Below are 139,929 nucleotides of genomic sequence, written 5' to 3' on the forward strand. Positions count from 1 at the left end.
AAAAAGGAGAGTTGAGAGGAGATACAATAGCCATCTTCAAATATCTCAAGAACTGTCACATGGAAGATGGAGCAAGCTTGCTTTCTCCTGCTCTGGAGGCTAGGACTCGAACCAATGGCTTCAAGTTGCAAGAAGAAGAAGAAGAATTTGGATTTGATATCCCGCCTTATCACTACCCTAAGGAGTCTCAAAGCGGTTAACAATCTTCTTTCCCTTCCTCCCCCACAACAAACAGTCTGTGAGGTGAGTGAGGCTGAGAAACTTCAGCGAAGTGTGACTGGCCCAAGGTCACCCAGTAGCTGCATGTGGAGGAGCGGGGATGCGAACCCGGTTCACCAGATTATGAGTCCACCGCACTTAACCACTACACCACACTGAATAAACTTCAGGAAGAACTTTCTGTTGGTAAGAGCTGTTTGACAGTAGAACAGACTCCTATGAGACGTGGTGGACTTTTCTTCCTTGGAGGTTTTTGAACACCTGTCATGTATGATCTAGTTGAGATTCTTGTGGGGTGGAGACTTCATATTGCTTTTCGGATGAACCCACTAGTTTCTCTTGAAAGGATCTGGACAGCAAAAGCCTGGTGGGAACAGGAAGGCAAGACCCAAAATACCAGCAAAGGATTTAATCTCTGTTGATGGCTGGGTCATGAGTGTTAACTATAATTTTCACAGGGGTTCTGGCAGAACCAAGCAATCTGGTTCTCATTATTGCAAATAAATATATTTTCCCGCACCAGTAGAGTAATAAGAAAGTCCTGGCTAAATAAATCACTTGAAGTTACATTAAGCTACTAAGAACATGGATTTATCATTGTTCCTCTCCGCCCCCCGCCCCCCCCCCAAATAAATCCCAGTACATTTTTTCCCATTTGTTTCTCAAGAAAAGGTGAGAGTGCCCACAGCGATGGCTGGTGCCCATTGGGGCTGGTAGGCTGGAATGCAGGGATGCCAACTGTAGGTGCAGCCAAAGCCAATGAGAGGTGGAGCCACCCACTTTTCACCCCACACTCCTCCCTGTTGAGTTGGGGGGGGGCAGTGCCTCATATATCCTCAAGGACCAGCCATGTGGGGCTCATCTTGAGCTATGTCCAGTCTCTACCCCTCAATATCTGCCACCTGAGGCAGCCGCCGTCTCTCTACCTAATGTTAGGGCCTGCCCCAACTGCAGAGCATCAAAGCGGCAGTGCCCCACAACAGACTAGATGCATTTCAAGGAAGGACCAAGACTTGAAGGTGGTCAAGAAAACCAGTATCAGAGCCAAAAGGGTGGTGGCATGGAGAAAAATCCTGAGCCTCAAAAACAACGTCCTGCACCAAAGCTGTTTTTGCTTTATATTTGGGAAGAACAGGTTTACAGGTTCCTCTGCTTCTTGTCTTCCACACTCCAGATCTCTTTCCGCTGTGAAGAATTACCTCCTTTTCACAGCACCTGAGATGGAATGAGCACTCATACAAGCAGCATATTGCTGGCGTGTTAAGATGAGCCACACACTAGACAAAGCAGGTTTTTCCTGCCTGTTTTATCTTTCTGTCTACCCTGCCTCCTGGCACAGAGTTTGAACGCGAATCTGAACTGATGGATTCCTCGGAATTTGGCAAGAAGTTAACCGAAGGCTTCCTAGATCCATTTCCTGCCGTGTTAATCAAAGTATTGACATCACACTTATTGACTAACCTTCACCAGAAAGTGCCACAGCAGGTTACAATTTGGAATTAAAAATTAAGCACAGCTGAAAGAGATTGCCATCACAGGAATTGGGTGGGTCTTGAAAACACACATCTCAGATGCCAAAGAAATGCCTCTTCAGCACTGGCCAAAAGATGTGTAGGGGGAAAGCCAGATACACCTTTGTGGGGAAGGAATTCCACAGAAAATGTCCTCTCCTGGTCCAATCCCATCCCTCTGCTGATCTTAACACCTGGGAGGGTAAGGAAGGGACCGGTCTTTTAAGATATTTCAGGACTCCCATTTCAGAATCCGATTGCATTTCAAACATGCCATTTTCACTTGCGATCTTTTTGGCATTTAGGGCTGCACAACTGAGGGCTTATGCCTGGGTTTCTGAGAAGGCAGAATTTTGCTGTATTGGTGGGGGGAAAGCACAAGAGTTTAAAGATGTCAATCCCAATGGTGCTCAGGTGAGAAGACCTGGCATAAGCCACCAGCCGCTCTGCGCTTTCGTCATCCCCGTTTGCAGAATAGGAACATTTTAAAAGTCTGACTTCAGGCCTATAAACTTTGCACCATTTCCGCCATATGCATCCCTCCCAAAGGGGCTTGTCCACACAGGTCTCCAGTTTCAGTAAAACAGCAGCTGTCACATTTAGGCCTCATTGAGCTCAGGTGAGATTTTTACCAGCTCCACCTGGGCTGGTGAGGCATCTCCCTGCTGATATGCAAAAATTTCCACCCACCTATAATCTACGCAGCTGGTAGATTGATGTGAACTGTTTTGATCCTCCCCTGTTGCTAGGTTCCTACACTGCAGTAACCAACCACAGCCAGTGCTGGCGTCTGAATCAAAATATAGGTCGATCGTTGCCATGCCAGGCTGAAGGCAGTCCGTGCCTGTAAAAGGAGCACCAGGGAAGACTTCAATAGCCATGTTGTCTTGTCACAGAGACTATAGGCTAGAACAGAGGGGGGTGGTCGTGGCCCTCCAGATACTGATGGACTACAATTCCCATCATTCCTGATCACAGGCTATGTTGGCTGATGCTCATGGGAGCTGGAGTCCAGTAACAGCTGGAAGGTCACAGGTTCCACATCCCTGGGCTTGATTGGGAATGTTTACTAAGGAGCCAAGAATTTAGTCAGTGCATGGATTTCTGCTTGTGGATTAGATGAACCTTTGGGTCCCCCCTTCCAGCTCTAGGATCCTATAATAGGATTTTTCCACCACTCCCTTCCCTCGCAAGTCCCCTAAATCTAGCGTGGGGATTTCTTCAACCCCCCGCTGAGCAGATCTGGGTACAGAAAAATTGTGCAAGCAGGAATCCTTGCGTAGATGGGATGCTTACGTAGAGCTGCATTGAATACGAGCCTAAATGCTCAGTTTAGGCAACAGGGGGAATTATGGTGCAAAACATGCAAGCCCACATGGGGGGGGGGGCAGGATGCCTCTGAAAACCAGTTGCTGGGAATCAGAACAGGGGAGAGCTGGTGTTGCGCTCGGGTCCTGTTTTGGGGCTTCCCACAACCATCTGGCTGGCCCCTGTGAGAACAGGCATCAGCTGGATAGCACCATTGGTCATGGTGTCCAAACTTTTTCCAAAGAGGGCCAGATTTGATGAAGTAAAGGGCCATGGGGGCCGACCAAAGTTGTTGGTTTTTTTAAATGTATTTTTATCAAAGATTTTCTTAGTTTACAAAAGTATGTGCAATGTCTCTCTCTTTTTTCTCCAAGTAACATTTTTTACAGATCAGTTTCCTTTGTTGAGACATTAGGAAGAAGGGGGAAAGGGGGGGGGAGATGGGGGTGGGGTCGGGTGGCGATGTTTCTATTTTACTTAATATATGTGGGATTATGTGTCAGCGTCGCTTATGCAGGTTCTGTGCTATTCACTTGCGTTCCTTTGGTTGTGAGAGAGATTGGCCTAGGGCAGGGGTCTGCAACCCGCGGCTCCGGAGCCGCATGTGGCTCTTTTACACCTTTGCCGCAGCTCCGGGGTGGATACTAGCGAGGGGAGGAGGCGCATTGTGCGCCCCGACACTCCCCACTGTGGCGGGCGCTGTACTATCTGTGACGTTGCATGGGGGCGGTGCGTGCGTTACGATCCTGTATATATAGCATTAAGGTAAGAAACAATATATGCAGTGTTATATTTGTTTTAAATGTTGCAATGGTTTTGCGGCTCCCAGGTTTTTTTTCTTCGGAAACGGGTCCAAGTGGCTCTTTTTGTCTTAAAGGTTGCAGACCCCTGGCCTAGGGTGTGGTTGTTTGTTTGTGATTGGCTGTGTGTGTGAGTGGGGTGGGTGGGTGTTTTGGATCAGGTTAGCCATATTGATTTGTATCTGACCAAAGTTGCTAACCTTCTTTTAGGATTGAAGTTGCTGACCTTTTTTTAGGGTTGGAGTTGTTGAGGCTTTTTTAGGCTTTTACCCCAGGAAATAAACTGCCACAGGGGCCAGATTAAACCGACCGGCAGGCTTTAGGCCGGATTAGGCCCCCAAAATGGACTTTGGACATGCCTGATTTCCTCACTCGCCGACTGCGATGACACTGGGAGAGGATCCCGGCTGAAATCCTGGAGCTGCCAGTCAGTGCCACTCAGGATTACGCCACTGAAACAGACTCTGGACATGCCTGGACTTAGAGCATGGTGCCGATAAGGACAAGGTTGCAGGTTTGAGCCCTGCATGGGGCAGCTGCATATTGTGGGGGTTGGACTAGATGCTCCTCAGGGTCCCTTGCAACTCTATGTTTCGAAGAAAGTGAACGAGATCGGCCACTGGCCTCATCCAACAGGGCCCTTCTTACACGCTAGTAATCCTACAGGCAACAAGGAAAGACACAATACGAACACTGCACCACTCTGGCTTTTTATAAATCACAATTTTAATAGAAAGTTTAATGACAAAAATCTTCACGAGATGGCACCATCGCTTTGGAGAAAATCCACCGCACACAGCCAGCAGCACTCAAGACTCGGACTAAAGACAATGTACACACAACAGACACACACAAGAATCCATTTGAACTCTGACCTCTGAATCTTCAGAAGTGCGTTTTCTATCTCCACCCAGCTAACCTAGCACAGAAAGCATCCGAAAATCAACCCTGCAATCTGGCCAAAATCCCAACCCTCCCCCCCCCCTTTGTAGGAAAATGCAACTGGGGGCGAGGTTACCCTTGACAGACTAGGAGGGAGAAAGAAAGAGAGAGAGAGAGAGAGAGAGAGAGAGGACATCATTGGTTACTCTTGATGCCACAGGAATAGCTGAACCCAAAATAATCTCAGTTCAAGTAAACAAGGCCCCAGTTTAATGTTCCAATGCAGTCCTGGGCTGCAGAGTTTTCCTAGTGGGCCACAATGAACCAAGAGGGAAGGTCACCTTTGCTATGCAATGTTCACGGTTCCATTGGGTGGGGGGCAGAAGAGAGATCTCTGCCACCGCCACCCCAAATGTAGAATTCTCATCTAGACAGGCGTGTTGAAAACAAGTAACGTCTTCTAGAGCTCAGCTTACGTAAACGAGGCCTCAAGGCCTGCTGCACACAAGGGAAGACGGCTGGCTAAGGCACTCCTGGAAATCTGGGGCACCCTCGTCTTGGTGAAAACAGGACCATCACCACCCTACGTTCTCGGCCACACTGCATCCTCCGGGACTGGGGACTCTCAACACGGCAGAGCGGCTCCTGAGGAAGGGGAAAGTCTGGCTCCTCCATAGCGAATTTGGCGCCACGGTCTCATGGGAAGAAACGGCTGGTGGGCTGGCAAGATGGCAGCTTCAGAGGCCTTCTTGGTGACTAGGCCTGCCTGTTGCAGCCAAATGGAAGCCACCTGAAACCATCTTCATATGAGACTCGCACACAGGTCAAGAGCAGCCGGCCAGGCAAGTTAGCGGAGAGTGCAGGAACTCCCATTAGCTCAGTTGTGCATGCAGAAGGTCCCAGGTTCAGTTCTGATTTCAAATCCAGCTAGGGACCACCACTCTACTTGAAACCCTGGACAGCCGCTGCCAGTCAGTGTGGACAATACTGGGCTAAAGGGACCGATGCTCAATAGCCAGGCACCATGGGGGGTTGTCCTGAGCCATCTTCCACGTGGCAGCCGCAGAAGGAGGAGGAGTTTGGATTTGATATCCCGCTTTATCACTACCTGAAGGAGTCTCAAAGCAGCTAAGATTCTCCTTTCCCCTCCTCCCCCACAACAAGCACTCTGTGAGGTGATTGGGGCTGAGAGACTTCAGAGAAGTGTGACTAGCCCAAGGTCACCCAGCAGCTGCATGTGGGGGAGCGGAGACGCGAACCCGGTTCCCCAGATTACGAGTCCACAGCTCTTAACCACTACACAACACTGGCTCCCAAGACACACCTTCACCTGATGGGTCACGCTTGCAGGAAGGCAGGCGTTTTAGACAGAGCCAGGAAAGAGGTCCCAAAGGGGAGGAATGGCAGGGAATTGCAACTCCCCGTCAGCCAAAGGCCAGAGACGATGGGAGTTGTAGTCCAGCAGCATCGGAAGGGCCCATAATTTTTGCATGTCTGCTGAGGGCAGTTCAGGGTTCAATCCCTGCCATTTCCAGTTACAAGGAACCCTGCAGAAGACTTGGGAGATGTATCCCAAGGTTAGAATGCACAGCACCAAACTAGACAAGCCCCCTTGGTCTACTTCAATATTAAGGCAGCTCCTTCTGTAAGGTGGCTGCCACCAACTTAGAAGGCTTTCAAAGAGGATGAGGCAATAATTCGTGGAAGGTAAGGCTGTCAGTGACTGCCAACCCCATGGGCTAGCTAGCTTATTCCTCTGCTGCGAGAGGCAACAGGCCCTCGAATGCTGAGAATCGCTGTCGCGCTTGTGTCGTTCTTGAGGACTTCCTGTAGGCGTCTGGTTGGCCGCTGTGAGAACAGGATGCTGGGCTGATCCAATAGGGCCCATCTTACCTTCTTATTCCCACCCCCCCCCACCACCCCTTTCCCCGCAACAGGGCAATCCTCTCATATGATCCAACGCTTTCAACACACTTTTTATAAAAGGCAAAGCGTGCTATGGCTGTGCATTTGGCACTCGTGTTTCTCTCCCGTCGTCAGTAAACTTGGGAAAAAGAAAACGCGTTTACACGGATGCTCACCCCTCAAACAGTGTGAGGAGAGAGGTGTCCGGTTCTCAGGCCATGAGGCAAAAGGAAAACACAGTGAGGGGTCAGGAAGGCATTCCCTCAGCAGGTAATGGACAACAGGTAATGGATCCACCTTTTAGTGTTGTTGGCTGAGGTTGTTACCTGAACAGCTTTTATTCCTGCATCCTGCAACACACCCGCAGCACAGGAGGGACAGGGCCTCCCTCAGACCTTTTTTGCAGAAAGTCCAAACACCAGCTCAACCCAGCTGGTGCTTTGAAAAAAAAGGAAGGAAGGAAGGAAGGAAGGAAAAAGGCAGGCACTGCGGTGACGTTCCCAGCCAGAGTCGCCAAGAAGGCCGTGAAGAAGACCCAAGCGGGGTCAGACTTTATCGCACCCAGCCGAAACGAAACAGGAGGAAGACAGCGGAAGGGAGAGGCAACTTTTTCAGGCGTCCTGCAGGTCTGGAATGTCAGAGAGGATCATGGGAGAGCCCAGCTGCAGTTCCTGCTGGAGGGATTCCATGTCGGCGGGGTTCATCCGATGGACTTCCAGCCAGTCGGCGAGGAGGGAGGCCGAGAGCGGGGCAGAGTCACCTTGACTAAGGCAGGAGGAGGAAAGAGGAGAACAAGTGAAGGACAAGACAATGGGCGAAGGACAAGACAAGGCAGCTGACCAAAAGTGTACCATTTTGCATAATGCTGTGGGTGAAAGAAAAAGTCTGGCTCTTCATGCAGGAAGGAGGGGATACAAAAGAGTGTAGCCCTGTGCAGTGTAGCGCCCTCTTTGGGGTGCCTGGAGCACAGCCCTTTTTGGCGCTTGGGAGATGCCGTAGGACAGGGTTTCTCAAACCTGGGTCTCCATCCCTAACTGGAAAAACCAGTGGTCAGGGAGTCCAAAAACAGCTGGAGACCCATGTCTGGGAGATCCTGTTCCAGGACAACGTTCTTTAACCTTGCGCCTGCAAAAAAAAATGTTGCCGGACTACAACTCCCATCGCCCCTGACCACTGGTAAAGGACGATGGGATCTGTAGTCCAAAAACATCCAGAGGCTAAATTAAGATCAGGGCTTCCCAAACTTTGATCTGCATGTAAATATACAATTTTAAAAAATCATACACTAACTAGCACAGTGCATTGCAATTGCTACAACCGGCAGGAAAATTGTTAAAGAGGTCCACCAAGACCCTCAGCAATTTTCAGGTGGTCCATGGAGTAAAAAGCTTCAGACCACCAGTTTAGAGCACCTGAATAGTCAGGGCACCATCCCTTTTCCTTTGATTGCCTCTTTAAAAGTTTGGAATTTCTATATGCGTTGGAGCACCCTCTATAGGAGGGAAAGGGAATTTGCAGGCCTGCAGGTGTCATTTGACTAAAGCAGTGTTTCCCAACCACTGTTCCGCGGCACACTAGAGATGTTGCCTGGTGTGCCGCGGGAAAAATTAAAAAATTGAAAGATTTTTTTTTTAAGTCAAATTTTCGATTGGGGCGCCGTCACTAGATGACCCCTGGGGTTCCCTCCCTCCCTCCCACTCTGCGCCTCCCTCCTCCTCCTCCTCCTCCGGGGAGGCCCTTCCTGGCTCTCGGCCAAGGCTTGGCGGCTGCCACTCACTCGCTCGCCCACCCACCCGTCCCTCCATCCCTGCACCCGGCCTCTCCCCCTCCGTCCCCGGCGCGGGGGCTGCCGGGATCCGTAGTCCCCTCGCCCTTGGGCTCCGCGCCCGCGCGGGGTGCGTGAACTACGTTTCCCAGCGTGGCCTGGCGGGCCGGGCGTTTTGTTTGAAGCGCTCTTCTCCCGGCCATGGAATGAGCGCAGCGGCGGAGGCCGGGCGGGCAGGGGCTCTTCCGCGCAGACCCCGCGCAGCCTGCCTGCGCCCCCCGGAGATCGGGCGGCAGGATGGAGCCCGGGGATCCCCGCGGAGGCGGAGCGGCGGAGGCTGCCCCCCAGGTAGGGCTGCGTTGGGGGTTTTTTATTTTTGCAATGCTGCATCCGCGCCGGAGGGGACGCATCGGACCGCGGGGAGACCCCTTGGCGGGCGTGCAAGGCAATGCATGCGTGCAGGCGTTGCATGGAGTGCAGTGCAATGTAATGGCAACGCGGCGCCCTGCATGCATGCATGCAACTTCCACCGGCGCTCCGGACTTGGCAGGTGAGGGGGCCCCCAGTGGGCGGCAGAGAGAGCCGGGAGGGCGAAGGGGAGCCGGGGGGGAGCAGCGCTGCTCCCCGAGCCGAGCCCGGGGGGAAACTTCGGCGTCGTTGCGCCGGGTGTTGGAAGCGGAGGCTGGCGGGGGCCCCTCACCTGCAAAACCTGGTCGCCTCTCATATATTTCGTGCATTGCATTCATCGCCCGCTTTCTCCTCCAAGGAGCTCCCGGGGGCGCGCGTGGTTCTCCCCGTGTTATCCTCGCAACAACAGCCCTGCGAGGTGGGTCAGGCGAGTGGCCCAAGGGAGCACCCAGGGATTGTCCTGGCCAGGTGGGGTGATTTGAACCCTGCTCTCTGCCCGGTCTTCGTCCTCATTTAGCCCCCACACGTGCATGACTGTGCATGACTGAGGTTTCCCCCCCTCGTCTTGGCTATGGTGTGAGTCTGTGCTGTTAATTAATGGGGTTCTGCCTTCGGAGAAGATGAGCCAGCCCTCAAGGAGGTGATTATGTAATTTGCTAGCAATTCATGTCCCTCCCGGCGTGACGCTGCGCGCTGACGTCACGGGGCTGTAATGGTGGTGTGCCTCGAGATTTTTTTCATGAAACAAGTGTGCCTTTGCCCAAAAAAGGTTGGGAAACACTGGACTAAAGCTCCCATCATCTCTGATCACTGGGCCATACTGGCTGGGGCTGAGAGGGGAGGAGGAGACTGCAGAGAAGCAGAACGAATTTGTCTTCACAGCTGAAGATACAGGGCAGATCCCGGGGCCTGTACTAGCTTTTGCAGGAGGGGAATCCCATCAGCAGGAGAGCAAAAGCACTTCTTTTATTCCTAGAGAAGTTGCACTTTGTTAACTGCTGGTAAGGAAAGAACACAGGGGCAGGATACTGGGCAAAATCCATATATTTCAGGTTACTACCCTACGAATCCAAATGAGGCAAGTTGCACTGATTTTGGTCAGAGAAGGGGATGTTGAGAGCAGGCCTTGGCTGGGGGGGCGGGGTATAAATAAAAATTATTATTATTATTATTATTATTATTATTATTATTATTATATGCAGAGGAAGTCTGGAGTACTGGAATGTGTAAGCAATACGCACTGTCTATAGCTAGGAAAAAAGTCTGAAATGACTAATAATGTGTCATTCCAGAGCTCACAAAGTGACAAGACTTCTAAGCTTTAATTTAAACCACAGAGTTATCCATCTTAGAATTCCAAAGCTAAAGGTCCCTTCGCTTTAGCTCTCAGTTGCCTGGCCCTCAGTGATGTCAGAGCAGGTAAGCCAATGGTAGCCGAACAATCTGTGGCCACACCCCCACAGCTCCACAATTTTGAGGGAATAGGTAGGTCATGGGCATGCTAGTGAACATCTGTGAGCAAATGGCCCATAACTCTGTTCCACTTACAAGCCCAGGCAAGCAACTCTTACCTCTCTCTGTTCTCCCCAACCATGTCAAAAGATTGGTTCAGAAATTCTTCCAGGTCAAATCCAACCCCATAGCCAGCTCCACTGCCTTTTGGGGTGCCAGAGAAAACAGGGGGCAAGAGGTCTTCCACCTGGAATCAAGAAAACAGTGGATTCATTCCTTGTGCAGAGATCAGCTTATCGCAGATCGTCATCAGGAACCAGCAGAGATCAGTGGACAACATGCACAGTAGTAGTCAATTTTAGGTTTTACGCAGAGTACATCCACTGAAATTAAAGACTAGCATGACTAAGTTAAGTCCACTAATTTCAAATGGGTCTGCTCTGAGTAAACTTTAGCTGAATACCATCCACAGTCCCCTCTGCCAGGCTACATAGAGCCAACAATATTTTTATTTTATTTTTATCACATGTGTATACGGCCCTACATCTATAAATCTCAGGGCAGTTCGCAACATAAAACTACAATATAAAAAACACAGAATGCATAAAAACAAACATACAAACCAGGGTCCAAATTCAGATAATTTAGTTGTGCTTAAGATCCACTGAAATCAAACAGGGAAAGTTGGCTAAGGCGATTAAATACTATTAATACTAAACACTATTAATTTAGTCAATACCAGTGTTCTATGGATCTAGGATACAGAGAATTTAGTTAGTGCAAAATGTTGGCAGCATTAAGATAAATTCAACAGTGTTAATAAGTTTTGATGGAAGCAATAATGGAATTCTGAAAGGTTTAGTTTATATAAAATATAAAGTACGCAAAATGCTATGCAAAATGAACCATGGAGAGAGAAGAAGGGAAGTCATTGGTATTTTAAGGGTGTTTAAATGAATGTTCTAAATTGTAACACAGAAAATTTAATAATAAAAAAGTAATAAACAAGAGAGAGAGTGAATTTAGTTAGTGAAGCAGCAAGAGGGAGACTGGCATGGATCAAATGAGCTCTTGAGGGGCTGCCTGGAAAAAAGTCAGGTGACCACAACCTCCTTTGCAAGTGACCCCCAGTTTCTCCAAGCACCAAAAACGAAAAGGGTACCCCCCCCCATTTCTCTAGAGAGCAACTATCAAGAGCTTCCCCTTCAGCATACAGAAGAAAGGCATCACCTGGGATTTAGACAACTGCTGCGTCACGACGTTGATATCCGGAGGCTCTGACGGCAGCCCCGGGGGCATGTGGGGCTGGGCGGGTCCCCCGGCTTCGTCCCCAACCAAACCCTGCGGCGGCAGCTCAGGCTTGCCCCCCACTTCTGCCAGAAACAGGGGCTGCTCCGCGCCGGCCCTGGGTCCGTAGCTCACAGCTTGTTCCGGAAGAGTACCGCTAGGGGGCGCCACCTCCGGCTGAGTCACCGGCAGCTGCCCGGCCACGGCCCAGTTTTCAGGTGCCTGGGAGACGCCACTCCAGGCGTTGAGGGCCGCCATGCCGTAAGGGCCCTGGAAGATCTGCCCAGAGGTGTATTTGACGCCGAGGAGGCACTCCGGTTTTGGGGGGGCGGCTTTTGGACACGCCGGGGCAGTGACCAAGAAGGGGGCCGGCTGCGCTGGGAAGAAGTGGACCACGTTGGCGCTGGAGCCCTGGACGGGGGCCAGCTCTGCCCCCACAGGCACGAGAGTCAGCTTGGGCCCACACAAGCCAGGCACCCTCTTGTCCGGGAAGGCGAGGAAGTCGGCAGGCGCGCCGCCGGAAGGGGTCGTGGGGACGTGGCTGGCAGGGGGCGGCTGAGGCGGCAAGGGGTTGGCAGGAGGGGCCTGAGGCAGGATGTGGGCAGCCGCGTTTGCCTGAAGCGGGACGGCAGACCCGTTCTGGAGCGGCTTGTTCTGGTTACGGTCCACCATCTTGGTCCACCTTTCCAGAAGGTTCCGGTCGTTCTCGGTCAACATCCCCTTCCGCTCCCGCTCCTTCTCCTTCTTCTGCTTCTCACGCTCCTTGGCTCGCTCCTGGCGCCGCTTACGCTTCTCCTCGCGCTCGCGCTGGCGCTCCTTTGCCGTGACCGGTCTGCGGATATCAGGCGTCTCGGGCACCGTAGAGGGCGTATCTGCGGAAGAAAGGGAGAGATTATGGGGAAGTGGATAAACACCCAGCCTTTACCGTTGTATTATGCAGCCGCTACGTCTATGGTCAGCGATTCAGTTTCACCTACGTATCATAGAATTCCAGATTTGGAAGGGATCCTGAGGGTCATCTAGTCCAACCCCCTGCAATGCAAGAATATGAAGAATGGGAATTGAACCCACAACCTTGGCATTATCAGCACCACACCATAACTTTCCATGCTAGGAAGCTTATGCTTGTGGAAAATGACTAAATTTGTGAATTCCACCAATAGTCCAGCTCTGCAGGAATCACTTCATACAGGGCACATCTTTGGAAATATCCCACAGTTCACCTAGCCTACCCTTCCCTTCATAACAGGAGCTGCAGTCCACAACATCTGGAGAGTGTTAAGCAGGGGGAAAGTGGCTTAGAGGGCCCTGCTGCCCACCAGCCTCTCCCTTTCTCTGCCTCCCAGAACAATTGGGAAGACTCCGCTCTCATAGGGGAACATTTCCCCCACAAATGTGAAGATCTGGTTTTCATCTTGGGGTTTCCCCAAAAACATCTGGCTAGGCCTGGTGGAAACAGGGTGGATGACAGACGAGATCAGGGATGGGGACTGTGTAGTCTTCCGGGTGTGGTTGGACTACAAGTTCCATCAGCCCCAACTAGAGTGGCAAAATCCTCCACTCCATTGAGGGCTACCTTTGTAGGTGACCCAGAAACTACAACTAATCCAGAATGCGGCAGCTAGACTGGTGACTGGGAGTGGCTGCCAAGACCACATAACACTAGTCCTGAAAGACCTACATTGGCTCCCAGTACGTTTCCAAGCACAATTCAAAGTGTTGCTGCTGACCTTTAAAGCCTTAAATGGCCTCAGCCCAGTATACCTGAAGGAGCATCTCCACCCCCATCGTTCAGCCCGGACACTGAGGTCCACTCTGAGAAGCAAGGTTACAGGAAACCAGGCAGAGGGCCTTCTCGTTATTGGCAACCGCCCTGTGGAACGCCCTCCCATCAGATGTCAAGGAAATAAACAACTACCTGACTTTTAGAAGACATCTGAAGGCAGCCCTGTATTGGGAAGTTTTTAACGTTTGATGTTTTATTCTGTTTTTAATCTGCTGGGAGCCACCCAGAGTGACTGGAGAAACCAGGCAGGTATAAATAATAAGTTATTATCATTATTATCCTCTCTCACTGCTACCTTGCACCAAACTGCTTCCTTGAAACCCTTGGGAAATGGCCGTAGCACCGAGGTAAGCCTTGCATGCAGAGCGTCCCAGGTTCAATTCCCAGCATCTCCAGGTAGGGCTGCAAATGTCCCGTCAGAAACCCTGCAGAGCCGCTGCCAATCAGCGGAGCTAATCTTGACCTAGATGGACCAATGGCATGGCTCGATAGACATCAGCTTCCTTTGCTCCAAACCCTTACCTCTGGCCTTGTGCCGGAGAGTCGATGACAAAATGGCCGCCCGGAGGGCAGCCTTGGTGTCGTCCGAGATAGCGCCTTCCCGCTTAGGCGGAATGGCAGCTGGAGCGCCCTCTTCAGCCTTCACCTCCGGCTGCACGACGGCCGACGGCACCAGCGGAGAGGTGAGGTCAATCGTCTCCGTCAGCAAGTAGGGCCCGGGAGACGCCATGGCATAGTCTCCGTCTCCAGCCCGAGGCGAGCCGGCACTGGGCATGTCGACGTCGCGGCAGCAGAGGAGCAATGCCTGGCCGCCTCCACCGATGACCGCCTGCTTCAGGGCCGGCTTGAAGCTGATCTGCCGCCGAATGCCTTCCCGGCGCTCGTGGAAGTCGTTGATCTCGGCCACAATGGCCTCCTTGATCTGCTCCTTTGTGAGCACCCGCTTGTCAAAGTCGAAGTCAAAAGCCGGGACGCAGTCGGGCTCGTCGTCCGGGTCGTGGTACTTGGCCAGGAAGGGGTAGTTCAGCGCCTCCACCACGGAGATCCGCTCGCGGGGGTCAAAGCGCAGCATCTTGGAGAGCAAGGCCAAGGCCTTGCGGTCGGCGTTCTGGTAGAGGCTCTCCCAAGGCACCGGCTGGCGCGACGGCAGGCTCTGGACGTAGGCGCGCACGCGGTCGGCCCCGATAGAGTGGACCACTTTGGCCGGAGGGGTCCCCAGGACCGTGATGATCAGCTGCAGCTGGTGGATGTAGTTCTTCCCTGGGAACAGCTGCTTCCGCCCCAGCATCTCGGCGAAGATGCACCCGACCGACCACATGTCGATGGCTTCGGTGTACTCGTGGAGGGAGAGCATCAGCTCCGGGGCCCGGTACCAGCGCGTGGCCACGTACTCGGTCATGAAGTACTTGTACTCGTCGGGCTTGGTGCAGAGGCCGCGGGCCATGCCGAAGTCGCCGATCTTGAGCTCGCAGTTCTCGTTGATCAGGAGGTTGCTGGGCTTCAGGTCCCGGTGGATGACGTTGGCCGAGTGGATGTACTTGAGGCCCCGGAGGAGCTGGTAGAGGAAGTAGCGCACATGCTCCAAGGTGAGGGGCTGAGAGGAGTGGATGATCTGGTGCAGGTCGCTCTCCATCAGGTCCAGCACAACGTACCTGGCCAAGGGAAGAGCAGGCGTGGTCCGTCAAGGAGAGAACCTGAATATTGTTCCACCACAATATTCACTGGGGGCCTTTTGGCCAGACTCTGTCTCTCTCTCACACACACGCTCTCTCTTTTCATATCATTTTTTTAAATATAAAATTTATGTATTTGGTTTTTCAAATTAAAATTTTACAGAGATATATCAAACGTAAATCATAAGATTCCAAAGAATCTCCTGGACTTACGTACACCCCTTGTGGTCCTATTATTAATCCTTTCCTCCCGCATCTTTTATGATAATCCAAATCCTTTACCTCTTCCATTATATCCAGAATTCCTTTTCATATCTTTTTTATTGTCTCCAAAAACATTTCAAAGCGTTTATCAACATATACATTTTTTTAAGCATACAAAGTTTCTTCTTGACTTCCCGCCTTCTTTCCCGATGTTTGTTTTTTATTCCTTTTTATTAGCTGTTTTGTAGCACATCTATTTGTATTGTCTAAATACCGCTACCATTAAATCTTTCAATTATCTACTGCTTATATTTCAAATCCTGCAAGCGACTTCTTTTTTCCTATTATGATTTTATTGTAATTTTACTGGTGTTAGCTGCCCTGAGCCCAGCTCTGGCTGGGGAGGGCAGCGTATAAATAAAATTTTTAAATAATAATTTATTTATTTTATTATTATTATTATTAAATTTATTATTATTATTATTATTATTATTATTATTATTATGGTGATAATTGGATAGATCAGTGGTCTCCATTCTTCCTTAAACACTTCATCATTATGCCCTCTTGATTTGGCAGTTAATTTTGCCATTCCAGCCTAGTACATAGTAATGAGGATACTGGGAGGAAACTGAGAAAGAATAGCACTTACACAGATTTGAATTCCGCATAAGGCACAGAGGGCTTAAGGATGTCCTTGATGGCGATGATGTTGTCATGCTTGAAATGTTTGAGGATCTTCAGTTCACGCAAAGTGCGCTTGGCGTTCATCACCACATCAAAAGCATTGGGGATTTTCTTGATCGCCACCTGCTGGCCTGGCAAGGGAAGAGCAGGGGAAACAGGTTCAAAGTGTTAAATCAGAAAGGGATACGTCTCATGCATCCGGACGCGTCACTCACCTGCTCTTTCCCTCCTTCCCCTGGAGTGCACTATGGTATTTCTCCCCCTCGCAACAACCCTGTAAGGAAAGCTAGGCTAGGCTCAATGCACCTGATGTCTCCCACTAAGGTTTAAAACCAGCCCCATCTGCTTCACACCCTGAGCCAAATTAGATGTGAAGGGGCAGCCCAGTTTACTTTGACATGTGATTGTCTCGTTCACATATGGCATGTGAAGAATTGAGAACTGCTCTCTTTTGTGGGGGGCAACCTTTGATTTTTTAATTTTTAAAAATTCATTTCTAATAACAGTTTACAGAAAAAATAAATAAAAGTTCGTTTAAACATGGTAAGCTGTTACAATTGTAAATGAAGAAATATTTATTTTTTGCATTTCTATCCCACATTCCCTTGCAAAAGTAGCTCAAGGTGGTGTACATGGTTCTCCCCCTCCTTTAATCCTCATTTAATAATTTAATCCCCACAACAGCCCTGTAAGGTAGGTCAGGCTGAGAGGCAGAGACTGGCCCAAGCTCACCCAGGGACCTTCATGGCTGAACCCTGCTCTCTCCCAGGTCCTAGTCTGACACCACACGATAGGATACAGCTATGCAATTTACCGAGTTGATAACATACCAAGAGGAAAGCGATGTGTGGCGTATGATCCCAAAGGGTACAGTTACAGTTCAGTTTTTAACAACAATGGGTGCGTCACCACCACCCCCAAACTCTGTTTTTATTCCCAGCCAGGCTCCAATGAGTCGAGCCAGAGAGAAAAGAAATCCCTGGGGCATCACAGCGCAGAGCAGCCAATCAGGACAAGGCCAAAGGCTTACCCCAGTCAGACAGTGGACAACCAGGTGTCTAGAGAACCAGAGCACAAGAGCATTCTTTCCACTTGTGATTCCCATTAACTGGTATTCAGAGGCAGACCGCCTCCAACAGTGGAGGAACAACATAGCCCCTGTGGAGAGACTTATTTGCATCCATCCATTTGCAGGGCCCCCACCTCTGCGCACAGTTAGAGACCAAACAACGGCATCCTCTCAGCTTCCATCCAGCGCTGGCGCTTTCCTCCCTCCCTTACCTGTGTCCTTGCGGCGTGCCGAGCTCACTACGCCGTAAGCGCCGGTGCCAATCGTCTCAATGACCTCATATTCATCCCCCACCTCAAAGGTGACGTCGAAGGAGCGCGCCTTCAAGATGGCCAGGTTCTTGGCTGCCACCGTGGCCTGGTGAGCCGGCTCCGGCTTGGCTTGGGCCCGAGCCGCTTCCTCGCCATCATCTTCGATCGGTGGCTCCGCCATGGTCTGTGGGCTCCTGTCAGAAAAGGCCAAACGTGTTTAAGGAAGGAGCACCGCCCTTCTTAGCAAGGGGCACCATCTACCATCCCCCTTCTCCACCGCATGAGATACAGCAGACAGTTAAAATAATAATAATAACAATAATAATAACAATAATTGTATTATTTGTGCCCCACCCATTTGACTGGGTTGCCCCAGCCACTCTGGGCAGCTTTGAGGTGTTGGCACACAGTTTCCAGGAAGAATCTCATTCAGCTCCTTCATTGCACAGCTTTTGACACACAGTGAAAGTATTGCTTTTACAGTGAGCATTATTTGTTTACTTAGTAACATTCGTTTATTAAAAAATACTGCTATACGGCCTGCCTCATTAATTCTGGAGGCCAGCAATGTCCAAATGGGTATAAAAACATTAGAATACGGGGCAGCGGGGTGTTCGTGTGTGTGTGTGTGAAATTGTAAGACTAGGGCACAGTTAAAATGGTACAGTACCAGCAAAGTCCACAGACATTAAAAACATTTAAAGCAGACATTGGCAGTCCTGGGGTCCTTCAGGAAGATGGGCATGATATCACTTTGATAAGTAAATTTGATAGACAGAAACAGATCTGTGTTTTTAAAAAGACACCTGAAGATGACTAATGTGTGCGTTTGTCAAGGGAATGGTAGTCCCACAGTGCAGGAATCACCACAGGAAAAGTCCTTCTGCTATGACTGTTTACTGCACTTCCATAGGCAGTGATGCAACCAGGAGGGACTAGTCAGTTGATCATAATGATCATGTGCGGCAGAGGTGGGGAAGCTCCAGCCCACAAGCCTAATTAGGCCTGGAATGGGTCACAATTTGGTCCCAAGGCCATTCCCACCCCCACCCACACCCTCCTATCACACACTTGACATTGTAAGTAATTTCAGGTGTGCAGCAGGTAAGGACACAACAATCGGATATTAGCACAACCCCTTTGAAGTTTGGCAGGGGGTACCTCCACTCACTCATCAAGGTTGTGCGGGGATTAACCCAGTTCCTCACTCCTGGTGTAGGAAAACAGGGAGAAAGGTATCCTGGTCCCAAGATATTTAGGGCTTTCTAGGTCCATACCAAAATATCAAACATGACCCAGTAGCTTGGGGGCAGCCAGTATAACTCCTTTAAGCATGATATAATATGTACAGTAATAATATTTCCCGGTAAGTAGCGAAGTGGCTGCGTTTTATATCAGTTACAGCTTCCAGACCAGCCTAAAAAGCAGTCCTAGACAGAGTGTGTTAGTGATACTGAGAGGCATTGTTTTTTAAAATATGCTGTTCACGTTATGTGTTCCAAACGTTTTAATCAGCATTTAACTGTTTTATAGTTCCCCAACTCAAGGTCCTTGATGAACAGAAAGAACAACTAGATTTCAAATATATTGGCATGTGCCAAGGTTACTTAGAGATATCAGTTACTCAGTGTGGTTTATTTCCCCACCCCCGCGTAGCTGACTTTAATTGCTATAGCTGTCACCTAGGCAAAATATATTAAGATAGGCCAACAGTACAGTGATTTGCAAATCAAGAGCAAAATAAATGGGATTAGAGGATGAAAGTAACAAATACCTTATCCCTGAATGGGATTTATTCCAGTGTTTCCCAACCTTGTGCCTCCAGCTGTTTTTGAACTACAACTCCCATCATCCCTGACTAGCAAGACCAGTGGCAAGGGATGATGGGAATTGTAGTCCAAAAACAGCTGGAGGCACAAGGTTGGGAAACACTGATTTATTCCTTATTTCATAAAACCTGGAGCCCCACATTAGACACACACTATCCCACAGAATAATAATCCTTAGCTGCTTGCACAAAGCAAAAGGCGATCAACACACAGGTCTGTGGAGGTTCCCCATCGTCACCCAGGATATTGAGGGGGAGGCAGGTGGGAAGGACAGACAGCAGGGAATGGTGAATGGAAGGCAAACAAACAATGGCAGCTGCCATTCTTTTTAATTTCATGGGACAGAGAAAAACGATTGGGGGGGCTGGGGGGAAATGCCAGCCGGGTCTGAGATAAGCGAGGAAGGGAGACATTATGGGATGGTCAGAACAAAGACATTATGCCCCCACCTGACATGTGGTGGAATGCTGCGAATGAGGGAAAGGGAAAGATGCCAAAGAGAGCATCTTAGCCCATCACAACCACCCCCACCAAAAAGTAAATGGGAATGGAGGCTATTATGGGATAGAAGAGAAAAGGGCTACCCCCTCCCTATCTCCCTACAAACCAGCTGCGATAAGGATCCATCAGAAGCGGGCGGTGGGGAGAGTTGGGGTTGGAGATGTCACTAAGGAAGAATAGGGAATATTATGGAATAGAAAAGGAGGGGCTGCCTTCCGCCATGCAGTGGGTGGAGGGGAGGGCGGAGAGAAGGGGAGATCTTAATTTCGAGGCTTTTGGTCCTCGGGGGGCGGAAAGGGGAAAGAGGAGGCGTACCGGGCGGAGGAAAGGAGGAGGAGGAGAATAATAGTAGTAGTAATTTTATTATTTCTACTTCTCATGGGGAGAAAGAAGCATTGCAAAGGCAGGAAGGGATCTTGCACTGGGAAAGGCTGAACCCTGTACCCCTTCGCCGTGCTTCTTAATGGAGGGGAGGGCGGGAAGAAGGGAGGGGGGCAATGAAAGGTGCTCGCTCACCTGCCAGAATGCAAGGGGAGGCGCAGCAGCCCTCCGGCAGACTTGGGCGGTTCCCTCTCCGGTCCGCCACTCCCTCGCCCTGGCTGCCGACCCCTCCTTCTTACCTCGCCTCCCCCAGAGTGCCCGGATGTCACCGCTCCGAACCCGCCTCGGCCAATCAGAACGCGGGAGGGCGTGGCCTCAGCCGGCGAAGATCTAAGCGGCGGCTCGTCCAAAAAAAAAGAAAAAAGGAAAATCCCGCCTCTCTCGCTCCAATGAGCCAATCGCAGAGAGGCAGAGAGAGAGGGAACCACTGAGAGGTGAGAGATTGGGGGGGGGGGAGAACCACAATGGCGGGGGCGGAGCCAAAGCTCTCCTTGCACCTGGAAGCAGATGCATTGGCAGCCGTCAGAAAAGGCGTCGCTCTATTTGCTGCGGATTTTGGGAGCGACACGAGGACCTTTGTTTTCTGCGTGGGGAAGAAAAGCCGCTCCTAAGTCCATAGGCGGAGTTCCAATGTTTGGCGGTGCAGTAGTGGGGGGAAACTTCACCGGTTGGACTTCTGCCTGTCCGGCAGGTGTTGGCAGCTTTCCCAGGGACTATGCAGAGGCACTCGGGGAAGCAGGGCAGGGAAAGCCCCGGTGGTCTGCGAGGCACCAAATCCTGCCATCCTGCTTCCCCAACTGAACTGCCTATGTGTTTAATAATAATAATAATAATTTATTTATACCCCGCCCATCTCACTGGGTTTCCCCAGCCACTCTGGGTGGCTCCCAACAGAATATTAAAATACAATAATTTATCAAATGTTAAAAGCTTCCCTAAACAGGGCTGCCTTCAGATGTCCACAAGTCAGATAGTTGTTTATTTCTTTGACATCTGGTGGGAGGGCGTTCCACAGAGCAGGCACCACTACCGAAAAGGCCCTCTGCCTGGTTCCAATGACAGAATAGCTGTGCTATCCGTGGCTGTTTCTTCCTAATGGTTCCCTGCCTCACTGCCAGGTGTGACTATAATAATCTCAACAAATCATCTCAAGGTTATAGGTGTGGGGTTTTTTTAATCATGCATATAAACTGATTATCACTGACTGCATTTTCAACTCCCACCTTACAATTTTCTTTCTTACAGTATCTACCAATTTAAGATTTCCCTTCAGGCATAGGATGAAGTGGCCTTGAACCCATGAAAGCCTATCTATGAATCTTACTAGTCTTTCAGGTGACACAAGATGTCACCTCCCCTGGGATGAGGGATGGACTGTGAAATCGCTCTGCGAATTATAGCTCTGCGAGGGCAACAGGAAGTCTTCTACCAACCTAAGGTAAAGGTTGACAGTCTTGACAGACTAGGGTTCTGCGCCCATCTCACTCAAGACGCCGGGGGCCAGCGCTGTCCGGAGACACTTCCAGGTCACGTGGCCAGTGTGACATCGCTGCTCTGGCGAGCCAGAGCCGCACACGGAACGCCGTTTACCTTCCCGCTAGTAAGCGGTCCCTATTTATCTACTTGCACCCGGGGGTGCTTTCGAACTGCTAGGTTCGCAGGCGCTGGGACCGAACAACGGGAGCGCACCCCGCTGCGGGGATTCGAACCGCCGACCTTTCGATCGGCAAGCCCTAGGCGCTGAGGCTTTTACCCACAGCGCCACCCGCGTCCCTACACTCTACCAACCTACAGCACTCTTAAATGACAGTTCCCAGGACACTTTGGGGGAAAGCCAGGACTTTAGAGCAGTTTGCTGCTTTAAATGCAATAATCTGGAGAAGGCCTGCATTACTGACTGAGCCTCTGCAGTGGGAGTGACTGAATGACCCAACTCAGTAGAATTAGCCACTCCCAACAAATGCCGACTGGAAAAATGGAAGCAACGTCATCCTCCTCGGATGGAAGCTTTGAGCTCACAGGAAGCCTAGAATTTATTTACTAACCACAGTCAAGAAAATCTACCGTTCTTGCCCCACTGAAGCTTTGGAACAGCTTTTGTTGTTGCTGCTTAATTCCCTAAAGCAGTGGTTTTCAACCAGTGTGCCGCGGCACCCTGGGGTGCCTTGAATGATGATCGGGGTGCCACAAGCAACACTGGCCTCTATCCCTCTTTCCTTTCCTCCCTCCTGATGCCCTCTCATGTCTCTGCCTACCAAAGGCTTGTGCGGCTGTTTGATGCAGCAGCCCTGGCTACAAGCTCCCCAGGCAAATGGTACCTCTGGGGTTGGCCAGGGGTTGCCTCGCTGTGGGGCAGTGTGAGGAGGCACCTCTCCTTGGGGCAAGGGAGGCAGCTCAGAGACCAGGGGCGGCAGCTGCAGCTGCCCAGAGGACTCCCAAGGAGAGGGGAGGAGAGAGGAGGCTGAGGGAACACTCCACAAGGAAGGGTGTTTGAAAAGGGACGCGAGGCTGCCAGCTCTGCAGGCAAAGGGTGACATAACTGGGCTCCTGAGCCCCACAGGGTGCCGCAGAAAGAATGCAGTGGGTCAAGGGAGCCGTGGACTCAAAAAGGTTGAAAACCTCTGCCCTAAAGGCTCAAGACACAATTGCACAGCCAAACACAGGATTCGTGTTTTCCAAATATATTTTTAGCTGCTTTCTTCAAACAAGAAATAACACTCACACGGGTTTGCACAGACATTCTCAACCTCTTACTGAATACATAAACAAGGAGATTATTTGATGTTATCTGCAGAACCAAAGCAAAAGCGTTATCAGCTCGAGGGGTGCGAGGTAGAGAAGGGGTTCTTGAGGACATTACACACAGTCCAATTCTAAACTTCCTTTTTCCAGAGTTCACCTCCTTGGATTCCGATCTCTAAGGGGGTCCCTGGCATTCTGACACGAAGGAAGGAGAATACTTAAAACATCTCAAAAGGCAGTGACGGAAGACAGAAATTTTGGTTTCTCTCTACAGTTTGAAAGGGCAAAATGGGGCTGAAGAAGTCAGAAAGGAAGGAGAGAGGAGCTGAACCCAGCAGGGTTGCCTTGTAGTGGAATCCAATAGCAGTTAGGGCCCACAAGCCCAAGACTTCTGTGTGCAAATCCCAAATCTGGAAGGAGGATATGGGCAAGATCTTGTGTGCTGGGTATTTAGGGTTGTATCCAAGGCTGGTCCTACACGGTGAAGACCCACTGAAATTACTGACTCTTAAGTTAGTAGTGTCCATTAACCTCACTGGGCCTTCTCTGAGTCGGACAGGATACACCCCTTAACCCCTGCATTGTAGCTCAGCTTTACCCAAAGTGCCCTGGCACCCTCCAGATGTTTTGGGACTGCAATTCCCATCAGCAACAGCCAGCAGGGGCAACAGTAGAGGATGACTGGAATTGTAGTCCAAAACGCCTAAAAGGTGCCAGGTTGGGGAAAAGTTGTTCTAGCCCAAGGGTAGGCAAACTAAGGCCCGGGGGCCAGATCTGGCCCAATCTCCTTCTAAATCTGGCCCGCGAACGGTTCGGGAATCAGCCTGTTTTTACATGAGTAGAATGTGTCCTTTTATTTAAAATGCATCTCTGGTTATTTGTGGGGCATAGGAATTCGTTCATTCCCCCCCCAAAAAAATATATATAGTCCAGCCCCCCACAAGGTCTGAGGGACAGTGGACCGGCCCCCTGCTGAAAAAGTTTGCTGACCCCTGTTCTAGCCTTTACCCAACCTTTTATGACCAACACGCCCTCTACCGAGCATACGCTTAACATCAGGCAATTGAAAAGCACTCTTCCCCACCCCACGAAAACACTAACCCAAAAGGTACAGAGGGTTCACAGCTGCCTGCCTCTGGCCAGGAACACACGGGAGCTGGTTGTGGTGATGCAGCCACACACTTTGGGGACCCCCTCCAGGAATTCTGCACGTGCTCTTTATCCTTAGGAGATCACTGCGGGGAGATTCAGGCGGGGCTAATAACGGTGAGGGGGTTATTGTCTTCGTTTGTTTTTTATGGTACATATTCTTGTGTTTTTATATTGCAAACCGCCCTGTGATCATAGAATCAAGAAAGGAAACCCTGGGGGTCATTGAATCCAAACCCCGGAAATGCAGGAAACAAGAGGCTCGAACCCAAAACCCTGGGATTAAGAGTCTAATGCTCTACCGACTGAACTATGACCTTCAGATGAAAGGCGGTATAGAAATCTAATGAATAAAAGCCATTCTCAGATATTAGCCTTGCTCTGACTCCTTGTCCCACCCACAACCCACAATTTTCCACCCCTGCAGGATTCCTTCAAACGCACTCCGGGCTCCCCGAATCGGCTTGCACCCCATCAGCCCCTCTGGGAGACCCAGGCAACAGGCGATGCACCCGCCGGTGAGAGTCCAAGTGTCCCTTCTTGCCGAAGCAGCGCCCGCAGTCCACGCACTCGTAGGGCCTCTCGCCCGTGTGCAGCCTCTGGTGCTCCATGAGGTGCGTGCTTTGGGTGTAGCTCTTCCCGCAGTCGCCGCAGACGTAGGGGCGCTCGTGGGTGTGCACCCGCCGGTGGCGCGACAGGTTGGAGCTGCGCCCGAAGGCCTTGCCGCAGTCCCCGCAGGCGTAGGGTCGCTCGCCGCTGTGCACCCGCCCGTGGGCCAGCAGGTCGGAGCTCTGCCCAAAGGTTTGCCCGCACACCTCGCACTTGTAGGCCTGCTGAGCTGTGGGGAGGTGCGATCGGCGGTGCCGGGCCAGCGTGGCGGCCTCGGCGAAGGACTTGCCGCAGAAGCTGCAGACGTAGGGCCGCTCGCCGCGGTGCGTGGCCCCGTGCTGCTCCAAGTCGGCCAGGTCCACAAAGCGCTTCCCGCACTCCCCGCAGCGGTGGGGCCGCACGCTGCCTTCGGCGTGGGTGACGTAGTGGCGGGCCAGGTCAGGCCGGCGGGCAAAGCGCCGGCCGCACAGAGAGCAGGCGAAAGGGCGCTCGCCCAGGTGGTTCCTGCGGTGCTGCAGGAGGTTGGAGCTGGTGCTGAACTGACGGCCACAGTCGGGGCAGCTGTACGGCTTCTCCCCCGTGTGCGTCCGGAGATGCTGGACGAGGGTGGGTCGGCCGGCAAAGGCTTTGCCGCAGTACTGGCAGGAGAAGGGGCGCTGCCCCGAGTGGACCTGGCGGTGGTTGGCCAGGGCCGAGTTCTGCCGGAAGGTCTGTCCGCACTCAGCGCAGCGGTACGGCCGCTCCTCGGTGTGGATGCGCCGGTGCTGGTTCAAGGTGGTGCGGTGCCCGAACGCCTGGCCGCAGTCGGGGCAGGAAAATGGCCGCCCGTTGACGTGGATCAGCTGGTGCTTGGTCAGGACGGAGAGGTCGGCGTAGGCCTTGCCGCACTCTCCGCACACGTAGGGCCTCTCGCTCGTGTGCAGGGCCCGCTGGTGGCGGACGAGGGCCGAGCGGACTCCGAAGGCCTTGCCGCACTCGCCGCAGACGTACGGGCGCTCGCCCCGGTGGGCCCGGAGGTGGCGGACGAGGGCCGAGGACTGCCGGAAGCGCCGCCCGCACTCTGTGCAAGCGTACGGGAGCTCTCCGGTGTGGATAAGGCAGTGGCGGACGAGGGCAGAGTGGCTGGCCAAGCTGCGGCCGCACTCGCTGCAGATGTGGCGAGGCTTGGAAGGCCGCTGCTCGGCTACCAGCGCCTGCACCGGGACAGCCCAGCCGCTGAACGCCTCCTCGTCGGAGCCGTTCCCAGAAAGAGAGCCCTGCTGAGAGTGGATTTCTTCCTGCTCCTCGCCACTGGATCCCTCCCTGGCCAGAGAACCCTCCTGGTAAACGACGGCCTCCGATTGCCCCGCAAGGTCCACTCCCCCCAGGTGAGCTGCTCCCCAGCAAGGGATCTCTTCGGACTCCTCCCCATTGGATCCCTCAGCTTCAAGGGTCATCTCAGAGTCAACCCCAAGAGAGGATGCACCCTCATAACCAACGGTCCCAGTTTCCTCCTCAGAATCCTCCCTTCCCAGAGCTGCCTCTGGACACAGGAGCAGTTGGGCTTCTTCGCGACTTTCTCTGTGGTAAGCTATTTGCTCAGATTCTTCTGCAGCAAACTCATCGCCCGGCAGAGACCCCTTTGGATAAACAAACACCTCTGTGTCTTCCCCAATCTCCCCTATGACTTCCTCCACCTGGGCAGAGGGCTCCTCGGCATCCTCTAAGTCAGACACGCGCCCAACATCTCCTTGCTCCTCCACAAAGACCACGGAGCTGCTCTCAGAGGCTTCCTCCTGATCACGGTCTCCACAATCGTCCAAGCTGCCTTCCAGCCACGGCAGGTTCTCCCACTTGGCTTGGCTGTTCCTCTCCCGGAGCTCCTCCTTGGAGGACACTCTCGAAAAGCAAGCTTCCTCTGTGGACAGAGAGCGTATTCCCTGAAACCTCTGCTGACGGCGATCCATTTCTTGCTGGGGATGGTTCTCCTCATCCTCAGTTACAATCCCAATTCGTCCTGGAGAGAGGCTGTGGGGGGGGGAGGAGAGAGAGAGAGAAAGAGAGAGATGAGCACAGCTTAGCAATACAGTGGTACCTCAGGTTACATACGCTTCAGGTTACAGACTCCACTACCCCAGAAACCTCGGGTTAAGAACTTTGTTTCAGGATGAGAACAGAAATCGCACGGCGGCGGCACGGCGGCAGCGGGAGGCCCCATTAGCTAAAGTGGTACAGTGGTGCCCCACAAGACGAATGCCTCGCAAGACGGAAAACCCGCTAGACGAAAGGGTTTTCCATTTTTGAGTTGCTTCGCAATACGATTTCCCCTATGGGCTTGCTTCGCAAGACGAAAACGTCTTGCAAGTCTTGCATATTTTTTTTCGCTCCCCCCCCCCTTTTTCTAAGCCGGTAAGCCGCTAATAGCCTTTTAGCAGCTAAGCCGCTAAGCCTTTAATAGCCTTTAATAGCCGCTAAGCCGCTAAACCGCTAATAGCGCTAATCCGCTTAGCCGCTAATAGGGTTGCTTCGCAAGACGAAAAAACCGCTAGACGAAGAGAATCGCGAAACGGATTCTTTTCGTCTTGCGAAGCACCACTGTACCTCAGGTTAAGAATAGTTTCAGGTTAAGAACGGACCTCCAGAACGAATTAAGTTCGTAACCCGAGGTACCACTGTACTAAAATACATTAAAGTCTTCCTAAGCAGTTGCACTATGTAATTCCCTCACAACAGGGTAAGTACAGAGTCCTCGCTCATCAGGAATTTGGGGAAGGGCTTCCAGATCAGAGGCTGAGGTTTGCTGCCCTCACGCTCAGCTTGTTGGTTTTCTGGGAATATTTGACCATCACCAAAAACAGGATAACCGATTTGATGGACCATTGCTCTGATCTAGCAGGGCTCTCCTTTCTGCAACAAGCTTAGCTAACTTTGAGTACAAATATACCTATTACTGTGGTTCTGTGCAGTGAGATTGATGGGTGATCAAGCACTTGACAAACGGCCTGGATCTATTATCCTCAGTGGTGCCAGCCTTTGGAATGCAGCACCCACCAGCATTCGGAGGGGCAGGCAGGAAAAGGGGTTTTTTTGCAGTTTGAGTGTGGGCAGAGAAAGAACTGTGTGTTGACTGAAGGTGAAGGAAAACTTTCTTTATTCGAGAACCTGAGATCAGAGGCTGTGGTACTTGTTTTAATGAACCTGCTTGCAAAATGCACTGTTTGCATAACCTTAAGCAAAACAGACACCCAAAAGGTGAGACACCGTAAACCTCCAGTACTCTCTTCTCTTGTGCAAAGGAAATTAAAACTGCTATACTCACCTAACTGAGAGTAAGACTAACTATAAAATCAGTAAGGTTCACTTCCAAGTATAGGATTGCACTGTTAAGTCCTGCACAGCTGTCTTTGCTTGGGGGAAACAGGGCAAAATATAACATTACCAGTGGGAGCCACAACAAAATGTTGCAGTTTAGGAAAACACTTTTCCAGTGTGTGAGTCAAGCCAGCCAAGCCATCATTTGCTATGCTCCATTCTGTTTCCCCTCACTTGTTCTTCTCCCTTCTCTTATTGAATCATAGAGCTGGAATCTCAGCCGCCATTCTGTGGCCATTTAGCACACTGAGCTATTTCCCACACCTTAGGCTTCTTTTTAATGTACTTTTACAAGCTTGGGGGGGGTGTTTCTCCAAACCTGCTGATATTTCCCCTGTTCTGAGTTGTTGTCGTTGTTGTTGTTGTTGTTGTTGTTGTTGTTGTTGTGACTTCAATAAGCAATAGCAATCAAAGTCAGGACTTGCGGGGCGGGGGGGGGAGAAGAATCAGTGGCGCTGTTTCCTCACAGACTTCCAACATGCACAGCTCCTCACATTATCCTGCTAATAGGCAAGAACTCTCTCAATCTCACACACAAAGACCTTGCAAAGGACCTTGCAGGATCAAACAAAGCACCCGCGTAGTCTTGTACCCAGTTCCCCACACTGGACAAGATCTTACTGGGAAGCCCAGAAGCAAGACATGGGCAATGACACATGCAAACGCACAAACACACAAACACACCACCATTTGCCTCCCGGCAACTCATATTCAGAGGTGAGGTTACAGGGAACCAGGCAGAGGGCCTTCTCAGTAGTGGCGCCCATCCTGTGGAATGCCCTCCCATCAGATGTCAAGGAAATAAACAACTATCTGATTTTTAGAAGACATCTGAAGGCAGCCCTGTTTAGGGAAGTTTTTAATGTTTGATGTTTTATTGTGTTTTTTTTTATTCTGTTGGGAGCTGCCCAGAGTGGCTAGGGAAACCCAGCCAGATGGGCAGGGTATAAATGAATTATTATTATTATCATTATCATCATCATTATCATCATTATTATTATTCAGAGGTATCCTATGTCTAAACAAGCCCATTCAGTTTAGCAATGGCTACCTCCCTTTCTCCAATCCCAACAGCAACTACTGAATTGACATTCTGGGAGCTGTAGATAGTTAGCGAAGCTGAGCGTTATCTGGAGATACCTATACCCGCGGCTGAGCTACAATTCCCACCCAGGGCAGTTTAACAATCAATCCGTCTCCGCTGGAGCTCTGGAAATTGCAGCTTTGGGAGGGGAACAGGGGCCTCCTATCAACTTTCAGCACCTTACCAAACTACAGCTCCCAGGAGTCTTTGGGGGAAAGCCATGACTACTTAAATTGGTATATCTGGCCTTGAAAGGTATGTTGGGGATGTGGCCCAACACCTCCCTTTGTTCTCAAGTTAGCTTGTACAGATGAATGCAGCTATCCTCCTTGGGGCTGCCTAGCTTGCATCCTTCCATAGCATTAGCATGTTTGTACTGTGTGCTCGTTTTGTGTGTGTTTTAAGATATCTTATTGTTTAATAAAGTTTATTTTTTTAAAAAAAGGAATGCAAAAAAAGGAAGTGTACTCAATAGATGGAATGCACACGTCAAAAGCCTTGTCACCCAAAAATGGAAATCCATAGCACACAAGAGACCATCTATAACGAAACAGCAAAACACTCATACACAACGGACTCCCTAAACCACAGACCCAAAGTAATTCTGGCATTATTATTATTTTTTGCATTAAACCAATCCGAAATTCAACATTTGGAAAACCTCCCCAAATATGGTGAATACCATTTTGGAGGCGAGCTTCCAGAACGATTTAACTCCTCCCCGAGGTATTTTGCTACCCATGCCTTATTTTATTTGCAATTAAGGTCGTATGGATAAAATAAACGACTCATTAACCATAACGGGATTGTGATTCATATAAACAACACAGACCCGTTATTTTTTTTAATGGAAAAAAAAACAAATTTAACCTTTCGCTAAAATCTTCGCCGTTCACGAATTCCCACGATAGCACTTACCCAACTCGGTTTCAAATCCATCCAATCTTTCGGAATAAATGCAGCGAAAAAGAAAAGGGAAAGTGGCGGAGAAGTGGTTTTTTATTTTTATTTTTTCAAAGTAAGAGATCCAAAACCATCAGCACACAAACCGAGATGGAAATAGCCAGCTTCTTCTTTGGAGTCCGTTTCCTTTGCAAGGGAGCCTGGGAAACGAAATGATAAAAAGAGCATTCTGGGAGTTGTAGTTTCCTTCTTAACCTTCCCCCTTAAAGAAACAAGCTATTTTATCATTCGTTACATTTATTAAAAATAAATTTATTATTGAATGTTCAAAAAGTACATAATTATATGGGCACTAAACATGGTGAGATGTAAATAAAAGAGAGAAAAAGAAAAAGAGAAACAGCACCAGTGTAGAAGGGAAAATAAGGAGGGAAGGGGGGGACCCCAAACTATAAGTTGTTGTTGTACTTCACCAGATCTTAACCTATTACAGTATTTGTAAGAATGGGTTCCAATTAATTGCATTTTTTAATTTTAATTTTCCTATGCAGCAGGAAGTCCTTTTTAGCCATTGCAAAAGATGAGACTGAAATAATGAAGATTTCTGAAACCTTTTATTTTTTATATAAAAAAAACCACCGTAGCTGCTTGCTTCCTTTATGCAGCAGCGCTGCAACCTTGAAGACTTACAGCCCATCAGAATAGACAGCACTGACCAATGGTTTGGCGGCAGACTTCTCACAAAATTACAATTCCCGGAATCCCTTGCTGGGGAATCAGTAGGCTGGAAGTCGCTGCATGGTCCCTTGCAGAGCACCAGGTATCCTAGGTTTCCTGTGGCTTCATGCCTTCACAGCTTTGTATTGCGGAACCTAGATTGTAACAGGTTTGTATGGAGAAAACACAGGACATCCCTGGGCACCTCCTGCTCTGAGCTTGAGTCCACATCACAATGCAGGCCAGGCTACCAGCATGAGTTTGACCAAACTGCGGGAGGCAGTGGAAGACAGGAGGGCTGGTGTGCTCTGGTCCATGGGGTCACGAAGAGTCAGACACGACTAAACGACTAAACATTATTATTATTATTATTATTATTATTATTATTATTATTATTCCCTGTTTTCCCCAGTCTGTTCCTGAGATCTCCATAAAGCCTTTAAGCTGAATCACCGCCTTGGGTGAACTGCCGGGGATCTGTCACCTCAGCTGAATCACCGCCAAAGACTTGTCGCCTCATCCACCAGGAATCACTGGCCGACCGCAGCCGCAAGGCCGCGCACACAGAGCAGACCTCATGGCCACCCAGAGCCACATCAAAATGGGGCAGTCCCAAGGAAATGGGACTCCTACGCCACATGAATCGAGTTTTTCCTCCCAGCCCATCAAGTGACCGACGCTGAACTGCAGCAGGCCACACTGCTCAGTATGTGTGGACCTGCCACGTTCGAGATCACCCAGGGTCTATTAGCCCCAGCCCAGCTGACCAAGACTCCATTTGACGCAATAATGGAGAAGCTGAGGACACACTTTGCTCCTCAGCTGTCGGAGATCGCCTGCCGGCATGCCTTCTACAGACGGGACCAGGCCCCGGGTGAATCCATAGGGGCCTTTGTTGCGGCAGGCCACCTACCACTACAACTTCAGTGATCTGCACGTAATGCTCCATGACCGTCTTGTGTGTGGCCTGAGGGACAAGGAGCTACAGCGGCGCCTTTTAGCCATGAAGGACCTGACCTTCCATGTTGCTCCGCCTCATGGCGGAGACAGCCAACAAGATGGGGAGAGGGGTTCGCCAAGCACACAGCCCACCCATGGCCCAGAAGGCCGAGGCTGTGCACTCGAAGATTCTTGACAGCGAGGAAGGCGAGGAGGCCCCGAGGCTGCGCACTGGCTCGTCCAAGCATTTTGGCCAACAGAGAGGTCCAGGGGTGCCTTGCGCCAGTTGCGGGGGCCCACATGAACAGCCATCATGCCATTTCCGCAATGCCCAGTGCCAGGCATGTGGGAAGACCAGCCATATTGCACGTGCCTGCCAAGCGAAGGAGCAGCTTGAACTCACATATACTTCAGTTCCAACTCTGCAATTCTATGATTTTCTATGTATTAATTAGTTGAGATTCCTGCGTTACAGGATATTGGACTAAATGACCCTCAGGGTCCCTTCCAACTCTGCAATTCTATGATTCTGTGTGTTGCATTGTATGATATTTGCATTGACATTTAGAGGTTGTATGGCAATACAATAAAAGGGGGGAGGGGTAAAGTTGGGGTTGCAAAGGATCTTTCTTTGCTGCCATAATTTGAACTTTGAACACCATAGGATATCAGGTTTGGTCCAGCTCTCTGTTCCCTCCCCTGTTCCAGCCTGATGAACAGTTCTGTGGAACTGAAAAGCTTGTGCACAATTTCACATTTTTGTTGGGCCTAGTAAAGATTTTGGAATGCATGGAACTGGCCTGTGAGCAGATTAATTGGTTATAGTTACAAACCTTTGAAAGCAGACCTAGGAATATGCCTCACTGAACATAGTAACTCTTGCTTCTGAGTAAACATGCATAGGCCTGGGCTGTAAACCAGCATACATCTATTTGCATGGGAGAGGAAAAATAGCTTTTTTTCTCTTTTAATAAAGAGATGCACATTCATTGCAGAAGGTTTCATCTTGGAAGAGGCGTTCCATCTTTCATGGGGGCCCCCTTGTGATTAAAGAAGACATGGGTGCTGCAGAACCTTGTGAGCCAATTCCCCACCACTTGTAACCCGGCAACTATTAATTTTTAATTATGGCATTTATATGCCACTTTTTTCTTCCTATGATCTCAAGGTGGTGTACATGGTCCTCCTCCTGATTCCACCCTCACAACAACCCTGTGAGGTAGGTTAGGCTAAGAGATGGCGACTGAACCAAGGTCACCCAGCGAGCTACAGGACTGAAATGGGGAATCTGAACCCTGCTCTCCCAGGTCCTAGTCAAACACTCTTAACAGTGCAACCCCCTGCCACATGTTTGGCACACGTAAGAAGGGTCCCTGTATGTGTAGAATCAGGATTAGGCCAGGATTTGCCCTTGCATGGAAGAGCTGTACACATGCACATTGGCATTTTTCCGTTTATGCGAAATATGCATGACTGGTGTGTGTGATCACAGAAAGGTGGCGTGGCTGCTGACTATGCTGTTATTTTAAAATCAGAACAGAGGGCAGCTCTTTTGCCTTTCAAAATAGCTTTATGTCAATTAATCAGCTAAAAACGGCAGCCCCAGTATATCAGTTAATCAACAACAAAAACAGCAGCCCTGGTATGTTTGTTTTTAATCTGCGCCCCCTTCACTTTTATATGCAAAACCGGAGGAAGTAATAATGACGCCAACACAAAAACCATCTGAATAAACCAATCTTGAGTTTGTATTAGTCTCAGGGTTGATACATTCCTAGAATTACAGAGAAAATTCAGTGACAAACCACAGAATTGAATCCATCAAGGGGGGGGGGGACCACCCTTGGAACAGGGAAGAGGTAAGGAATCTTTGCTACCACAACCCCTTCAAAACTAACAGTCGCAGACATAAATATATGGAGAGATTCCTATAGAGTTATCATTTGGATGCTACAGGAGACATTTTGGGTGGGGGACGGGGGAGATGAGATGTTCGCCCTGAGTTACAAAAGATGAGTGCTTAAGGCTACAATCCAGGACACACTTACTTAGGAGTAAACCCCCCACTGAACAAAGCAGGGCTTACTTCTGAGTAGACAGGCCTAGGATTGCGCTGCTGGAAACAAAAGAGGACAACCCCAGCAAATAAGGCTGAGGAGGAAAGGAAGATGATGAGGCCGAAGGAAAGGGTGGAGGGAAACACAAGGAAAAGTATTGATTGAATTAACACTCAATTATATCCCGCTCAGGAGATGCAGAAAGCTTCCGGTGGTCTCTCATCCAAACCAGGGGCAGCCAAAGGTTCATTTGACCAGCCTGCGCAGGGCACAAAGGATTCTGGGACACGCAGTCTTCTGTTCTGCATCTGGGCTCTGCACGAGAAACCAAGGTTTGCATGCTGCTTCAGAGATGCCTTTTGAACCGGTCCACCTTCGGCAGCTACTAAGCCTGCCTGTACAATTGTGCAGGTCCATGGTGCAGCCACATGGCAGGCCCATTGCAGGAGATCTCCGCAGTGCTACAACAAGAAGCAACCCACACGTACAAACAACGGTTCAAATGGCACCCATCTTCATTGGAAGTTCAGAAAATAGCAAGAACGATGCAGCAAAGGATGCATCAGGATTGCACCCCTGCTTATCTAGAGTAGCCCCATTTAACCGTAGAGTGAACAGGCCAGGAGCCTGCGTAGGTTCAGCTGAAGTACATTGTGGGTTGAAGGATGAGGACAACACTGTGAACTATTGCTGTGGGTGGTTCAGAGGAGCTTCAGTCTCAATGAATGTGTAAACTGGCTAGTTCTATGTAGCAGCGGTGGGGAACCTCTGGTGCTCCAGATATTGCTGAACTACGTCTCCCATCAGCCGCAGTATGAATGGCCAATAGTCCATGGGAATCGTAGTCCCAACAACATCTGGATAACCAAAGCTTCCCCACCCTTGCTCTACATTTTCCAAGGTGGGTCTTGTACTCTGTGCTGGAATCTACCCATGTCATGGCTGGTCTCGCTGCCCATGCTACTGAGCTCTCCATCTTACTATGGGTATCATGTGGCCAGGAGTTCCACCTGACGCTGCAGCCACTTTTTCTGCTTTGTTAAGGATCATGCCTCAGCTCACTTGAATAGGTGAGGTAGATGCCAGCACCAGGAAAGAAGTTTAAAATCAAAGCTGTGCCAGGATAAGGGAGATCTGTTTGTTTGTTTGCTTGGGAAAAACCTAACAGCACATTCCTACTCAGAAGTGAGCCCCACTGAATTAAATGGGCCCTGCTCCTGTGTAAAGGAAGTCTAGAAACCCAGACAGATGGGCGGGGTATAAATAATAAATTATTATTATTATTACTATTAATTATTATAGGATTGCAAACAGGTAAAAAAAGGATTCATAGCTATGAACAGCATTCAGAGATTCAGAAAATGTGTTTTTGTCTAGATGGGGCAAGTTAAGAGTCTGCTGCCATATATTTCCTGTGTCAGGGAGTTCCACAGATTGTGTTTGTCTTTGAGGATTATTACTTTATCAGCCCTACAGCACTTTCTATGAGCAAAGACCTCAACGTGGATTGGTGAGGTAGACGTTGGCACTGAATGACTAAGCAAACCTAAAATGTACAGGGATGGGGGGGGGTATTTTTATGTTTTTAAATCTAACTAGGAACCCCCTCTACCCACAGAAAAAGAAATACAACCAGTAGAAGTCAGAAATACACCGAGGACGCAGAAATATGGAGAACCTGCCTCACTTAAGATGTGCCAAGTAGATCCTATCTATTCACACATGTACACAGGAACCCATTTCTGATCATCAGTGTTTTCACCTGAAAGCAGACAGGATGGAACAGTGGAAATGTGAGGCTGGAGAAAAGCCGGTGGGCGGGAGGAGACAGGCTGCCAATGAAATATCCTGGTTTACTTGATGCCATGAACTGGGAAGCAAGCGTGTCATGGAAGGAGGAAGCAAACTCACATTCAAAGACCTAAAACCACCCTCAGCATCCTGCTAAGTGTGGTCAGAACAGAGAAGCAACCACATGTGGCAAGCAGCAGGAGATACAGAACGTACCCCAATGAGCCATTCCAGTATGTTGTATTTTCAGGTGATTAAAAAAAACAAAAACCTCCTATCTCACTTTATTTCACAAAATCTGTCTGCATTGGAATGGCTCTTATAGGAAATACCAAAAAAAAAATTGCAAGGGGAGAAAGATGGACTTTGGAAACTACCCCTCCCACCAGATACAGAAACACACACAGAGAGAGAAACCGTTCCACTTTTTGTACAAGGCCACCTGCTGTCAGCTCCTGGCTAATTCCATGTTTTAAAGCGGGTGGGGGCTAAGCTGAAGCTATCAAGGTGTTGCTAGGACTTCAATTCCCATCAGCTCCAGCAGGCATGGCCAGCGGTCAGAAATGATGGGAGCTGTAGTCCAGCAACATCTGGAGGACCACAAGCTTAGCTACCCTTCAAAGAGACTTGAGCTCATCTGATTCAGAGGGAAAACCAGGGAGGAACGAAGGGGGGGGGGGAAATACCTGAAAAGGAAGAGCCACTGTGTGTTTTGCTGGTAAAGAACCTCGAGGGTTTCCCCAACTTGCATTGTTTGCTGCAGCACCTCCCATTTCGATTCTGCGCATCTGCACAGACCCCCCCCACCCTAATAATAATAATAATGTCTGTAGTATCTTCTCTCCATTGAGGGCATGTCTCCAACCCTGGGCAGACCGAGTTGCCCCAGTTTACCCCTATGTACACCCCACTCTCAGCTTTGACCATCGAACAGGGGGTGGGGAGCGTGACAGAAGACAGAGCATCGCAGGTCACACCTGTCTGGTACTGACCAAATCCCACCAAGACAATCCCCCAGCACTTCAGGGCTGCTCTGCCGTGTGGCTCTGGAGGTGCTGCAGCAATATCGAGCTGTTGCGGGAGATCTTCCCAGGCTCAGAGTGCCCAAAGTATCTGCCCTTCTCCTGCTGCCCATGGCGCTGGCCCAGCACTCCCCCGGCACCCGAGGCTTTCCCCAAATCAAGGTGGAAGTAGGGCTCCGCGGTCTGCAAAGGGTCGCCTAAACTCTGCTTCCCCTCCCCACCACGATCCTTCGGCCGCAGCGATGTGCCCCTTTCAGAGACGTGGTTTTCCCTCTGCAAAAGGACAGCCGAGATCTCAGTGAAGCTCTCCCCGAATTCCAGGGGGCTCCCGGGGTCCCTCTCCTTGCCGCGATTGTTTCTCGGCGGTGGCAGCTGCCGCACGGCCCTGCCTTTCTGCACCGTGTGTTCCATCTGGTGCCGGATCAGAGCCAGCCTCTCCGGGAAGCCCTTCCCGCACTCGGGACACTTCAGCAGCCGCCCCTTCGTGTGGCCGGCCTGGTGGCACGACAAGCCGCCGGCGTCCGCAAAGCTCTGCTCGCAGTCGTGGCACTTGTAGGGCTTGGTGCTCGGGCGGCGGATGAGGGCAGCCATTTCGGTGGAGACCGGAGGAGGTCTGTCGGCGGAAGAAGCTCTCTTCTGCAGCGGAGCAGCAACTAAGCTGTCTTTAAGGGAGCTGTCACCCAGGGGGCCCAGACCAGGCTCTTCTTCGGGTGGGGTTTGTGAGGCGAGAGCTGAGCTGTCCTGGAGGCCCAGCCCACCCGAAGACGCCGCCTCTTCTTCAGGGATGCTCTCAAGTGTGACACCGTCCAGAGTCTGAGCTTTCGGGTGGATTCTCTGGTGCAAAGTAGGCCTCAAGGGGTCGCTAAAGGGCTGTTCGTCCAGTGGGACGCTCTCATGGCGGCTGGACACCACTTTTTCGTTGGAGGGCTGGTCACCAGAGAATATTTTCTGGGCTGTGGTAAAACCTGTGTCAGCAGGCTCGTCCATGGGATCGCTCAGTTGAGTTACAAGATCTGAGTCGGCCCGAGGAGGTTCTCTGGATTCAAGACGTCCGTGCATTTCGTCCCCCAAGCTCTTCTGGTGGAGCAAGAGGCCTTCACGGTCCTCAAAGGCCTGGCCACACCCCAGACACTTCTCGCAGACGTGTTCCCCCCGGTGCCGAGTGAGGGCCAAAAGGCCCTCAAAGCTCTGCTCGCACTGGGGACATTTGTACAAATCCGCTTCCATGTGGGTCATTTGATGGCGGGAGAGGGCTGCGCCATCGGCAAAGGGCTGTCCACACTTGGAGCAGGCGTGAGGCCTCCGCCGGTGGCTCTGCTGGTGGTACTCCAAGGCCGAACTATCCTTGCAGCCTTCCCCACGCCCCAGACAGCCCCACGACGCTTCCCCCTCCTTACACGGCACGAGAGCCATCCCGACAGCAAAGCTCTCCCTGGAATCCCCACGCACCGGCGTCTTCGGGGATCCTGGGCCAAACAGGAGCTCAGAGTCCTCCTTGCACCTCCCGCTCTCCTCGTGCTCCTCGAGTGCCTGGCTGTCGACAAAGCTCTCTCCGCACGCCCCGCAGATGTGCAGCGAGTGTGCTTCTTGGTGCTGCACCAGGGCCAAGCGGTCCTTGCAGTTCTGCCCGCAGACGCCACATATCCAAGATTCATGGTTCTCCTGATGGCAGGCTAAGGCACCGGAGTCCCCAAAGCTCCTCCCACATTCGGTACAGATGTAAGAAGTGTGGCTTTCCTGGTGCTGCGCTAACTTGGCACCATCTTGGAAGCTCTCCCCGCATATGTTGCAGACGAGGGGGACGTGGCCTTTCTGGTGCTGCATGAGTCCGGCTGCATCTTTGCACTCTGGCCCGCACATGGCGCAAGTGGCGCCGCTCTCTGGGTGCGATGCCGGTGCATGGCTTTCCCCACAGGTTTCCTCCAGGCCCTCTGGCTCTCTGGCACCTCCTTTGCTGCTGCATTTCCCGTCCTGCTGCTGCTGATGGCACTGCAGCTCCTCTTCCTGGGCAAAGCGCCGCCCACAGCCGTGGCAGACGTGGGGCCGCTCCTCCATGTGGATGCGCTGGTGGGTGATGAGGTTGGAGCTCTGGGAGAAGCGCCGCCCACACTCCTCGCAGTGGTAGGGCCGCTCGCCCGTGTGCGTCCGCCGGTGCTGCGTGAGGTGAGAGCTGCGGACGAAGGCCTTGCCACAGTCAGGGCAGGCGTAGGGCTTCTCGCCCGTGTGGATGCGCTGGTGGCGGATGAGGGTGGAGCTCATGCCAAAGCACTTGCCGCAGTCGGCGCAGCGGTAGGGCTTCTCCCCCCGGTGGATGCGCGAATGCAGCGTGAGGTTGGAGGCCAGCGAGAAGCTCTGCCCGCACTCCCCGCAGGCGTAGGGGCGGCTCTCGCTGTGGCAGCGCCGGTGCCGCTCCAGCGCCGAGCTGAGCCCAAAGGTCTTGCCGCAGTCAGCGCAGCGGTATGGCTCCACCCCCATGTGCAGGCGCTGGTGCTTGACCAGGGTGGCGCCGTGGCCGAAGCGCTTGCCGCACTCCTGGCACTGGTAAGGCTTCTCGCCCGAGTGCGTCCGCTGGTGTTGGATGAGCTCCGAGCTCTGGATGAAAGTCTTGCCGCAGTCGTTGCAGCGGAAGGGCTTCTCCCCGGCGTGGATCTTGCGGTGCTTGACCAGGTTGGCACTCTGGGTGAAGCCCTTGCCACACTCGTCGCACTTGAAGGGGCGTTCGCCCGTGTGCGTGATCTGGTGTTGGATGAGGTCAGAGGAGCGGTAGAAGCTTTTCGGGCACTCCGGGCAGCGATAGGGCTTCTCCCCCGTGTGGCTGCGCTGGTGTTTGATGAGGTTGGTGCTCTGAGAGAAGGCCTTGCCGCACTCCCGGCACACGTAGGGCTTCTCCCCAGTGTGGGTCCGCTGGTGCTGGGCCAGGTTGGAGCTCCAGGAAAAGGCCTTGCCGCAGTCTCCGCAGACGTAGGGCTTCTCACCCGTGTGTGTCCGCCGGTGCTGCACCAGGTGGGAGCTCTGGGTGAAGGACTTGCCGCAGTCGGCACACGTGTTGGGGCGCTCGCCCGTATGGATGCGCCGGTGGCGCACCAGCTTCGACCACTGGCTGAATGCTTTCCCGCACTCGCCGCAGGGGTACGGGCGCTCCCCCTTCCCGCGTTGCGGAGGGGCCGCGGCTGGCGAATCATCATCCCCGACGCGGCGTCCGGGCTCCATACATAAAATGCCCTCTTCTTCTTCCTCTTCCTCCTCCTCCTCCTCCACCTCCTTCAAGGGCTCCATCTTCTCAGCATCACCTGGCAAAGAGGCAAAGAAGGAAGAAGGAATCAGAAACGGGGAGGTCTCAAAAAACCTGAAACAGGCAGAAACTTTAATCTGCCAGAGCTCAGCTGTGCAAAGGTTTGGGACGCCACCCACACAGGATTCCCTTCAACATACAAAACAGTCTCAGAGTACAGGCCCATCTAAAGGTAAAGGTAAAAAAGGTAAAGGTGAAGGACCCCTGGACAGGTAAGTCCAGTCAAAGGCAACTACAGGGTTGCGGCGCTCATCTCGCTTTCAGGCCGAGGGAGCTTGCGTTTGTCCACAGACAGCTTTCCAGGTCATGTGGCCAGCAGGACTAAATCCCTTCTGGCGCAACGGTTTCCGAGATGGAAACCAGAGCGCATGGAAATGCCATTTACCTTCCCGCTGCAGCAGTACCTATTTATCTACTTGCGCTGGTGTGGCTTTCGAACTGCTAGGTTGGCAGGAGTTGGGACAGAGCAACGGGAGCTCACTCTGTCGTGGGGATTTGAACCACCGACCTTCCGATCGGTAAGCCTAAGTAGCTCAATGGTTTAGACCACAGCGCCACCCGCGTCCCTACAAGCCCATCTATCCCATTTCTAGCCACCCTGGAACTGAGCTTGTTCCCCAGTACCGTTCTGTTTTGGGGAGACCCCGTGGACTTGGTTCTGCATCAGCTCGAGCATTTAACTAATCACCCATTTGGAAGCTAGGAAGGGTATTTTCCTCCCCAGACCAGGCAAGTTATTAAATCAGGAATTAATACCTCCCACACAGACTGGCTGCCCCCATGCAGCTTCCTAGACACACACAAACACACCAACCGGCTGGTCTTTTGGATCCCGTCAGTGCTTCATGCACTTGAGTTAATGATGGATGTTGCTGTTTAATTCATCAAGTCATTCGTCGCCATTTAATACATTGCCTTTAATTAATATATCTTTTGGTTGTAAAGGACTTGAAACGTTCTTGAATTATGAGCGGTATCTAAATGCTGTTGCTCTTAAATGAACGCAGAACGCAGATTCTACAACCCCCGCCATCCCTGACCATTGGCCCTGCTGGCCGGGGCTGATGGCATTTGGAGTCCAACAAAATCTGGAGGGCTACAGACTCCCCACCCTTGATCTATAAGTGAGGTTAGAGAGCCTGATGGAAGTGGGAGTTGCAGGAAGTCACAATTTGTTGACTTTTGAGGAATGGGAGATTTCACAAGAGTGAAATCCTAGAATTCAAGAAACAACCTGGGAAGTGAAGGGGGGGTGTGGCTGGGGAAATCTAAACCTTTGGAAGGAGAGGGGGAAATATGTGCTGCAATGGATATGGATGGGAGAGAGAGGTGGGTCTGGAGCCCTCCAATCCCAGATGAATGGCATGAGAGGGATGGTGGTATGGACCTTATATCCCCTCTTTTCAAGACAAGCCATTCCACTTTCATCGTTCTCACCTGCCTGGGTGATTCTCAGGGTCTCCCCGTCCTCCAAAGTTCCAGGTCCGTCAAGATCGCTTGCCTCCTTTGTTCCATCCATGTGGGATGCTGCGGCAGGAGCATCTTCTAGGGGACCTGCAGACCCAAAAGTGAAAAACAACAGGCTAAGTCCATGCGCCTTACCCAAGATGTTGAGAAATCTCCTTTCTATCAGGGTCAACAGCACTAAGCCATATCAGTCGCATTCAGGCCGTGTGCTGGGGAATCCTGCGGTTCCTCTACGTAATAGGAGATCAATACCAGTGAAAGGCAGCTCGCTCCTTGGTGCCAATCATCCCCCGATCACAGAGAGCTGCAAGCCAACAAGTGTGTTTGGAACTCGCTCCTGCAGGAAGCATTGATGGCCAACTTGAGATGGCTTTTAAAGGGGATTAGACAAATTCACCAAGAATTAAGGACTGGTAGCCATGATGAGCTATGCCCATAAGCAGGACGTATTTGCACTCTCCCCATAAGCAGGACGTATTTGCACTCTCCCCATAAGCAGGACGTAATTGCACTCTCCCCATAAGCAGGACATAATTGCACTCTCCCCATAAGCAGGACATAATTGCACTCTCCCCATAAGCAGGACATAATTGCACTCTCCCCATAAGCAGGACGTAGTTGCACTCTCCCCATAAGCAGGACATAATTGCACTCTCCCCATAAGCAGGACATAATTGCACTCTCCCCATAAGCAGGACGTAGTTGCACTCTCCCCATAAGCAGGACGTAGTTGCACTCTCCCCATAAGCAGGACGTAATTGCACTCTCCCCATAAGCAGGACGTAATTGCACTCTCCTCATAAGCAGGACGTAATTGCACTCTCCCCATAAGCAGGACGTAGTTGCACTCTCCCCAAAAACACAACGTAATTGCACTCTCCCCATAAACAGGACGTAATTGCACACTCCCACCTGAAATTCTCTGAAGACTGATCCTGCAGGTAACATGTTGCCAGCATAGCTAGTGGCATGATTTTAGCATCTACGGGCACGTCTTTAAAAACAAAAAGCTACATGCATCGCCCAAAAAAGAAAGAGACTGGGGAACATTAGCTCCATAGGTGACACCCACTACCCAGCATCCTGTTCTCTGCCAGCCCAGCCCATAGAGAGGGGGCACCATGGACTGAACATTCCTAGGTCCAAGAGATTCCTGGCTCTCCAGTTGCTAACCAAAAAGCGGGGGAGTGGCAGCTGTGGCAATGGCTTGCTCAGGGTGGTTCAAAAATATACAAAACAGCAATGCACACAATATAGCATTCACACCTCCAGTTGGTTCCACTATAGCACAGCAGAATGCAAAAAGCTTGTTTTTATATTTATAAATATAGATATCTATCCAGAATTTAAAGCAAACTTGGACAGCTAACCTAACACTCATGTGATTCTTTGCCCCATCAGTCTAACCCAGGAACAACGCCACAGCCAAGCAGACATTGCTGGTTTTACTTGGGACAATTTCTTTGAGATTTGTTGCCCCAGTTTCAAGCCCTTATCACAAGTGAAGGGACCCAGCGCAGCAGAGGGTCTGTGCAAAACAGGGAAGCCACCAAGGACCCAAACAGCTCTAGCACCTTAGTAAAGACACACGTGCGAGGGACAGGTCCTGTTTCTGCCTTTGTCTCTAGAGGCTACTAGGAAACTCAGCCTTGGCAGCTGGGAACTGGCAACAAACGCCCACTTGAGAGAGGGCCAAGTCCAGATACAAAGTCCTCACTCCCTGGTTCCTTAGCGCCATGTGCTCTTAATTTACGCTGCCCTCATGATGGGGACTTGCCACAATTCGCAAAGGTGGGGAAGTGGGGAAAAGAGAAAATAACAATAATCAATTTAACTCAGGGAAGTGGGCAGATTCCAAACGGGTTGCAAGTATGAAGTGCGTACAAACAGACACTTTAGCACTGAAGGTGAAGGCCACATCCGCACAGTACATTTAAAGCACTGCTATACCACTGTGGGTCAAACCACAGAGCCTAGGACTTGCCGATCAGAAGGTCAGCGGTTCGAATCCCCGTGACAGGGTGAGCTCCCGTTGTGCGGTTCCTGCTCCTGCCAACCTAGCAGTTAGAAAGCACGTCAAAGTGCAAGGAGATAAATAGGTACCGCTCCGGCGGGAAGGTAAACGACGTTTCTGTGCGCTGCTCTGGTTCTCCAGAAGCGGCTTAGTCATGCTGGCCACATAACCTGGAAGCTGTACACCGGCTCCCTCGGCCAATAAAGCGAGATGAGCGCCACAACCCCAGAGTCGGTCACGATTGGACCTAATGGTCAGGGGTCCCTTTACCTTTATACCACTTTAAACAGTCCACACGCCCACACCCTGAATCCTGGGAACTGTCATTTGTTAAGGGTGCTGAGAATTGATAGGGGACCCCCATTCCCCCTCACAGAGATGCAATTCTTTTTGAGTCAGACTCTTAGTTCATTAGCACAAGTGGGGCGCATGGTTTATTCTGGCCCAGGCAGTTCTGCAGGGCCCCAAGCCAAGGTCTTGCCCAGCCCTGCTAGATTCCCCATCCCCACACACAAGATCTCTTGCAACTGGCAAGGCCAGCCATTGAGCCTGGGACCACGCCTGCATGCAGAACACTCACTTTGCCATTGAGCAGTGGGCAGCTGGCTGAGCCAGAGATCAGCTGCATCTTAACCGCTCGTCTTGGCAGATCTCACCCCTTACTCAGGACATGGTGGCACTTCCTTCTGCGTAAACAAAGTTTAGGATTGTGCTGCACAGGTTTACCTCAGCTAAAGAGTTGTGCGATGGGCTTCGCAAATGTCCAGAGCTCCCTTTCTTTCTTTTTTTTAATTAAAAAAAACAAGGAACCTGTGACCTTTGGACATTGCTGAACTAATTCTGGCTGACCACCTGGGCTATCCCTGTATGTACTCTGAAATGCACTGGTCACTGACTTTTACTGCTGATCTTACATTAATGCAAAACTTGTTAATGAAAACTACTGTCCACACAAACCTGCCCGAGTTCTGAGATCTTCAGGGAAGACCCATCTCTCGGTTCCGTCAGGCTCACAGGCAGCAGGGCCTTCTCGGTGGCAGCTCCCAGACTTTGGAACTCTCTTCCTAGAGAAGTTAGACTGGCTTCCTCCTTGTCCTTCTGCCAGCAGGTGAAGGCTTTCTTGCTCCAACAAGTGTTTGGGAACCAACTGCTTTTAATAAGGGGGCCGGGGCCGTGCTGTATGCTTTTAATATATCTAAGAGAGAAAGAGTTTTAATTATACTGATGTTTAATTGTTTTTCATGATTTTTTCCGTATGTTTTTAGCTGTTCTTATTTTATCTGTAGCCCATGCAGAGTCCCTGCCAGAAGAAATGACAGGGTATAAATAAATATAACTATCATTATTATTATTATTATTTGGGGAAAGCAACAGAAGAATTGTACAAGAAGGATCAGTGGTCTATACAGAGTTAGGGGGTTAATAGATGATGATTCACAGCTAAGGAGCAAAAAAGGTTGTGTCCCTTCTTTTGGCATGAGACACCCACCCACTTACCCAGGTGTTAGCACCCCACAATATGGTTCTCTGTCCACAACTGCTTCAGAAGACACACGCACACACAAACGCTCCTGAAATACCCGCTGTATTTCACAAAGCTTAACACAGAATAAATGGCACTTCCCCTTGTTCTCATGGTTAGAATCAACAACGCAGATCAGGAACGCTTCTTCATCTGCTTAAATGTGCCTTGCCGAGCAAATACGAAAATCCCTCTCTCAGGCTGCAATCCTATGCACGCGTACTTTGGAGTAAACCGCGCTGGAACCCAAGGGCTCCGATCGCGTCGCTAACTCCCCTCCCCAGGCTACGACAAGGAGATCGAAGTGATCTGAAGTACAACGCTGCCGATCTCCCGGTGCCAGCCCACTAAATAATGACTTATGTTTTGATCCTTTGCAAAAAACAAAACAAAAGCAAAATCCCTGCATTTGGCCTGTCCACACAACCGCCAACGCCAACACCCGTCTCTTTTGTTTGCAAAATTAAAAATTAAAAAATAGAAATGCACCCATTTCTCAGCTCTTGCAAGACACCCTAAAACTCACCATCGCAGCTGCCGCTGCCTCAGAGGTCTGCAGCTCTGGGGAGATCTTGCCCCCCACGGGGACCCCCCCTCCCCATAAGGCCAGGGGAGCCCCCCGCCCCCAGCTCCCTGTGCACCGCAGTAACCCTGTCTCCGCTCACCAGCCACCAGGGCTCAGGGTGACTGGGAGGGAGCGAGTCAGAGGAAGTTCCCTCCTCTGCACGGTCCCCCTCTTCCGCCGCTTGCAGGCAGGGAATGGAAGGGAGAAAGAGAAGGCATTCTCTATGGTGGTTAACCATTTCAATTTAAAGAGGCAGCTGGCCGGGGCCGGGGCTCCTGGCTTGCTTTCTGGGACGGAGCAGGCTCTGGGAGGAATCGCTTGGCTGCAGCTCCGGGAAGGCGCATTGCGCCCTCGTGGGCGCATTCGATTTCCAAGGAGCGCAGTGGATTTGGGGAACTAGGATCAGCTCGGCGCTCTTCTGCAAAGCGGTCCAGACCAGAGCGATAAGCGCCGGGAGCCAAGATGCCCCAACCCCCTTCCTCTTTTTTGTATATAAATTTTAATAAGCTTTCTTATTTACAATTCAATATATTCATTTTCCTTAAGACATCAACGACTTCCCTTCTCTTTCCGTGGTTCATTTTACATATCATAAATCCCTGCGTATTTTACAAAAACTATACCATTCAATATTCCATTATTGCATCCATCAAAACTGATTTACACTGCTGAATTTATCTTAATGCTGCCAGCGTTTTCACCTATACACAATTATTTCCCATATATTCAATAAACGTTATCCAATCTTCTTTGAACGTATGCTCTTCTGGTTCTCTTATTCTATGTGTTGTCTGTGAGTTGTGCATATTTCTCTCTTCTTTTTACAGATGCAAAGGGCTCGTTTACAAAGCTTTAATACCTCCTCGGGCGAGATATTTAATTTGTGGTCCTTCTTTCCCATCTGGCTGGAGAAAGCTGCTCCTGTTGGATTTCTGGCTGCCGTGGGGAATTTGGGAGGGTGGGAGGTGGTAGCCGTATTGTGGGAAAGGGCAAGAGGTTGAAAGCTGTCCACCACCAAAGAGAGAGAGAGAGAGAGAGAGAGAGTCTCCTAAGGGTGTGGAAGCAGTTTGTGGTTCTTCTTGGAATTAGCATGGTGTTTCCCCAGGCTAATGAAGAAATTATTTTTTAATCAAGCAATCAGACCAACACAAGCGCTCCTTGAGTGCATTTAATTGTTTAATTAGCCGGTAGGCAGCCTTGCTTGCTCACTGTAGTCAGGCAGGTTGATTTAAGGAAAGCGATGACAGCCGGGATTTCCCAGACCAAAAGACAAAATCCACAGATTTTCTTTGAACATCCCTTCGCCCTGTTCCATGTGCAAAATGAAGACGTCATGTGCGCAAAGCAGGGTCTTTATTGCAGTTGCCCCCAAGATTTGGGAAGCTTTTAATGTCTGGTGTTTCATTGTGTTTTTATATTCTGTTGGAAGCCTGCCCAGAGTGGCTGGGGCAACCCAGATGGGCGGGGTATAAGTAATAAATTTCTTAAGATGATTATGATTAACCTCCTGGAGTTGGGTGATGATATTGGCGCTAATCTGCTATTGTTGGTCTGTGTGTTCTAATCATATTTTAATTTGACCGTTTTATTCTTGTTACATCTGTTTAGTTTACTGTGATTGTTATGGCTACTGCTATTAATTATAATTTTAATTTCTTACCCACCCTTCATCCTCAGGTCCCTCGGGAGGTTAAAACACAACATTAACAGCACTGTGGGTTAAACCACAGAGCCTAGGACTTGCCAATCAGAAGGTCAGCAGTTCGAATCCCTGTGACGGGGTGAGCTCCCGTTGCTCGGTCCCTGCTCTAGCAGTTTGAAAGCACGTCAAAGTGCAAATAGATAAATAGGTACTGCTCCGGCGGGAAGATAAACGGCATTTCCGTGCGCTGCTCTGGTTCGATAGAAGCAGCTTAGTCATGCTGGCCACATGACCCGGAAGCTGTACGCCAGCTCCCTCGGCCAATAAAGCGAGATGAGCGCCACAACCCCAGAGTCGGCCACGACTGGACCTAATGGTCAGGGGTCCCTTTACCTTTAAAGATTTATTATTTAAAAATACAACCACAAAACATAGGGTGGGACCTGAAAATGTACACCTCATGTATCAAAGGCCAGGGTAAAGAGATGTATCTTCAGCATTCACCCCGAACTGTATAAAGAAGTTGCCAGATGGCTGCACCTCTGTGGGGAGGGAGTTCCACAACTTAGGGGCTACCACAGAGAAGGCCCTCTCCAGGCCCACCAGCCAGAGCTTCTGAGGGTGGCAGAACCACCAAGAAGGTGGGCTTTTAGGTATGTGGGGACAGTCCAGGATTCACAGAAGTTTCTGATTTGATCCTGGAATGTCCGGCTTTTCCTTAGGACGTCCCTTCATCAGACTTCATCAGTCCCTTCATCAGTATTGCTTTTGTAGCTGCATCCTAGCTGAAGGGTGTGCATGCATACATCTTGGCTGATTATGAAAATCTAATTGCATATAATTAAGAACAACGAAGCATGGAAAGACGTATTGGCCCCTGCGAAGAAATCCCTTTCTGCATGTTCATATAAGGGTAGCCAACTTGGTGCCCTCCAGATCAACTCCAACTCCCATCAGCCACAAGCTGCATGGTTAACGGTCAGGAATGATGGGAGCTGTAGTCCACAAAATCTGGAGGGCTACCCATTACGAATTCATGGAAATACCTGTCTGAGAGAGGGCGGATAACTCCAGAGAAACAGTAGAGAACAGACCCAAAGTTTATGGAATAGGAGAGCCCCAAGACTCAAACAGTGCAGAGACTACAATCCTGAAGTTCAGTAAAAAAGAGATGTACACTGAGGTGTGCCCATACGTCTTTATTACAAGCAAGTGAAAGAGGCACAAACCGGTGAATGAGATAACTCAGTTATGCTACATTCTTAATCGAGGGATGTCTCTCATCCCTGGGGAACAGGAAGCAGACGTCCATTCTGTTCCTTCTCAGGGTTTTCGCATCAACATCTTGAAAACAGCTTGATTGCTCAAGAATCTGTGAAGGCGTGTTTCAGCCGCTCTAGCTCTCCTGCTGTTCACAAGAGAGGTTTTTTCCTCTAGAAAGGGCTGCCCACCTACCTTACCCAGAATACTGAAAAGCTAATTTCTACCTCTCTGAGAGAAAGTGAGGCATTGACAAGCTCACAGCACTGCCCTCTCCAACCCAGTTGGCTCTCGATTCCCTGTTCTGGAACCAGTGACAAAACACAGGAGAATCAGGCTAACTCTGCAGTTCCCAACATGGTGCCTGTGGGCACCACAACACTCTCAAACAACACCCTTGCTGCTCCCAGCTCCCTGCTGCTCCCAGTTCTCAATGGTTTTATTTTTTCTTGGGATTTGGTTTGTTGGAAGTTGTTGGGTCTTTGCATACCGTCACCTGCTTTTGTGTTCTATTTGTTTACAGGTGTGTGCAGGTGTTCTACCTTTTGTCTGGAGGGGGCGTCATTATGAGGATTGCCGACTTTTCTTCTGTGAAATGGGCATTTTGTGGAACCCGCAACAGTTTCTTAGATTTCCAAACGTGCCCCCCCCCACTCTAACTAATAGGATTCACTGCCTTTCTCAGACTTGGGGAAGGAATCAAGAATGCCAGCCTTTCTCTTAAGAGCCTATTCTCTCAGACGTTCCCTTTCCTCCTGGTGTATATCCTCCGGACAAAGCTGGAAGCAAAGAACAATGCTTCCTCACAACTGTTTGTCCTCACCTCAAGGGAAGAGTGAAGAATAAAGGCCCCTCTTCTCAACCAGAAACAATTATGTTTATCTCTTTGGCAAGAGGAGGTGGGCACAGGGGTAGTGTTAACAGGTGCAGGGCATGTGGAAGATTTGCTTGCCAGAACGCAACTATTTGGCAGAGACTAAAATAACTAAAAAGAAAAATTCAGAGACTAGTGCTTGGGATTTTTCCCTCCTAAAAGTGAAGGGTGAAAGAATGTTTAGAAGGCAGCAATTAAATGTAATTACCTTTGGAAAGCTGAAGATCAGCAGTTGAAACTCTTCCAAGCACCAATTATAACTAAAAAAACAACATATCATTTAAACCGGCATTTCAAACAAAAGAAATCACTGGAGTGATTACCAGTATGTCCTTAAAATATATGTACTGTACTGAGTTCCCAGTACAAATCCAGTTACTAGGCTTCCCCACCTATCTGTGAGTATAGGATACTGAACTCAATGGGATTTACTTCTGAATGACATTTAGAGGATTGGAGTGGAAATTCTACTAAAAGCAATGCTATGGATTAAGGGTGACGTAGCTCATGTGTCCCATTGAATGTGCAGGCCAATCCTATACATGTCCACTCAGACTGCATTCACACAACACATTTCAAGCACTGTAATACTGCTTTAAACAGTTGTGGGCTCCCCCAAAGAATTCTGGGAGCTGCTGTTTGTTACAGGTGCCCAAAGTTGTTACAGGTGCCCTATTCCCTTCACAGAGCTACAATTTCCAGAGATCCCTTGAAGAGGGTTTGATTGCTAAAGGAGGGGAACGGGAGGCAACCTAGCAGCTTTCAGGACACTTAACGAACTACAGCTCCCAGCATTCTTTGGGGGAAGCCATGGCTGCTTAAAGTGGCATCAGAGCATTTTAAGTGTGTGGTTTGAATGTGAGGTAAGCTCCATTCAGTTCCAGAGAGACATGCAGCTGAATAGCGTACATATTTATTCAGAAGAGAACACGGCTAAGATCAACCATGCAGCCTGATATGGCAGTGATTCACAATTAGCTAAGTATCGCAGACCCCCTGTTTTTCAAAAGGAAAGCCACGGACCTCCTACTTTTGAAAAAAATTATATTTCCATGGTCTTTTTTGTTACGTGAATGGTGCCACGGACCCCTTGGGTGGGTTTTGTGGACCCCCTGGGGTCTGCAGCCCACCAACAGGGAGCCACTGCTATACAGAAATTAACTGACCAAGCCCAAATGAAATCAATAAGCCCACCAAAATCTCCCCAGGATCAAGCTGTCTTTAACAACTAAATTTAATTTGACAGGAACCGTTGGGTTGTATCCAATTATTAGTTATTCCCAGAGTAGACCCAAATAAATTAATGGGCATGATTATGTCCATTAATTTCAGTGGGTTTATTCTGGGTTCTACATTGGTAGAACTCAACGTAGGGAAATTAATCAACAATACTAGAACTATTTAAAATGTACTCTTGCTTCTCTCCTAACTGTATAAAATAGTATTATATGTGTGTCAACTGAATTAGACATAATGTATTAATCATTCTAAAGATGTACACAGGTCCCACTATCCGAATATAATGCATTCTCAGGAAATCATTCGTTCGGTGAGTATTTGCATAACGAGTCAACAATTTCCATTGATTCCTATGGGGAAATTTCTATTGTGTTCCCAACCATGGAACTTAAGAGTTCAAAATTACAAAAGAACAAAAAAACAGGAAAACCCTCTGAAATCCTACAAAAGGCAAATATTTGTCTGATTTCTCCCTCTTTTTTACTCCCCTGCCACCATGGTTTCTGGCAAAACAACCACGGACCAGCAAAACACAAAAAAGTAAGGCTCGTTTAAGGCAACTTTGTTCTACACACAGGTCTGGCTGTTTGGCTATGTGAATCTGCAGTGTGTATGACGAGTTTGGGTAGAAATTCCTCATTTTTGGATAAGTGAATTTTCGAATGAGTATTTGGATAGCGGGACCTATGGATTTTTACATGTACATTTCACATTTAGCTCTGAATGCCACGAACTACTGCAGCAGTTTTCCATTTTCCTCAGCGATTTCCTCCTAAGTTGATTAAAAATAAATAAATCAGAGGTTTTATATCTTGGAAGAGGAATTAATTGGAGATGTCATGTGCTCTAGAAGGGCCATGAATAAATCAGTGACAGTAAAATTGACAGGATTATTGGAGGGAAGAGTGCCTCCAAAGAGGAACATTTCCTCTTCTGCCTCTTGTACGCCCATGTTAATATTAGGGAGCATTTCTGAGGGAGAAAGATGTTCCCTGAAGACAAACATACAAGAGGTTATGATATTTTTGTCTTCAACTTTCCACCCATTTAAAATGTCTCTCACACAGGATTTTCCTTTTCCTCTACTACATGGGTAGGCAAACTAAGGCCTGGGGGCCGGATCCGGCCCTCTTTCGGTCCGGGAATCAGCGTGTTTTTACATGAGTAGAATGTGCCCTTTTATTTAAAATGCATCTCTGGGTTATTTGTGGGGCATAGGAATTCATTCTTTTTCTTTTTTCAATTATAGTCTGACCCCTCACAAGGTCTGAGGGACAGTGGACCGGCCCCCTGCTGAAAAAGTTTGCTCTACTACATGGGCCTGCTTTCTGCTGACCCTAATTTCCATATTCACACCTTCTGTGATTCAAAATGGCCACCCAACTTAGGAAACAGCTGCCCCACTCCCTCTGCCACACCATTCTCCAAAGCAGCATTATGATGCTACAGGATTCGCTCCCCACCCAAGTACCATTTTTGCCTGCCACCATTTCCTCAGAATTCCCTCCGCCTTATAAGCCTCTGCTATTCCCCTCAGCCTCGTGCCAAATTAGTCACACTCTATGTTCCGCTGTGGAAGAATCCTTCGCCATTCAAGTCTCATCCCCTGCTGAAGGTACCAGCTTGTTCTTCATTGCTAATGTAGCTGCTTCTCCCGCAAGACCAGCAGTTGAGGCCCCTCCCCTGAAATGCGCCTTTTGGTGCCGCGTGTACTGCAGGAGGTATCGGAAGCGCTTCCCGCATTCCTGGCACGCGTACGGCAGTTCCCCGGTGTGGATACGCTGGTGCTGCACAAGAGCCGAGCTCTGGCAGAAAGCCTTCTCGCAGCGTGGGCATTGGTACGGCCTCTCACCGGTGTGGATGCGCTGGTGTTGCGACAGCGCCGAGCTGTGCCCAAAATGGCGCCCGCAATCCTTGCAAGCGTACGGCCTCTCGCCAGTGTGCACCCGCTGGTGCTCCAGCAGCTTGGAACTCTGGGAGAAGCCGTGCCCACAGTCCTCGCATCGGTACGGCCTCTCACCGGTGTGGACTCTCTGGTGTTGCGCCAAGTGCGAGCTCTGCCGGAAGCTCTTCCCGCAGTCGCTGCAGATGTAGAGGGTTTGGTGGCAAAGCTGCGGGGTCGTCCCGTTTTGGTGGGTCTTTTGATGCAGTGCCAAATGCGCCCTCTGGCTGAAGGCGCGCCCGCAATCCGGGCACTGGAAGGGGCGTTCGCCCGTGTGGACTCGGCGGTGCTGCAAGAAGTGCGAACTGACGCCGAAGGTCTTCCCGCAGTCCTCACACTCGAAGGGCTTTTCTCCGGTGTGGACCCTCTGGTGACGCAGCAGGGTGGAGCTGAGGCCAAAGGACTTGCCGCAGTCCATGCACTCATAAGGCTTCTCCCCAGTGTGGGTGACATGGTGTTGGATCAGAGTGGAGCTGAGCGAAAAGGACTTGCCGCATTCCTTGCACCGGAAAGGGCGCTCCCCGGTGTGGGTCCGCTGGTGCTGGGTGAGGGAGGAGCTCTCGGAAAACGTCTTGCCGCAGGCGCGGCAGGCGAAAGGGCGCTCCCCAGTGTGCACCCGCCGGTGGTTCAGCAAGTTGGAGTTGCGGTTGAAGCACTTGCCGCAATCGGGGCATTTGTACGGTTTCTCTCCCGTGTGGATGATCTGGTGCTGGATGAGGGTGGAGCTGAGGGAAAAGGACTTCCCGCAGGTGCCGCAGTTGTAGGGCCTCTCCCCCGTGTGGACCCGCTGGTGCTGAATGAGGTTGGAGCTCCGGCCGAAGCACCTGCCGCAATCGGGGCATTTGTACGGCTTCTCGCCCGTGTGCGTCCGCTGGTGCTGGAGGAAGGTCGAGCCCCGGGTGAAGCATTTGCCGCAGGCGCCACACTTGTAGGGCTTCTCTCCGCTGTGGATGCGGCGGTGCTGGCCCAAGATGGAGCTGGTGCCAAAGCATTTCCCACATTCGGGGCACCTGTATGGTTTGTCAGGCACAGAAGGGGAAACGGGCAGGGTGGCCATGAGGGACGATTCGCGGTTGACGTCCCGTTGACCGGTGCTAATGTCGAAGTCTCTGCCACCATCGCTGGCATCCAAGCAGAGAACACGGTCCTCTCCATCGTCCGTATCAGAAACAAAGTCCCCAATGGAATCTCCATCTGCTTCTGCCTCCACCTCTGGAGAGACACTTCGGGTTCCTTCCACATCCGTGTGGAAAGCTTGACTAGGGCTTCCACCCGTGTCTTGGTTAATGTCACCGTCCACGTCAGAAGACAAATCTTGGGCACCCTCCTCATCTAGATAGACATGCAGATCATTCGCCCCATCTAAATCCCCATTGGCTTGCGGAGGATCATTCCAGTTGCTGCCACAAGTTTGCTTACACTCTGTGTTTGAGTGCAACTTGATTATTTTCTTGATCTCGTCAATGTCCAACTCTGGGTGGGATCTCTGTTCTCCTTCAGCGTCCAAGCCATCACGACATCTGCTACGGACGTCTTGTTTGGGTACATTTTGTAACCCAGCTTGGTATCTGGTATCCCCACCACCTTCCAAACCATCAATAAGCTGTTTGCTTTCAACACAGCATCTGCCCTCATAGCATCTCCCGTACATATTGACTGAAACGCCCACGTTGCTGGGAATGGTGTGCAGTCACAACTCTAGGGTGACGTTCCTCATCGCATTGATGCTCCTCACTGAAAGACAGGCACAAGGTACCCCTGAACATCTCCTGGAATCTGGAATCGGGGTGGCCATTTTCTTCTTTCATTAAAGGAGCAGCATATCCCTCACACATGGTCTGCAGGCAACGAGAATGAAAGGAATCAAGAAACTAAGCTCACATTCTTGCCTTGGTTAGTGTGCAAAAACTGCCCCAGAGGAAAACTTGCTCTTTCAGATAAAGATATACATCAGGGATGGGGGAACCTGTGACATTCCAGGTGTTGCTGGACCACAACTGACATCAGCCCTAGACTCCAGAGAGCCACCACAGGTTCCCCACCTCTGAAATATTAAAGATGCACTTAATAGACCTTTGCAGTTGGTCACAGATCTGGGTCAGAAGCACAGTTTATGGTCTCCAGTTGTCTAGAGCTCACTTCCCATGGTGTGGGGGAGGGGACCCAAACATCCCACCACTGCAGACTGAAAAAAGGAGACAGAAATGTGGTATGAATAGAAATAAATTACTTCAATCACTCACGTTATTTTAAAAAGAAGCTAGGATAGTTCAGTTGGTAGAGCATGAGACTGCGAATCTCAGGGTTGTGGGTTTGAGCCCCATGTTGGGTAAAAGATTACCGCATTGCAGGGGGTTGGACTAGATGACCCTCAGGGTTCCTTCCAATTCTATGATTCTATTATTTTTAGCATTTCTTATAAAGCCGATTTCTTATTTTAGTACTTCTTTGTTGGAAATACATCTTCAAACGATGTCTAAGAACTATGTATACTACATATAAGTGTCCCCTGGCTCTCCAATGTTTCTAGTGCTACTCTGCTGCTGAATTTGTTGAATCTCCTGACCTGGAAATGGATGGTGAAGGAATCAGAGAATAGTTCCTCATAGGCCAGGACTCCCTCACTAGGCTGCTGACATCTCCGACTACAGTGGCAGATTGCAGAAAGTGCCAGGGAAGCAGAAGTGTTATCAACCTCACCCGGTCCTTGGATGCTGTAACTGCAAACGTTACAATTCACCAAAAACAGCTTCTCTTGCTTCTACCAGATTGCAACGTCCTCCCTGCCTAATCTCACTGCATCTGTCACTCACAGCTATACAGGGTAATGGATCTGCATGGCATATTCCTACCATATATAGAAAGGCAATCTCATAGTGAAGATGGAAAACAGGGTTAATGGAAAAGAGATTGTTCTCCATGCACACAGAATCTTCACATCTTAGAAGCACATGGTAATTGCACCACAATAACTACAGATGCTCAACCTCTGTATCCTGCAATTGCTAACATGAATTTGAAATTATCTGGAGAATTCATGCCATTCACAGACTGGGGGTAGGGCAGGGGAATTTTAATTTTTTAAAAAAATAAAAGAAACCCACTCTTTGATCACCTTAAATTGAACCTATGACAACATGTGGCAAAAGGAATATTGAGAGACAGAATGCAACATGCAGCATGCAGAATCCAGAATGGGAGAAGCCCTTTCCTGCGGTGAAAACAAAATGTACAAGTGCCCACAAAACCTTTAATTGCCCATGTGCGCCTATTTGGGGAAGATGATAGGGGCCAGAGTCTCTTCCAGCAGGTGTTTATATAAAGATACATGTTCATACAGTCATTACGTCCACATATTATGTTTTCCCTGTGGGAAATGCAGGTGTTTTCTGTAGAAAACGTGCAGGGTTGATACTCTCCTTAAACATTAGATGAGGAAGGACGGGATTGAAAAGGAACGATGAAATCAGAAATCCATTGTAATTACAAAAAAAGAGAGAAAACTCTAAGAGGAAATGAACCAGATCTCTGATTTCTTCAAAGCATTCGGTCCCCCTCCCCTTATGCGAAACTTTTGCCCTCTGCCTTTCCCCCCTGCAATTATTTTTGCGCCTCTGACTCACCCAACGCGCCCCCCGAGTGTGGCTGCAATCCGCTCTCCTTTGTTGCATGAGGAATCTTCCCTCTGAGCCCCCAAACCTCTTATGTGTCCCTAGGTGGGAAGGGGAGGGGGCGAAATTGAGCTCGAAACAGGAAGAAGTCCATCTCTTATTACCTTCCCCCAAATTCCTCGCTGGGGAGAAATCTGGCAGCAACAAAAATCAGTTCCTCTATGATTCCTTTAACTCTTCCTGCCCCAGATTGCATTTCGGATTTAAAACGGTGACTGACCATTCCTCCAGAAGGGGGCTACATTTGCACCAGGATTCAGCCCACAGTTTGTTTGTTTGTTTGTTTGTTTGTTTGTCTGCCTGTCTCGTTTGTTTCTTCCTGACAGAGGTGCGATGCATTTAGCAGATGCATTTCATGCAAGGATTCAACAGGTGATGGGGAGGTTAGTTTGCAAGTTTTTAATCTTGTTGCTTAGCGCCCTGAGACAGCATCTGTGCTGAACGCTTGCTGGGTAGACATTCAGAAAATAAGTTGATTAAAGAAACCCAAGCTATCCAAATCTCTGCCTTTCTTTCATGAGTTTTTAATAGTGCAGGAGTCTTGCAATTAAAAAAAAACCAAACAATTGTTGTGATTCAGTCCAGAGCTCAGTATTGGGAGTGTGTAAAAAGTGAGCAGTAACGAAGACGAGAGCGCCTTTCTGCCCATTGCCACTACATAAGCACATCCAGCTCTATAGACATTCAAAAGATAAAGACAGCAGCAGTTTCCAGGATTCTTAAGCTAGGACTGTTTAAAGCGGTATGATACCGCTTTAAACGTATTGTGCAGATGGGGCATAAGTCACAACTGCAATCACAGCGCATTAGTGGTGAATTTATACTTCACCACCTCTAAATCATTCCATGTTATTAGCTGTTCTGCAATGCTTCCTCCATGTGACCACATTATTGCCACCTGGAGGGACATTCTTGCGTTATAGCAGGACACACACAAAACATTTGTGGTATGAAGAAAAATAATATTTTAAACTAAGCAGTAGGACTGGCTCAAAACTTGCAGGCGCAAATGGTATTAAAAGCGTGATCATGCATAACCAGCAACATATTGAGCACAAATCATGACGATCGCTCAATAAAAAACAACATCTGGAAGGGAGCTCAGACTGCATACTGAGCAATTCACTTTCTTGGCAGACATGTATGTGAAAGACAGCAGGTAGAAGGGACAGAAGGAGAGACAGAGAGTTGGTGGTGTTTTATTGCTGGAACCGAGATGGCAGCCTTCCTCCAGCTGCCCTAGGTTCACTCTGGAGACCAGCATTTGCTGAAGGTGCCTTTCTTCCAATATGCTTGGCTCATATATTAAAGCAAAACTACTGTGGCATCATAAGTCTCCAGTGCTCTCTCATCCAAAGGATGCTGCGGCAAGAGATGTTACAGGTGGATCTACCCAGTCCTCTTTTTTTCTTTAAAAAAAGTTTAGGGGTACTCTTATTTTGACTCAAGAAAATCACAATTTTTTGGTTCAATTTGGAGAAAATAAATACAGTTAATGGACAAAAGTACAAAGATTCACAAAATGTTTAGGGGTATGCGTCCCCCTGTGTCCCCCCAGGAAAAAATATCACTGGATCTACCCTGGGAAATTTGTAGTCATCTTGCACAAAAAGGGAAGTGCAGTTGGGGAGCCATTTGCAAAACACAAGTGACTATGCCCTATCTGATCCCCAGACCAACCATCATAACACACTTCACCACCCACATGCCTCAAAACAGGATTTCAGTCCTAAGACACTTTTACATAAAGCAAAAGTTTATTTATTAAGCACTTAGAATACACTACAGCTTAAAGTCTAAGGCCAGGAGCAGTTCATGGAATCCCTCAGCAGCTTCTGGGGCCCAAGAACCCCAACAACTGGGTAGGTTTCCTAGAAGAGGCCACTGGAAGGCAAATTGCCTGGAACGATACACACCCAGAGCCAAGCATGCCTGTTCTGGTCCTTTCCTAATGCCAGTGTGTTGGGTTATTGCCTCAACCCACACATTCCTACACAAAGAGCAGGTGCCACGCACGCATCAATACTGCCTTTGCTGAGGCACCTATGTGCTTCCTTGCTAAGAGGGTTGGGGAGGGGGGTTCAAATCCCAAGTTCATGAAGTCTGAGAAGTACCGTTTTAAAATCACGTTGCTCCTTAGAGGTGGCACCTTCTCCTCCGTGATCCCACTCCAAACTTTGTCCTTGTGCCTCTTTCAAATGGACTTTGTGACTGTCCCCACTACCAACTGCATTGATAGTTGGGGGATAAACCTCTATTTTAGTGCAGTCTTTACCTATATTGGGTTTTCTCGTGTAGCTCTTTAAACATAGCAGCAATCTCCAGGGGCTTACCCTTTTCTGTGGATGAATAAATAAGAAACACTACTATTTTCACTGAAGGAGATTCTCTAGGAATGCCTTGTAGATCCATCTGTTCTTGTCTGCTTTTTCTTGAGTTGCTTATGGTCTTGTTATAGCTGTGGCATGTCGTGGGCTGGGTGTTTTGGGGTTTATTTTGGTGTTTGGGCTTTGAATTATTTTATTGTTGCACCATGTGCATTTTAATTGCCTTGGGGGGAGTTTTCCCTTTAAAATAAATACAAAAATATTATTTGTACGATGGGAGTTTAAAGAACCTTCTGCTTGCGATATGTCCAGGGCATTGTCCTTGCAGAAGCAGGTGTGAATTGAGAAAAGAAAAACAGAACAGGAGATGTTCTTTCCCCTCTACCATAGTGGAAGGTGGCATATTTTTAATGAGGTTGCATTCTTCCCTGAATTGTACAGCCCAGGGCAAAAATAGGGGCACAACCTCCCTTTGAACCTAGAACTCGCAAAAGTGTAAAGGTGGGCCATAGTAGAAGCATCACAAAAAGACACCAGGCCCCCGTTATAGTCCAGATAAACCCCAACTCTCTTGGGGAAGGATGTGGGGCACAGCCTTTGAGGCGGGTCGTCCTTGGCCATTAGCTCCACGCCATTTCGCAGCCGGATTACCCAGTATCCACTACCAGGGGAGGCAGCGATTTTCCCTTTGCGGTTGATAGAAACGCTAACCAGGCCTAAGGTCCAAGAGAGCTTGTCGCCAACTTCCACTTCCCAATAGTGCTTCCCTGAGGAGAAACTCTGGCAACCCAATACGGCTACACAGTAGTTGAACCTCATGGGTGTTTCTGGGACTTCCTGGCGCAGGTTTCCGTCCCGAACACAAGTGTAGTCATCTGATAGGACAAGACACGGGTGTGCTGTTTCAGGGTCCAGGGTTATCCGGGGAAAGTCTGCAAAATGATGGGGGGGGCGGGGGGGAAAGGAAGAGAGCAAATTTTAAAATCAAGTTGTCCTTGCATTTCATAGCAGCCTGAGGAGGAGGAGGATTATAATATTTATTTTATAAACATCTTTATTGAAAGTTCAAAAAGTATATAATTATATGTGCACTAAACATGATGAGACATAAATAAAAGAGAAGAAGAAAGAAAAATAGAAACAGAACCCGTGTAGAAAGGAAAATAAAAGAGGGAGGGGGAAAACCCAAAACTGTATACAGTCATACCTTGGAAGTCGAACGGAATCAGTTCCGGAATTCCATTCGACTTCCAAAACGTTTGAAAACCGAATCGCGCATTCTGATTGGCTGCAGGAAGTATTTGTACAGTATTTGTAAGAATGAATTCCAAATATCGCTGAATTTGTCCGTGGCAAGACTGATACTGATGAACTGGAAAAATAAAAATGCGGCTCCCTTCTACGATTGAAGACTTATACAAGCTCGCAGCTGATGATGATTATTATTCCTATAATTTATTACCCACTTTTCACCCTAAGTTCCCAGGGTAGGTTACAACAGTTAAAATACAATAGTAAAAACAGTTTGAAATAACTTAAAACCACAGGAATGGGGAGGTGGGGCTAATAATATACGGGGTGCAGCTTCACCATTCTCCGAAAGTTGTGTAATGAAGGGGCCAGCCACAACTGTGAGGAGGGACTTCCACAATTTAGGAGCTACACCAGAGAATGCCAGTTCCTTGGCCACCACCCCACTGAGTTTCTGAGGGCGGTGGGACAACCCAGAGGGCCCCTTCTGCCAATCTTAGCCCCCCCATATGATCTGTAGGGAAGGGTCTTTCGAGTCTTGGGAATGGTTCCTACCATCTGAATCACAGTTAGGGAACCTGTGACCTCCCAAGTGCTGTTGGCTCCCTCAGCACCAGCCAACATGAATAGTGGTCAGTGCTATGTAGATGTACTCTGAAGTAAAACTTATCCAGGGACAACAAGGATCCTCTGGGACTATAGCTTAATGCAGGCACCCCCAACCTGCGGCCCTCCAGATGTTTTGGCCTACAACTCCCATGATCCCTAGCTAACAGGACCAGTGGTCAGGGATGATGGGAATTGTAGTCCAAAACATCTGGAGGGCCGAAGGTTGGGGATGCCTGGCTTAATGTATAAAGAAGGTATAAACTTAATAGTCTGAGATGACAAGAGTCATAGTTAGGCAACACATGGTGGTTCCCCAGCCTTGCTCTAAATACTAGACATTTCGTGAGCCAGCACTAATACAAACGGCACACCCAGAATCGCTGGATTCAGTGAGTTAAGAGGTCAACACACATTCCCCGTGAGCATAACCAGGGGGAACTGCCCTCCTCAATCAAGTAAATACACAAAAATATTCAACTAAAAGTGGAAATAATCACTGAAAAAGAGGAGGCATTCGAGAAGGAAGTGCTGAAAGGGTTTTCAGCAAATCCAAGAAAGCTTGTTTTTTTCTTTGTAAATTTGCAAAAAGTACTCGATAACTCGCTGGTGTTAATTTTTTATTCCACTTCCTAGTTTTCAAGTGACTGAAGATTTTGATGGATTTTCCCAAGCACTTGGGGGTCAAACATCTGTTGTTGAGACATTTCATTCCGAATCTGCTAGACGGAGCCAGACAGGGGATGGTGGCAGGTGGGTGTTCTGCCCCTGGCCTTAACATAAATCATAAATCCATTACTCATGATCTGTACCTGACTCATCTTTTTCCTCTACCGTTCTGTTAGGTCATCCCTGAGTCTTATTAGCTCCTGGCCTGATCTTTTAAGTGGCTTGGTATACATAGCTCTGCCTAGGTCAGGTCATCACCTAATCAGAAAGATCCTGTTGAATGCAGATTCCTTCATTATCTGTTTTCTCAGCATCAACACCTGGGTGTCCTTTCACTGCTCCCTGACTCACTGCGGAGCACTCTTAGTCATTCCCTCTCGCCTTCTGCATGACCCACAGAATCCCCAGCCAAGCTGAGCGAGACCACAGAGGCCAGCTGCTACAGGTGGGTTGAACAGTAAATACATAGGTACTCAAGATCTCTTAACTGTTAAGAAGAACTAATCTGTGTCAATCTCTTGCTTAGAACACAAGATGAGTGCCTTGCAAGATCAAAAAGCCTACCTAGTCCAGCACCTTTGCAAGAATCCTTTGGGAAGCGGTCAGCGGTGGGACAGAGGTTTGGTGTACAAAAAATAAATAAATACAGTGATACCTCTGGTTGGGGAACGGGATCCATTCCAGAGGCCCGTTCGCAGCCTGAAAAGAACGCAACCCGCATCTGCACATGTCATTACTCGCTGCTTCTGCGCATGCACGATGTCATTTTGTGCATCTGTGCATGCGCCGCAGGACGCAACCTGAAAACGCGCAACCTGAAGCAAACGTAACATGAGGTATGACTGTACCACATTCAATTCCTGGCATCCCCAAAGGGAAAGAAAAATCCCTGCCTGGACCCCTGGAAAGACGCAGCCCGTCAGTGTAGACCTGGGGTAAGAAACCTGGGGCTCCTTCCAAATGTTGCTGAACTACAACTCCCCAGCCCCAGTGAGCATGACCAAGGCACAGGGACGGCGAGAGCTGTAGTTTGGCAATGTCAGGTGGGCCACAGGTTCCCCTCCCCTGGTGTAGACATTGCACAATACTGAGCTAGATTGACCCATGGTAAAAAGGAGCTTCCTGTTTTCACTATTGTCAGGAACCAGCAGCAGCCGCCATGTGTCCCACACTAGGAACTGGCTAGCAATCCACTGCTGGGAGAGTCTGCCCTACTCTAGGTGACCTAATGCCAGTGTACTGAAAGAAGTAAATACAGTGGTACCTTGGGTTAAGTACTTAATTCGTTCCGGAGGTCCGTTCTTAACCTGAAACTGTTCTTAACCTGAAGCACCACTTTAGCTAATGGGGCTTCCTGCTGCTGCCGCGCCGCCACAGCGTGATTTCTGTTCTCATCCTGAAGCAAAGTTCTTAACCTGAGGTACTATTTCTTGGTTAGCAGAGTCTGTAACCTGAAGCATCTGTAACCTGAAGTGTCTGTAACCCAAGGTACCACTGTACTGTATATCACCAGTGTTGAAGCAATGATTCTTCAACATCAACTTCATTGGACTGGTCATGTTGTACGGATGCCTGACGATCGTCTTCCAAAGCAACTACTCTATTCCGAACTTAAAAATGGAAAGCGCAATTATGGTGGTCAACAAAAGAGGTTCAAATACTCTCAAGGCAAATCTAAAAAAAATGTAGTATAAATACCGACAACTGGGAAACACTGGCCTGCAAGTGCTCCAATTAGAGAGCAGCCTTTACCGAAGACGTCATGGGCTCTGAAGATGCTTGAACTCAGCATGAAAGGGAGAAACATGCTAAGAGGAAGGCACGCTTGGAAAAACCCTCACCATGATCAACTCCCATCCAGAAACCTATGTCCCCATTGTGGAAGGACGTGCGGATCCAGAATTGGCCTCCACAGTCACTTACGGACTCACTGTTAAGACTGTGTTCATGGAAGACCATCTTACTTGGCTACGAGTGATAGAAGAAGAAGAAGAAGAAGAAGAAGAAGAAGAAGAAGAAGAAGAAGGAGAAGGAGAAGGAGAAGGAGAAGGAGAAGGAGAAGGAGAAGGAGAAGGAGAAGGAGAAGAAGAAGTAGTCATCCCAGTGGAGAAGGAATACAATCAGTCTGAGTCAAGATTTGTTCATGCGGTGCACTCAGAAAAGGCAACAAGGACGTTTTTTGAGTTCTCCCAAACATCACCTTTACCTATGCCAAGTGCAGATTTCATTTCCCTCCAAGCGGCACACTGTAGAGGCCCCTTGAACTGCCCAAGGGTCTGCAGCATGGGGCGCATAAGAGGAAGCGTTGGTGTGGCTTGTTGCTGCTTCAGCCTTAGCCAGGTGGGAGGGAAAACAATCACACACATACAAGTAGGTGTTAATAACTAAAATAAAAATAGGGGTGTTTCTTTATGAATAAGAAATTACTCTTTTCTTTTTGGTTCACTCACCTGTTCAGGAGAGAATGTATTCCCTGTGCATGGGAGGGGGACAAAGGGGAAACACATGTTTAGAACAATACCAAGGAGATTTGAAATTTTAATAATTTCGACCTACTAAAGCCAGGAGTTCCTGGTTTTGCTATTTTACGCAAGTAGCAACAAAACTACCTGCTTAAACGCCCTTCCTCATCCATCTCACAGTCACAGTATCACCCGCAAGGTCATCAGTGAGGCCAAACGTCATCAAAACAGAATCCCCACCAACTTCAGCATCACCCCCAAGAACCAGCACAGTTATTCTGTGAACTGCCCTGAGATTTTTCAATGGAGGGCATTGTTATAAGAATTTTAAGGTCTCAAATATAGGACAAGTATTCATAAATGCACACATATCTAAATATATGAACCACGTGTCTGAAATAGTATGGGAGAGCAATCCTGAAGCCATTGTGACTCTCCCAATGGCCTCAAATATTCCTCTGCAGGAAGGGAGGCAAATGGGGAAAGCAGTAAGGGAGGCCATTGTCTTTTTGCTTGCAAATCCTGTCTTAAGGGTGCATTTGTGTATGAATGGGGTGAGCCTGTGACCTGGATTCAGGAACTAAAGCATTAACGACCACAAAAGAATGAGCAGACTGCCCGGGTAATGAAATCAGTGACCATTATCAGGTATCCCGGCAGACAGGATTTCTGTTGTAGACCGCCTCCTTCTGTGATGTATGATGTCTTGGGCTACAGGATGGCAATTTCAAAAGTCTATATAATGGCTTGCGCACCATTGTTTAAGGTTCTCCTCCCTCCTGCCTGTGGTGAGGACCCTGTTGCAAGAGTTTAATAAAGATCAGGCTTACTAGCTGCTTTGCTTCTCAGTATACTCTGGTTGGCCTCTGTTTTCTCCTACTGATGCGGAACCCACTTAAGGACTCTATAGGGGCTCCGGAATACCCCATAAGGGAAAAGGAGTAGTTTTTCTTACAACAGCTCCAGCCATAGAATCTCCATGGAAGCCTGTTTTCTCCTTACCGCTAGGAAGCTTGCAGAGTCTTGTAGCTGCAGGTGACCCCCGGCTTCCAACAGCAGCTCCTGGCCCAGCTGGCAAGACTCCCTCAGCGCTCTCAGTCTCTCCTCCATCTCCCGAAGAACCTGTGCCCCTTCCTCCTCCAGCCTTGCCTTGCACGCTTTCTCGTGAGCGTAGAGGAAGCAATGGAGATGCTTGTACTCGGTGGAGATGTGGTCATCCAGACTCAGCAAAACTGCCTAGCAACCAGAGAGAGATTTAAGCACATTTCCCTCCAAGATATATAAGCTTATTGCCCTCATTAAATGTCTCCTCACCACCCCAGTCTTCTTCACCTGATGGTTCTGGAGCTTCTCTTCTTCCTCCCTTGTAAGCAGGACAAGTTTGGTCAGGTTAGATTCCATCCGCAAACTAGCCAGAGACAGCTCCTCCTATTCAAGATGGCAAGTGGAAATAAAAAATAGCCGGAGAGAGCAAGCGCGCGCGCTCTCTCTCTCTCTCTCTCTCTCTCACACACACTCACACACACACACACACACACACACAGAGCACAAAGTAAATGCACATTTAACAGTAACCTGACCATTCAGAAATTGTCCACACCAGGAAAAAATGTCACCTGCTTGCCATGAACTTGACTGTCTCCAATCGCATGGACCTATTCCAATGGTTCTGTGTGATATAAACTCCAATGAGCAATTAAGGTCTTCACAAAAGGGCTGGGTGTCCCTTGATGGCTCCTGCTTTTGGAATCCAACATGTATCACTTTGGGGAACAATAGAGACAACTGGGAGGGTATTTTGCCATTTTAATTTAGGCAGACAGGCAGGAAGAACTATTCACTAGCTGAATAAAAAGTCACCCTTTGAAGGATATCTAATGCAGATACAGTGGTACCTCGGGTTACAGACGCTCCAGGTTACAGACTCCGCTAACCCAGACATATTACCTTGGGTTAAGAACTTTGCTTCAGGATGAGAACAGAAATCGTGCGGCGGCCGCAGGAGGCCCCATTAGCTAAAGTAGTGCTTCAGGTTAAGAACAGTTTCAGGTTAAGAACGGACCTCCAGAACGAATTAAGTTCTTAACCCGAGGTACCATTGTATAGCAAGTGGATTGCCTACTAACCTGGTGGTGGGCTTGATTCCACTCTGCTCTGCTTGTATGTTTGTAAGCAAACTGTTAAATATCTTAATACATAACACTAACATCTCTTACAAAGGCAATAGAGAAGTCAAGCTGTAACTAGATTCCTTGCATGGAATAATGATATTATTTGTGTAGTTCTTCCTAGTTTGCTGCCAATTGGGACAGGTGTTGCTCATCTGTTTTCTGTCTTATTTATTTGCTAAATTTATATGGCAAATGCACAAGCAATCAAACATTTCAATATAATTCCAATAAAGGTGCAAATTGGGGGTGGGGGAGGCAATAGAGGTTTCCAGTGCTGCCTTATCCAAAGGAAACTCAGCGCTTGCTATAAAACACTCAAACATTTCTCCATTCAAGAGAGCAGGGAATGGTTAACAAACCAGTAGCTGGAGTACTGTTAAATGCATGGGAATGCATGGGAATGTCTTCATTATTTGATGATGATGATGATGATGATGATGATGATGATGATGATGATGATAGCATTTACATCCCAGCTTTTCCTGCAAGGAGCTCAAGGTAGCAATACATGGCTCCCCCCACTATCTACAACAACCCTGTGAGGTAGGTTAGGCTGAAAGCCCTTGACTGGCCCAAGGTCACCCAGCGAGCTTGCATAAGTCACTTTGAGATCCCTTAAAAATGCTAATTCAGCCAGCCAGCCATAGAAAAGCTGCCAGCCTTTCTCCAGACTCCCCATTCCCACCCATTGTGCTCTCACGCACCCCATTCATCACTATTACTAGCAACCTGGGAACAGGACACAGGGGGCTCTGCCTGGACTCTTCCCCCCGCACCTTGTACAGCTTTGTAGTCTCCTGGACAGAGGTCAGAGTGCCATTCTGGCGCGGAGCAGATTCTCTGGGCTCGGTGCGTCGACCCTCCTCGGCCTCCCCAGCTCTCATCCCGCCGATTCGGTGAATCAAGGTCCCCAGGAGCTTGCACAGCGTGTACCTCCTCTCTGGAAACTGCTCCCGGCACTGAGGACAGGTGGGCTTGCTGCCAGGTACTCCCCACACTGCCTCGATACAGGCCTGGCAGTAGAGGTGGCCACAAGGGAGGGCAACCGGCTCCCAGAACCACTCCAGGCATACGGGGCAGGAGAAATCCGTAACAAGGTCCTCAAAGTGTGTGGAGGAAGCCATGGCGAAGGCAGGTCACTCCTAGGAACTTCAAGAAACTCAGGTCCCAGCCCTCCTCCCTGCCCACAATATTATAGCTGGGAAGAGGACCCCAAAGTCTGCTGTTTGGCCGTCTTTCTGCCTGCCCACCTGCCAAACACCCAGATGTCTCTGCTGGAGTTAGGAGACAGCAATCCAGTGGTCCAAGCTGTCACTCTCTGCTGTCAAGTTGTGGGGCTTCTGGCTTGATCTAGACCCAGCCACTGCCTGCGCCTGTCAGAAATCCAATGCTGAACTTTGCTCCCAAACGCCGAAGATTTGCGCTTATCGCTCAAAGGGGTGTGGGTGCGGGAACACAGCTGTTTAGCAACCCACCCTCTCTGCACATAACACTTTCACGAAAGCAATGTGGACTCCCCTCCCCTTTGAAAAAAACAAAACCTGGCTCTACTGCATTGCACAGCTTGCCAGAAAAGCTTCCTTTGCTACATTTCTGCGCACAAGGCTGCTGCTAAAAGCACAAAGGGGCCTGTACAAACACTGCCAGCCCTATGCGTTTCAGACCAAATAGACTCAGGAGAGAACGTGGATTTCTAAAGTGTGCAGCTCTGCTATAGAGCTTCCTCTGTTACTGGTAATCAGTTACCTGCAAGGATAAGGACACACTTGATTAAACAATAAACACCAGGCACACCCTGGTGGAAGGTTTGGAAGTTTTGGATTTGCATGCTATCCGAATAATGGAGCGGAAAGGGGATTTCATGGGCCAGGGCCAACCCAACTGCCGCAAACACATTAACTTTTAACAAAAAGCCTATTTGCCAGGGTGCAGAGAGAAATGTCCTTAAATACAGTGATACCTCACAAGACGAATGCCTCTCAAGACGAAAAACTCGCAAGACGAAAGGATTTTTGGTTTTTTGAGTTGCTTCGCAAGACGAATTTCCCTATGGGGAAACGTCTTGCAAGTTTGTTTCCTTTTTCTTAAAACCGTTAATACAGTTGCGACTTGACTTTGAGGAGCAACTCATAGCACGCGGTGTGGTAGCCTTTTTTGAGGTTTTTGAAGACTTGGTGATTTTTGAAGCTTTTCCAAAACTTTTCCGAAATTGTGCTTCGCAAGACGAAAAATTCGCAAGACGAAAAAACTCGCAGAACGAATTAATTTCGTCTTGCGAGGCACCACTGTATGGAGCTGGAGGAGGTGGGCAGAAAGTAGATCAGCAATTTCCTCACAGAGTACATCCTTATTTGGGATGCATTCCCCTTTCAAGGCTCTGGAAGAGACCCCCGTCCCACCTTCCTACTTATTCTGTTTGCCAGCAGCAAGAATCCAGCCTGATGAAGAAGAGTTCTGTTGGACTCTAAAGCTTACCCATGTTTTTAAATATTTTGGATGTTTCCAAGGAAGGTTTTAGCTTTTTAAAAACTTTTTGGGATTTTTAACTTCTAACAAACTTAACACCTTTTTCAACTTTCAAGTTTTGTCTACTTCGCCTGTTAAGAAAGGTTTACCTGTCAGATTTAGGAGCAGCGGCCCCTAGTCCATATCTGCTAGATCAGCCTCCAGGTCCTACGACTGCTAGTAACATTGATTTCTATAAACCTTCGGGAAACATAATTGCCAGTATGTGGTCTAGAGCAGGTAGATAATACGTAGACCCTCAACCATTCATACAACTCTGGGAAACTTGCAGTACATTGGCAAAGGGATTCTGTCTCCCAATTGTCTTTTAAAAAGCAAAAACAAAAAAGCCTCCCTCTATTATTATTATTATTATTATTATTATTATTCGAAGCAAACTGGGTTGTTAAAAAGGAACACTTTGGGGGGAAACCAGAAACGAACTTGTGTGCTTGGTTCCACGAATGGTTCAGCAATTCCTGGGCTTATAGCGCATGCTCAGAGGCACCCTGGTCCTTAATTCTTCACAGATATTTGCCCAAATGAGCCACTGCTTCACACCTGGCTCCAGGAGATGTGGCGTGCAGGACCAGTCAAAAACAAAGCAAATCCCATAAGCCAGACAATTGCCCTAAAGGTTATGATTGGAACTCTGTGCTGCCAGAAATGGAAGAGTAACACTTTCATCGCTTTGGGCACCAGGTGGAAGGGGGTTGTATGTGTTACAGATCAAACAAATAAAAATAAAAATAGTTCAATGGATTAAGCCAGGAAAACTATGGAAACAAAAAAAGGAAAATATATTTTATTTTCCAAATGTACAATCAATCAAGCAGCGCAAAACTCTCCCCATGATGCAGTAGGTATTGCCACCTTCCCTGCCCAATGGAAAACCACGGCGGAGAGTTCACAGCAGATAAAAAAACTTAACATGTACAAGGTGCTGCCATTAGCCATCTCTCAACCAAGTCACTGCAACGGACCATGCTTGAGAACTGAGGAGAGAGCCTTGGAGGTAAGCTGGAGGGTGAAAAATTACAGCCAGGAAGTGACTGGTTGAACCTCCAATAAAAGAGGCACTGCGATGATCCTGAACCCTTAGAACTCTTAAGTTTGGGAGTTCTGTTTCTGGGCTGTGCCACTTCAGACTGCTGGAAGGGTTACACAGCTCCCTGTAGGGAGTAAAATAACACAATTCCCCGGCATGTCAGGGAGAAAGGTTCTAAAACAATGCTCCCCGCCCCCAGCCCTCCGCCCTGCTGGCTTTCTGTGTGCAAGAGATTTGCCTCCACCAAATACTGAAAGATTTAAACACACACAAGCATCTTGCAGGCCGATATGGTACAGTCCAGAAACAGGCTTGCCATGTCATTGGTCCTTAGGATGGGGACCATGGTTGTGGCCCTGGAGATGAACCCTCTAGCTCAGGCATAGGCAAACTCGGCCCTCCAGATGTTTTGAGACTACAACTCCCATCATCCCTAGCTAACAGGACCAGTGGTCAGAGGTGATGGGAGTTGTTCTAAGCTTTTATCTGTTTATAACACTCATTGTTTGAGGTGCCCTATGACACCGAGCAGAAACCTAAAGACTGTAAGCGCCCCCCATATGGCTCCCCTTGAAATCCCAAGTCCCCTTTCTGGATGTAGGCTTGAACAAATCTTTAAGAGTAAGCTACAACCCTGAATATTTGCAAGCGGGGGCTATTTGGATCTCTGGGCTCACAGCCGCCCATCCGCAACGGCGTGCACCCCTTCTTTTCCCAACCCTTTCTCCAAATAACTCCAAGCTGGAATTTTCCAGCAGTCACCGCCCTCAAGATCATGGTCAGAACAAACTGCTCAACCAGCTAATGCAAATGCGGATCATCAAAATCTAGGGTCCCATAAGAAAGCGGTCGCTTCCCACAGTGGAATTTGCATGGTGTTCCCGCTCATAAAATCATCACCACGGGGTCACGCGAGTAAGGAGAGGCATCCCACACGGGAGCCAGGCCCAAGGCCTCCGGCTTGCTGTGGAAGCGCTGGTGCCGGCAGAGCGTCGAACGGTCCTTGTAGCTTTTCCCACACTCGCCGCACTGGAAAGAGCGCTGGCCCGTGTGCACGCTCTGGTGGCGCAGCAGCTTGGATCGGTGGCTGAAGCTCTTGGGGCAGTCAGGGCAGGCATGGCGCTGCCCCAAGGCGTGCGCGAGCTGGTGCAGGGCCAGCAGGCTGGGCAGCGGGTGGTGGTGCTGCGTGGCATGGATCCGCTGGTGGCGGGAAAGGCTGGAGTTGCTGGTGAACGTCCGCCCGCAGTCATTGCACTGGGGGACCTTGCTGCCTTCCAGCGAGGTTTGGTTGGCGGGCTCCAGACAGGGATAGCTCTCCCGGCTGTCAGAGCAGAGGGGCCCTCCGTCGCTGACAAGCAGACAATCGGCATCTTCCTCCTCCTCAATCCATCTGTGCTCCTCACCATCCCCTACGCGCAGCTCTACTATTTCCTCGCTCTCAGGGTTTCCAGCACACAGCTCCAAGCTCCGCTGGTGCCCAGGGATCCCAGGCCGGTGCTCCATAATTTTGCCGCTGTGGAGCTCCGCGTCCCACCCATGCTCAGAATCCCCAACACGGAGCTCTAGGATCTCCTTGTCCTCCTGCTGGAGCTCCAAGCCTGGGTTGCCCTGACTATTTCCAGCAGGGAGCGCGTCATCTGCCTGCTCACCACCCTGCCCGTCTGCGATCCACTCGTATTCCCATTCCTCCTGGCAAAGGTCCGAGCCCGGTCCGAGCTCAGCGTCTCCCGCGCGGAGTTCCCCGCCGGGCCCTCCTCGCTGCCGCCACTGCAGCTGGTGCACCCGGAGGTGTTGGGTGAGGTTGGAGCGTCGGCTGAAGCCTCTCCCGCACTCGGGGCAGCTGTGGGGGCGCTCGCCCGTGTGCACACAGCGGTGCTGCTGCAGGTTGGAGCTGAGGCAGAAGCTGCGCCCGCACACGTCGCAGTGGTACGGCCGCTTGCCCGAGTGGGTCTTCAGGTGGCGGGCCAGCTTGTGGCGGTCACAGAAGCGCTTCCCGCACTCGGGGCACTTGCAGGAGGAGTCCCCGGGGTGGAGGCAGCGGTGCCGGGCCAGGTTCGAGCGCTGGGCGAAGCTCTTGGGGCAGGCCGAGCACCGGTACGGCTTGTCCCTAGCGTGCGAGAGCTGGTGCCGAGCCAAAGCGGACTGCCAAGGGAACGTCTTGCCGCAGTCGGGGCACGTGAATCGTGGCTCCATCTGATGCCAGCGGGGCCTGCTGCTGTCCGTGCTGGGAGGGCTGCTTTTGACAGCCCTGTCCGCGCTTCTGAGACCGCTTCTGAGACCGCTTCTGGTTCTCGGCACAACCAGAGGGCTGTCCGCTGCTTTCTCTTCCTTCCAGGTCAACAGCTCCTCACAGTCAGACTTGCTCGAGAGCTCAGCATCTTCTGGAAAAGGGAAGAAAGAGAAGGATGGGGAAGGATTATGCAGTCATAGGAAAAAGGAAGTAAACCCTCTTTGAATTCTGTGGTTTTACTTATCAGGACATTATAACAAATCACCTGTTCCGTAGCAGGTCTTAAAATTAGGTCATTACAACAACACGAGACACATGACACCGTGTCATGATTTACTTAACAAAAATAAAGCCAAACTGGAGGCGCCATGTGTGAAAAACTAAGTACAAAGCTAAGTTCAAAGAGAGTGTGCCTTCTTTCCCCCACGGGAAAGAGAAGGAAAATGCTCCTTACGCCCCAGCAGATTTCAACACCACCAATGATCCTAAAGAGTAATTGAATTTAAATGTCCCTGCCCCAGGGCATAAGCCAGCACACTGGCCATGTGGGTTCCTGGCCAGCTCTCAAACCTCAGGGGAGCCGAAGAAGAAGAAGAAGAAGAAGAAGAAGAAGAAGAAGAAGAAGAAGAAGAAGAAGAAGAAGAATTTGGATTTGATATCCCGCTTTATCACTACCCGAAGGAGTCTCAAAGTGGCTAACATTCTCCTTTCCCTTCCTCCCCCACAACAAACACTCTGTGAGGTGAGTGGGGCTGAGAGACTTCAGCGAAGTGTGACTAGACCAAGGTCACCCAGCAGCTGCATGTGGAGGAGCGGAGACGCGAACCCGGTTCCCCAGATTACGAGTCTACCGCTCTTAACCACTACACCACAATGGCCAAAGTCTGTACTGCAGTGTTGTGATGTGCACCCCTTATGGGACCCATTATGAAGGCAAGTCGTACGTCTTCCTGACAAACGGGTTCTCAAGCAGTTGTATCTTTCTTTCTTTCTTTCTTTCTTTCTTTCTTTCTTTCTTTCTTTCTTTCTTTCTATCCATGTTTAGGACTTGAGAGGAGTCGCTTCATAGAATCTTAGAGTTGAGAGGGGCCTCAAATGTCATCTAGCCCAACCTCCTGCAGATGCAGGAGAGCCACTACTACAACCTCCCTGATAAGTTGGCCATCTGGCCTCTGCTACAACCTCCCTGATAACCAGTCTAGCCTCTAATGAAGGAGAGTCCACCACCTTCTGAATACAACTGTGTTTTGTTGAAAGAAACCAGAGTTATAACGCATGACTTAAGCTTAGCTTGTTTCTAACAAACCATGGTTAAGATTAACCATGGTTTACTGAGTTTGGACAACACTATAAGCTGTGTCCAAATAAACAGAAGCGAAAGCTTTCAAATCTGAATGCAGAATAAAAACCAGTAACATCAAGGGCAGTTGTTTTCTCACCAGCGTCTCTTGGTGGGACTCCTTTTTTTGACTCCTGGAGATCTTGGAAACATGGAACCGGGTTCTTGCTACTTTCCATCTTGGAGATCAGATCTGGTTTGCGAGTTGGAAATCCTGCAAAGTGGAGAAGAGAAACAAAATAAAACATATTTTAAAGAAGAACAGATTTTTTAATAATAATAATGAAAAGAAACGGGCAGGGGCCAAGGGCAACCTTGCTTCAAACACAAGTGTACTTACACTTTAGATTCTGCTGAGTCACTCTAACACGCTTGCTGAGTCACTCTCACTTCACCAGTTGCTGGTGCAGGACAAACACACGCAACTTAACCCTTCCTTGCCCTTTTCCCTCTACATCCGTAAACCTTTATTCATTAACAAAATATTCCAGTCCATGATAACGAAACACAGTGCGGAATCGTTAACTTGTGATAACCTTGGGACGCCTAAATGTCACTGCAGGGTCCTTCAAATCGAGCCAATCACATTTAATATCATTAAAAGTTGTTAAAATTTTGTATTTGCATTTTTCTTTTTGATTGTATCCTGAACGTTTGGATGGTGTTCCAGAGCAGGAAGCCACGAAGTAAAGTATGTTAATCTATGCAGAGAGCAGCTAAGGATGAAAGATTTATAACTCTGTTTCTACTCAACAGATGACCCATCTGTAAATGGCTCTGAGATGGTGGTTTAGAATGCAGTTAATAAATCAACTGTAATCCAAAGGAGAGCACCGCTACATTTAGCAGTCAAGTCGAGCTAGCAGCCCCTCCGAAGGCTACAACTTCGTCATTTTTGATAGGACTAAGGCTTGGCAACACCTCCCCACCATGAATGTAAACAATGGAGCAGCCAAGCTGATTCAGAGATCCTTCACCAACGACTCTACAGACATTCAATTCTCACCCAGTGACCGGACATTCTCATAATTCTCTAGCATGACCTCCCGGTAGGTCTGCCTCTGAGTTTCATCCAGGAATCTCCATTCTTCCTCAAAAAAATACACACCCACCTCTTCAAAGGTCACCAGTGCCTGAAACAATGCAATATATATATTTTTAAAAGCATATGCACGCAGCAGGAAAAAATACTACTATAAATATATACTTTTAACCAGAGAAGCAGTATAAATACGAAGAAAATGTCCCCCAAAATTATTCAACTTATGTTTGCGAAACTGCATTCCAATAGGAAATAAACCAACTCCTTTTTTCCATAAAGGCATTATCACTTTGTCTCTCCCCTGCACTAACCCTAAATATATTCGTGAGTTTAATCACTTGTGAATTTAATCACTTGATTTTTCCCGTTTTTGGTACTCATGGCTCCCCTGAAATGACTTGGGATCTGACCTCCTCCAGGCATACCTTTCCCCACATGATTAATATCGTGTGGAGGGAGAAGCAGAGGTGAATCTGAATACACAACCCTAGGCTGCATTTATTGGCCATTTACAGTGGTACCTTGCAAGACGAATGCCTCGCAAGACGGAAAACTCGCAAGACGAAAGGGTTTTTTGAGTTGCTTCGCAAGACGATTTTCCCTATGGGCTTGCTTCGCAAGACGGAAACGTCTTGCAAGTTTGTTTCCTTTTTCTTAAAACCGTTAATACAGTTGCGACTTGACTTCGAGGAGCAACTCATAGCACGCGGTGTGGTAGCCTTTTTTGAGGTTTTTGAAGACTTTGGTGATCTTTGAAGCTTTTCCAAAACTTTTCCGACACCGTGCTTCGCAAGACGAAAAAATCGCAAGACGAAAAAACTCGCGGAACGAATTAATTTCGTCTTGCGAGGCACCACTGTATATTTGTCGTGCATGAAAAGTGGATCACAGCTTTGAAAATGCCTGTTGTAAACCCCCCTCCCCCCCAAAAAAACCACCCCATGCCTCATGGCTAACCCACATGCGATCCCTATATGGGGTATCTCACCTTTTCCCCATGCCTCTGAAGCAGAGAAAGGCCTGTCAGGAAGTTTTCCACCAGGTCCACGGCCTGCGCACACGTCTCTGGGTGCTGCTGCCACACCCAGCTCTGAATTTCCTGAGGCAAAATGGCCAGGAATTGCTCCAGGACCAGCAGCTCCAGAATCTGCTCCTTGCTGCGGCTCTCCGGCTTCAGCCAAAGGCGGCAAAGTTCCCACAGCTGCCCGTAAGCTTTCCGCGGGTCCTCAGCTTCCTGGTAGCGAAACCACCGGAAACCCTGGCGGGCAGTCTCCATGGCGATGCCACCTTCTCCCAAGATGGCCCCCTGACGTTCTGGGCTGTTGCAAGCCTCTTGTGTTTCTTCTCCTTCTCCTCCTCCTTTAGGATCGTCTGGTTTCTCTATAGAAGCCTGACTGGCCTTGCCACCCTCCTTAGATGCCACCTCAGATTCCATTAACTCTTCCTCTTTGGAGTTGGCTGCCTTCTGGATAGAGGCCTCGCAGCTCTCAGCACTGTCCCTCCGTGTCGGTTCGGTCTGGGTGGCCTTTTCTACTCTAGGGAGACCTGTGTGTTCAAGAGACTCAACGAAATCCTCAACGCTCCCTCCATCTATGATCTTAGGCTGGGTCTCCTCTTCCTCTTGAGAACCTTTTCCAGAAGACACCACACAGGCCTCCATGTCATCATCATCTGACACAAACTCAGGTTCTTGTGACTCTTGCTTTTCAGGGTCAACCTCCTCCTCTTCGATAGTAATCACGCAATCCGGGCCGACCATCACTTCCGTTTTGGTCCCTCTCTCTTCTTTGGGGTCAGAGGTGTTTTCAAAAGCGACCACACAAGTCTCAATTTTATCCTCCAGCATCACCTTAGGTGCATCTGCCTTAGGTGCCTCCTCTTCTGGAGTGGGGAGAATCACCTGTTGCCGGACTTCCCAACACTGAGGCTTCACAATAGCTTCATGCGGATCCATCCGGTCCTTGCGGGAGCGAGAGCGCTTGAGGATCTCCTTGATGGTCCCAATGGGAGGCGAGGTCTCCTCCATTTCGACACTGATTTGGACCCCTGGTTCTAATGGGGAAGGGAAGCGGAGAACCCAAGTAGCTGATGAGTCACCTTCCTTGGTGGTCATAGTTCAGCCGGCTTCCAGAAGGTTATCCCACGTTCTGGAGCCTCAATTTATATTTGGTGTATGAACAGCCATCTCCTGACAGTGGCGAGTTTGAAGGAAGCCAGGCAGCTGAGAGGTGGAAAAAGTAAATGCTGTATGGTTAAAAAACATAGGTATGGGGGGGGGGTACTTAAACATTTCACCCTTAGACAGAAGACAAGAGGACTCAAACAGAAAAGTCACCTGCCACTACAGAAATAGAGACTAGAAGCACACAATATCATTGCATTTGTTGGCACTTCTGGTCGAAAACTAAATTGGTTTCCCAGTCTGACTTCCACTGCAAAATAATGATGATGATGTATTTTTCGTGTATCAGACTATATTTCCCCCCAATTTTTTTTAAGTTTAAAACTGGGGGTTGTCTTATACATGGAATGTTGCAATTATTTAATTTTGGGCTCAAAAAATAGGGGGCGTCTTATACATGGGGGCGTCTTATACATGGGGGCGTCTTATACACGGAAAAATATGGTGATTTATTATTTATACCCCGCCCATCTGGCTGGGTTTCCCCAGCCACTCTGGGCGGCTCCCAACAGAATATTAAAAGCACAGTAAACCATCAAACATTAAAAACTTCCCTAAACAGGGCTGCCTTCAGATGTCTTCTAAAAGTCAGATAGTTGTTTATTTCCTTGACATCTGGTGGGAAGCCGTTCCACAGGGCGGGCGCCACTACCGAGAAAGCCCTCGGTATGGATGTAGTTTTTATTCATAGAATCATGGAATCGTATAGTTGGAAGGTACCCTAAGGCCAACCCCCTGCAATGTAGGAATCACAGCATAAAAATAAAAGCTTCCAGTTCATAATGATGTGTAAAGGGCTTTCCGTGGTCACTCCAGCTCCAAAATGGCAGGAAATCAGAGGAATTTACACAGGTGCACTATTTACGCGGCAACTGATATGGGATGGAATCCTGTCCCGTGGCGAGTTCCAGCATCAACGCAACCAGTTTGGGACTTAAGCTTGGAGGGTCCTAGAACATTTGCCCAATCAAACGAAACAGGGAAGGCACAGGGGCACACACCAAATGCAAGGGGCAGATTAGGAAGAGGAGATCTGTATCACCGAGCAGCCTGCTCCGTCTGCAGAAGCAAAGAACCTGGAACCTGGGCTATGTCATCAACTGTCAAAGTCAGGAAACTGTTTGCAGAAGAACAGAAGAAGGTCTGCCTTCTTGGCTGCCTGCAGCTCTCAAGCCTTTCCCCAAAATTCTGATCTGTAGGAACCGCAAAACTTCTCATAGGAACATAGGAAACTGCCTTCCACAGACGATTTGTTCACCTAGCTCAGTCAAGTCTACACTGTTGACGCTCCTGGAGTTCAGGTTTGTTCCCTCCTAGTCCTACCTGGAGATGGTGGGGATTGAACCCAAGACCTTCTGCATGCAAAGATGCCCTGCCCCTAAGCCACAAGAAGAGCATTTTCTAACTTAGAACTTAGGATCCTGCAGGTACAGGCCAGAGGCCCACCTAGCTAGCGTCCTGTCTTCACAGTGGCCAACCAGATGCCCAGAGAAAGCCCACTAGCAGCACTTGAACCTTCTCCTGCAGTTTCCTGGTACAGGGGTACCTTGGTAGTTGAATGCCTTAGTTGTTGAACAAATCAGCTCCCAAATGTTGCAAACCTGGAAGTAAGTGTTCCGGTTTGTGATTTTTTTTGGAAGCCAAATGTCCAATGCGGCTTATGATTGGCTGCAGCCGCGCCTTGGTTTTCAAACCATTTCGGGAGTCGAACAGACTCCCAGAATGGATTAAATTTGAGAACCAAGGTACAACTGTATTCAGAAGGATTCCTGCTGCTGACCATGGAGGTTGAACACAGCCATTGTGGCTAGTAGCTATTGATAGACTTGTGAATTTGTCTAATCCTCTTTTAAAGCCATCCAAGTTGGGGGCCAACACTGCCTCTTATGAGAACAAGTTCCATAGTTTTAACTATGTGATATGTGAACAAGTATCTCAATACTTCCAACATTTGATATTTCCTTGGATACCTCAAAGTTCTAGTGTCATGAGGGAGAAAAAGCTTTTCTCTATCCCAGGCATGTCCAAAGTCTGTTTCGGGGGCCTAATCCAGCCCACTGGTCGATTCAATCTGGCCCCCATGGCAATATATGTCCTGGGGTAAAATCCTTAAAAATGCTCAACAACTTAGGTCGGTCCTCACGCATGTTCACTTCATCGAATCTGGCCCTCTTTGAAAAGAGTTTGGGCACCCCTGCTCTATCCTCTTACTCTGCAGTGTGCATAATTGTATACACCTCTACAATGTCTCATTTTACTCGCCTTTTCTCTAAACTTAAAAGCCCCAAATGCCAAAATCTTTCGTCACAGGGAAGCCGCTCTATCCCCTTGACAATTTTGGCATTTCTGAACTTCTATCCTTTTTCAGGTGAGATGACAGTGTTCCTTCCCGCAGGAGGCTACACCATATATCCGTATAATGACATAATGGTACCAGTAGTTTCATATCATAAAGCCTTATACAGCTCAGGACCCCAATGCCTCAAGGACAGTCTCCCCCCCCCAAAGGAACCAGCCTGGACCCTTTCTGTGCCCCCTCCATGGGAGATTCAGAGGATGGCAGCATGACAACAGGCATGCCTGGTGCCCTCTTTATCTTAAGGTGCCAGGAAAAGACCTCTCTCAGTCCCCTGGGTATTGGCCCTTAATTTGAAGGGTGGCCTTGCCAGAGGCAGATTTAGGGAACCATGACTGGTTCGCCCGCACTGGCTGCAGAGCTGAAAGGGCGTCGCAACAATGACTTAGAACGGACGGCGAGAGGCAGAGCCAAATTTCGGCTCAAAATTGAAAGCCCCAAGTGCACCAGAGGCATTGTAGCTTCTTTGAGTGACATTGGATTTGTTAGTCCTGCTGTATAGTTGGGTTTTTAGATTGCTCTTAATTTGTTTTTAATGTAAGTCGTTTTGGGTCACTATGTGAGAAAAGTATTATGAGACCTGCTAATAGCTCCAATTCCATTTGCTGTTAAAAGAGGAGCAGGGGCTACTATTCACCATCTGATTGGGAACACAGGAAACTGTTGGTATTTAACTCCCAGTAAATTAGCAAAAAGATTTAGCAAAAATGTGTAAAACAGGGTCAAAAGTATGTTGGAAATGTAAGGAAAAAGAAGGCACTTTTTATCATATGTGGTGGAAATGTAAGGTAGTAAAAGAATTTTGGGAAATGATATATAATGAGTTGGAAAAAAATGTTTAAAATAACTTTTTCTAAAAAACCTGGAGCCTTTTAGGAATCTTAGGTGCCGAAATCCCAAGGGAGCAGAAAAGACTATGTATGCGACCACAGATGTGCGGATGTTACTGGCCCAGAGATGGAAAGAAGATAAAGTCCCTACCAGAGAAGAATGGCAGATCAAGTTGATGGATTATGCCAAAATGGCTAAAGTGACCCAAAGAGTCAGAAATCCGGAAGACCAAAATTTTAATAAGGAATGGGGGAAATTTATAATTTATCCTAAAAACCATTGCAAACAGTTAAAACCGTAAGTAGGATTGGAATAACACTTGTAGTTTAATTGTGATTTTTGGACGTAATGGAGATGTAAAAGATTTGGATTATCATAAAAGATACAGGAGGAAATTGTTAACAATAAGATCCACAAAGGGGAGGAGGAAAGTCCAGGAGATTCTTTGGAATCTTGTTTTTATGTTGGACATGTGATTGTAAAACTTTGATCTGAAAACCAAATAAACAAATTTACACACACACACACACACACACACACACACACACCCCAAAGGAACGCAGGAAACTGCCTTCTACTCAGGCAGACCATCAAGCGCAATATTGTCTACAATGACGGGCAGCTCCAGGATTTCAGCCGGGATCCTCTCCCAGTGTCATCGCGGTCGGCAAGTGAGTAATTCTCCCCCTTATTGGGAGGCTGTTGCAGCGGCTCGGAAGTCAGAAAGGAAAGTGAAAGGTGAAATGGCCGGGCTCCAAAATGGGGAGGGTCGCCGGATTGCCTCCCAACCCCAGTCGGGAGCAGGACTCCTAAGCTTTCTCTCTTGAAGGAGGGATGGATAGGTTAAAGCCGAGGGAGGGAGATGCCAGGACGCCTGGGTTCCCTCCGCCCTCCCCAGCTGTGGGAGGGAAGCAAGGGGGCGGGGCTGCTGTTTGGGTTAAAAGGCAGCGACGCCTGTACCTCCCCTCCGTCTCCACGAGGCTGGGAAACTGCTTGATGCAAGGGGGGCGTTGCAGGGAGGGAGGCGAGGATCCGGACTCCTGGGTTCTCCTCCCACGCCGTGCCCGGAGTGGGGCAAGGGGGGCGTTGCAGGGAGGGAGAGAGGGAGGCGAGGACCCGGACTCCTGGGTTCTCCTCCCACGCTGCGCGCGGGGTGGGGGAAGCATGTACAAAAAGCAAACTGCCACCCCCCGCACCTTTCGTCTCCCCAGTCGGAAATCCCTATGCACGGAGAGGGAGAGCAGAGCCCTGGTGTCGTCGTCCCCCCCCCCACCTACCCAGCCCCCCGCCCCCCATTCACTCCTGCTGCTGCGCGTTTCCCCCGTCTTTTTTACCTGTTCCAAATGATGATCACGGCGCCTCCTCCGCAGCTGAGAGCTCGAGACTCTTCCGTGGGGAGGATGGGGGGGTGTCTCTCGCCGGCAAGAGCAAGCCCACCCTTCTCTCTCCCCCTCCGAGCACCGATCGCGGACCCCCAACTCTCAGGAAATGAGCGAACAGCACGCGCTGCCGCGAGCCCCTCCCGACGAGGCGCTGCCTGCCCTCCCCTTCCGTCTCTTCACAAGGAGACGGGCGCGATATTGGGGCGGGGGGGGGGTCAGTAGGAAGAGAGTGCGTAGGGTTAACTATTCCTTGCCCGGCCTGATCTGATGAGGGGGCTGGTTTGCCTGCAAAGATCCACCCACCCCCATTGCATTGCATTGCAACCCTGAGCCCTGCAGAGGTTGCAACTGTGTACCTCAGGCTAGGGGTGTTTACTCGGAAGGAGGGTCTATTGCGTTCGAGAGGGCTTTCTCCCAAGTTAAGGGGGCAGACCACTTTGCAGCCAGAGAGAGAGATTACTTGCCAACGATCAGTTGCAACAATCGATTGAACTAAGGGGGAGGGGGAGAATCAGTTGAAAAGTTGAACTTCAGGAGTGGAACAATTTTATTGGGGGGTGGGTTGGATGAGAAAGAAAGTGACTCGCAAAACAACGTGGCTGATGCCATGTTGCAAGAGACACACTCTCCTCTCTCAGTAAAGGAAGGCCTTTTCCAAGATGATGCTTTGCTGCCACGTGGGGAAACAAATGAAATGAAAACAAAGTATGCTCTTTCTCTCTTCAGTACAATGGCTTATTTGTATGGCAGTGTATGCAGTTTTAATGACTTAAAGGCTGCAATCCTAACATCCACTGGGGAGTAAGCCCCACAATTTCACTGGAACAACTTCTTTTTAAATTAATATTGTATAACTAACAAAAAGAAAGAAACAGCAGCTCCCATTATTAGTGCAATAGCCATTAATACAGCCCATCTCGGTTTAAATATATAAGTAGGCACAGTGCATCTGGATGTTCTGTTAAGAGATACAAACAAAGTTGGCATTTATAGGAAATGCATTCAAATGTATCAAGGGCAGTGGACTACTGTGCAATGTTGTTGTTTAGTCGTTTAGTCGTGTCCGACTCTTCGTGACCCCATGGACCAGAGCACGCCAGGCACTCCTGTCTTCCACTGCCTCCCGCAGTTTGGTCAGGCTCATGTTTGTAGCTTCGAGAACACTATCCAACCATCTCATCCTCTGTAGTCCCCTTCTCCTAGTGCCCTCCATCTTTCCCAACATCAGGGTCTTTTCCAGGGAGTCTTCTCTTCTCATGAGGTGGCCAAAGTATTGGAGCCTCAACTTCACGATCTGTCCTTCCAGTGAGCACTCAGGTCTGATTTCCTTAAGAATGGATGCGTTTGATCTTCTTGCAGTCCATGGGACTCTCAAGAGTCTCCTCCAGCACCATAATTCAAAAGCATCAATTCTTCGGCGATCAGCCTTCTTTATGGTCCAGCTCTCACTTCCATACATCACTACTGGGAAAACCATGGCTTTAACTATACGGACCTTTGTTGGTAATATGACCTGTGCAATAGATGGTGGGTATTTATCCTTCCGGGTGATTAAAAGAGCTCACAAAATCCACTTTTGTTGTCCTGCTGTTAGTTCCCGAGCCACAAGGGTATAATTCTAATGGGATTACCATCAGAGTACACTGTTAAAATTGCAGCCTTATTCTCACATGGCACAACTGAGTCAGACCACATTGGTTCATCTAACTCGTAGAATTGTAGAGTTGGAAGGGACCCCCAAGGGCCATCTAGACCAGGGGTCTGCAACCTTTAAGACAAAAAGAGCCACTTGGACCCGTTTCCAAAGGAAAAAAAACCTGGGAGCCGCAAAACCATTGCGACATTTAAAACAAATATATCTCCGGAGCCGCGATCTGACAGCGGGCGGGAAGGTGACGTCGGGACGGTGCGTGACTAACGCACGCACCGCCCCCATGCGACGTCACAGCCAGTACAGCGCCCGCCACAGTGGGGAGTGTCGGGGCGCACAATGCGCCTCCTCCCCTCACTAGTATCTGCCCCGGAGCCGCAGCAAAGGTGTAAAAGAGCCACATGCGGCTCTGGAGCCGCGGGTTGCAGACCCCTGATCTAGACCAACCCCCTGCAATGCTGGAAGCTCAATGTTGTGTACATATGGGGGGTGGGGACAGGACTCCAGTCCTAGGGGCCAAAGTAGGCCTCTCTGTTCGGCCCTTGGAAGTCTTCCTGGGGTAACACCCCTCGCCATTCACTTTCCACATTCTACCGGAGTGCTTTTGACTTGCTAGATTGCGTCCTTGAAGTCCAGTAACACCTCTTGCGTGTCTGGATGGTGTATGGGGAGGAAAGTGTGTGGCTCTGTAGAAACCGCTGGCTGTTGTGCGGCTGGAATGCAGCCTAGGGTACAAAGGGGAGAGTCACATCTGTCGCTCTACCTACTCTGGCCCTGCCCACCACCAGCACCACACACACACACACACACACACACACACACACACACACACACAGCTTCCACAAGGGAAAATGCTGAAAAGAGCGAGCTTACCCAGTTTTGGTCTACATCGACTGGCAGCAGCACTTTGGGCAGCGTTTTCTCCAGCACCACTTCGAGATGTTGACGAGCAAACCTGGAGTCCTCTGCTTGCAAAAGCATGCGCTACCCCCCTCCTCACAACGGTTCCACACCATACATTAAAGCACATGGGTTCCCCCGAAGAATCCTGGGAGTTCTAGCTTCCTCACCACAGAACTACAATTCCCAGCACCCGTGACAAACTACAGTTCTTTCCAGGTGCTGGAAATCTTACGTGCTCAGATGTCTGGTGGGTACTGAACTTCTTCCTACCATTAAAGCTGTGTCCTCTCTCTCTCCTCTCCCCAAAGCAAAGGATAGCTCTATGAAAAGAAAAGTCATTTATGAAGCAGCCCTGATTAAATGCACCCAAGGCATGTACAAAGCGATCAGGATGCTTGGTGAACTGTGACCGTCTCTATCATTATTAACTTTCAGGAGGAATTTGAAAACATCCCTGTTTACCCAGGCATTTGGTGACTGAATAATTCAATTCCAGATCCTTGGATGGGAGAATGCTTTCAACCGGTGAGGAAGGGCAGGATATCAATTCAATATATACCATTAATAGTAATGATTCCGAGTTATATCAAAGTATACCTTCTCTCACGCATGAACAGACACACACGGGCTCGGGATGAGGAATCTCCTTTATAGACCAAGAGAATTACAATGTAAAATTGCTTATAAAACAATAGGTAAGAAAAGAAACATTAACACATTATTGCTGAAATAAACAATAGCACACTCCCGCTGCTACTAAGGGCTTCGCTGAATGAGTGCCTTAAGGGCCTATGTTGAACATTTAAAAGCTCCCACATGGAAATCCTTTCCATGCTTGACATTGTGCAAATACCACGTGAGACATGATGGCCCCACAGTATAACCCTAATGTCTTTTTCAAGGCAAACCCACAACTGGAGTAACTTACTGGAGCCGGCTGCATGTGAGAAAGTACATGCACATGGGTCTGTTACATGCAGCAGACTACATGCAGGATTTGTGCAATTGTCACGTTTGAAGCGCATTGAATTAATCCAGAAAAGGTATTTCCCATTGAGCCTTGGCCAACCACAAGAGGAAGAAGGCGGGAGACCAACAACAGGGTATGCATTTCCATATGTTCCTGTAGTCCCTTTTTTATCTTTCAAAAAAACCCAACAACTTTATTTTACTGTTCTTTAATGCTATCCCGAAATTTGACAGCTGAGGGGTGTGGGGATTATCACCTTGCCTAATGGTAGGCATAAGGGTTTGAGTCCTGTTCTTTTCGGCTCCTGCTCGGAGTCAATTTGGGCTGACCTTGAATTCAGAGTTCCTGGTTACTGAGATCACTTGAAAGCTGCGTCTTGCAGGAACGTGAGGTGCAGATTTGAACTTGAAAAGCTAAACTGGGAGCAAGCAGGTTGTTGGTTTGCAGAAAAGAGGCGTGCTCAGAGGGCTAAAGCATGACAACAGCACAAACGGCCAATAATTTGGGGAGATTGCCCACAGCCCAGGTGGGTAGGGGGTGATGCCAGCAGCCATGATTGATTGGCATCCTGCCCCGGGGGGGGGGGGGGAGCCAGCTAGCAGAGGGGGTGGATCTGAAGCATCCACTTGTGTGATTTATGTACACAGTTATATCCATGAGCAATGCTGCCCCATAAAACCCGGAGAGGCATTTGGTTTCGTTGTTCAAACAATCAGCACCCCTCAGTCCTCTCGTTACATGAAGAAGTCACAAGAAGGGCGTTTTATCAAAGAGCAAAACTAGCAAGGAGTGGGACTGAAGGACTGAACACATCCAATTTGTGGGAGCCTGTCAAAATCAGCATCCTCTGGCGTTAAAACGTCCCTCCTGATTATCAGCTGCAGTGCCACAGTTATCCAGGAACTATTATATGATGGTGTTAAGGAGACACAGTGCTCTTAAGGCACCATATCTCCATCTTAACAGAGTGGTTGGGAAGCGGGGTAGGAGTGGGGAGAGGAGGAAGAACAGAAAGGAGTAGCAAGCCCAGGCAACCAAAGAGAAAGCTAACAACTTTTGGGGTAAGGTATGGAAATGTGGAAGCTCCTGTACAGACACAGCTTGCTGTTGAATAGCAAACTCTATAACGAAAAGAAAAAGTGTATATACACCACCAAACCCAAAATGTTGATTGATTCTCTACTATTCCACTAGTTTGGAACCTTTTTTGCCTCCTGATTCCTTCCAATTTTGCATCCGGATCGGGGGGGAGGGGCTTCCAATGCCCACCTTTCAACCTACAATACTCAATGCCCTTCTAGCAAAGGCTGGGCTCTATTCAGTCCAAGAAGTATGGGCTCAGACACATCCAGCTCCCTCTTCTCACCTCTGGAGATGAACCTGCCTTCTTCTAGAGGCAGGTATAGAAGCCAAGCTCCTCCATCTCCCTTGCCATGAGTTATTGAGAGTCAGAAGTGATGAGGTCTCTGCCCCCAGATTGTTTCAGTTCTAAGGAATTGAGCTCTACAAACATTAAGGAACAACAATGCAGAGAGTTTTTTCTAAGCATATAGAGTTCCTTTTCCTTTCCCCAAATGCAGCCCCTGCATATCTGGGATTAGGCAAAGGAGCTTTCAAGGCAGAGTGCATAACATCTACATAGCTTTGGCCTCCAGGACTTATTGCAGCAATTAATGGCCTATCCTTCCCTTAATCTGGGCTCCACAGTATCCTGTGTGCCTAGAAAACTATGTGAGAGATGATGCAATTTGCAATTCTGAAGAAGAGCTCAGAAACACCTCCACAATCCTCTCCTTCGAAAAAAATGAAAACAATACAATTATACGGAAGTAAGCAAAGATCCTTATTTGGCTGTATTTGCCAGATGTTTCTTCCCAGTTGTAAAATTTGGATTTTGGGTGGGTTTGGTGGTCCATGCAGCTTGGCTTTTAAACCCACAGATGCCCTCAAGCTCTCTAACCTGGGGTAGAAAAAAACGACCTGGGAATTTGTGGCTTTCCTGATTTATTTATTTTTCCTAAATCAAGCCTTTGTTCCTTTTTCTTTGGGCTAGTGTGCTTATGCCTCCCTTCCTCTCTCACAGTGCCAGAGATCTCTATATGATGCATTGGGTCCACCGGGCCTTTCAGGAAACCTTCCCAGTTCCCCTCTTGTCACCATAATCTCCCCACCCGCCTTTGCTTGAGCTTTGCTCCCCACCAGCACATTTCCTTTTAATACTGTGAATCATGCATGCACACTGTGGGGGGGGGGGGAGGGGCTGTTGAATGTAAACAAACATGGCTTCTGAGGGTATCCAAGGATGGCCGCCATGTTTATTCACCAACAACAGTCTTCTGTTTGCCCAGCGGCTGCACCAGGGGGCAGCAAGCGTAGTGAAATGGTGACAGTGCCCAGGTGGGCAAGGTGGCATAAAGGTGGGCTGGCCACCATATTTTAGCATAATATGTTAATATATATCTCCCAGCAAGTCTCCTCCCCCTCCCCTGTCAAAAGAGATGGGGGAGAGCAAAAGCAGGCCAGAGGTTAAGCATCTGAGGGCTGGCCTGACTCCGAATCTTGTGCCTCACTGCGCATGCGCTTCAATGGCGGAGCCTCGGGTGGCTGTTCTGCCTCAGGCGTTGGTACTTCGAAGGGCTCTTTCGCGGGCTTCGCGGGGCTTGCTGCGTCCTGTGCCGGGAAGAGAAGGGAAAGGATCATGTCCATGCTATAGCAAAGGGGGAACACCCACTTCTGCCTCTAGCCCTGCCCACCACTCCCATGGGGCCCCCGGAAGACTGCCCAGGAACAAATGCGGCCCTCAATCTGAAAAAAAGTTCCCCATACCTGGCGTAAAGCGCACATGAATGTAAATGTTAGAGGAGCAAGATTAGCTTTTGAGAGTTCTGCTTAAATATCTCACAGCCTTTTAAATGTGTCTGTGGGAAGCAGGGGGCGGTGGCGGTAATTGTTTTGTTGTTTTTGGTTTTATTATTTACTTGTGTTTTACCTTGTATTTTATTCTGTGAACTGCCCTGAGATCTTTCGATGGAGGGTGGTGTTATAAGAATTTTAAGGTCTCAAATATAGAATAAATATTCATAAATATAGAATAAATATTCATAAATATAGAATAAATATTCATGCACACCTATCTAAATATATGAACCATGTGTCTGAAATAGTATGGGAGAGCCAAACTGACTCTCCCAGTGACCTCAAATATTCCTCTGCAGTAAGGGAGGCCATTGTCTTTTTGCTTGCAAATCCTGTCTTAACGGTGTATTTATGTATGAATAGGGTGACCTATTCAGGACCTGTGACCTGGATTCAGGAACTAAAGCATTAACCATCACAAAAGAATGGCCAGGCTGCACAGGTAATGCAATTAGTAACCATTATCAGGTATCCTGGCAGACATGATTTCTGCTGTAGACCGCCTCCTTCTGTGATGTATGATGTCTTGGACTATAGGGCGGGCAATTTCAAAAGTCTATATAAGGGCTTGCGCACCATTGTTCAGGGTTCTCCCCCCTCCTGCATGTAATGAGTGGGGACCCTGTTGCAAAGGTTACTTGAATAAAGATCAGGCTTTGCTTCTCAATATACTCTGGTTGGCCTCTGTTTTCTCCTACTGATGGGGAATCCACTTAAGGACTCTATAGGGGCTCTGGAATACCCCATAAGGGAAAGGGAGCAGTTTTTCTTATAACAGCGGTATATAAATTTAATAAATAAAATAAATTAAATAGGGCGTTACCAAGTAACAACCCCTCTCCAGGAAACATTCTGCCTTGACTAACCTCCAAGCCTCACCCTAAAAGGCCACCACACTAAAACAGGTCTATTGTACGGCTTCAGCCACAAAGGAGAAACTTTGTGGAGCTGGTCGGCTGGTCCCACTAAGCTCTAGATGGAACATGCTGCAGCACTGTCCGTTGGCACTTTTCAGGGAGATGCAAGAAGCTGACTGAGTCAGGTCATTGGGTCTATCTAGCCAAATATTGTCTACTTGGAAATGTCACCATTGAACCTGGGAGCTTTGGCATGCAAAGCAGGGCCTCTACCACTGAGCTCCATCCCTTCCAAGGATCAGCACCCTCACCTGGGTCTCTGACGTCTTGGAATCCGGCTCTTCTTTGGTAAGCATGGGAGGTTCATCTGTCCCCTCCAGAAGCAACACTCCGGACTCTGCCACCCAGGAGAGAAATGGAGAGATTAAACAAGTGTGGAGTGTAAAGCAAAAGGATTTAAAACCTCAGCGTCCTAGAATAGAATAGAATTTATTATTTATACCCCACCCATCTGGCTGGGTTTCCCCAGCCACTGTGGGCGGCTTCCAAAAAAGTATTAAAATACAGTGGTCTAAAACAGTGTTTCCCAACCTTTTTTGGGCAAAGGCACACTTGTTTGATGAAAAAAATCTCGAGGCACACCACCATTACAGCCCCGTGACGTCAGCGCGCAGCGTCGCACCGGGAGGGACGCACGAAAGTGTAAGTTTCAATTTTTTTCCCTCCCCTCCTGTGTAAAGGGGAATGCACTCTGCTAAGTAAAGGCACTTGCCACAGCAGCGTCAACGTCACAGCACCCACCGGCACCCAAGAGAGAAGGGGTCTTAGCAGCCCTTTTGCCAGGAAGAGGAGCAAGAACGAGAGGAGGAGGAGGAAGAGGAAGAGAGTCCCCCCCAAAAAAAACATTCTCCTTTTGATCTTCCTTATTTGCAATTTCTCATTGCAAAACAGCGGTTGATATAGAGCTGATTTTTTTGTTATTACAGTCCCCACCCCCTCACCTAGAAAAACACCCCCTGTCAATTTTATTATTATCATTATTATTATTATTATTATTCCCCGCCACTCTGGGAGGCTGAAGCCCTTTAAGGCTTCCTTCTGTCCACTCTCTGTGAATTACCTGCCCGGAGCGGGTTTCTGGGGGCGGGGCGCTGCTGCCGGTGTCCTCCCCGTCGAGTCTCGCCTTGCCCGGCGCGTGGCGGCCGCCCTTTCCCACACTCTGCCGGCTGCGCTGCCAAGCCCCGCGGCTCGGCCTGTCAGCGTTACCGGGCTCGGCGGGCGGTAATTCCCGAAGAAAGCCGGCGGCGCTTGAAGAGCTGGCAAGCCCCCATTTGCATGTCTGTTTTCCGCAGCCCTTGGAGAGGATTAAGTTCCCTCCTTCCTGCCGGGGAACCTCCAAGCTTTGGGGGTGGGGGGGGAGGAGGCAGCAAAGCGAGGCAGGAAGGAGAGCGCGGCTTGGCTGGGTGAGCTTTGGCAGGGGCAGGGAATGAGAGCCGCGAGGCGGGCGCTGCGGGCGGAAGCGCTGCCCGCCGAGCTCGCAGGCAGCCAGGCAGGCAGACGGCGAGAGCCCCGCGCTGGGCGGCCTCTCCTCACTGCCGCCGCCCCGCCTCTCGCCGCCCGACTCGCCCGCCTCCCTCCCACGGAGGTAGGCTGGTGTGCCGTGGGAGGGAGGCGGGCGAGTCGGGCGGCGAGCACACGTGGGGCGGCGAGCGAGCTCCCTCCCACATCCCATCGCCGCTCGCTTCGGCCGGCCTACTGGGCTGTCGCAGGCGGAAGGCCTGCGCATGCGCGAGGTTTTCGCGCCTTCCTCCAGTAGGCTGGCCGAAGCGAGCGGCGATGGGATGTGGGAGGGAGCTCGCTCGCCGCCCCGTGTGTGCTCGCCGCCGCCGCCCCGCCTCTTGCCGCCCGACTCGCCCGCCTCCCTCCCACGGAACACAAGGCAACGTTCCGCGGCACACTAGTGTGCCGCGGAACACCGGTTGGGAAACACTGGTCTAAAAAAGAAAAGAAAAGAAAATACAGTGGTCTGTTAAACATTAAAAGCTTCCCTAAACAGGGCTGCCTTCAGATGTCTTCTAAAAGTCTGGTAGTTGTTCTTCTCTTTGACATCTGGTGGGAGGGCGTTCCACAGGGCGGGTGTCACTACGGAGAAGGCCCTCTGCCTGGTTCCCTGTAACTTGGCTTCTTGCAGTGAGGGAACTGTCAGAAGGCCCTCAGTGCTGGACCTGTGTCCAGGCAGAACGATGGGGGTGGAGATGCTTCTTCAGGTATACTGGGCCAAGGCCATTTAGGGCTTTAAAGGTCAGCACCAACACTTTGAATTGTGCTCGGAAACATACTGGGAGCCAATGTAGGTCTTTCATGACCGGTGTTATGTGGTCTTGGTGGCCACCCCCAGTCACCAGTCTAGTTGCCGAATTCTGGATTAGTTGTAGTTTCCGGGTCACCTTCAAATGTAGCCCCACGTAGAGTGCATTGGAGTAGTCCAAGTGGGAGATAACTAGAGCATGCACCACTCTGGCGAGACAGTCTGTGGGTAGGTAGGGTCTCAGCCTGCGTACCAGATGGAGCTGGTAAACAGCTGCCCTGGACACAGAACTAACCTGTGCCTCCATGGACAGCTGTGAGTCCAAAATGACTCCCAGGCTACACACCTGGTCCTTCAGGGTGACAGTTACATCTGTTGAATGGTCACTTTAAAATGTGAAGGTTCATTATTGCTTCACAAGTTGTGTATGTCTTTAAGGGCCAGGGCAAATAACGAGACCCAGTCTTACAGCTGTGAAACATAGCAGGTGCTGCTGAGTTGTATTAATCAAGCTGTGTCAGTAATTGGGTATAGTATATAAGGAGCAGCACCTATCTCTCTCATTACCCTGGGGGATGGGTTGGTGGTTGGGTCGTGTCTGTTGTTGTTATCTTTAGTGTAAAAGGAGTTTTTGTTTTTGTTATTAAAACCTTTGTTAAACTTATTTTTGAGTTCCTTGTATGCATGGTCTCCCCAGCAAGCTCTCTGCAGCGCTACTAAACTGCAAATAGCCAACAACATCACTTACCTCCTTCCTGCCCCAACAAAGGAGGCTGAGAGTCCTCCGCCTTGAGCTCCCCTAATGGGGTGGGAGTTACAGTCTGGCTGCGGTCAAGGGTGGAGCTGGGGCTGGTGTCCCCGCCTTTCAGCAAGGAGGTCTCCGAAATGGAACTCTGATTGCTGTTCTCGTCTGCGGAAAGCGAAAAGCGGGGCATTAGGAATTGCCTGTGGCTGCTGTTGGTGGGCAGCTTGGTGGTTGGGGGGGAGGATCCAAATGCCTCTTTGATTTCCCCATCCCCATGCATGAATCCACAGGGTGCCTGGTGCCATTTTGAGGCAGGGCTTTCCCCCCAGCTGGAACTTACTGGAACTCCGTTCTGGCACCTTTCAGGTGGGCACCATTGCCATTATAAGAGAATGAGGGAGGCATTCATGGTGAGTTCCGGCACCTCTTTTCCTTGAAAAATAGCACTGATTCTAGGCATAATGTCAGCATTTCCATGTGCTTAAGTGACAGAACTGCTCCTCCCTCCAACCACATAGGGCCACTCCAGACTGGTTGGTGGTTTTTAGGGGTGTCTTCTGCAATATGTCACTAGTAACAGGGGAGAGGAGAGTGAGGGGAGAGACTTTGTCAGGCAAGGCCTCCTGCCTTGCCCCATCCTCTAGTCTCTGCTTCTCAATTTGTATTGTATTATTTTATGTACTGTGGCTTGCCGTTGTTTTATTTATTATAGTTAAGAAATTATTTATTGTAACTGTTGAGTGGATTTCTGTTTAACTTTTATATGTTGATATTATTACTTTATACTATTCTAATGATTGTTGAATGTTACTTTTTTGATGTAGGTTGCTTGTTTTAAAGTTTTGTTTTATTATTACGTTTTTGTATTGCGTTAGATTGTTATAAGATGTACATTTTTTGTTTCTTCAGTTTGTAAACCGCCTGGAGTATTGTAAGATAGAAAGACGGTATACAAATTAAAAATGATGAGGGGCGGGGATGACGAACAGTGTATGATTAGCACTGTCCACCCATCATTCCACTTTGTAATTGGTTCTGCTTTGCTTCCCCAATGTTCTCACACTATTGCTTTCTGGAGAGGCACTCCTGCACTTCAGCCCAACAAAAGCCGGACAAAACCTGGAACATTTGTGGCAGAAAAAGGGAAAGGATTTCAGTAGGAAGTTATGGGACCTACACCGATAGCAAACAAAGCAGTATGACCACCCCAAAACTTTTGCAGGTGCAAAGATTATCGAAAGAGGAATTGTGAATAGCCACCCCAATACCATCACCGGCTCGATTCAGGGAGGCTCGGCTGGTGCCTTCATTATACAGTGGTACCTCGGGTTACAAACTTAATTCGTTCTGGAGGTCCATTCTTAACCTGAGATACCACTTTAGCTAATGGGGCCTCCCACCGCTGCCGCACGATTTCTGTTCTCATCCTGAGGTAAAGTTCTTAACCCGAGGTACTATTTCTGAGTTAGCAGAGTCTGTAACCCGAAGTGTTTGTAACCCGAGGTGTTTGTAACCCGAGGTACCACTGTACATCTTTATCCACCAGAGGGAAAATTTCTTCTTCAGCCTTTGGCTGGTTAACCATCTCTGTCCTTTTAAATGTGGGAGGAGGAGTTACCGTATTTTTTGCCCTATAGGACACACTTTTTCCCCTCCAAAAATGAAGGGGAAATCTGGGTGCATCCTATGGGGCGAATGCAGGCTTTCACTGAAGCTTGGAGAGCGAGAGGGGTCGGTGCGCAACGACCCCTCTCGCTCTCCAGGCTTCAGGAAGACATCCGCAGCCTAGGCAGCCCTGCGGGAGGTCCCGCAGGGCTGTCTAGGCTGCGGATAGCAGCCTGCCGCCCGGCGGGCAGGGCGCCCTGAAGCAGAGCGCCCCTCGTGCTGGGCAGACATCGGCCAGCCCCACAAGCTCGGGGGACAGCAGGGAGGCGCAGCGCCGCCATCCCGCTGTTCCTCGACCTGGTTCGGTTTGCCCGACCAGCTTTTGGGGTGGAAATAAAGGGAATTTTCCCCCCCTTTATTTCCCCCCCAAAAAACTAGGTGCGTCCTATGGGACGGAGCGTCCTATGGGACGAAAAATACAGTATTGGTTTGTTCTTGTTATGTGCTTTGTGGTTTTATTCTGCGTTTTTATGCTGTGAATCACCCTGAGATCTTCTGGTGAAGGGAGGTATACAAATTTAATGAATAAAAGTAATACTTTTTTTAAAAAAATGAACACATGATAAAAAGCATGACAGGAAGGAAGTCCTTCCACCTACAGAACATCAGTAATTTGTCACACACGAGATGTAAGGAGAGGCCCACTAAGCAATAAAGCGAAGTGTCTTCCCGAATTAAGGAGAAGATATGAAATATTTTCCTTTAACTTTGCAGAGCCCTTTTCAGATGCCACCGCTCGGGCTGGCAGAGTGGCGCCTCTGGAAAGAGATCACAGAAGAAGGGGAGGCGAGCCACAGGTGTTGGGGGTAGGAACCTAGACTCCACCTCTGCTGCAAGCCCCCCTTTGCTTCTAAAACTGGGTACGTCCCCCTCTTTCAAAATGCCTCATTCTAAACAGTAGCCAAGAGCAGGTGTCGCCAACCTTTATGGACCAGGGGGGCACATTTTGAATTTTTGAGAGAGCGCCGGGGGAATTTTTGAGAGAGCACCAGTCACAAAACGGCTGACATAGACAACACTGAAGTAAACATTGCCCTGGATATCCTTAATTTCCAGAAGCATCAAACAGAATTTCTTCCCAAAGTTAAATTTCAGATCACCTTTGTGGAAAACCTTTGGAGAACCAGTGTGGTGGAAGTGGCCTGGGCAGCCATGTGGCCTTGTAAGTATCCTTTCTCCCCGGCCTGACAAGTGTTTGTCCTTCCCCTCTCCTGCCCCCCCCCCCACCTTCCACAATGTACCATTGAGGTCCAGCATGAGTAGGGCTGGGTTCCTCCGAGGGCTGGGCATGCGGGCTCTTCGCTCTTTGGTCCGCTGCTGCTCGCTGTTGCCTGCCAGCCGCCTTTTCTCCTGTCGAGGAAGGAAAGGGAAGCCTTGAAGAGGATAGGAAACGGAGCTTGAGAGAAATCGACGTTTTAGCATGGCAGGGCCTCTTCTCTGGAAGTCCCTGCCTATTGATATTAGTCAGGCGCTGTGGGGTCTCAGGAAAAGCCACAGAGGCCCGTTTTTGTCCTGTTTTTTGGCTAGCCTGATGCCATTTTGCTTCTGTAAAAAAAACTGCCTGCTTTAGAACAGGCATAGGCCCTCCAGATGTTTTGGGACTACAATTCCCATCATCCCTGACCACTGGTCCTGTTTTTTTTTTATTAAATATTTTATTAAAGTTTTTAGGTTACAATATAATAAACGAACAAAATTATAACGAAACATAGCATACTTTCTTATCTTCTTGTGACCTCCTCACATCTCCCGCCCCTACCTTCCACGTTAAGAAAAAATTTAGTCCAGCAAATTATCACCTTACTTCCATCTTTACTGTCTAATTATCAATTAAATTTCATCAAATGTTTATCCAGAATAAAAGTTGTTTTTTCTTACATTTTAACTTATCTTCCTACTTCGCATCATCTATTTTAATGGTGCCAAATTGTTTATAATCAAGCATCCTGCTTAGCATTCATACAGTTTACAATGTTTTTGCAAGTAAGTCTTAAATTTTTTCCAATCTTCTTCTACCGTCTCCTCTCCCAGATCTCGGATTCTGCCGGTCATCTCGGCCAGTTGCATATAGTCCATCAGTTGCATCTGCCATTCTTCCAGTGTGGGTAGATCTTGAGTTTTCCAGTGCTTCGCGAGAAGTATCCTTGCTGCTGTTGTTGCATGACCACTGGTCCTGTTAACTAGGGATCATGGGAGTTGTAGTCCCAAAAAACATCAGGAGGGCCGAGTTTGCCTATGCCTGCTTTAGAATTTAGGAGGGTGAGCCACAAATATGTGAAGACCAGATAAGGTTGCTAGGCGATTTTCAGGAAAACCTCCCTCTGCCAGGCAACTCTCCCCTTCAAGGTCTCCAGGCAGGGTGTCCTGTTTCGATCAGCGCAAGGAACCTCGAAAGGGGGAAAGGGAGAAGGGATGCCTGTAAAAAGTGTGAACAAAGTCTATTTGGGGCGGCTTCACCATCACACTGCTGAGTGTGGCTCACCCGCTCTGTTTTACTCAGCTGAATAAAGGCATGTTTATGGGAATCTCCTCTGTCTATGGCATTTATTGGATTTTCAGTGACCAAGGCAGCCTGGGCCCGATTAGCGGACCCCAACAGTGCCTTCGTTGTACTGTTTTCAACACCAGTTAAACACTTCTTTGCTTAGGAAGGCCTACCCACTTCTTTCCCAAAAATGGAAAGAAGAAGAAATCCCAGCAAAGGAAGAATGATACAAAAACTTATGGAGTATGCAGAAATGGCGAAACCGGAAGAATAAGAAATCAAGATAGCAAACTTCTTAATAAAAGAATGAAAATGGTTTATTCAATATTTACAGATAAGTTGTAAACAGATAGGAACATTGGCAGGATTACTGTAATAACCTGCAGTTTTGTAAGAGCATATATTTAAAGAAGATGAACAAATGAGCAAATTTAGTTAATTAGGATATGCAGAAGATATTAAAAATAAATTTGAGGAACCGCAGAAAGGGGGGGGAGGAAGTCAAGTTTGGAAATGTCAAAATGATTGTAAAATCAGTGAAAAGTATAAAAAAGTTGAAATACATTTTTTTAAAAGACATGTAATTTCATTATGTACTGTTGATTTTATCTATCTTTAAACCCCTTTTATTATGTCTACTGTTTTTATTACAGTTTTAAATGAAAATTTTATACTTTCCTATGTAAACATCTTTTTTTAAAAATAAGTGTTATATAAACTGAGCTAAATAAATATAGAGATGAAACTCTTCCCCTTACCTCATCTCGGGGGTCCACAATAGGTACCCACTTGTAGATCCGAAGAGATGTGTCCCCAACCGTCACCCACCGCTTTTCCCTAGGAAGCAGAGAACAGCAAATGGTGTGAATGTTATTAATTAATTAATATTGTTAATTATGCAAGTTGCAGCTTCCCATGTGAACCCCACAACCTATTTTACCTCAGGGAAATTCCCAGCGGCACCCACTCATTACAACCTCCTGGTGTGCAGTCATTTACAGAGAACCAATTGATGGGAAGGGGGGCCTAAATATTATATTACACATGCATTTTTATAAGGAAACATTTAATATCCTGCCATTCCACTAAAGAACCTTCGGTGGCTCATAATGGCAAATATATAAAAGCAAAAACATTTTTTTTAAAAAAAAACACACCCTAAAAACAGCCATAAAAGAAAAAAATGAGTCTGATGGAAACTGGACCACCTCCAGCAACTAAAGTGGGCCAAATGTTTTCATAAAGAAAAACATTTTAGTTGCTCATCAAAAGACAAACAGCAAGGTGGATATTTTACTGTACAGTGGTACCTCTGGTTACGAACGCTTCAGGTTACAAGCTCCGCTACCCTGGAAGTAGCTGCTCCTGGTTGCGAACCTTGCCCCAGGATGCGAACGGAAATCGCGCACTGGAGGTGTACTCACACCAGGAGGCCCCATTAGTGAAAGCGCGCCTCAGGATAAGAACGGTATCAGCTTAAGAACGGACCTCCAGAACAAATTAAGTTAATAACCAGAGGTACCACTGTGCAGCCCTCGGAGCCACCACCGAGAAGGCCCCGTCACGCATTCCTGAGCTGGCGTAATGTATCAGCTAACGGACAGAGCTGTGAATCAGGAAGCCTTCAGTTCCAATTCCACCTCTGCTATGACCTCGCTATGTAGCCTTAGGCCAAGGATAGCCAAGGTGGTGTGTACCAGGTGTTGTGGACTACAACTCCCATCAGCCCCAGCCAGTATGGCCAATAGTCACAGATGAAGGGAACTGCAGGCCAGCAACATCTGGAGGGCATCAGGTTGGCTAACTCTGCCTCATCCCACCTAATGTTGTGGCTGTGAGGAAGAAATAATGGGAAGGAAGCAGTGCTTTTCAAAAGCCCTCCCTGGAAAGGAAGCAAATGTGGTAATTTCTTGGCTGGCAAATCACCCCACACCACCAATATCAATGGATGGAATAATAATAATAATATATTTGTACCCCGTCCATCTGGCTGGGTTTCCCCAGCCACTCTGGGTGGCTTCCAACAAAGATTAAAAATACCTTAAAAATACAGTGGTACCTCAGGTTACATACGCTTCAGGTTACAGACTCCGCTAACCCAGGAATAGTGCTTCAGGTTAAGAACTTTGCTTCAGGATGAGAACAGAAATCGTGCTCCGGAGGCGCAGCAGCAGCAGGAGGCCCCATTAGCTAAAGTGGTGTCTCAAGTTAAGAACAGTTTCAGGTTAAGAATGGACCTCCGGAATGAATTAAGTACTTAACCCGAGGTACCACTGTACATAAAAACTTCCCTAAACAGGGCTGCCTTCAGATGTCTTCTAAAAGTCAGGTAGTTGTTTATTTCCTTGACATCTGATGGTGGGACTTTCCACAGGGTGGGCGCCACTACCAAGAAGGCCCTCTGCCTGGTTCCCTATAACTTGGCTTCTCACAGTGAGGGAACTCGACAACCCCCATTCCAAAATGCATTTGGCAAACATTCGCAAAAGTGCATGAAACGGATTGTGTGCTTCCCAGTGTGAAACTTTGGGCTGGAATACACAGGAGCACAGGCAGCTACAGCAGGTCAGATCATTGGTGCAACTAGTCCAATATGGCCTACACGAACTGGCAGCAGCTCACACAGGTTTCAGACAAGGGACATTCCCAGCCTCAGGTAGGAACACCAAGGTTTGAAACTGGGGCCTTCTGCTCTAGCACTGAGCTTTAGCCCCTCCCTGCAGCCCAAAACACAGCTGCCAAGCCTGTTGTTGTGCCAGGTGTTGTGCCACATGCACCCCAAAGCCCAAATCGACCCCTCGCCACCTGCACCGCGGCAACCAGCTCACAACCCTTCTAAAAACGGGTGCATTCAGAGATGCCAGGTCCCTCCAAAAGTTCCTCCGGCCCCTACGCCCACCGGCCTCACCATCTGCGGACATGCTCGATGGCTGCCATCACTTTCTTGATGTCATCTTTTGCCCGACTGCGTGTCTCAGCTCGAACCGCCCGTCCAGACATCACCGGGGAGCAACTTTGGAGAGTTGAGCAGAGTGTGGAGGCAGATGCAGAGGAGAAACAGAGAGCGTTACGGCTGGGATTGCTTTGTTTTGCTTATGTTCTTCTGCTCTCCTTATCCCATTTCTTTCTTCCTTTCTCTTTCTTTTTTCCTTCCTTTCTTTCCCTGTTCCTCTGCCCCTCTCTGACTCCTTTTGCTGACTATCCGAGCACGGAACTAGAAATATTCCCTGTGCATCACTCTGCCATCCGGATATCCAGCCATAGCCTGCCTCTCCATCAGTCAGTCTTCCTCCTCTGTCAGTTTGCGTCAATATTTTGCTGTTTCTCTCCTCTTTCGGTTTCTTGGTTTTAGGTTTTTGGTTTTAATCTGAGCCCTCATCTACTCACAATTCTCCCTTTCGGGTTAGTCTGCCGTTAATCTCTACTTCCTCCTCTTTGTCTTCTTTTTCCTGTCCTCCGTTTGTGGGGGGGGGGGGGAGAAAAAAGAAAACGGAAAAAAGGCGGCTCACCATCGGAAGAAAATAATATAAATTCTTTGGGTTGTTTTTCTTTTTTCATAGAGATTTGCAGCACAGGGAGCGCCCTCTGGTGACTAGGAGAGCTTGAGACGAAGAAGAAATTGACAGTCTGAAATAGAGGATTGCATCCTTTTTGATAAATGCAGAGAGGCAGATGATGGAGCAGCCTGCAGGTGGAAAGACAGATTAAGGATAGGCAAAAACACAGCAAGCGATTAATTGTGCACACTTCTCCTTTGAGCTCAGAAGGGATGCTCGGTTGATCATTTATATCAGAGCTGCAAGTTTTAAACATCAGGTGGGACCGCAGGAAGGTAACACCTTTTACTAGGACCAGCTAAAATGCAACAAGACAAGCTTTCAAGGGCTGTGTACAGACTCCAATTTATTCTACATCCATTTAGCACTGCCTTGGGAAGCAGCATCAGCACGACTTAGCTGCAATCTGTATCTATCCTGTCCTTTCTTATGAAATGCTGCATTTTGGCACGTTTTCCCCAAACCAGATTTGATCCGAATTGAGAAAAAGAACAACCTAGCTGCATATTAAGCTGGCAATGTGCACACCACCACCTTCTCCAGAATTATTCTTCTTCAAGCTGGATGTGAAGCAAAATGAACAGGGGATACGGAAAGAGAGAAAAGATGTAGCGCAGAAAGAAAAGGTTTCAGACAGGCTGAAATTCAGTCCTGTGTGTTACTCAGAAGTACATCTTGTTAAACTAAACGAGGTTAAGCGTGTGTAGCGCTACACATTTACTTTGGAGTAAGTCCTACTGAATTTAATGAGACTTACTTCTGAGTAGGTACGCTTAGGATTGCACTGCTAGCTTCCGCTCCTGGGCACATTTTTTCAGTGGTACGCCCCAACTGAATTCATTGTCACTTATTTCTGAATAAATGTGCATACAAATCACAAAGGCAGGTAGATTGCTAAATGCAGAACAGATATTGCATCTTCAAGAGGAGCTGCACCTGTTGCATGCCTGCCTGGCGCATGCCTATTAGAACTACAAAGCCTGTGCCGGAAATTGTGTGGCGAACCAAAACCTATGACAGAAGGGTGGGCTGGCAGCAGTCATTCAGCCGTGAGAGGAATCTAACACTCTGCACATGCTCAGGAGATCTTCCTCCTCAGTGGGGTGGGGCAGGGAGGGAAGAAAGCGGCAAGCAACTGTCAAAAAAGAGCAGCTGTTTTCACAATTATTTTTTTTACAATTAGCATGTGTTTTTCTCCACTGTCTATTTTCTTTTCCCATGCCGCCACCCCCCCCCACGTTTTTCAAAGCCTATGAGACAGAACCAGTTAATCTCCGAAAGCTGCTTTCTGGGGATTGGACTTGAGAAGCTCAGCCATGTTCCCACACGGCGCTCAGATCCTTGCAGTGAGTCAGAGGCGTTTTTTGGGGTCGCCATTACCTCAGCCCGGTCTTTGCAAGGCCAAGGGGGAGAGGCCCACGTGCTTCGGGGCCCAGTGGTACACTTAGATAATTTTAGGCTGAGGAGGATTTAATGCTCTTAAAGAGGCCCCCTCTTTCAATAGGACCTGCATTCTTTCACTAAGCCCCCCCCCCATGTCTACACTGTGCATTTAAAGCAGCGCCATGCCACTTTAGACCCTCGTGGCTTTGCTCAAAGAAATCCATCGTTTGTCCAGGGTGCTTAGAGTTGTGAACAGGCCGCCATCCCCCCACCCCATGGCTACAGTCCCCAGAGTTCCCTGGGTTTGGATTTCATGGCAGCTGTTTTTATTTTATTCGCGGAGGTTTCATTTTAAACATATTCTGTGGTTCCTTGAGCAATTGGAAAAGGTGTGTGTGTGTGTGTGTGTGTGTGTGTGTAGTGCTTTTTCTAAAAAAAAATGTTTAGGGGTACTCTCATTTTCCTACTCATATTGAAATACTGCCTCTCAAGGAGGCCAAACTTAGATTCACAAAATGTTTAGGGGTATGCGTACCCCCAGAAAAAAAAAGCACTGTATAGATTGTATAGCATGGCCCCAAGCCACTCTCTGCTGCCTAAGATGACAGACAAGATGTACAAAAGACAACTGCACCTGCAGCCAGCTCTCGCTTTGGAATCAATGGGGCAGGGTCATCTGAAGGCAGCAGGCTAGGTTGGGGGGTGGGTTATAGGGCAGGCAGTGGTGGTTGGGACTGGTGGGGCAGAAAGCCGGGAGGCCAACAGTAGGTGGAGCCAGAGCCAATGAGAGGCGGAGTCACCTAATTGCAGTTTCCTCCCTCTCTTCCTCCACATTGAGTTGTGCAAGAGCAACACTGAGACTAAGGAGGTGGAAGCTGACACGCTGTGTCACCCTTTCAACTGATTGTAAGTTTTTTTTAAAAACACACACACACAAAATAGGTAGGTCAGTGGGGGCTGCCTGAGGGCAGACTCAGGAGCGGAGGAAGGGGGTGCGGTGGGTGAGGACCGCCCCAGGTGTCACCACTGAGGGGGGTGACAAAATGGCAGGTGGCACTCACTGTGGAGCCTGTAATGCGCCTGAGCCACGCATCTCAGCTGGGAGTGATACGGTGGCTTGGGCACCCACAAGCTCCGTGCTGCCCCAAATGGTCTGCCCACCACCTCCCCCTCAGCTGTAGGGCACCTCAGTGGGAGGAGGCAGCAAAACTCCTCGGCGGCCCCGCAGAGCGTCCTGCCCCGGCTCACCCCACCCCACGGGTGGCTGGCCCCGCCTCTGGACGCAGAGCATGTGTGCTGCCCCAGGCAGGGCAGTCTCTTATTTGTAGGGTAACTAGCATCCTATAACCAGCATTCTTGAGTCTAATTAATGCATGAAGGGGTTAATGCCATAGAGTAAACTGTCCTGCCAGGCTTATCAGCTATGCCACTTCCCCTCACCTCAGGAGGAAATGGGCAGCCAAGCCTTTTGTTGTACTCAGTCTACATATGAGGGGCAGCCTCCATGCCACAACTGGAATACTGTGTCCAATTTCGGACAGCACCATGGAAGAGGGATGTTGACAAACTGTTGAGAGGAGCAGGGTATGTTTTGTCTGGAAAAGAAGTGACAGAGGAGATCTGATAGAAGTCTTCAAATATCTAGACAGCTATCACATGGAAGATGGAACAAGTTTGTTTTCTCCTGCTCCGGAGGGTAGGACTCAAACCAATGGCTTCAAGTTACAAGAAAGGAAGAACTTTCTGACAGTAAGAGCTGTTCGAGAGTCGAACAGACTCATTTGAGAGGTTGTGGGTGCTCCTTCCTTGGAGGTTTTTGAACATCTGTCATGTATGATCTAGTTGAGATTCCTGCATTGCAGGGGCTGGACTACATGACCCTTGGGTCTCTTCCAACTCTACAATATTATGATTCTATGATGTACTTAATATTAAGGGTGTGTCCTGCAAACCTTCAGCACACAGGCACTCTCAGGGCAGCTTAACCTCTTGTTATCCTCTTAGGATAAAAACCAATATAAATCAAACAATGAAAACCAGTGAAACAGCAAGAAACAACCGATAAATCATACTGAATACATATATATAAAAATAAGGAACAGCTAGTAAAAACTATGACTGGCTTAGAAGCCCTAAAAAGTTCTAAATCCAAATGATGGATTGCACTTTTGTACCGCCCACCAACCTGGGCAGTTCACAAAGTTATTTTGTAAAAAAACCCACAATCCAGGAATTTAAAAAAAAAAACCAAAAAGCTGTAAAAACCTTGGAAGAATTGGGCTGTGATCCTATGGGGCTTACTTCTGTGCAGTCATGTACAGTGGTGCCTCGCAAGACGAAATTAATTCGTTCTGCAAGTTTTTTTCTCTTGCGAATTTTTCGTCTTGCGAAGCACGGTTTCTCATAGGAATGCATGTATTAACGGTTTTAAGAAAAAGGAAACAAACTTGCAAGACATTTTCATCTTGTGAAGCAAGGCCATAGGGAAATTCGTCTTGCGAAGCAACTCAAAAAACGAAAAACTCTTTCGTCTTGCGAGGCATTCGTCTTGCGAGGTACCACTGTATAGGATTTGCTTTGTAAAAAGCTGCCGAAATCCTCCCTGGGGACAGGAGGGGTGCCACTACCAACAAGGCCCCCTCTTCACCACCATGGAGGTGGTTGTGAAAAGGTACGCTACCCTCAAGCTCTTGGGAAGAAGAGGGAGATGGTTTTTAAAAGTGCAATCAACGAGAATACAGTGGTTCCTCAGGTTACATACGCTTCAGGTTACATACGCTTCAGCTTACAGACTCCGCTAACCCAGAAATAGTACCTCGGGTTAAGTACTTTGCTTCAGGATGAAAACAGAAATTGTGCTCCGGCGGCACGGCAGCAGCAGGAGGCTCCATTAGCTAAAGTGGTGCTTCAGGTTAAGAACAGTTTCAGGTTAAGAACGGACCTCCGGAACAAATTAAGTACTTAACCCGAGGTACCACTGTAAATGCACATTCTGTGCAAAGGGACTGTGGAAGGGAACATGAGGATCGTGTTTCTGCGCCTTTCCCACTGCGACCCCCTTGTCTCCTTGAGTTCAGAAAACATTGTCATTTTCTTGGGAAAACGACAGGCGAAACCCCAGCCAGCCAGCCTGCTTCCTTAAAGAAAGTAGCCCAACAAGATGGATTATCGTTCACAACTTGAGCACATAATGTTGCAACCCAGCATTATTCTTGGCCTCCCAGAGCCGAAGACAAGGCTCAGTTACCCTCGCTCTGCAGCTAGGCTTCTCTACTCCCCAAATCCATCCGTGTCATGGATGGGGTGAGGCCCAAGGGACAAAAGAAACCCCTCAAGCTTCTCTGTCTGTCCCGCAGATCTCTCCCAAGGCCACATCTTCCTCCGTAGCCTGGATTCGAATCCCGTGTGTTTTTGCCTAGCTGGAATGTGTCCTTGCATTCAGATGATGATGCCTCCTGCTCACCTGGGAAGAAGGAGTGTGTGTGTAGAAACTGCCCTGCCCTTTTTGTTGGGGATTTTAGGGAAAGACCTGCCAAAAAAGTTGAAAAACATCTTCATGTATGCGGCAACGGCCACGAGAGTTTTGGTAGCACAAGGATGGAAGACTGAAGAAACCCCAGCTAAAGAATCATGGCAAGAAAAATTGATGGACTATGCAGAACTGGCAAAACTGACATATAAGCTACGGGAAGAGGATAGCTGTGACTTTAAGGATGAATGGGAACCCTTTACAAAGTATCTGAAGACGCAACAAAGCGAACTGGACTCCTTGGCAGGTTTTGAATAAACATTCACAAACTTTTTATTGATAATAATCAGCTAAATAGTTTGAGGATCTATACAACTTTGTAACATGCAGGAAACAGCATTCTTAGAGAAACCAAGGACTGGAACTGAGGGAAGCCGGGGTGGGGTGGGGTGGATGGGTTATGTGTGGGAGGGAGAAAAAATGGGGGGGGGGGGACAAGGATGATATGTTTTTTGGAAAATATGTCTTGTTATAATCTTGAATTAAAAAAATTTTTTTAAAAGAAACTGGCCTACCCATACAAAGGGAACACTTGCATCCAGTGCTGTGGATGTGGCCCTCAGGAGGTTTTCCCAGAGGGGATTGAGGCCCTCGGAGTGGAAAAGGTTGCTCTCCCTGCCCTGATCTATAACATTATGCTGGGGAAATTGCCCCGTCAATTTTCAAATTGTAACAAATTTCCTGGGAACTGTAGTTTGTTCAGGGAATTGCTGGAAACTGAAGCTCTGTGAAGAAGGTTTGTGGGTTTGAGCCCCGCAATGGACAAAAGATTCCTGCATTGCAGGGGGTTGGACTAGAGGACCCTCACGGTTCTTTCCAACTCTCAGCACCCTTAAGAAACTATAGATCCCAAGGTTCGTTTGTAGGTGGGGGGGTTCTAACGAGACAAACAAGAAAGACTAGCAAGCACAAGGCTAAAGTCACTCTGCACCTGTTGAACAAGGACAGAATAGTCAACTCTTTAAGCATGTATAGCACACTCCGTTTAAAAAGAAAAATCTTTGTGGCAAAGAGTTCTGTGTAACCCAAAAGCTTACATTTGCCGACACCACATATGCATCTTAAACAAATTATGTTCATTTGTTCCTGCAAAAACCCGCACCTATCCATTCTTGCTCCCTCATCCCGCCCCCTGAAAGGATGTGGGTCGTAGGGTCTGGGTGGGCATCGTATTTCATTCCTTACATCATATGTGTGGTAACTGTGCCCATGTGTCCAACACCCCAACATGAGATTTTCAGAATGGTGACCGTGAGAATCGGCTTTAAAAAAAAAGGAAAAAAAGAAAACCTTCCTTTCTAAACAGATCTTCCGGTATTATTTTACGATAAGCCATCTAGGCTTTTGGGTTCCCCCCCGCCCCGCCCTTGACCTGACTTACCGTAAAAGTAAACTCCGTATTGATTTTAATTTTATAATCTTTTACTATTTTATGACTGTGTGCATTATCATTAACTACCTTGATGTACGTGTCTAGGTTTATAAACTTTTTTTATCGTAGTGTGTATTGTGAGTGTCAGTATGGGTGCAAACTTCCTGGTGACACAGAGCTCTCGCTCAAACAACTGACAGTTTTGATGAAACCATGCAAGAATGATCATGCTGTGATACGCCAAGGAATCCTGCTGGCCTGGCATTTTCTCCCCGACAGTGGTCAGCCTAGGTGCCTCAGGGAAACTAATGTGCAGGGCCAGAGTGGATCAGCCATGAGGTGAAGGATGAAATGATCGTTTTGGGGAAGACTATCTGCTGTAAAGATATATATGCCACCTAAGATGTTGTTTTTATTTCAAACAAACCCAGTGATCAGTGGGGTGGGACACTTTAAGGATTGGCAAAAAGCATTATCAAGATTTATCTGGCGGGGGGAAACCAATAATTACCGGTAAATATAAACTTCTCACAGTTGTAAAAGAAAGAGGTGGATTCTCCCTACCAGACTTGAAATTATATTATGAGGCGTCCTGCCTTTGCTGGCTGAGGGATTGGATATTGTTGGAGAATACAGACTTACTAGGTTTAGAAGGACATGATAATAAATATGGATGGCACACATATTTATGGTATGACAAAGTCAAAGTTCACAGAGGGTTCCTGAAGCACACAATAAGAAAATCAATTTATGAGGTATCGAATAGATATAAAAACTTATTAGAACAGTGTGGATCAGCCATGCCATTTAAGAGCATAAGAGCCTGTTGGACCAGGCCAATGGCACCCTCTTCTTACAGTAGGCAACCCATGGCAAGCCTGAAAGCAGGACTTCTCCCCATTTGTGATTCCTAGCAATGGCACAGGACATTGGAAACAGAACATTGTCAGTGGGCTACGATCCACTTTCTCACCACGATGCCTAATTGTTTACACCTCAACCTTTCCTCTAACCTAATAAGTCCCAAATGTTTTAACCTTTCGTCAAAGAGGAGTTGCCCATCCCCTTAATTACAGACTCTCCAAGTGTCCCTATTGTCCAGGGACAGTCCTGACTCAAGGGTAGATAGGATAATTTTTTCAGCCTAACTTCTATTCCCCATTTCCAGGGTTTCTCTTCACAAGGGGGAAAACATCCTTTGCGGTAACATTTGATTAGCAAATACAGTGGTACCTTGGTTCTCAAACTTAATCTGTTCTGGAAGTCTGTTCCAAAACCAAAGCATTCCGAAACCAAGGCACGTTTTCCCATAGAAAGTAATGTAAAAAGAATTAATCTGTTCCAGACTTTTAAAAACCCCTAAAACAGCAATTAAACATGAATTTTACTATCTAATGGGACCATTGATCCATAAAATGAAAGCAATAATCAATGTACTGTACTATAAAATAAATAAGACAGTATTGTAGATGGGGAAAAAAATTTAATTTCTTACCTGCACTGATGATAGTCATTGTTTGGATGGGGGGGCTTTTATCCATTTCCACTATCACACAATCAATCAATCAGTAGCTGAACTGGGTTCCAGACAGTCACAAAAACAAATTAATCGAAAATGCCTAAAAACAAACACAAATTAAATAGCAAAAACAAGAGCGCCAAACTTACATCAGTTCCGGAAGTCCATTTTACTTCCAAAATGTTCAAAAACCAAGGCACAGCTTCTGATTGGTGCCAGTGCCCCGGAAACAATAGCTGACAGCCACATTGGATCTTCGGCCTCTGAAAAATGTTCGAAAACTGGAATACTTCCGGGTTTTTGGAGTTTGAGAACCAAAGCATTTGAGAACCAAGGTACCACTGTAAAACTTTGAACTTTCTTTTCTTTTCTTTTTGGTGTGGTTGTTTATCCCGGTATCCTTGCGTTCCCTTTTTTCTGCAAATAAAATATCCCCTGCTGTACAGTCTCTGTCCTGATCAGCTTTGGCACGCACAGCAAGGCTGTTGTTGAAAGTTCGCTATCCGGTTCCACAACTACCGCCAAACTGGGTTGTAACAGTGTGTCTGAGCTATCTTACTTAAATTACACATAGAAAGTAATGTAAAAAGAATTCTTACTTAAATTACACAGCATTCTTCTTAATTGGGCAGGACTGACCTTTCGGGAACTGGTGAGTGAAGCATGTCGAGGTTTGGCCTGAGTACTTTTTGTAGTCCTTCCAATGCATAATACTCCCAAACCAGTTTTGATAATGAATAATTATTTAACTAATCATTTACATTTTAACTAATTCATAGATCAAGCAATTACAGTCGCATATCCAGCTGCTCTTTGGAGATACCGAAGGATAAAATATGCAGTGATCAAAAGCTGTCCATTTCAACTCTATTTGGAAGTCAGTTCCCTGGAACATTGTGGGTCTCACTTTTAAGTAAATAGGCTCAGGCTGCACAGCTTAAGGCAATTCATTGAAACTGCTAAAGGTTTCAGCCACATTTGAGTTTATTTTTCTGTTATATTTAAAAAAAAAAACTTTTTTAAAAAAATAAATCTATTTTTATTATTGGATCAGCTTTGACAGGTGTCAGAAGAAGCACTCTGGATACTCGGGGATGGGATGGCCCAGAAGAAGAAATTGCATAGGTCCCAAAATTGTTTTCTGCTACTTTTAAACAAATTTGTTTGTTTTTTTAAAATAGCACTTAATTCTGAGACCTTCAATATTATAATAACGATGTAAAATTGACCCACACTTTAAAATCCCCGGGAGGGGGGCTGAATTCCACCCCTGAATGGATCTTTCCTAAATAAAATGAATCCATGCTTTCCAGTTCCTCCGAACTCTTCATAATTCAGCTTTTCCTAGGTTGCTGTCTTTCTCTCTCTCTCTTTACTGACCCGCTGTTTTGTAATCATTTAATGCACCGGATTTTAAACTTGGCTGCTTTTGATGTTTGGATTGGCTCTGGAAAATCCTTGAAGACAGAAATATTTGGATGGAGTTGAATTAAATCATAGGGTCTACAGCTTCCTCTCTCTGATCTTCCCACCTTAGCCCCAAAAAATTAAAAAATGTAACCGCGGCCCCTTTAAGTCCCACGAGCTGACTTTTGGCCCTGGGGCAAGTGGACGGCCATTCATCGGTACCCCAAGGAGAAGGGGGCGGAGAGAGGCATGCGGCCCGCGGGCCGTGCCCTCTCGCCTGCCCCTTGATCTGCCCGCGCCCAGTTACCCCTGTGGACGAGCGGCTGGTCAGCGCCAAGTTTCGTGGAGGTGCGGGGGGAGAAAAGGGAGAGGAGATTAGATTCCTTGTTCCGGGAACGGAGGCATGTGTGATCTCAGCCTCCTGGAATCCGCGAGTCGCCTGCGATCCCGGGATAGGACGACGGAGGCGGCGCGGGGGGGTGGGGGGAGGAAACCCGAGTCCTATAAGAAGCGCGCCGCGACGAAGGTGCAACAAGTGGAGGTGATCCGAGGCTCCAAAGGCGCTGCTGCAAGAATGGAGGTGCTTTCAGGTAGGGGGAAATTGCCAGAAAACTTGGGAAAGGGTGTCGGGGGGGGGGTGTAGAGGTAAATCTTGCCGCAAGTCGGTGGATGTCGCCCTGTAAATCCCTTCTCCCACCCCCAGCAAAAAGGAGAATGGCTCGATCGAGTTCTTGCTCTGGAAGTTTGCAAAGTTTGCAAATAGAAGTCAGAGTTCGCAGGCAGCGATGGGGGGAGAGATGCAGAGAGCTGGCCCCCTTCAAGGCAGCTTCGTTTGGAGACGTTATGGAAGGATCATTGCCATATTCTTTTTCAAGCTTTTATCTGCCGATCAGGCTGGTGTTGTTTGTCTATATGCCCTGATAAGTTGGCAAAAAAAGGAGCTCTTTTTTTCTTAAAAAATGTTTAGGGGTACTCTCATTTTGACTCAAGAAAATAACCATTTTATAGTTCAGGTTGGGAAAAATAAAGACAGTAAATGGACAAAAGTACAAAGATTTGCAAAATGTTTAGGGATATGAGTACCCCTGGGTCCCCCCCCAGAAAAAAAGCACTGGCAAAAAGGAAATGGGGAATCCCCAGTTGGGATGAGGGAAGCAATTCTGCAGGAGCTCCTAGGCGCAGGAGTGGGTAGGAAAAATTGACTGTCCCCTCCTGATTATTATTTTTTAATTGCCTGGAGCTTTATTATTATTCTAACCTAACTTCAGCTATCCTCTTGTGAAGCAGGCTTTTCCCTTGTTTTCAAAGGCAGGTCTTCTGTGCCTTTTAACAGCTGTTTAACGGGCAGGGATTCAACTGGTAAATCTCTCCCGTGAGCCCATTTGCAAGAGAAAATGAACTACTACCTGTCTCACAGGTTTTAAATGCGGAAGAAACCTGCCTGAAAAACAGTTAATCTAATGTAGTTAAGAATTCTGTGACTTTTTGTGTAATAAAATTAATAATCGAATGGTAGTTCTGCCTTGGCTTCAACTGACTCAGGCTGGTAAGAGAAAGGAAGTTTTTATCGGAGAGAATCATCAGGGCCAACTTTTGTTTGAACTTGCGCAGTGTACACAAGTTCAAACATCTTGGCATCTGCATGAATGAGTCTAGAGCATCTGGATGCTATGAATAAGACAAGTCTTTGGTTCAGATTTTCCCTTTAGCAGGGAAAATGCTCTACAGAAGAAGCTGGTGGAAAATTAACTCAGGGTAAAGGACGCCAAATCCAAACTCTATTCTGGAACGGGGCTACTGCTGGCTTAATTTATGCCAGGTTCACAAGTCAAAACGCTGAGCTGGCTGGGTTTAGGATCTGGCCTGTCCTCTTTTTGGGTCCTGCCCATGCCACACACTTGGAAGACCCCCTTTCCAGGGTTTACCCCAGCCAGAATCCCACTGGATGCTAACCCCACTCAACTCAGTGGAGCAGGACCCAGCCAGCTGAGCCCCCTAACATAAGCCCTGAAAAGGGGAGGGGGGAAGGTTCTGCGGTGGCACTAGAGAGTGGGGACTTAGGCTGGATCCTAACATGATTTCACTTGGTCATGTGGACTAGCAACCTGGTGGTTACGTAGTTATACCACAAAAAGGGTAGTGTTAACGCAAACACTATTTTAAAGGCTTGTTTCCCCCTCTGCCAGGTTTAGGCCGACAGCTGAGCGGCTGCATTCAGTTGACCAAATTTCCCAAGTTGTGCAGACATGTTCTTGGGTGTTCATTATGGGGAAGAAGCTCATAAAACATGGTTAAGTAACACTGTACTTCAGATGTCTCTCTAATGTCAGCTGTCAAAAGTTGGTAGCGGAGGGCAGGCTGCTGGGTGGTTGGGACAGGCGGCCCATTTGCTCACCTCTTTCCATACCAGGTGGTAAAGGGTTAAGCTGATTCCACTCTCCACTTTCCCTTTCTAATCTTTCCTGTCTGAGCCAGAATTGTAAAACCCGAGCAATTTCCTTTTCTCCTTCCCTGCCTTCCTGGAGAGCAATGAATGAGAGATAAATCTTTGCACATATCTCCCGCTGCAGTACCTGAGGCCAAAGTTAAACATTCACTCAGAAGGAAATTTCTCTTCATCTTGGGGGACTTCTATGCCTGGCCATGGAGTGCCAGTGTGTGCTTTGCACTTAAGATGGCTGGGTGCTACTCTTGGCATTCCCCCTTGAAGGATCGCAGCTGCGAATGGCAAAGCTCTCTCTTGACTTCCAAGACTGCATACAGGCCATGCTACATGTCAAACACCTGACAAAAGATTCCCTAGAATGGTAGTTTGTTAAGGGTGCTGGGAATGGTAGCTCTGTGAGGGTGGACTACAGTTCCCAGGATTCTTTGGTGCAAATAATGTGCTTTAAATGTTAGGTATGTGCACAGCCCCCAATGCCATACAGTGGTACCTCGGCTTACATACGCTTCAGGTTACAGACTCCGTTAACCCAGAAATAGTACCTCGGGTTAAGAACCTTGCTTCAGGATGAGAACAGAAATCATGATCCGGCGGCAGCAGGAGGCCCCATAAGCTAAAGTGGTGCTTCAGGTTAAGAACAGTTTCAGGTTAAGAATGGACCTCTGGAACGAATTAAGTACTTAACCTGAGGTACCACTGTATTGTCTAGTATTCTATTTAGCAATAGCAGCCAACCAAATATCCTCAGGAAGCCCCCAAGCGCAGCAGGAAAGAATTTGCCCTCCCTGTTCTTTTGCACAATCCTAGCATCTGATTATTATTATCCCTGAACACAAGTTGTTCCATTTAGTTCATGGGAGAAAGAGAGACATAGCAGAGGCTTATTTAAAAAGCTTAAGCCTCTGCAACTCTCCTCATCCAAGCTATTTTATTTTATCATTTCATCTGTTTCTTGAATCCTCCTAGGAGTTCAAAGGGACATACATAGTTCTCATCCTGCCTATTTCATCCTCAAAACAACCCTGTGAGGTAGCTTAGGGCGAGAGCAAGTGACTTGGCCCAAGATCACACAGAATGGGGATTGGAACCCTGGTCTGCCAGGTCATAGTCCAAAGCTCTAACCACTACACCACACGAGCCCCGGGCCCCCAAACTCTCCATCCTGCCCTCATAGAGAAAACGCTTCAGCCTTTTAGACATCTTAGTTTCCTTTTTCTAACTTGGAAACCCAAGACCTTGGGAAGTTGCTGCTTTGCTTAAGGCAGCAGGTAGACCTGGGTAATAATTGCTTGATGTATTTTCCCCCCTTTTCAAAACTGGGGGAATCGCCCATCCTACCATTTCTTCATCCCTATGTGTAACCTGAAACTAGCACCCAGAAAGAGCCTCATAACTAATTAAGTCTGCTGCCTCTTCCTACGCTCAGACTTTATGGCTTCGACGCCAAGTCAGATTCTCTCTCCTCCTCTGCCCCCACATGGCTTAGCACCTAGCCTGATGAAGAGCTCTGGGGAACTCTAAAGCTTGCACACTCTTTTGGGACCAGCCCCACAATGCCAGGAATTAAAATGCATTTTAAAATGTCTGGAAATAAAAGCTATCACTCTCCTGTGGACTCTGAAATGTCTTCTAGAAATTGGTCGCCTTGCATAAACCATCACACCCTCCTCTATTTCCAGGGAGCCTCTCTGTGGGGTTCCCTGCAGTTCCTTCCCACACATAACTCCTGGGTTGCCCTTCCCACCTCTCAGCTTCTTCCAAGATAGAAACACAGGACACTGCTTCCTTCATCTACTCTGTCTACTCTGACTGGCACCTGTCCTTCCCCCAGGTTTCAGACAGGAGCTTTTGCAAGCCCTACCTGGAGATACCAGATTGAACCTTTGACCTTCTGTATGCAAAGCAGACGCTCTACCCACAGAGCTACTCTGCCCTTACCCAAGATGTCTGTGATTGCTGCATGAGAGGGTGGGGAGACCAAATTGCTTGGTTGAAGAAAATCTCGTTTAATTGAGGAAATTCTTAGAAGGATTAGAATGCTTCTGATGTGCTGTTAATAATCTGTGCATACAAATTGTCTCAGTGAGAAGGGTGGAGTGTGCCTGATAAGGACAGACAGGAAGCCCTTGAGCTGTCTGTGATGTGTGTAGATATGTTGATACAGATGCTGTGGTTTTCCCACTCAGGGGAAAGTGATGTGGACTTTGCCTCTGGGAACCTGGGTCAGAAATCTGATATGGGAGTGCTATTTTTGTTTCAGTCTCTTTGTGTATGTGTGTGTATACAGTACTTAAAAATCCCTTTGCATATCACCTGTCCTTAACCTACCCTTGCAAAGTAGGTCAGCTAAAAGGTTTCGCCCTTAGGTACAGACTCCAAAATACAAAACTGCAGGTCCATTCATTCCATCAGCTGTGAAGACGGCTGGTGTCCCTAAGTGAAATGCAGTTTAATGGGAAAGCTCTTCACTCTTCAATACTGTATACTGTTACGTGTGGTTCCAGAATTGGCCTCCACGGTCACTTAAGGACTCACTGTTAAAACTGTATTCATGGAAGACAATCTTACTCGGCTATGAGTGATCACCAAAGTAGAAGAACGTGACACACACACACACCATTTTCCAGCAGTGTGAGATTCCCAGGGTTCCAGACGCTTGCTCATGTTTCTTTCGGAAATTGGGCATGGCAGAGACTGTGATGTCTTTATGATATATGGATTTATTACACATATATTCAACCTGTACCTACATGGAGGGATTACAGAGTATTCACATCCTGTGAGGGTCTGGCTTCCCCCTTAAGGGCAGCATTGGAGTCAAATGACAGCAAGAAGTCTCTTAGTTCCAGCCTGTCATTCCCAGCCCCTCCTCCTCCTTCTTCTTGCTGCCAACCACTTGAAGGACCTCCATCATTCAAAGTTGAAACCCTAAACCTGGCTTTTGCCTCTGCCCACAAGCACCCAACAAGAAGGGGCCCCACTCCCCTTTGCCTGCAATCTTGCCTTCCTTGATGAGTTTTCTTGATGGGTCATTACTGGCTTTTGTCTCCTGCTAATGGCCCATCCAGGGACCCGAAGGTCAGCGGTTCGAATCCCCACGGCGGGGTGTGCTCCCGCTGCTCGGTCCCAGCGCCTGCCAACCTAGCAGTTCGAAAGCACCCCCGGGTGCAAGTAGATAAATAGGGACCGCTCTGGCGGGAAGGTAAACGGCGTTTCCGTGTGCTGCGCTGGCTCGCCAGATGCAGCTTTGTCACGCTGGCCACGTGACCCGGAAGTGTCTCCGGACAGCGCTGGCCCCCGGCCTCTTAAGTGAGATGGGCGCAGAACCCTAGAGTCTGTCAAGACTGGCCCATACGGGCAGGGGTACCTTTACCTTTACCTTTAATGGCCCATCCAGCTAGCTCTGCATAACTAAATCCAGGGGTTTCTGTGTTTGGCAAAGTTTAATCGCACCTTGATTAATTCTTACTTTTACTAAATCCAGGAATTATGGGGGAACCTGGCCCCCCACAAATCAATAGCAATGTTTTAAAGGGGGGATATTGCAATTAAACACAAACACACCTTCTTCATATCTGACGTGCATGTTCTAGAAGTTTTGCACTTTTTTGCACATATAAATATGTTTGGCATACTCGAGTTTTAAAAAACATTCTCTTTCTGATCTTTTGGAGGCGAACACAAAAGCCATATATTTATGATTTTGTTGGGTTTTGTTCTGTGGTTTTGAAAGCTGCCTTGAGAGCTTCCTAACCAAGGTGGCCCATAAATATTACATTTAAGACTGTTTTCAGTCCCATTCGACTCCTGCCTTCCCCAACAATTGAGTTATCCTGCTGGGCGAGGGGGGGTGGGGGGTGGAGTTACAATATGGGGAGTTGTTTTTTGGATCCCAGCCAACTTCAGGCATTTCCAGTGGTGGGGAGTTGTGACTCTGAAAACACACACACAACCCTATCTGCCCTCTCCCAAAGTGATTTCGCATGTTAGTATAGAATAGGGAGCCATTATTTAGAGTGTTGGACTCCAAGACCTGGAGGTGCCCCCTCAGACATGAAGCTCTCTGGGTGACTTTGGGCCAGTTGCTGTCTCTTAGCCTAACCTACCTCACAGGTAGCATAAAGGGAGGGGGGGTCCTTGGAGGAAAATTGGGGTGTGTATATGTACAGGTAAGAAATAATGTGTGAGAGGTGTCATTGCTACTTTCTAGAAAACCCCAAAGGTCCCTTGGGTGCACACTGCTCGTTGCATGTCTGTTGGGGGTTACACTCTGGGGGAAACCAGTCTGCCTCTTTCGTCTTTTCCAGCCCTCTCCCCTCACAAGCATCTGCAGAGGCCCCCCTTGAGGTTTACTGTGGGCTGTGGGCTTGCCCAACGCAGCATCTTAACTTTCTGCTTGCTTCTTCTTCTGCAGTGGACTTGCCAAGCCACCTTTCGTCATCGCCACCATCTCACTCCCAGCAAGAAATCGCACTCGGGATCAAAAATGCATACAACCTGGCCATCAACATGCAGGAAGGCGCAAAACAGCTGCTAGCAGACTATGTGAGTCCTCAGAACCTGAGAGAAATGAACATATTCTTGGAGGCCAGGAAGGTGTGTGTGTTTGTGTGTTCAGCTAAGCATTGAAATTAATGAGCCGAAGACAGCCATGTCCTTTTACTTCAATATTGATTGATTGCTTTTATATCTCACCTTTTTCACCAACCCTGTGAGAGGTAGGTTAGGCTAAAGGGCAGTGGCTGGCCCCAGGTCACCCCATGGGCTTGTGTAAGTCACTTTGAGATCCCTTGGTGCAAAAATGTGGCTACAATAAAGCCAGCTATGCATGGAAAGACAGCCAGCCTTTTTCCTGAATCCCAGCGAGGATTTGAAACCTGATCTCCCAGGTCCTAGTCTGACGCTCTAAACAGGAGGCCGCACTGGCTCTCCTCCGATCTGACTAGCCTTGTGTGTAAAATGATACTGGTTTGCCTTAACTCTGAGCACAGGACGGGGGCTGACGCAGGTGCGGACAGCCAAGCTGCAGTAACTTGGCCCGTGATCAGAGGCACGTTGCGTTTGAATTGTCTCCTCTTCCCCCATCCCCACCTCCCTTAGATCATCTCCTGGTTTGCCATTTCCCTGTAGCTCGGCGAGTGACCTTGGCCTAGCCTCGGAATATCTCAGCCAAACAACAACGTTACAAAAGGGTGTTTGTGAAGACAAAATGCGATTGTCTCATCTGCCAGTACCTTAGAGAAAGGGTGGGGTACAGAATCCAGAAACCCGAACGTCAAAGCTTAAGAGCTCTGACCGTCTTGCGTGTCTTTTCATTTCTCAGACGTCTATTCAGGGCGAACCCTTCACAAATGCCGGTTTCAACCCTCCCGTCGAGCCCTTCCCAGGCCTGCCGTCGCCATCCCTTCCCCCCAGCGCCTGGCTGGACCTTAGCGACGCCGAACGCCTGCAGCAGAACGTCACGGCCTTCTCCAATTTGCCAGTGTTCCTGTCTGCCGTCAAAAGCCAACAGGAGGAGATGAACTCCAATGCCAGTGACCTGCACCACCAGCTCACGTTGTCGCGCCTGCAGTGCCTTGGTCTGTCGAACCACCTTGCATCCATCATGGCCTCCATGGGCCTCGTACCTGCTCCAGCGACGCCGGCTGAGCCGCCAGGACTTGGCAGCTCCTTTTTCATGAAATTTTCTGGCTACCGCATTTGCCATCTCTACCAGGATTGGGTCCTCCGTTGCATAAAGGATCTGTCCCTCCTGGCTGACAGATACCCTGTCCCCTTGCTCTGAGGGGAAATTGTGTGGTGTCGTATGTACCATCCCAGTTGGCTTCTGTATTTGTGTTGGTGAGGGGAAGTTAGGAGAGTAGTAAATTTTTTCTCTCTGCCCACGGGAAGGCTGAAGGAATGAAACACCCTTCCCTTGTGAGGAATGCTTTTCTCATGTAGCTGCCCCAGCAAAGCAACGCTGAACTGCCTCCATCTTGCCTATCTCCTTCATATTCTCATTCTTGTCCTTCTTGTCTTAAAAAAAAAAAAAAAGTCCAGAATATGAAATGAGAAAATGTTTGCAGAGGAGCAGCATTGGCTCTCCCGCCTTTTGGGGGGGCCTGAATGCCTTTGTTCATTGTGAGACAAGAGAGATGGCGCTTCCACCCCACAGCAGCCATTTTGTGAGAGATACTTTGGCCTCTCCATTTGGAAGAGGTTCTCGAGGGGAGCAGGGTATCTGGTTCCAAATTTTTCGCCTCCCTGTAACACTGAACACTAAGAAACATGATGCTCAAAGGCAGTGGAAAGCCAATATAGCCTATGTGCCTTTTCTTATCCTCTGTGTGGCGCCTTTAGAAATTCAACAGGTAAAGAAAGCCTGTAGGCCCTGTAGATGGCTAACGAGGGAAGCATGAACCTACCACAGTTATTCCTGTCACAGGTGTTAAAGGTGCAGAGCGGAGGTGGGGAAAGGTGATTAAGATGGAGTCTTTATGAGCAAGGCTGTTTGTGGCATTATTCCCTTTCAATCTAAACACCTTTCTACTGGACGGTGAGACACATTGAAAGGGGCTGTGTGTAGTTCAAATCCCTTACTCGGGCCCTAACCTACCTTACAGGGTTATTGTGAGGATGAAATGAGGAGGGGCAGAGCCCTGTAGGCCACCTTGAGCTCCTTGGAGGCTATAAATGTAATAATGGTTATTTTTTTCCAACTGGTTCCTCAGTGCCGAGTTAGATCTCTCAAAGAATTATCTTGAGGGAGAAACCATTACCTATTTCATGGTATCTTGTTAACCCTTAATAGCCCTTCTGACCCCACCCTTTTCTCCAGTTATGGGGAGGAAGAGGCCTCCTTCTGTGCAAACTCTGGTTTTGAGAAAGCTGTTCTCTCCAGGGCTTTTGTCCCTGCCCTAGAGACTTTAGTTTCTACTGTATGTGTTATTTTTATATTAATTATATATGTGGATATATTTATATAGCTGCAGCCTAATTATGTGAATATTGTTAAATTAAACTATTTTTAGAAAGAAACGCAGTCGTTGTGACTTTTCTCTGCCACGGTGGGGAATGGAGCTCACGTAATAAACTTCTGTCAGCTTGCTTTTATTTCCCAAACCTATGGAAGCAAGCATTCAAGCGGTATATGGAAGGGGTAGCCAAGGAAGGGCTTGTGGCTGCATGCATGCCCACAGATGCCTCCCCTGTGGCCAACACCGTCCTCTTGCGATACTGAAATTAGGCTTGAAAGAAGCATTTTATTAGAGTTAACAGGATAGGCTTGGGGGGTGGGTGGGCAGGTGCTCTGTTGCAAAATCTGTGGGTGTGTGACTTTCAAATGTGCCCCTAGGCCCAAAAGAGGTTTGTTTCTGTCAGAGGCCTTCTTGGGCCTGCCAAGGGTGCCTTTCCCTTACTGCCTAATAAATAGCCCTGTGCGTCGAGGTCGAGGGGCCGAGGCTGTCAAGTCCAGAGCATGGGGCTTCCAGAGAGTCTAGTGCCTCTGAAGCCTTTCAGATAAAGCATGATAACTCCAGCCTGGCAAGTGAGTCCCATCCGCAGAGGGGATCAAGGGCAAGAGAAGAACTGCACGCACGGCGGTTATCTCTGCTGAAAAGTGCATCCAGCAGGTGCGGCAATTAACTTCATGTGGAAAATCCCTCCATGTTCCATCGTGATAGGCACTGTTGCTGCCACTGAGGCAGGCAACCGAGGCGCTGACTAAAAAAGGCAGCAAGCAAACAGTCATGAGGCAGGCGAAGCAGCCCTGACAGCGGCAGCAGCAGCAGCTCAGAAGAGGAGCGACCCCCAGCTTGCAGGCTTCCGTCTGCAATTTTTGTTGCAGTATTTTTTGTGGACTCGGCTGCCAAAGCAGGCAATGCGGCCCATGGGACAGACCACCCTGGCCTAGAAGCTGACCCCGCCCCATAAACACGCACACAGACACTTCTTCCTAAATACTGTACTGACTTAATGATTCCTACTTAGGCGGTGATGTACCAAACTGGTAGCCAGAACACTTCAGCATTTTTCATCAACTTCTTCCACCGTTTAAGTGGAAGTGAAGTGAGCGGTATTTCACTACGACGCGGCTGTGTTACAGAGCTTTGGGCCCACTGTCAACTTCAGGGTCTATATAAACAAGTGCCAAAATACAGTGAAAACAGTTTCCAAAACTGCAGAAGTGTGTGCTGCCTGTGTAGAAAACTGGCAGGGAACAGCTGTCTCTGTGCGTGGAGACATGCAGTTCTGAGCAAATACAGTATTTGGCAGGGAACAGAACTCATTTCAGCAGTGTCTCTCTATGTGTGTGTAGATAAAACCAGAAACTTGCATATAAACAACTTCTGGCTCAATAACTGACCCCACGCCCCGCACACATTATGAAGAGGGATTTATGGTGCCTGCCGAACGGGCTTGTCCTAAACCAATATAAAAGCCAAGACGGGGCTGGGAATCCTGTTGTCCTCCAGTTACTGGACTACACCTGCATACACACCATACATTTAAAGCCCATTCTCCACCACCACACACACAAAATCATGGGAATTGCATTTTAAGGGTGCTGGGACTCATAGTTCTGTTAATGGGTAAATTACAGCTCTCGGGATGGGGCAAGGATGATAGGTTCCTTATCTCCGATATACCAGAAGCACGCAAAACATGCCTCACCATCTGCTGCACGAGCAGCATACACACAGCATTTCATACACAAGCATTTTTTGGACACTGGGGAGATTGTGCAACCACTTCCCACTCTGGAAACACTGATGGTGAGGTAGGGGCAGCTAAAATCCCGAGGGACCAGGAGTTTAGTAGCTCACACTAACAAAATATTGAACTCTGCCCGCCCACCCCTAGGCAAAAAAAACCCACAACACCCCAGGATAATGATTTTCAAGAAACCGGGCACTGTTGGTATGTACATACTAGGTTATAAGTTGCATAGCTGGACTGAAAGTGGCTGGGCAGGACTTGGTGGAATTCAGGCGAGGAAGTTCAGGAGGGCAGATTGCTGTGGTTTGAGCAGCCTGCAAGCTTCATCCCAGTGGACAGGGACAGAGAGACAAGCAGGAGAACAGGAGATACAGGTCCCAGCACTGCCAGGCTGGAACTTTTGAAGAAGGACCATAGCTCAGTTGAAGAGCATATGCTTTTGAGTGCGGGTCCCAATTCTTTCCGCAGCATCTTCAGTTAAGGCATCAGGTTATGGCAGGGGCTGTAAAAGCAGGCCCAGTGCCAGCAGCCAGCCAAGTAGGACATTGGCTAAAGGCCCCAGGTTCTTGGAAGGGCCCCAAGTTAGCCTGACCCAGCTGTGCCCTCCTGGCCTGGCCCCTGGGGGGGTGCTCTTTGGCAGTGGGTGTTGTAGCTCAGCTCCCATCCACAGTGGCTGGCTGCCATTTTACGTTATCCAAAATGTAAGACCCTGGTCTACAGATATATGAATTTTTCTGATATTATAGGTTTCTGGTCCAAGTAAGGCCTGGGATGCTGCCATGGGCTCCCTCAAAATCTGGTGCCAACCCCGTGTAAAACACATCTCCCTGAAAACCCACTACTGCCAGTCTGCATAGCAGAGGGCAATTCTAAGCTAGAAGCTCAAGTAGGCTGACCTGACAGAACACTTCTTCACATGCCTTAAAAATAATAATAATAACAACCCCCACGACCGGAAGAATAAATTATGCCAGAGTGAACCACGCCAACTTTATAGGATGGATGCAACATTTTTCTCCCCGGTTTTGTCTTATGGAATTTATACACAGCTCTGGCAAAGAATGTGTTTGTTTGCTTTAGAATATCCCTTTTGCGTCATTCAAAGATCCTGGGCTACGTCCAACGACCCAGTGGAACCAGTAAATGAAATATGCCTTCAGCTATAAAGCACCGCATTGAATTCCGATCACCCACCAGCCCCGCCACTTCCTGCATAAACCCGATTGTTGGAGGCCAGCCCAGATAAGGAGTTCTCTGTGTCCTTAGCTCCATGACAAATCTCCAAAAAGGTTCTTCACGTTGGTGGGGGGGGGGCAGCCTCCGAGGGAGCCCCTCGGGATTTCGGAAGATGTTTGGACTGCTCAGGGCAACACATACACCTTGTTTTGTGAAACGTTGATGTCAGGGTTCCCCATTTTGCCTTTTGGGGAAAAAACCACTGACCTTAAGGAACAGAACTACCCAGCTACAAGCTAGAGCTGGAGAGAACTTGCCCTAGCTTTGCACTTCCATTTCAAATGTGTGGAGCCCCATTGGGGAAAGGAGGGTTCCGGTAACCACAGATATTTGGTTGGTCACTGAAGACAGCTAGGATTTGTCAACCCCTGCTGGCTTCAGAAATTCCTGGATTCAGTAAAAACTGACTTGAAAGGAGAAAAGAAGATCTGCATTATCTGGACAGGAAAACCACAGAGAGCAGAAGCGGATGGGGAGGGAAAGCTCATGTGCGCTAGAGACCAAAAGGCAGCCAGTTCAGGCGGAGGTCAATGGAGGCAAAGGGACCAAGGCCTTCTAGGGTGTCAGAGGGAGAGGAAGCCCAACACAGCTCAGCTGGCAGAGCACGGGACTCTTAAACGCAGGGTTGTGGGTTCAAGGTCCACATTGGGCAAAAGATTCCTGCATTGCAGGGGGTTCGACTAGATGACCCCCAGGGTCCCTTCAATTCTACAATTCTATTCTGTGATAAACACCATGGATTATGGGTTCTGAATCCATGAGCAAGTGAGGAAAAATCTGAGTGAGAGTTATCACCTCTCAAAAAAAAAAAAATCAGAGAGAAGGATAAAAGAATAGCAGGGATTTAAATAGGAAGGACTCACAAAGCTAATAGGGTTGCCATATTTTGAAGAGCAGAATAGAGGACACATCTGCCGACTTCTACTTTTAACTATGGATCACTATGATGACTCTACCCGTGAAAAAGAGGACATGCCCTGGAAAAAGAGGACATATGGCAACCCTACCTAGATGAACCTTCCCCCCCCCCCCAAAGCTATGGTTCCTAGAGGGATTTAACAATGAATTCACAGGACACTCTGGGAATTGCTCCATGAGGTGAATAGGAGACCCCCAACGACTTTCAGCATCCTTGACAAACTGCAGTTTCCAGGAGTCTTTGCAGGAAGCCATCAAGTGTTTAAAGTCCTGTCCTGAAGCCCTGGCCTACCTGGCAGCAAGTTAGCAGGCCAAGTCCAAAGTTCGAAGTCTGAAGGTCAAGCCACACAAGTGAAGTCCAAACCTCACCTGTCCAAGCCTACTCCAGCTGAGGACTCACACACTTCCTCCCAGAGCCTCACCTGGCCAGCTAGGGAGCTGGGCTGTGGGTCCTTGCCTGCCTCAGCTTCCTGGAGCACCCTGCCCACTTCTCCCTACGCCTCAGAGCCTGCCATGTTTGTATTTTTATTTTTATTATTATTTCACGCCCGCCATGTTTGTAGAGACAGGGGCCCTCTGGCTCTGGTGATGAACCCTGCTGCTCTGGTTCCTGTGCACTGACTCCCATCCCCTTGTCATCCTCCATCACCCTGTGAGTACTTCCTACACCAACCTCTCCTTCCCCATCCCCGGCTTGCTCCAGGGTGTCCCATCCCCGGCTACACCCCTTGCCGGGATCCTCTTCCTCCTCCCTGTCATCCTGCCAGTTCATGACAGTATCATAGCACTTCAAATGTATGGTGGGATTGTGGCCAAATAAATAAAGAAAAGGGGGAAAGCAGATGGGGGAATAGCAGGGAGTCCATTGAAGCTGAGAATGTTCACACATTACACTGGAAACAGGTGCAAGTGTGCACCTGTTCAAGTGCTTGGTGAAAGACTGTACACTTTTTTATTTGCACAGCTCAATTATCACGTACACAGATACTGCACGCATCAAACATTACAAGTGAAAAGTACTCATGCATGTACAACTATTTTTCTATACAGGGATGAAGATTGTACACCCTTTGAGTCAAAACGGGGGAAAGTTGATAAAAGTCTAGATGTATCATTCTTTATAATGATCTGAGAGAGGACAAGGGTCACCCTGATTTGTCTGCACAAATTATGTGGGTAGGTGACAGCTGCTATTTATTATTTCATTCTGTTTTGTTTGCAAGGAAGGCTATACAATGTTGCATCAAGCCGTTGTTTTTCCCACACTTTCCTGTGTATTTCCCCCTCACTTTACTTGCCACAAAAGGTATGGAGTGTGTGTATGTTTTGGAAGTTGGTTTGTTACACGTGCACCACATCCGCTTTAACTGTGCAACCTAAATTTGCCAGTTTGCAATTGCATCCCACCCACAAGATAGCTACGGCTTCTTCACCCTCTGTGCATGATCAGAATTTCCCAGGATAAATAATGACATCCTCACAGCATGCTGTTAGTCATACCGGGCATATAAACATGTTTCATCATCGTATCTGCCGCTTCTCAAAACAGAAGCAAACATATTGCGGTTTCTCCTGCTATTGTGATTCCTGACACTATTCCTCATGGCCTCTTATCAAGCACAGTGTTTCCCTTATCTCTCCAGGAGCCAAAGTCTCATGCCGACTTATCCTTCCTGTCACAGCAATTCTTACAAGCAGCTTCCAGAGAGCCAAACAGCTCCACGACTGTCATCCATTTTGCTCCATTCAGTAGGCCTCGTGGGCTGGGTCAGGCTGGATTAGCACCAAGTGAGGCACCGGTCACCAACGTGGTGCCCATGGCTGCAACCACCTCTTGTAGTGCCTGGAAAATGTCTTGGGGAGGGGGAATCCCCACACCATTTTGAGGGCCTGCCTCTTTTTCTGTGTTGTTTTTTTTAAAATGTCAGCCATTATGCCACACAGTGGTACCTCGGGTTACAGACACTTCAGGTTACAGACACTTCAGGTTACAGACTCTTCTAACCCAGAAATAGTACCTTGAGTTAAGAACTTTGCTTCAGGATGAGAACAGAAATCATGCGGCGGCGGCAGGGAGGCCTCATTAACTAAAGTGGTACCTCAGGTTAAGAACAGTTTCAGGTTAAGAACGGACCTCCAGAACAAATTAAGTTCTTAACCCGAGGCACCACTGTACTCCCATGGCAGCCATTTTGTGACTGGCGCCCACACCACTTTCTCAAAAATTCCACATGTACCCACTGGCCCAAAAGAGGTTGGCACACCCTGCTCTGAGGAATTATGAGACATTCAAAGGATGCCTAGAGAGCTTCCTGTCTCACGACTCCTCAAACATGGATCTGGACCCGGGGGTACACATCCATGCTCAGAAGCCTTCTTTAACCTATAGAGCCCTTCCCTCTCACAAAAACAAGCGGTTGCCATCTTTTCTCTGGCGGTTGGATGAAAGGTGCCAATAATACAACTGGCTTCCTTTTTTTAAATCCCCCAGCATGAAGAGGCAGGGGGGAGCTGCACCTGTTGAATTTCGGTCCATCATTCAAAGCATAGCAGGAGGCTTGTCTGTGGGAGTGGGGTCTTTCTTTCGGCCTCTCTTTTCTTCCTTTGGGGTTGAAGCAAACAGGGATAAAATGCACCCACGCTCATCCAACAGGGGGCAGCCGTGGCCGTGTCTTGATGGGGGTAGCATTTGGTGGGTAGGGGGGTAAAGGAAGGATGGAATTAGAAATTATAAAGAAAGCAGGGGAGACAAAGGAAGAAACTGAACACCACCGTGGGCTTAGAGAGCCTACACAACAGCCAGTTTCAATCTCTGCACATTCCCAGCGACAACACCCAGAATTCCTGGCTCCCGTCCATTGCTTTCTTTTCTCTGTAATTTGTTGGAAAGGGTGTGAATCGTTTTTTGAGGGAGAGTGACACTCAGGTCTCTGAGCAGATAACCTTGGACTCAGAGGCTGACATGCTTCCCCACACGCCTTCAAGAGGCAGCAAACAAAGGTCACACTTTCTCCTCCTCCTCCTTTAGTGCCAGGGAGCTGCTTCAAAGGCAGGAAGCGCCCGGTTCTGTCACTTTCGTTTCCTCAGAAGTGACGCAGGACAACGGACACATCTATCCTGCAAAAGATATGTGCAGCATGACGGCTTGGAACTCCAGGGTTACGCCACTAACTGTGGACATTTCATGCCGTATTTTCACACCCAGGACCCACATCTGAGGATGTTGCGTCTTGTGAGCGAACAATACGGTATATAGTTTTCTGGCGGAAGTGTTCCCACCCAATTAGCCCCAGGCAGCATGGGAGTTGTAGTCTGGCAATGTCTGAGGGCCGCAGATTCCCCAGCTCCACATTAAGCTATTGTTTATTACCGTTTTGGCCTAACTCAGACGCTGCGACTGTCCCTCCCTCCGTGCAGACGTCAAGACAGGAACCAGACGGAAGGGCTAGATATTTAGGTGCAGGGTTACGTGGCCCAGCTCCGCTTCTTGCTCCCGTGTTGGTAACACCTGCACAGGGATTTTGCAAGTCTGGAAAGCAAGTCTCCTGTTTCCTCAAACACAATTTTGGGGCTTCTCCAAATGACCTGTTCACTGAGCCGTTCCATTTGCTTTGTTTACGCAAAGCTTAGACAGAAGTTAGAATATCCCCAGGCGTTACTGAGCGCTCATTCTGATTTGTCTGCAAGGATGTTATACAACAGTGAAAACCTTCGTGCTGATTTGCTAAGACGTTTTCTTGTTAACCATTTGTATGCTCCTCACTTTTCAGTGCATTTCCTCATCACTTTCCTAACTGCAAAAAGTTTGTGGTTTTTTAAAGTAAGTTTGTCACGCTACGGTGACATACTTTAGTTAATGAAACCTAAATTTCTGGTATGTGGTTGAATCCCGCCAGCAAACTAGCAATTGACTAGAGGCTCCTTTTGTTAGGGATTGCATACCTGCACCAGTCTTTTGCAAGAAGCATAGTACAGCTCACATTTTGTCTTTGGAAAGTCTCTCAGTCAGGCAGTGTACAAGGATCACAGGGCAAATACATCAGGGAGGGGGGTTACCATTTTTACTCTTGATTTTGGATGTTAATTTGAGCTCTTCTTCAACCTAGTTCTGCCAAAATAGACTAGTAAAGGTAAAGGTACCCCTGCCCATACGGGCCAGTCTTGACAGACTCTAGGGTTGTGCGCCCATCTCACTCTATAGGCCGGGGGCCAGTGCTGTCCAAAGACACTTCCGGGTCACATGGCCAGCGTGACGAAGCTACTCTGGCAAAGCCAGAGCCGCACACGGAAACGCCGTTTACCTTCCCGCTGGTAAGCGGTCCCTATTTATCTACTTGCACCCAGGGGTGCTTTCGAACTGCTAGGTTGGCAGGCGCTGGGACCGAACGACGGGAGCGCACCCCGCCGTGGGGATTCGAACCGCTGACCTTTCGATCGGCAAGCCCTAGGCGCTGAGGCTTTTACCCACAGCGCCACCCGCGTCCCTCCAAAATAGACTACCGTTGCCCAAACACCCACACCTTCACAGACAAAAAGAGAGAGAAACCCCGGGGTCCTCCAATGCCATGGATTTTATTAGACAAAATAAAGTCCCATGTATGTACAAAAGGCAAGGATACACCCAAAGAAATCCTGCAAGGAAAATGGATGATCGTTGAGGTACCAAAAATATACTATTTTCAACATTCTTTTTTTTAAGTATTTAAAAATATACAAAATAAAATCATTTTTTAAAAAAACCAATTTATATCATTGAGAGGTGAGAAAAATTATGAAGAATAGAAAAGACTTTATTTTAAAGCCACTTGGTTTTACCCAAGATGGCTGCATATCCTCAGGAGTTTACTCCCTACATACCCAACCACCCCAGAAATGGCTATACCTCACTGCTGTTACAAATATCTAAGGCACAGAGCAAATAACAGCAGTCCCATAACTCTTTTCCTCACTACCACCAGGTCTGATGGGCTCTTCAGATGTGGTTAACCAGGATGACATCAAACCAAGCAGTAATGTGCACGTGTGAACAGCTACCTCAGATAGAACTCCCATTATCTCCTCACATTGCCTGAAAGGCACTGCAAAGTTCACAAATTCATCAAGGGAATTGGCCATCACCCCCAGCCTGGTGTCCTCTAGATATTTTGGACCACATCTCCCATCATCCATAACCACTGAGTGCTCAAGGGACCATCAGGTAGTGTGAGACAACCGCCTCAGGTAGTAAATGCTGGAGGGCATGGAGCAGCAACAAGGTGTTGTGGGGACAGAACGGCATGTGCCCTGCAGCCTGCCTCACATCCCACAAACTAGCCTTCTGCCCTAAGATGCAAGGGAGAACGCTGTTCTGTTGACACTGTTGACATAAGATCCAACGGTTGTCGCTTCAGGCAATGAAATGTTTTGGGCCGGTCCTGTCAGGTGACAAATGTCTATGTGTGATGCCCCCGCCTCCTTGAGGAAGTGCTGATGAATATGTAAATTACATACACTGGAAAGTGTCAAGTATGGATATGAAACACTGACATGTCCCAGACAGCCATGTGTTGGGTTTGCAAGCACCAGAGTATTGACATACATTATTAGTGTCCTCGTTTTACAGTCTATTTTGTAATTTTCCATCCTTTTCTAAATGGCCACCCCCTCTGTGGAATTTCTCTCTCTCCCTCTCAAAATAGAATAAATTAGATCCCATTGCCCCTCGTTAAATAGTACATAAATAACCCATGCAAACTTCGCTGGGACATAAATAACAATCATTTCATAAATATGCATGTGTGTGCGCACACATGTGCTTGTATATAGATCAGAATTGCCAATGTGGCCTACTCCAAATGTTTTGGACTACAACTCCCATCAACCCCTGCAAGGACTGCCAAGCTGCCTAGAGCTGATGGGAATTGCAGTCCAAAACACCTGAACAGCAGTAAATTGGAAAAGGCTGGGATGGATGGACCGATCAGTAGACAGATCTAGTTCTCTCTCTCACACCATACCACACCCCACACTGTAACAGTAGTTGTGATATGCAGCCAGAATTGAAATTGTATTAATCTCAGTTTAAGTGTATGCCTGTTTGCCACTGAAAACAATAGACCACCCCCAACAGGAGGACAAAGTGCAAAACCTGGAAGCGTAAATGCAAGAGGTCTCGCTCAGCACAAGCGCACAAGTTGACCTCATAGGGTGAAGACAGACTTAAAGAACTTGGGGTGACCAAGGCCTTAGAACTGAAGTGACAGGCAAGTCTGCCAGCCAATTATGTTCAACCAACAGCCTTGTCCTTCCTCCTCACTGACACTTCCAGGTAGCTTGTCTGTCTTTTTAAACACACCTTTTAAAATGCTGCATAAACATTCTTATGCATTTATCATTTGTTGCCTTATTATTATTATTTAAAATGGAAAAGGGTTTTTTTAGTGCATGATCTGGAGAGGCCCTCAGTGACATCACAGGGGAGCAGCAGCCAATGAGCACCATGCACAGCCAGGGGAGGCGCCCAATCAGCACCACACACAACCACAGGCTTCTACTGAAAACCTGACGAGTGAGTCGTTGCTTTTTCCAGAGCTCAGCTCTGGAGATAAATAGATAATGTTCGGACTGGACGCAACAAGGGCACTTCCAGACTTTCTCCACCAGCCTGTGGGTGTTGCGTCTGTCTTCTCCCTACGCCTGCTTCCCTAAGAAATCTGCGGCAAGGAGGACAGAGGAACCCTTTAACCTGGGAGTTACTCCTTGAGCGATCCTTAGGCTGGGAATTTCTCCGCGAGGAGAGAGAAGTCTTTCACCGTCCTGTCAATCCACTCTTTGTACGTATGGCACACCACGTAGCCCCGGACTTTCTTTTCGAAAGTGTCGGCTTCCACAGACTCCAGCATGAGAGGGTCCGTGACGGCGGCGGGCGGCGCTCCCAAGGCAGACATGATGGCCGTCAAGTTGCTGAGAAGGCCTTGGATGCGCAAGCGAGTCACCTTCAGCATATCCAGAAGTTCCACTTTGGTGGGGTTGAGCTCAAACTGGTCGTCCCGCACCAGCTGCAGGAACTCCACGAAGGCTGTGTAGGCCTCATAATTCTTCTCCACACGCTTGACGTGGCTGAGAGTCCGCCATTCCAGGAACGGGATGGCGGCCGTTGGCACCCCTTCGTAGCGCAGCCTCCGGGCGTCGAAGCCGGAGTCGCTAAACGGGCTGCCTTGGTGACTCAGCTGGGAACAGAGAGAAATAGAGAGGTTGTGTTTTTCAATTTAACAGGATTTGTACGCCACTCAATCACCCGTAACCTCCAAGCAGAAGAAAGCTGGCGCAGGAATGCGCTGGAGAAATAACCGTCAATAAAGATTGCGTTGTCTCCCGACACACACTCCGTTTTTATGGGGCTGCTGGCCCCTGGCACCTACATGCCAGGAAAACCTGCCGAGACTCTGCCAAAGGCATGGGACAGGAAAACAGACGTGGGAAATGTATTCCAGGGAAACCACCGGCAGTTCAGGGAAAGGCCTACGGCTCAGTGGCGGGGCATGTGTTTTGCATGCGAACAATTCCGGGCTCAATCCCCAACATCTCCAGGAAAGTCTGGGACTGAGAAAATCCCCTGCTTCAGATTCTGAAGCGCTTCTGAGCTAGATGGACCGATGACCCGGCTCATTTTAAGCCAACTTCCTTTGTTTCCACTACCTATAAGGTAGACAATTTTCAAAGGGGTTAAATATTCTGAGCCACAGACGTGCATGTGGACTTGAGAGTGCCTGCTGCGAAATGCGCCCTCGTCACTTCTCAGAAATCCCGGGGGTGGCACCCACCAGTACCAGGCTCCTTCATCCCTTTGGAATTCCTTGCAGGGAAGGCCAACAAAAACAGGCCTTTCGTTGTTCCCCAGATCAGCCGGCCGTAGTTCCACCTGAGTCCCCCCCCCCTTTTTACGAGGATGCCGTTGGCAGCTTGGCTGCGCGCCAGAGCCCAGGCTGCAATGACCTCCCTACATCTGGCATCTGGTGCCCAGGCAGGTTGCGGGAAGCAGGGCACAGCAAATTTTTGGGCACTCAGCCACTGCGTGCAGGGATCAGAATAAAGGCGAAGGAGCGGCCACCGGAGAGTGGGAGATTTGCGCTCTCGATTGCAGCTTTGGCGGGGGGGGGGGCGACCAGTGACTCCTCTCTCCCTCGATCATGTTGCAAAGTCAAGGAACAAGCGTTGCGAGAACAATGGAGCCGCCGCGGGCAACCTTTCCGTGCTGTTTCCTGCTGGTGATACAGGTTTGCTCTGGATCCGCCAGAAGGCAAAGGGCTCGGTGCTGCTTTGGCTGCGGGTGCCTTTAGCCCGTAGCCTGAGGTGGGCACAGCCTGTTTGGTTACGTTGCCAGGACTGGAGCCCAGTCTGCAGCATTTCTGAGTCCTGCAGGGCCGAAGCTTGATCTGGTGGGAGGCATGGAGCTTGGTGGCCTTGCCTTGAGGGAAAGGAGTAGACCACCTGCCCTCTTTCCAGCACAGAGCATTTATACCAGAGGTGGGGAGCCAGATCCTTAGGAGATCCCAGCCTCATGGGCCAAATTCAGCAAGTGGAAGGCACCTGATATCTCAATGATAGCAGGTGACTGGGCGCTTTGAAGCCCCAAAGTCACTAGCACTTCAAGGCTCTTGGTTGTGCACCGGCAGCCATTTTTCTACCTGTACAGCTCCTGACACCTGGTGCGGAGCAAGTGGGTGCGGCTTGGGGGGGAACGGTTTCATGGGCCAAGTTTGGTCCACAAGCCCTATCCCTCAGTGATTACACATGTGAGGTTTAAAACCCTTTCACAGAATTATAGAATTGTAGAGTTGGAAGGGACCTTGGGGATCATCTAATCCAACCCCTTGCAATGCAGGAATATGCAGCTGTCCCATACAGGGATCGAACCTGCAACCTTGGCATTATCAGCCCCACGCTCTAACCAGCTAAGCTTTGCTTCAGTCCAGCTTGTAATGTGACAGTGAGACGTCATATACTTCGATTTAAATTATAGCAATTCTTTCTGAAGGTGCATGCACACTTATAAATTGACATATCCATTTTTGTGCAAATCTGTACCCTCTGGTTTTTCTTTTGGTTATGCATACTCTCTGTGTTGGTTATGTGTAACCGGCCACCTTAATACACAGATACTGCATATACAAGCAATGAAGTCAGATGGGGCTGTGACCTTTAGGAGCTGCTTGTGAATTTTCCATAGGTATATGGCCGGGTGCTGTTGGAAGGAGAAAGCTGGACTAGATAAACCTTGGCTTGGTCATTTCTTAAGTCTTTAGCTTCGGTGACAATAATGGAGATTTGAGCCTCACCTATGAAAACATCCCAAGGATACATCAGAATTTTTTACCCAAAGAGCCTCCTATAACTTCACTGACGCTACAAACATATCCCCTGACTTAAAAAAGGAGCCTTGTGTCCTTCATACCAAAGAACGCTGATCATATATCCGATGTGTTGTGTAGTTCTGCAACCAAATTCAGGAACAGGTCCTGGGCACAGAATCTCAACCTTTCATTTTTATGAGAAAGGACGCTTCTAGTCCTTAACGTCGCAAGGAAAGGTTGGAAAAGATGCAGGCAAAATCTTAAAAGCATTGCGAGGGGGGACTTCCGGCGAGGCAGCATGGCGGCAGCAGCAGAAGAAAAGAGCTGCTGAAGCCAGCCAGAGTAAAAGGCTCTGGTGACCGATTCCCGGACCCCCCAGAACTGCTGCTGCCAGCACTGCCAACGGAGAGGAATTGGGGGTGCCCGGGCATCTATCAAAGGAGCCAAAACACCCCCCCACGACCTTGATTGAGCCGGAAAGGCACCCGACCCCCCCCCCCAACAGCCGAGAGGAGCTCCAAAACCCGGAGGACAGTGGAACTAACGCAAAGAGGGAGAAAGAAAGGGAGAGAGAGGAAGAAGAAGAAAGAAAGAAAAAGGAGCCCCAAATTTACCGTTGCTGCCCCCATCTCTGCCGACGGGAAAGCAGAGGAGAGGTAGGTGAGCACGATGAAGGCAAAATAGGCTTCGGGGAGGAAGGAAAAAAAAAACAAAAACGCACGTGGCTGAGCCCTACCGGGAGCTCCAGCGGCAAGGAGAACACAGAGAAGCTGCATAACAAAGGAGACCACAGAAAAGAAAAAACAACCTCCCCCCCCCCTTTTTTTAACACCCCCTTTTTTAACCCTTTCCTCCCCCTCCCTCCCTCCCTTTAAAGAAAATATATATATACATCTTTCTTATCCCTCCCCCCCCATATACCTACTTTTACCACTTTTCTTTTTAAAAGAGGGGCCACTGCTGCTGCAGCCACCCTTTATTTGAATCTTTACTTTTATTTCTATCTTTTCTACTCACTATTTAAAGACACACTTTTCCACACACACATCCTCAATTTAAACCTCATTTTATTTCCACCTCAAACCCCCCTCTTAAGATTTAAAATGGCAGTACCCAGAAAACAGCCCTGAACCATCACAGGCCATTTCCTGGGACTGCCACTCCGCCCCAGACTTTCCACTCTCTTTTACCTACCCTCTTTTACCTATACTTTACTCATTTAAAAAAAAATAAAAATAAAAAGCTTTATTTAAAGACACCCCCCCTTTTTTTTTTACCTTTAATTCTCATTTTTATCTTTTACCCGTACATTTTTGGTTGCTTTTCTGCAGACGGAGAGTGGTGGCGGTGGTTGGGGGGACATATTATTATTATTTTTTAAAAGACAGAGCAGAGCCATACAATTATTCTTCTTTTCTTTCTCTTTTTAAAGCTCTTGTTCGCCTGCTCCTGAGGGGGGAATCTTTCGCCCCCAGCTACGACCACCACTCTCTTTTAAAACAAAAATTTCCTCCATATACCCATTTGGAGAACAAAAAATAACTGCATGGTTTTGTTTGATTTGTTTTTCTTAAGAATAATATTTCCCCCTGGTTATTGTTGTTATTTTTTGCTTGTGGGAAAGTAATTAAAAATGGAGGAAAATTAAACATATACCCTCTAATCTCTTGCATCTCTACCTGCTAACCCCCTTCCCTTTATATGAACTGTCTGTCCGTTAGTATACCCATCTCTACTTACCTGCCCCCCCCCGCCTCGGCGGCACCGCTGAGGCATCTACAGAAGCCCTAGAGAAGTTCTTAAAACACAGGCTAGAAGTGACACAAATGACCACCTAATCGAAACGCTCTGTAAAAGCCACCAGCCAACAAAGCCTGATCAGCTCAGCAACCCAACAATACCCAGGAATCACCACTGCCACAACTCCTAACCACCACACGCCCAACCCCAAGAGGACGCCAAGCCAACCTCAAACCAAAACCATCAGGGAGACCGAGATGACACCAACCAGGGAGATGGCAAACAATGCTAAGATGGTAGCTCCCCTTCAAGATGATGACCACCCAATAACGAAACGAGATCTGAGGGAAATGGAAGCACGATTAGAAGAAGCACTGAAGGCCACAATGGCTCCCATGCAGGTACTAATCAACAATCTAACCTCCAAAGTGGAAGCTCTAGAGAACAAGAACCAAATGCAAGAAAGAATAATAGAACAATACCGGGAGGAGAACGCACGTGTGAACAAGAAACTGGACGAACTGGTAAACCAAATGGAAGCAGAACACAACGAGATGAAAATTAAGCAAGCCGACCTTGAAGACCGCAATAGACGTTGTAACATCCGCTTCCGCAACTTTCCTGAAAAAACAGAGGAGAAAAGCCCAGCAGACCTAATTATACGCTGGCTGAAAAACACAATCCCAAGCCTGAAACTTGAGGCAGAGGACTTGGAGAGGGCTCACAGAGCCCTAAAACCTATGCCAAAACCCAGCGCCCCCCCGAGAGACATCATTGTATGTTTCACACGCTACCGAAAGAAGGAAGAAATATGGCACCAACTCAGAAACTCAAGCAACCTTCGATATGGAGAAACCCCCATTCTGGCCTTACAGGACCTATCTCAGGATACCCTAAACCGGAGGAAAAGCCTGCGCCCATGCACCCAGCGTCTCCAACAAGCAGGGATCAAATACCGATGGGGCTTCCCCTTCCGCCTCATTGTAACAACGAACACAACACAACACATGGCTACCAACATACCTGAGGCCCTGCAACTACTAAAGAACCTTGAACTCGACCTCCCGCCGGAATGGAAACCGACAAACCCACCAAGCGACAGCCCCAACCACGAGGAAACAACAGCAAACAACTGGACAATGGTACAGAAGAAAAAGATACAACAGAAGCGGCGCAACAACGCAAACCAATACAGGCAAGCATCATGCTCAGAACCGTCCCGCCGGCCATACGACACAAGAAACCAGACCAAGATCAACCAAACCAACTCATCGCAGATGGACAACCCTACAACAACAACAACCCCGGCTGAAAGAAGCAACCAGGAAAAAACCACAAACTGAAGGACTGGTGATTCCCCCCCCCTTTTTTCCCCTCCCCCCCCCAAAACATAGATTTAGTTAACACCATCAACACCCCCCCCAGCCCCGCACCCCCACAGAAATCCCCACCCCAACACCAGTCCAGACGACCTCAACCACATTCCCCATCACCCACACCTTCAACATCCTCATACTCCATACTAAGGAAAAACAACTCCAACCTTAATAACACAACCCACAATCAGGCTAAAATCTGATACCCAACCAGCACTATGGTGGCACCAGAGCGTACCAGCACCCACATCCCCACCCCAACACACCAACAATGTTGCTCATAATACTGGCAACACTGCTTACAAACCTTATACCTGACAGCGACGTTACAAAGTCACTTCACACTGTCTCGCTGATCACCCCCTATCGCAGACAACAGGGGGGACGGCCTGTCCTTGAACACGGCCTTCCACACCAGCTGAGACCTAGGACCAACTGGCTAAATGCCAGATGGCCCAAAATACCCCAAACAAACACCTATATGACTACATATAGGAAACTCCCTACAACTTACCCCCTACTCTTTAACCCAAATCTCACTCTAATCCTACTAGCCCCCCACCCACCACACCCTAGGTCAGCGCAACCCCACTGGTTCTTTAAACAACACGAAGAGAGAGACACAAGACAACCCGAACGGGTTGGCAGGGAATCGCCCCACATAATAGATAAACAAAATGGCTAACCTAAAAGCAATTACATTAAACGTGAGGGGGCTGGGAAACCCCATCAAAAGAAAACGCATCACCTCATACATAAACACCATGAAACCACACATCACCTTCCTACAAGAAATACACAATCCACCCAAAGGCAGCAAACTCCTGAGCGACCCCCGCTTTAGTCAACAGTGGGTCGCACGAGGCTCAGGGAAAGCCCGTGGTGTAGCCATAATACTCAGTAGGGACCTGAACTTCACTGCCACAACAGTCCTCAAGGACAAAAAAGGCAGATTCATTTTCGCTAAAGGGACACTAGATGGCAAAATCAAACTGACAATCGGCTCCATATATGCCCCAAACACGAAACAACTAGAATTCTTCCAGAAAACACTAAACAAATTCCTCTCCTTCTCTGAAGGGGAAGCAATCCTAGGAGGGGACCTCAATCTAAATATGAAAGGTATATCCCTGAAAGATATCCACCCCACAACCCCATGGGCAACCTTCCTCCGAAGGAAACCCCCAACAACCAGGAACTCTTACAAGTTACTAAAAATGCTAAAAAACAGGGGTCTCTATGACATTTGGGGTGAGCAAAACCCGGGAGACATCAGCCATACATTCCAATCGGGACGCCATGATACAGTATCCAGACTGGACAGCATTCTACTCACACAGGGTCTGATTCCCTCAGTAGAATCAACAAACATAGGTAACATTAAAATCACAGATCACGCCCCAGTAGAAGTCACTGTTAAAATAGGAGAAGGAACACAAACCACCCCATCCTGGTCCTTCAGTCCCATCCTAACTACAAACAAACAAATTAGAGAGAGTCTCACAAAAACCCTCCAAAACTACTTCAAAGAAAACGATGTAAACAATACAACAACCCCCCTCCTATGGGACGCAATGAAAGCGGTCACCAGAGGAGCTTGCATAAAAGAGAAAACATTCCTTAAAAAACAAACCTCCTCAAAAATTAGCAAAATAGAACAAGACATCACAGCCCTCTCATCACGCTACAAACAAACAGGATCTAAAAAACTCCTCAAACTCATAGAACAGAAAAGGAGAGAACTAGACTCCTTAGAAATCAACAAAACAATGATCAACATTCTATACTCTAAACAACGTTTCTATGAATATGGAGGGAAAAACTCCAGATTACTAGCAAATAGATGTAGGAAAAAAGCACTCAAAACAAGAATACACTGCATCACCAAAAAAGACGGCAACATAACATTCTCCCCCAAAGAAATAATTTCAGAATTTGCAGAATTTTACTCCAACCTATACACCTCCCATAACCCACCAGAGAGGGAAATCAAAAAATTTCTAGCAGGACTGACCATGCCTACCCTAACTGATGAGGAACAGGAATTCATGGATAGCCCTATCACCCCAGAGGAAATAGATGCGGTCCTCAAAAACTTGAAACCACACAAAGCCCCAGGCCCAGACGGCTTCACAGCAGAATTCTATAAGAAATTCAAAGAACCCTTGATGCCCTACATGACCCGCCTATTCAACGACATCATAAAAGGAGGCCCCATCCCCAAAACCTGGACCCACTCCAAAATAGTCTCCATCCCAAAACCACTAAAAGACAGCCTCAAAGTAGAATCATACCGCCCAATCTCATTAATAAACCAAGACTACAAGATATTCACATCAATCTTGGCCAACCGCCTAAAAATCTTCCTACACAAGTTAATAGCCCCAGACCAGACTGGCTTTGTCCCTGGCCGCAATATAACAGACCCCATCAGGAAACTACTGAACCTGATCGAACACAGCAAGGCAACCAAACTCCCATTGACAATTATGTCCCTAGACATACTCAAAGCCTTTGATTGCTTGGAGTGGAAATACATATTAGCAGTACTAACTAACATGAAATTTGGCCCCAACTTCCTACAAATCCTCAAACAAATATACTCCCAAGCCTCAGCAAAATGCAGAACTAACAATATGGATTCTAACACTATAGCTATCCAAAGAGGCACGAAACAAGGATGCCCACTGTCTCCCTTCTTATTTATCCTGGCTCTGGAACCCCTAGCAATCCGCATCCGAGCAGCCGCAGACATCAAGGGAGTGGAAATAAAAGGCAGGACCTATAAATTAGGGCTCTTTGCAGATGACCTAATGGTCACAACACCAGACCCCATAAGCACAGCAACCTCCCTAATCAGAGAACTCAACGCATTTGCAATGGTGTCGGGCCTACAGGTAAATTTCACAAAGTCAGAAGCTATGTGCTTCAACACCCCTCCTCACACCCAAAAAGAACTCACGAAGGTCACCAAAATAAAACTTTGCCACACCAAGTTCAGATACCTAGGGGTACAAATAACCAGAAACCTCAATAAATTATACCTCCACAACTACAAGCCCCTGTGGCGACAAATTAACAAAGACCTAAAGAGATGGAATAACATGAATTTCACTCTCTCAGACAAAATAGCCATGATCAAAATGATCACACTCCCAAAACTAACCTACCTATTCCAAACCCTCCCAATCTGGATCCCCTCAACCCAACTTCACAGTTGGCAGAGAAAACTACACTCTTTCATCTTCTCACATAAAAAACCAAGAATAAGCCCCAAATACCTGCACCTCCCCACCTCAGAAGGAGGATGGGGAATCCCCAACATAGAAGCATATTACAACGCCAACCAAATACGCCATATAATCCCATATATACTAGAAGATGAGACAAAACAATGGGTACACCTAGAGAGGGACACAATTGAAAACACCTGCACCACAACATACCCACTCCTCCCAAACAAACTAAAGAAAATTCCCACAACACTTAACAGGTACACACAGACCATGCTCAAAGCATGGAAAACACAAATAGGCAAACTATCCCCAACCCCATCCCCACTAATCCCCCTGGCATACCACCCATTATTCCACCATGCAGCACAAAACCTCCAGATAAAAACCTGGCGAACCAAAGGCTTGTATCGCCTAATAGACTTTTATAAAAATAACAAACCCTTGTCAACACAAGAAATACAAGACAAACTAGAAGACACCCAAATGCCCTGGTTAACACAACACCAACTACATGCCCTCTTAAACAACCCAACAGTAAAATCAGCAGCAACTAGGCCCCTGACAACCTTCGAAAACCTCCTCCTAACAACAAAGGGAAACGGTAAAGGGATGGTATCCGCAATATACAAAATACTACTCCAAAATCTCGCAAATCCCCTAGACGCAATCAAAAATCAATGGGAGAATGACATAGGCTATGAGATAAACCCCACTCAATGGACCAGAATGTGGTCTAAACCCCCCTTTAAATCCATATCAACGAAAAGAAAAGAACTCACACTGAAACTCACCTACAGGTGGTACCTAACACCAAGGAAACTAGCGCTAATACACCCAGGAACCTCACCAAAATGCTGGAGAGGGTGCACCTCCACAGGCACATACTTCCACATGTGGTGGGAGTGTCCCAAAATCCAACTATTCTGGACAACAGCCATACAAGAAATTTGTAAAATAACTAAGCAAGTAATAGACACCACCCCAGAATTGGCCCTACTAAACATCTTCCAAGACAACAATGCCCATTTACACCACAAAGAACTCATAACCCACCTGCTCTCAGCAGCCAGAAACACCATAACCAGACACTGGAGAGACCTGTCAGGAGTAAGCATGGACCAATGGTATCAAATAGTATGGGAAACAGCCCTACTAGAAAAATTAACTAATAAACTGAAACTGACACGGGGACAAACAGAAGAAGATGCCTTCACCCCGGTATGGCTCCCCTTTATCACACACACAGCCCAACAGGACAATGACAATAATCCACCAACAGCATACAAATCAATATGGCTAACCTGATCCAAAACACCCACCCACCTCACTCACACACGAAAACAAAGATCACCACAGCCAATCACAAGCAAACAATCACACCCTAGGCCAACCCCAACCTCTCTCACCACCAAAGGAACACAAGTGAACAACACAAGCACGCTGACACCAAACTCTACATACATTAAACATAATAGAAACACCGCCACCCAATCCCACCCTTATCCATCTTCCCTCTCTCCACCCCCTTTCTCTTTTCTCTCCTTTTTTTATTTTTATTTTTATTTTCTTCTCCCCCTAATGCCTCAACAAATGAAACGGATTTGTAAAAATGTTACATGGGGAAAAATATATATGAGGCACTACACTTCTGTAAAACAAGAAAATCCTTAATAAAATATTTAAAAAAAAAAAAAAAAAAAAAAAAAAAAAAAAAAAAAGCATTGCGAGGGACGGTGGCTCTGAGCAGGATTCTCAGATGTCAACAGCGCCACTGCCATGCATAGTTTGCCCTCTCTGTCATGCCAGGACTGGCAGAAATAAGGAAATGCATATGTATTTGCTTCATTTGCCTACTTTGCATAATCCTGCCCTCACTTTATTTCTTCTTTCTTTTGCAGAATATAGGTCTGGAACAGAGCAGGTATTTTAAAAACATACTTGCAAATATATATATGTTTAGACTTTCAACTTGCTGCTTGCTGCTTGTCCATTAAGGACCCCCTTGCTATGGGTAATCCAGAGGATTCTGGGTTACATTCTGGGTGGCATGTTCTGCTCATGCAAAGCACTTGAATTGAAGGTGTAACATTAAACAAACAAACAAAAAACCCTCAGGAAATTCTCACCCAACACACCGGATTTCAGAGGAAAGTGGGGAATCATGAGAAAGCTGTCTTCTGAGGAATGCCCACAAGGTAACCGGCTTCTGAGGAACTAGAGGGATTATTGGGAAATAGCTGGAAAGGGAAACAACCTTTGCGAAGCATACGCAGAAGCCGCTCTTCCAGAAAAAAGGCAAAGCTCTTACATAGGTGTTCAGAAGGACGGTGCTGTTGGCTTTCATGAGGCGGGCCAGGTTGAAGGTCTGGCCAATGATGGTGTTGAGAGGTGAATCCCGGTCAGGGGAGACGATGTGGACCAGGCCTGCACAAATGACGAGGAGACTTCTGGCTGAAAAGGAACAAAATGAATATTCAGTGCAGGATTGGCTCAGGGTTGGGTTTTTAAAATTGGGCCCACCTCTCTGAATGTGGCTCCACACCACCGTCGCTGCCACTTCCCTTTCGCTTCCTGTCTCTCCCGTTGCCTCAGTCTTGAGATAAGTTCGCTCAAAGTTCAACCTCCCTCCCAAAATGTGGCAGCATCCTTGAGACGGCCATTCCCATCTGCCTGAAGATCTCCATCAGGTCGATGTTCTCCTAACCTCAGGAGTCAAGACAGGGCCAGTTTGAGGCTTTTAAGGGCCCACAAGGCAGCCTCTGTTTACACTGCGCAGTCACCCAAAGAAGGAACACAGTCCTGCCATTAGGAAGCGACGCATGGGTTTTAGGGCACTCGAGAAGGATAGAGCCAGTGGTGGTTGTAAGGGTTATTAGAGCAGGGGTAGAGTGTCGCCAATGGCAAGATGCCTGCACCACATCGAGGAGAGTTGTAGGAAGCGCGTTGTTTACACTCCCGGTTTCCCCATCACTCTCCTTGTCATGGCGCAGGTGTTCTGCCATTGGTGATGCTCTGGGTTGGCCGCCATAGTGCTGGTGCGCCTGCACATTGAGCCAGTGGCGGGAGGCAGTAGATGCAGCCTGCAAGGAGCGCACCGCAAGCAGCCTTGGCTGCCACAACGACGGGCAACACTCTCCTTGGAGGATGCTGCCTCTGTTGATCCTGCCATTTCCTCAGCCCGCCTCTTGGGTCGGCCAGCCCTGGCAGACAGAGAGCGCTGCAGGGTTAGAGTGTTGGACTACGACCTGGGAGACCAGGGTTCAAATCACTCTCTCAGCCTGACCTACCTCACAAGATTGTTGTGATGATACAATGTAAAAGAGACAGGGGCGCAAACTATTTATATGCCACCTTAAGCTTCTTGAAGGAAAGGGTGGGATGTAAATGTCCTGTGATAAGTAAGAATGGAAGCAAAGGGTAGCACTTATATTTCATTTAATATTTAATTTGTGTTGCCATGGGGAAGGGAAGGGCCAATTACAGAATCAATTTCATGTCCATGCCGAA

At 48.4% G+C, this 139,929-nt stretch overlaps 8 protein-coding genes across 13 annotated transcripts in view; 1 reads left to right on the plus strand and 7 right to left on the minus strand.

The window, feature by feature from the left end:
• Positions 1 to 6,468: 6,468 nt before the first annotated feature.
• Positions 6,469 to 20,234, minus strand: MAPK7 (mitogen-activated protein kinase 7). The gene is made up of 7 exons (XM_028704136.2): positions 20,054 to 20,234; positions 17,169 to 17,401; positions 15,853 to 16,018; positions 13,846 to 14,975; positions 11,481 to 12,409; positions 10,370 to 10,497; positions 6,469 to 7,390 (listed from the first exon to the last, which is right to left on the minus strand). Exons 2-7 carry the CDS (start codon positions 17,386 to 17,388, stop codon positions 7,237 to 7,239), a joined length of 2,727 nt encoding a protein of 908 aa, XP_028559969.2. The 5' UTR covers positions 17,389 to 17,401; positions 20,054 to 20,234; the 3' UTR covers positions 6,469 to 7,236.
• Positions 20,235 to 22,583: 2,349 nt separating this feature from the next.
• On the minus strand, positions 22,584 to 30,576 carry LOC114582830 (uncharacterized). The gene is made up of 2 exons (XM_028704145.2): positions 29,772 to 30,576; positions 22,584 to 26,425 (listed from the first exon to the last, which is right to left on the minus strand). The coding sequence occupies exon 2, from the start codon at positions 26,362 to 26,364 to the stop codon at positions 24,244 to 24,246; it is 2,121 nt and encodes a 706-aa protein (XP_028559978.2). The 5' UTR covers positions 26,365 to 26,425; positions 29,772 to 30,576; the 3' UTR covers positions 22,584 to 24,243.
• A 2,560-nt stretch (positions 30,577 to 33,136) lies between these two features.
• Positions 33,137 to 45,268, minus strand: LOC114583258 (uncharacterized). 4 transcript variants are annotated; one of them, XM_077917920.1, is made up of 3 exons: positions 45,104 to 45,268; positions 41,012 to 41,128; positions 33,137 to 39,572 (listed from the first exon to the last, which is right to left on the minus strand). In XM_077917920.1, exons 2-3 carry the CDS (start codon positions 41,091 to 41,093, stop codon positions 36,283 to 36,285), a joined length of 3,372 nt encoding a protein of 1,123 aa, XP_077774046.1. In that variant the 5' UTR covers positions 41,094 to 41,128; positions 45,104 to 45,268; the 3' UTR covers positions 33,137 to 36,282. The 4 variants fall into 4 exon arrangements, with proteins under 4 accessions (XP_077774046.1, XP_077774045.1, XP_077774047.1 ...); XM_077917919.1 differs by lacking the exon at positions 45,104 to 45,268 and adding an exon at positions 44,013 to 44,229; XM_077917921.1 differs by lacking the exons at positions 41,012 to 41,128; positions 45,104 to 45,268 and adding exons at positions 41,177 to 41,345; positions 44,013 to 44,229.
• A 2,700-nt stretch (positions 45,269 to 47,968) lies between these two features.
• Positions 47,969 to 80,469, minus strand: LOC114582826 (uncharacterized). The gene is made up of 7 exons (XM_077917968.1): positions 80,124 to 80,469; positions 74,409 to 75,641; positions 73,385 to 73,511; positions 72,479 to 72,592; positions 69,808 to 71,190; positions 59,971 to 59,987; positions 47,969 to 53,060 (listed from the first exon to the last, which is right to left on the minus strand). Exons 2-7 carry the CDS (start codon positions 75,531 to 75,533, stop codon positions 51,750 to 51,752), a joined length of 4,077 nt encoding a protein of 1,358 aa, XP_077774094.1. The 5' UTR covers positions 75,534 to 75,641; positions 80,124 to 80,469; the 3' UTR covers positions 47,969 to 51,749.
• On the minus strand, positions 57,509 to 67,438 carry LOC114582837 (nuclear factor 7, ovary-like). Its single transcript, XM_028704155.2, has 6 exons — positions 66,033 to 67,438; positions 64,418 to 64,513; positions 64,088 to 64,321; positions 63,074 to 63,096; positions 62,830 to 62,954; positions 57,509 to 59,029 (listed from the first exon to the last, which is right to left on the minus strand). Exons 1-6 carry the CDS (start codon positions 66,378 to 66,380, stop codon positions 58,479 to 58,481), a joined length of 1,377 nt encoding a protein of 458 aa, XP_028559988.2. The 5' UTR covers positions 66,381 to 67,438; the 3' UTR covers positions 57,509 to 58,478.
• Positions 80,470 to 83,354: 2,885 nt separating the features above from the next.
• On the minus strand, positions 83,355 to 98,374 carry BCL7C (BAF chromatin remodeling complex subunit BCL7C). 2 transcript variants are annotated; one of them, XM_028704188.2, is made up of 7 exons: positions 98,181 to 98,374; positions 97,580 to 97,684; positions 95,430 to 95,508; positions 93,428 to 93,536; positions 90,525 to 90,686; positions 87,780 to 87,865; positions 83,355 to 86,365 (listed from the first exon to the last, which is right to left on the minus strand). In XM_028704188.2, the coding sequence occupies exons 2-7, from the start codon at positions 97,669 to 97,671 to the stop codon at positions 86,222 to 86,224; spliced, it is 672 nt and encodes a 223-aa protein (XP_028560021.2). In that variant the 5' UTR covers positions 97,672 to 97,684; positions 98,181 to 98,374; the 3' UTR covers positions 83,355 to 86,221. The 2 variants fall into 2 exon arrangements, with proteins under 2 accessions (XP_028560021.2, XP_028560020.2); XM_028704187.2 differs by lacking the exon at positions 98,181 to 98,374 and adding an exon at positions 98,059 to 98,174.
• Positions 98,375 to 107,636: 9,262 nt separating this feature from the next.
• CTF1 (cardiotrophin 1) lies at positions 107,637 to 116,904 on the plus strand. Of its 2 annotated transcripts, none has more exons than XM_028704189.2 (3): positions 107,637 to 108,028; positions 114,299 to 114,480; positions 115,208 to 116,904. In XM_028704189.2, the coding sequence occupies exons 1-3, from the start codon at positions 107,842 to 107,844 to the stop codon at positions 115,667 to 115,669; spliced, it is 831 nt and encodes a 276-aa protein (XP_028560022.2). In that variant the 5' UTR covers positions 107,637 to 107,841; the 3' UTR covers positions 115,670 to 116,904. The 2 variants fall into 2 exon arrangements, with proteins under 2 accessions (XP_028560022.2, XP_028560023.2); XM_028704190.2 differs by having other exon boundaries at positions 107,640 to 108,028; positions 114,299 to 114,429.
• Positions 116,905 to 125,339: 8,435 nt separating this feature from the next.
• Positions 125,340 to 139,929, minus strand: part of LOC114582858 (cardiotrophin-2-like) — a 15,862-nt gene continuing 1,272 nt past the window's right edge. The window contains exons 2-3 of the mRNA XM_028704195.2: positions 138,731 to 138,873; positions 125,340 to 127,946 (exon numbers count right to left, since the gene is read on the minus strand). Of these exons, the coding sequence (XP_028560028.2) occupies positions 127,488 to 127,946; positions 138,731 to 138,873 (602 nt within the window). The 3' untranslated portion in view covers positions 125,340 to 127,487. The remainder of the gene's footprint in view (positions 127,947 to 138,730; positions 138,874 to 139,929) is intronic.

Source organism: Podarcis muralis, chromosome 13, assembly GCF_964188315.1.
Source record: "Podarcis muralis chromosome 13, rPodMur119.hap1.1, whole genome shotgun sequence".
Lineage (NCBI taxonomy): Eukaryota > Metazoa > Chordata > Lepidosauria > Squamata > Lacertidae > Podarcis > Podarcis muralis.

What these genes read in the sequence shown, in the direction of transcription:
- MAPK7 (XM_028704136.2), bottom strand. Translation starts at nt 17,388, where the DNA reads ATGGCGGAGCCACCGATCGAAGATGATGGCGAGGAAGCGGCTCGGGCC. An exon ending in GGCACGCCGCAAGGACACAG is followed by an intron (nt 16,019 to 17,168) that starts GTAAGGGAGGGA and finishes TTCCCTTGCCAG; the next exon opens with GCCAGCAGGTGGCGATCAAG. An exon ending in TATGCGGAATTCAAATCTGT is followed by an intron (nt 14,976 to 15,852) that starts GTAAGTGCTATT and finishes TCCCTTGGCCAG; the next exon opens with GTACGTTGTGCTGGACCTGA.
- LOC114582830 (XM_028704145.2), bottom strand. Translation starts at nt 26,364, where the DNA reads ATGGATCGCCGTCAGCAGAGGTTTCAGGGAATACGCTCTCTGTCCACA.
- LOC114583258 (XM_077917920.1), bottom strand. Translation starts at nt 41,093, where the DNA reads ATGGATGGAACAAAGGAGGCAAGCGATCTTGACGGACCTGGAACTTTG. An exon ending in CCTGAGAATCACCCAGGCAG is followed by an intron (nt 39,573 to 41,011) that starts GTGAGAACGATG and finishes CCTCTTTGCCAG; the next exon opens with GTGATGCTGAGAAGATGGAG.
- LOC114582837 (XM_028704155.2), bottom strand. Translation starts at nt 66,380, where the DNA reads ATGGCTTCCTCCACACACTTTGAGGACCTTGTTACGGATTTCTCCTGC. An exon ending in ATACATTCTCTCCTGAACAG is followed by an intron (nt 62,955 to 63,073) that starts GTGAGTGAACCA and finishes CACCTGGCTAAG; the next exon opens with GCTGAAGCAGCAACAAGCCA. An exon ending in GAAATCTGCACTTGGCATAG is followed by an intron (nt 59,030 to 62,829) that starts GTAAAGGTGATG and finishes ATCATTTTGCAG; the next exon opens with ACTTTCCCCGGATAACCCTG.
- LOC114582826 (XM_077917968.1), bottom strand. Translation starts at nt 75,533, where the DNA reads ATGACCACCAAGGAAGGTGACTCATCAGCTACTTGGGTTCTCCGCTTC. An exon ending in TTCAGAGGCATGGGGAAAAG is followed by an intron (nt 73,512 to 74,408) that starts GTGAGATACCCC and finishes GCATTGTTTCAG; the next exon opens with GCACTGGTGACCTTTGAAGA. An exon ending in TGAGAATGTCCGGTCACTGG is followed by an intron (nt 72,593 to 73,384) that starts GTGAGAATTGAA and finishes TCCACTTTGCAG; the next exon opens with GATTTCCAACTCGCAAACCA.
- BCL7C (XM_028704188.2), bottom strand. Translation starts at nt 97,671, where the DNA reads ATGTCTGGACGGGCGGTTCGAGCTGAGACACGCAGTCGGGCAAAAGAT. An exon ending in ATCGAGCATGTCCGCAGATG is followed by an intron (nt 95,509 to 97,579) that starts GTGAGGCCGGTG and finishes TCTGCTTCCTAG; the next exon opens with GGAAAAGCGGTGGGTGACGG. An exon ending in ACTCATGCTGGACCTCAATG is followed by an intron (nt 90,687 to 93,427) that starts GTACATTGTGGA and finishes CGCTTTCCGCAG; the next exon opens with ACGAGAACAGCAATCAGAGT.
- CTF1 (XM_028704189.2), top strand. Translation starts at nt 107,842, where the DNA reads ATGTGTGATCTCAGCCTCCTGGAATCCGCGAGTCGCCTGCGATCCCGG. An exon ending in AAGAATGGAGGTGCTTTCAG is followed by an intron (nt 108,029 to 114,298) that starts GTAGGGGGAAAT and finishes CTTCTTCTGCAG; the next exon opens with TGGACTTGCCAAGCCACCTT. An exon ending in TATTCTTGGAGGCCAGGAAG is followed by an intron (nt 114,481 to 115,207) that starts GTGTGTGTGTTT and finishes TTCATTTCTCAG; the next exon opens with ACGTCTATTCAGGGCGAACC.